Genomic DNA, 113,630 nt, shown 5'->3' with positions numbered 1-113,630 from the left:
CACATGCTGGCTTTGCCAAGACAGTTACCCTATTCAGGGAAGGACCCAATGTATATCTTTCTCCGTCTCACAAACACACGATCCTCTTCCCTACCCTAAACACCTCCAGCTGCCCCTAGAGAACTCGGGGATGGAGACAGTCAGGGGAGACCTCCCAAGCCTCACTCTAGATCATTTCAGCCCACTCCTGCCAGCAGATCTTTCCTTTTTCCATTATTTGTCAAGCAAACATAATGCCACCACTAATAAAAATCTTAAAAATGGAAAGACCTAACAAACATCTGACTACTAGAATTTTTTCCTGTTCTATTTTAGGCTCTGCCAGTATGCATATATATATATATATCGAATTTGTGGTCATACTCTACATATTTTTAATCCTGCTTTTTAAACTTAAATCTTATCAGAAACATTTTCCTGTCCTTCTGCAAAATTATCTTCATAATTTTCATTTTAAATGTTTTCATAGTATTCCAACAAGTGAATGTACTGCAAAATTACTTAATTATACTCTATTCTTAGACACTTAATTTGCACCCTGTTTTCCATTATTGCAGATCACACAATGAACTTCTTCATGCCTATGGCTTGTTGCTTTTGTTAAACTATAAGCTTAGAATAAACTTGTAAGATTGGCATTCGTAAATTGACAAGTCTGGAAAACTTTATTGCTCTTGGCACATATTGCTCTACAAAAAGACTAAACTCATCAATGCTATCGGCAATATGTAGTGTGCTGATTCCTTTGTAGCTTTGCTAGCTTTGGGTGAATGTTGGTTTTTTTTGTTGTTGTTGTTTTTTGCTGGTTTTTTGTTTGTTTATTTGTTTGTTTCTTACTTAAAGAGCAGTTCACAAAGGCTCATGACTACTCAATCTGACCTCAACTGCAGAGGTCAGATTGACCTCTGTGCTTAGGGTAAACATTTTGGAATTAGATTGCCTGGCTTTATATTCTGATTCTGCCACCAACTAGCTTGGACAAGTTATTTAACTTCTCTAGGTCTTGGTTTCAATATCTGTAAGATGATTATAGCAACCTTGCTCATAGGATTAATGTGAGGACCAAGTAAGTTGATACTTGTAGAGCACATAGAATAATGCCTGGCTGTTCGGCTCTTAGTTCTTTCCCCTTTAGCTGTCCTTCCCTCCCTTTCTACTTCCTCATGCCTTCTTGTTACTACTTGTGATTGTCTAGGTATGGCGTTTAGTGTAAATTATACCATAACATGTAATATCCACAGACAAAAGCAATCATCAAGGAATAGACCACTGTAAACCTAGGGAAATCCACCTGCTAAGCCTACCCTTCATAGTCACACATCAAAGGAACACAACAGACAGATGCCCACATTCACCAGTATACCAATACTGACACACAGGTATGCACCTCCTGCTAAGAAGGAATTAATGTGGATTAGGAAGAAGAGTTTTATTTTTAATGAAAATTTGGGCCAGCGCCTACTGTACCTCAGCCTCAATGCGCCAATCTGGCTAATGGGGATAATACTAACCCCATGTCAGACCTTCCTTAAAGGTTTACTATGAGGATCAAAAGAGAAAATAGCTATGAAGTCTGTAAATAATACAGAGAATTCTAGAAGCATAAATATAGTGGTGTCTACAAGCATGAAATGTGATTATTGTCTTGCCCATCACCTTATTTTACAGATGAGGAAACCGAGGCTCAGAAATGGAGTTATAAACAAAGTCACAACCATTCCTGGCTGACTTAGAACAAGAATTAGTATTTCCTAACATACAGCCCGGTATTGCTCCCACGTCCTATTTTCTTCCATCATGCTGGGATGACTGTTTTCCACTCCCCCTCTATTAGTTAAAGTCCATAGCAGTACATTAAAGCAGATTCTTGTGAAAAGAAAGATTTGTAGAAATATTCCATTTGTTGAGCTTTTTAAAATATGTTTTTCCTACCCCCTGTCAAAACCAATACTTAGAACATATTTGCAGGCTTAGCATGTAAGACTCAGGAAGAAATATAAAAAATGAAAAGTAAAGATCAGTCTGTAATTTCTGACCCAAAATGGAGAAACATGACCCTTTAAAGCAGAAACAGCACTGTCACCTTGAATCATGAACCCCACTTTGATTCCTCACTCTCTTTTGTCTCCTTTCTGATCACTTCCAAGAAGGGGTCTGTTTATAGAGCACCATGTTTCTGAAGCTCAGAAGCATCTATTTTGAAAACTCCTTTGGAACTCAACATCGGATCTGGGGTATGACTATCATTGCCCTTTAACCAACAAGTGGAAACAAATCTATCATATCAGTCATGTTGACATCAAAAGTTTTCCAAGACTGATGACAGAATTTCTGCTCTTCTCCAGATCATGTTGGCATCAGCTAGACATTGCTTTTGAAATCAGTGCAAAACAGTTGTACTTTAATTGGTGTACTCCCATGAATGGTGTCACAACAGCGCTGTGCAGAACATGGTAGGGGGTCTAGAAGCAGCCTGCTGCAGAACAGCACAGCCCCAGGCACTGACAGTCAGGGCATAAACAGGAGGAAATAGAGAAGAATTCAAGGGGGTCTGCACATAACCAAAGTACGATGAGGTGTCACACAGAATTCAAAGTGGCATGGTAGGAGAGGATGCTAAAGGATGGGGCCATTTCCAACAGTCTGAGAAAATGGGAAAGCACTGAATTAAGAACGAAAAACAGGAGCAAAGGCCCAGAAGGACATGTAAAAGGAGGAGAAAAAGAAGGAGCTGGAAAACGGAGTAAGGGGAGGGAAAGAGAAGTGGAAAAGGAGGGAGGAAGGAAGGGCGAGAGGAGGCTGAGAAGAGGGGAAGAAGGGAAGGAGAGGGAGCAGGAAGGAAAGGGGAGAGGCAGCAGCAGCAGCTTGGGTTGAGTAAGGCTGTTAGAGGGAGTTCAGTGTCCTGTGCTGAATTGGAAATTTGGGACGTAGAATGGACAGGAGCAGCGAGGCCTGGACTTGTGTGTTTATGTGTGTGTTCCATGCACAATGCACATGCCCTTAGCAGAGCCCCGTGTGCCAGGAACTGTTTCAGCCCTCCAACAGGTATAATCCAATAGGAAATAAAGAGGATTCAGGGTCCATGATCCTCTTCTCCACTGTAATAGAAAAAGTATCTGAGCTCCTGGCTCCCCAGGTTAAATGCCTAAGATCCCAGAGCCCCTGGCAGTGAGGTGGGGTTCTGTAACTGCATCCTGGGAAAGGGATGGAAAGAGGAATGGTGTGGGATGGCTTTCTTAGACAACAGAGCTGGTTTGGAGGATGCTGGGAAATCATTTACAAACAAATAACTGGTAAATTAAAAGTATCAAGCAAGCATTTATCCTGCCTTTCCTTCTATAAACTCCATTTCAGAATAATAAAATATTTGGTGAGGGTAAGTTTCTCTTTATAGAAGTATGGACTGATACATGAAAAAGAAATGATATAATGAGAATATCATCTTAATGAAATAGAAGTTGTAGGCAAGGACTATCAACTGCGAATATCACCAAAAGAGAGACAATGAAACATGACTTGCCTCCTCATAGAGGAGCAGACCAGCCCTTATGAAGTTGTCTTTCTGAAAAATGGAACATGAGCCTAATCAAACCTCTAGATCTAATTTCCAGCTGAGAGGAAGTACACAAAACAGAACTATGTTAAAAGATGCTGTTGGAGTACAATTAGCAAAATCCAGATCATGGAAAACTCAACGGGACAAACATTTTCTTCCAAAAATAAATTATAAGGGAAAAAAGAAGATGGTAGGGTAACTTATCAAGGAACTGCAACATTCAGACTTTTGTGAAACATGATTGGAACAAATAAGGTATAAAAATAATTGAGGAAATATGAACACTGACTAGATATTAATAGTATTAAGGAACTGTTGGTTTTTTCAGATGGAATAATAATATCGTAGTTATGCTTACACAAAGAATTCTCATATTTGCAGATGCTTTACAGATTATATTAAGTAATGTCTAGAAGGTTCATATCTCTCCCAGGGGGAGAAGTATAGATGAAACTAGATTGGCAATGAGTTGGTAATTGTCGAAATTAAATGAAGGCCACATAAGGGTTCGTTATTTTATTCACTCTACTGTAGTTTATGTGATGGTTAATTTTATGTGTTAACTTGAGTGGGCTAAGGGATGACCAGAGGGCGGGTAAAACATTGTTTCTGGATATAATGTGAAGGTGTTTCTGCAAAAGATAAGCAAATGAATTGGTAGACTGAATAAACGAGATCACCTCCCCAGTATGTATGGGTCCCATATAATCCCTTGAGAGCCTGAATAGAATGAAAAGCCAAAGGAAGGGCAAATTCACTCTCTCTGCTCGAGCTGAGACTTCCATCTTCTCCTCCGCTTGAACATCATGTTCCCGGTTCTCCAACCTTCACACTGAGACTAGTACTTAGACCATTGGCTCTCCGGGTTCTCAGACCTTCAGGTTTGGACTAGAATTCCACCTTCAGCTTCAGCTTGCAGATGGCAGACCATGGGACTTCTGAGTTTCCATAATTGTGTGAGCCAATCCCTTATAATAAATCTCCTTCTATATAGCTAGATACATATTCATTGGTTCTGTTCCTCTGGAGAACCCTGACTAGTAGAGTTTATATCTGAAATTTTTCAAAAATAAAATACAACAGGACAATTGGCACACATTCTTGCCTCCTGCAGGCACACGGGAAGATATTCCTTCTGGTTGGGCAAGTGAGGAAATGATGCTGCTTCTGCATATTCTTCAGAGCACTAGGCCAGGAGCTCGGGCTGAATTTCAGTGCCCACTCGCCCCCTCCGATTGTCCGCTCTGCTGCATGAAGTGCTCAGGACCACAGACTGTTCCAGCTCGCCACCACCAGTGGCTGCTACGGACAGCTACCTGCTTCGCCACCCTCCTATGAGAGAGATGCGCTCCCATCTTGTTTAAATCACTGTGTGAACAGTGTGTCTAGTCAGGTGGATGGTTTAGCTGCTGCTACAAAAATATTACATAGTAAATAGTTACAAAATAGAAGTGGCACACAACAATACATATCTATTCTCACAGACGTGAGTGGGCCAGCTCCGCCCCTACACAGAGGCAGCTGCGGTAGTTGAGTTTCCCACGCTGACCTACAGGTTGCTGGGTGGCTCCACTCGGCATGTCTCTCATCCTCCTTCGACTAGCCAGGACATGCTCTTCTCCCGCAGGGGCGAGTGGGAACTTGCTAAGGTATGCCAGTGGTGACAGCAGCTTACGCAGAAGCCCACAGAGGCCAAGGCACGGGGTGAGTTAAGGAAACAGTGAGTGATATTATTTGATGGTGTGTGTGTGTGTGTGTGTGTGTGTGTGTGTGTGTGTATGTGTGTGTGTGTATACATACATGTGTGCAGGCCTGGTGAAGAAATGAGGAGGGTTTTGGTAAACAGAGGAGAGCACTGGATGTTTCTGAGCAGACAAGTGAACTGACCAGAAAGAGTAATCCAGGCACAAAATGATGAGGGGTGGGGGTAGTTTGTAGGGGCTGGGAAACCAGGGGTATACATCATGGCGTGGTGTTGCAAGTCAAACTGGGAATGGCACATTGATTCTGAGTGCAGGGGTATGAACGAGGAACAGAGGACACACCTGACATTTTTAACCAGGAAAAGAATGTTCCATGGGCACCCCTCCCCTTAGGAGGGTATAAGTTTCCAAACACGGTTCCCAGACCCAATTTCCCCAAATCCAAAGTGATTATATATACTCGTCTCAGAAAAGTTATGCTTTACTCTCATTCCCTTTGTGATTCTGATTTTCTTACTAACTTTCCCACATTTTCTCTGATTTTGTTCTTCTTAGGCATGAGGAAGTCATATATATTCATAAATCAACTCAGATGTAAGCATCGCCATGGAACACATGCCTCAGATTGAGGAAGACTACAAAGATGCTGCAGAGTGCCAGCAGCCCCCACCTTCTTTTCTCCCTCTCTTCCTTGATTACATACAACCTCTGGCTTTTAATTATACGTACAGCCCTCTGGAATAAAGACTACACTTCCCAGATCCCTTTGCAGCCAGATATGGCTGTATGACAGAACTCTAACCAGTGGAATGTTAGTAAAAGTTCATGTGTGTGACTCCCCAAAAGTGTTCTTTAAGTGAGGAGGTATTCCTTTCTTTTCCTTTTTATCATTTGTACTGACTGAAAGATAGACGGAAGGGCTGGAGCTGGAGCAGCTCCATTGGACCGTAAAGTGGAAAATACATAGCAAACCTCACGCAGATGGTAAAGAAGCCAGTTTCAAAAAACTGGTCATTTGATGTTTTCCTGAAGTCATACCGTCAGCCCCAGGTGGCCTCTTCATGACTTCCTTAAAATAGGAAAGAATTCAATGCCTTTCTCACTGAAATCATTGTTGTTTTGCAACTTTCCCCCACTTTCTCCTACATGTAGCCAGGTATAAAATCACCACACGACCACAGATCCCTGCCTGTGTGGGTACTAGACAGAGATGACGTGTTTTGACTCTAATGTGAGGCTTTGTTCAGGTTTATGGAAAGGTGTCAGTTGGAAGTTCATGCATATCAAGAGGCAACGAGGAAGGGAAAAACAGGGGGAAAGTGGTCCAAACGAATGTCAAGGGCAGATGGAGCAAATTGGGCGTGACAGATGATTGACTGCTTGCTCTTGCAGGCAAGGGGGCACCATGACTTTATCTTCTCACCCTAGAGCCCTCATTCTCCCTCCTTGGTTGGCAGGAGTGGGTGAGGTGTGGAAATCCACGTGGGGGTGGAGAGGAATCCCTAGGTTTATCACCCTTAGGGGCCCGTTCTCATACTTGATGAATCATACAAGAATCATACAAAGAACTTGCTTACTATGGCCATGCCATCCTGAATAAGCCCAATCCCATCTGATCTCGGAAGCTAAGCAGGGTTGGGCGTGGTTAGTACTTGGATGGGAGACCACCTAGGAAGACCAGTGCTGTAAGCGTAAAAAATAAAAAATGAGAGATTGTAAGCTGACAAGGTCCTTGCAATCTATGAGGTCAACCAAGGGTTGTCTTACCTAAAAAAAAAAAAAAAAAGAACTTATTTAAAAGGTAGAGTCCCAGGAGCCAGCCCCCAACATTCTGACTCAAGGGGTTCCCAGGACAAGGCCCAGGAACCTGCATTTTAGCAAGCCCCAGCTCCTCCCAGGTGAATCTCGTGCAGATGATGAGGAGCCATCTGGGAAAATCCAGCTGAGATCTAGACTGTCAGCCGTGCGGCCAGCCCACATGGAGTACTCTTTGCTCCTCACCAGACGCCTGGCACCCAGCACACTGCCGGGCTGGTGGCTGCTCAGTGCCTGTCTGTCTGTCGGCAATGGGGAGCCATGTGCACTCTTGAGCAAGAGAGTGACTTTGAAAAACTCCCACTTCTGTTGGCTCTGCGTTCTGAGCCTGCTGAGGGAGAACAAAAGAAATGTCTAATCTAACAGGAACTGAAGAGTTTCTTTTTTAAAAAAAAAAAAAATCAGATTCTCGGGCCAGCATTTTTATCCTCAGCCGACTTTCTGACTTTACAGCCAGGGTCTAATTAGCCTGCAATGAACTCTGTGTTAGTATTAAGTGATTCATCCTTTTGGAGACGGGCCTGAGAAGACCTTGAGGAAAGAGATGGGGTGTGGCGGTGAGGCCAACTCTGGGGCCTGAGGCCTCACATTCGCGGAGCCTCTGGCTGGCGTCCTCCCAACTCCTCGCATGGTGCTCCTCGTCCCTCGCTGCGATGTGCATGGGGACTGTGCTTGTCCTCATTTCACGGGTCAGGAAACTGAGGCTCTGAGAGGTTAGGTCACTTCATGCAAGTCAAGGGCAAAGATTCACAGCCAGGTGAGCCCCCCAGCCCTGGTCACCCCACCACAGGACACCCTGTGACTCTCTGTCCCAGCTCCTGGAAGCCAGGCTGGCCCCGTACCTTGTTGGTGGCATTGGCCTCACTTTACAGTGAGGGGCTCAGGATTCCCATCCCATCCCTTCAACATTTCTCCCCAAATCAGGCACAATGCCTTAAAATGCCACCATGTCTCGCTCTTCTGAGTTCAATGGTTCAGCCAGTAAAGGATTTCATTCAATGGTTTAACCAGTGAAGGATTTCGTTCACTGGTTTAGAATGCAGCCTTGGGACAAAGCAGTAAATGTTCAAGTAAATTTATGTGAGAGCCTCCCTCCAACCTGTCAACCCTCTAGAAGCTGAGTCCTCCCAGAACCCAGGAAGCTCCTGCTCAGCCATCCCTGGCATATTCACCGTGTCAGCCGAACTGACCTCTTGTACCCCTTTCCCCTCCCCTGGGTCTCCTGTCCCTGTTTCTCTGGGTAGTCTCTATGCCTTGAGTCAGACTCCAAGACAGAGTTTCAGGTTTGGGCCAGGCAGAGGGACAGATTTCAGAGGACTTCAGAGGCCTGTCCTGGAGATAGGGAAGGGGAAGGAAAAGGCTTAGGGCCGAGGCCCAGCTCCTACCTGCTAATGGGTTTGGAGAGTGGTGGGAAGAGTCAGGGCCAGCCAGACCTCCTGGGGATGTCCCCCTGCAAGGCAGATGTGGTCTAGGCTTCACTGAAAAATGTGTTCAGGTTGCATCATTAGGGCTAGATTGATGGTTGATTACCAATAATAACTGCTCCAAAGCAAAGCCAGATGGGGAGTGTTCAAACTGAATGAAGAAGGAAATGAGCTGCCATCCACAGGGAGAATGGCTTCATGGGGGTCCTTGCATCATGGACTCTCAGATCCAGAAGGGACTGTTCACAAAATTCAGTCCATCCGTGACTCAGGAAGGGAATCTTCATTATAGCATCACCCACAAGTAGTCATTCAGCCTTTGCAAAGACACTTAAAGTGACAAAGGGCTCCTGCCTCATGTGTCTGTCTTTCTGGGTCTCATTTACTCATCTGCACATTGAGGGGATCATCCAGATGCTCTACAGAGTCCCTGCCTGCTCCAACATCCTTGAATCCCTAAATCCTGTTGGGCATCTGACCCAGAAGACTTTTGTAAATGAGGTTACAGCCCTTTGAAGTTCCTAGCCCGAGGTCTGCGGCATAGTCACCCTAGGTGTTTCCAAACGAGGCTGTGAGAGTGAGTCTAGGAACTTGCTTGCACAGCCCAGGGGTCCAAGGGAACACGAGACACCTTGAAACTACCAGAGGTGAGAGCACAGGGGGCCCGCAGCCATTTCCTGGTGGGCCACAATCTGGCAGCCCCGCCCCCACCGTCCAGGGCAGCAGAGGTGGGGGCTTTGTGTGTGTGATTGTTCAGTCAGCAGAGACCTGGTGGTGTTTGATTTTTACATCAAAGCTCCTCACTCCACCACATATCCCCACTTCTTACGGTCTTACTTCCTACCCAGGCTCCCATATGTCATATCATTACCTGCCTGCCCCTGAAGGGGCTTGAATTTGCCATTCCTGGATCATCCCTCTGCCAGTAAGTGGCCCCAGACTGACACCTGCACGGCGAGCCCTCTCCCCATTCCCTAGCATGGGGCTAAACCAGCCCTGGATTATTATCTTGCATGTGTTCTTAAATTCCTTCATTGGCCTTACTTCCTCCAGGCCCAGGCCTGTCTATATCATTTTTATTTCTCTACATCACCTAATGGAACATGTAAATATTCTTCACCTAGGCAAAATCTGAGCCTCACTTTTTTGCTTTGTTGCATTGTAGTTAAATATACATAACATCAGATGTGCCGTTTTGACCATTCGTAGCATATATTCACAGTAAGAACTTTCACATTAAGTACATTCACAACATCGTGCAAATATCAACCACTGCTTCCTAAACTTTTTCATCGCCTCATACAGAAACTCGGTACCCATTAAGCACCCCATCTCTCCCTTCCCCAGCCTCTGGGCACCTCTAATCTACTTTCCATCTCTACGCATTTGTTTATTCTAGATACTGCGTAAAGTGGAATCATATAATACTTGACTTTTTGTGACTGGCCTATTTCTCTTAGCACAATATCTTCATCATCTACATTATAGCATATGTGAGTATATCGCTTCTTTGTAGGGTTGAATATTATTCCATTAGGTGGAGAGACAACATTTTGTTTATCCAGTCATCTGTGGATGGATATTTGCGTTGTTTCTATCTTTTGGCTATTGTGAATGATACTACAATGAACGTTGTTGTAGAAGTAGCTGTTTGACTCCCCGTTTTCAATTATTTGGGGTATGCATCCAGGAGAAGAATTGCTGGGTCATATGGCAATTCTATGTTTAACTTTTTGAGGAACCACCAAATTGTTTTCCTGAGCTTTGCTTTTAAATCCACAAAATATCCCCTCCACTGTAAAGCTTCAGTCTCCAGCCCTCTCCCCTTCTCCTAAATCAAAATAACCAGGCCCTTCTCTGTGCTCTGAGGCTCCTGTGCATATGACAATGCAATACTTGTCACATTGGGCTCCAGTCATCTGTCTAGACTGAGTGCCCTGAGAGCAGGGACAGGGTCTTCTCCAGTCTTGTGACACCAGAGCCTACTGTGTTCTTTGCTCAGGTTGTGCCAATGATGAAATGAATCCACGTTCGTTTGACTGACAGGTGATCAGCTGCTCATTCACTCACTGACTGACTGTCTGAACAAACACAGCGCTCTCCCTATTATCTCTGCCAAATCATATTCTTTTATTCTTGGCTGGAAAAGGAATACTCATTACCTGTATACCCGCGAAGTGATTAAGTGTGGGCTCAAGATCCAATACTTAATAGCTGTGCTACCATAAAAAGTTTTGAAAGCTCTCTGAGCCTCATTTTCTTCACTTGTATAATGAGGATAATCCTGCTGCCTACCACAAGTGGCTGGTGTACAGACTGAATGTAAAATGCTTAGCACAGTGCCATGCCCTGTACATGTCCTGATGTACACAGTGGGAGCATCAGGAGTAATCTTGCTTAGTCTCTTTCAACTTTATGCCTCTTACGTTTTTCTGGTTTGGTTTTGACACAGGAAAATGGGATTGCTATTACTGGCTTTGATTGCTCATGACCCACCCTGGGGTTGGCCCAACACCAGCTGTACCAACCAATATTGTTAAGCAGGAAGTGGGCACCAACCATGTCCCATGAATTACAGTATCCATCAGGGAGAGACACAGCTGAAGACTCTAGAGCAAGAGCTGCTAACATAGGGGAGGACATTGTCATCAGAAAGGAGTTAACCTGACAAACAAGCGTCAACCTCAGGTCTGAAAAGAAGGACCAGGCTTCAGAAGGCACTCATTTGAATAACTAGCAGACAGAACACAGTCAGTGTCTTCGCAGTGTGTGGTCCATCCTCCCTGCCATCCACAGCACTGGGCCCCGTGGACACAAAGGCAACTGTACTGTCCACCCAGGCTGCTGGGTCGGGCTACCCTTGGCCATGCTTGGCTGCACTCCAGTAGTACCCGCTGGGCCATGCCTTCTGCCCTCCTAGTTCCCCGTGAAGGAGCTGCAGGTCTTTGAGGCTCTGAGAGGTTGGTGGGGGGTGCAACTCTATCCCTAGGGATCCTGTCCCTGCCTCCCAGCTGCGGCAATTTGAGAAGCAGCCCAATGGGGGCCTGGCCTAACTGCCAGGTGACAGAAAGATGAAATCAGCAGGACCGAGGCTTCTAAAAGGACTTGATCACTTGGTAGAATAATCAGAGCATAGCGGGAGGGCAGACAAAAATGGCAGATTGAACACACATATACTTGAATTTACTCCCTTCCACAATTCGCTAAAGCTAATTTAAAAAAAAATGTAAAGATGTAAACCTACAAGGACAGGGAAGACAGGAGAAGATATTGTAGCAACACATAGGGAAGGGGAGAGCTGGGACGCAAGTGGACAAGCTGTACCTGGAAACGGGCAGTCCCATGGGAGCTGAGTCCTAAGCCAATGGGGCAAAAACTGAGAAAAAACCCAATTCCACTAAAAAGGCTCAAGGGTTGCCTGAGATGGGACCCTTGGAATTCGGAGTCAGGGGCTTGCTGAAAAGTAGGCGCTTTGAGAAGCACCCCACAGTGCTGGGCATCTGCCCCCTTCTGGAGGCTCTTCTCTGAGGAGGGTAAAGCAGAGAGCCTGTGGGCAGGGAACCAGTTTGTGCCCTCCCTCGCCAAGTTTCCTCCCCGACTCAGCCTCCACAACACTTGCACCAGACCTTTGCCTTCCAGACAGGAGATTGGAAAAGAACTCCTTGGGCATTTGACCACCCAAAAGGAAAGAGCTAAATAAAGACATGGACCCAGAGGTTCCCCACCAAAGCGTCCATCAAGATGACCCTACAGTAAAGCTCAAGGTCAAAGTGCCCCACTAACCATTCAGTTTCTAATCAGCATTTTGGTTCCTCCCCAACCACCCCTGCACTTAATTAGAAGCAGACAGCCAAAGGTTACCAGACTTCATAGAAAAGATTTTCTAATACAGAGACCTATGACCTAGAGGCAGCAGACACTATGTGGGAAGAAAAAAAATTTTTTTAAAGATCATTAATATCCCCAGAGAAATAAGAGATGTTGCATATCAAGAATGGAATGTTATTTTAAAAAGGAACATTTAGAGAACAACAGAAAAGAAAAAAAAAAAAAGAGTTCTTGGAATCGAAAACATGAGCGCAGACACGCGGGACTCAGTGGAAGGGTGGAAGATCAACTGGAGGAAATCTTCCCGAAAGAACAAAGAGACAGATGCCAGGAAAACCCAGGAGCTCCAGTGTCAGACTAGCAGAGGGAGAAAGAGAGAGGGCGAGAGACGGAGAAACAGAGAAAATGGAGATGATTGCATCTTTCTCAACATAGTTTAAGAATACTTCCTCGCCTGGAAGGACATGAGGTATAGAGCTGTAGAGAGCTGCTGTAAACATGGATTCTTCTAGGTGTTCATCTCTGACCTGTCCCAGGTTTCGAGGAGAATTTCACTTCTCCCGGTAAATAGTAAAATATAGTCTTTATTGGAAAAATAAGAAACGCCACAAGGCCAGGGTCTATCAGAAGAGACATGAAGACAAGCAGTGGGAACCCCTGACTCTCCCACAGTGGGAACCCCTGACTCTCCCACAGTGGGAACCCCTGACTCTCCCATCATCTCACAGAGAGCTGTGCTGGGGCAATGCGCTGCTGTGAAAGGGTGCGGGGTCGGGTTCCACAGAGGGAACCCACCCTCACTGTGGGTCTTCCTTCTACATGCAGCTGTAGAAAAGCAGCCTTGTCAAGGGGGTAATTATAGGCTGCTGAGCACCAGGCAGACTGCATTCAGGGTACCTGACATTTGCAGTTGCTGGGTAAGGCCAGCTGCCCAGCATCTGGTGACCTTGGAGTCTGTGGGAATTTGCAGGTATACCCCCCAGACCCCCACTGTGAAAAGGTAGGAGAGAGGAAGTTGTTAGTCCTGTAAGAAGCTAAGCTTAGGTATTGTTCCTTCTATCAGGAGATGGGGGCCATGAGGCCCAGCTGGCTTATGGCTAGGCAACTCAGAGTAGGCTCCCAGGGTCTTTTTCATAATTCTGCACCATGAAGACTTAACAGCCCACTGAGCTTCTAGCAGAGTAGCTGCAAACAGTCCAGTTTCAATGCACATGACTGGGAATTTTCAGTAAACTGAGGACAAGAGGAACACCCTGCAGACTTCCAAGGAGAAAAGCAACAGGTCACATAAGGGGTAAGTGATCCCAATAGATCTGAACCTCTCGGCATCCATGATGGTAAAGAAGATGAAGCAAGGCCTTCATCATTCTAAGGGAACGTGATTTCCACCCTAGAATTCTCTATCCAGACAAATTATCAATAAAGTGGGAGGATGTTTTGTTTTCCCTCCAGCATGCAAGGTCTCCAAAAATTACCACTCCAAACCCTTTCTCAGGAAGCTACTGGAAATAAAAGAAGAGGAATGCAGGAAACAGGAGAGCTAACCAAGCGAAGAGCCAAACGAATTTGATGGAGGATGGTGGAGGGAGGACACAGAGAGCCGTCAGTCGAGACTGGACTGGTTATTATCATGCCCTCTGCTGCTAGGTCACATTGTTCACCTGACAATAGGCTTCACCAAAGCAAGGGGCTAAACCAAGGAGAGAAAGCCATAAGATTCAGGACACATAGACCCCCCTTGCCTCAAAAGAAAGGCACAGGGAATTTTAAGGATGGCAGCAAAAGGGAGTCCCAGGATGACAATCGAATGGCAAACTTAGAGAGAAGATCAAGTCCAGGTTGGAGAAAAATTAAGGTCTCCAGGAGGGACAACTCCAGGAAAAAAAAAAAATTGAAAATGATGGATTACCTCCTATGGGTGACTTTACGGAAGGCCTACCATGGGTGTAAAAGAAAGTTAAGCAAATGAAAACAACAAAGCAATTATTAACTTTGGGGAAAAACAGAAGTGAAAAATAGAGAATACAATAGCATGTATTACAATGTTCAGCTGTGAATAATCTTTAAGCATAATAGGCATAATAACATAGACTCTGAATGTCGATTTAAGCATAAATTGTAAAATATTGGAAGGATGGTGGAGGGGAAGGAGAGAGAATATTGGCGTAAAAGCACTAAGCCTCATCTATCATAATAAGAAATCAATCAATAATCCTATAATTAAGTAATCAAGTAATCAAAAAGCAATCAAACAATGACAAGAAACATAAGTATATTTTTCAGACATATAGAAATGGGCAAATTCCCATTTCTATATGTAACAGAGTCCAGTGGTTGCCTCGAAGGAGGAGAACTAGGCTGGTGAGGCTGGGTGGAGCAGGAAACTACCACATTATGCCAGAAGACTTTAGTACTATCCAGCTTTTTAAAAATGTGTTCATGGATCATCTTGACTTTTAAAATTAATCAAACGAATAAAAGCATTGCACTATTGGAAGGCTTTGATTCGGAAATTGTTCCCATGTCTGATCTGACTGACCTGTAAACATTATATAGAGTCACAAATTTGCTCTTACTTAGTAGCTTTGCGCCTGTGATTTTCCCCAAGAGGGTAAATGTTTCCAACGTATGCGATAAGAATTTGTGGAGTGAACGAATGAAACAACAAATAAACCAGCAAGCCAGGTGGCCGCCAGAAGCGAAACATAACACACTCGTGAGAACCCCGTGGACGCCGGGCTGTGTCAGGACCAAGGCAAAGACAAGGTCGTATAAGCGAGAGACGGTTGGGACCCAGGAACCTCCCCTTCTCTATAGACAGGAGGTGTCGTGGCACCAGCTCCAGACCCACAGAGGATAGCGAACCCCACAGCATGGGTGCCGATGTGCGCAGGGGCTCGGGCTTTGTTATTTGGTCTCTTTTGGCAGAAGTAAACCAAGACTCACCCAAACCACCCCAAGAAAGACAGATATGAGGACGGTCAGGAAGTGTGAGGACTGAAACTAAAACAGGACAAGACAGACTGGGTAGCCACCAGAGGAAGCTTCCTTTTGAAGAAGCTGGTCTGATTCACTGGAGGATGAGAGGTCACATGGAGAGGAACAGAGCCTCCCAGCCAACTGCCAGACATGCGAGCAAGGCTGCCGTGGACCATCTGAGCTGGCCGACCTCCGGTCGAATGCAGCTGCCTGCGGGAGCACAGGTGAGGCAGCAGAAGAGCCACCAGCCCACCCACAGAGTCATAAGAAATAATCAATCGTTATCATTTTATACCATATAATTTTTGGAATTTTTTGTCCACAGCAATAGATAACTATTATATCAAGCTAGCTACCAGTCAGGGCAACGGGAGCTCGCCCCCCTCTGGGGAACTCTGGGAGACATTGCAGAACACACCTCAGAGAACTGGGGTGTTTATTCTCCATCCATCATAGCTGCTTCCCGGACATGAACTCTCCAGCACTTCTGATTCGCCCTACACACAGGCCAAGCATGCTCCCTGTGGCGAGGGCGCTATACATTGCCCCATTAAATAGACTGTGGTGGTAAAGGCAAGAGGGTCTTGGCAGGGCACTGACAGCCTGCTACAGCGTGTAAGCCTCTGTGCTTTTCAGAAACATCTTTCCTGTTTAACCAGCCAAAGTCAGCGTCTGCTGCTTGCATCCTGGAACCCTGATTGATGAATGAGCATCTCCATTCCAGTCCTTCCTGGCTACCAGCTGACCTGGCTCCTCTCTAGTCCACAGTTCTAATTCTGGAGGCAGCCAAGTGGATTGGCTCTACACACCCATCACCCCTGATGGGCTGAGCTCTTCCAGGCAGATGGTCACCAAGTGACCTGCACATAGACTGCCTGCCATCAGGGACCTGCTTGGACCAGTCAGAGTTCAGTTACCTCCCTGAGCAGGGCCATTGAGTGTGTGCATTCACCATGACTAATCTGCTCCAAAAGGTGGGGAGAGGTATTTGTGTCTGAATTCTTACCCCTGCCCTATCTCACCATGGGGACTTGGCCCATCGTTCCCCAATTCTGAACCCCTAGGGCATGGAGCCCTCTGTCCACAGTAGTGAAGAAGAAGGAGTTCCTGGTATCCAAAATATTTTCCCATCCCCAGTGTCCCCAAGGAACCCCCAGCCCCTGACACCACTTGGAAGTGAGATGCATACCTGAACTCAAAATTGGAACCTGAAATGCATTTTCCCACATAAAACATACTTTAAATGTTGACCAAGTGCAGTTAACATTGCACTGTTAAAGATAAACTTCAGGAACGTCATGAGTTAAATAGAAATTTATGGACTGGCCTGAAAAACCAACCACCATTTATAACTTGGTTTCTATGGGAAAATGCATTTGGAGTTCCAAACAATTGGCTCACATAGAGATTTCTGGAACATAGCCTGGTCATAACGTTGGGAACTGTAGGTGGCTTCTCAGTATACCCAATTAACATGGTCGATGTGGGTAGTTAATAGTGGGCTCTCGCTCCGGGCATGGAGAGCCCCGAAGAAAGGTGTAGGGTACCCTGGGCAAATTGAGGAGCACCCCACCCCTTCCTTCTGGAATCTGGAAGGGACCTTGGAGCTGATGGCCACTCAGGTTAACGTTCCTGACAGTCTCTGCTGATATGCTCCCAAGACCACTCACCGCTTCACAGAGATTTTCTAGGGCCAACTGTCACTGTTCAGCAATCCTTTCCTATATTGAGCTGACATCTGCTCTCCTCTTTCTCTCACCCTGATTCCGCCTCTGCGATTTCTACTCATCCTTCAAAACTTGCTCAGGTTTTAACTTTTCTGTGAAGCCTTCCCCAACCCCCATCTTCCTTCATACTACTTAGAGTAATGCTAGCTGCTATAACAAATAATCCTCAAACATTTCAGAATATATTCCTTCTTATTATAGTGGGGTTCTTAGTCAGCTCAGGCTGCTATAACCAAATGCCACAGACTGGGCAGCTTAAACAACAAACATTTATTTCTGGAAGCTAGGAAGCCCTGTGATCTGGTGCTGGCAGATTCTGTGTTGGTTGAGATTTAGTTCCCAGTTCATGGACTGCCATCTTCTCACTGTGCTCACACAGCAGAGAGATCATCTCCCTTATGTCTTTTCTTATAAGGGCACTAATTCAATTCACAAGGGCTCATCCTTATGAACTATTCACATGGCTCCACCCAAATGAAAACAGAGGAGAGGCCTGGAAATGTCATCCATAGCTAGACAGGTATTTCTAGTGACAATTGCAGACCAAGGAAACACAAAGTTTTGATGGACATCAAGTTTCTCTCTCTCTCTCTCTCTCTCTCTCTCTCTCTCTCTCTCTCTCTCTCTCTCTCTCACACACACACACACAAACACACACACACACACACACACACACACACACACACACACACACACACAAACACACCCCAAGCCTGCTGTCAGCAGATACACAATTTCCAGGTGGTCTGCATGTGTTAAGCAGTACACTGAGCTCAGTCTTATTGAGGCAAAAGACCAGGCCAATCTTCCTACTCTAAAATGATCCATGTGCCCCAGGGTCACAGGACATGACGGGGAAGAGAAGATTAATGCTCCCAGAAATCCTTTCTCCAGCCAGAGACACAATGGGAACAGAGAACTTTCTAACTAAGGCTGGAACTACCTGCAAATGTACAAGCTTGAGAGAGGCCCTGGCAATTCACTACCCCTGAAATGTTTCTTATTGGAAGATGAGAGCAATTGCACCATTAGAGCAGTAAGGCTGAGGCCTAAGGCACTATCAGTGAATAATGGACAAACAGTAACAATCACTCATATTTACTGGGACTTAGTACATGCCAGCATTGTTCTGAGAACTAGACACTGTTAACTCAGCTAACCTTCCACCTCACAATTAAACTCTGTTACTATGTTGTTTATTACAGATAGGAGCCTTGAGGCACTGAGCTTAAGTCACTTGCACAATGTCACAGAATCAGGACATGGAGATGTTGGGCTAAAATTCCAAATTCTGGCTGCAGAGCCAGGTTCAAAGGACCCCTCAGTCCTTTGCACTTCGTTGTAAAGCCATCCCAGCTCCCTCCCATTCCGGGGAAGGTGGAGAGGGGTGGGAGCCTGAAGACTTGGGTTCCTCAATTGGCCTGGGCAATGCCTGTAGAGAGCAGTATTCATGCACCCTGATGTCCAGGGCTCCGGACTCACCCCACCCCCCCCGCTAAGCACTTCCCAGTTGGCCACCTGTCACTAGAGCACACAGAGCAGCTGCACGCCTGGAGGCTCCCACAAGGAGACAGAAACTTCTAGCAGCTTTTTTACTGGGGCTTGCAGTAAATCCCTCAACCCAAGTGCATCAAGAGGGAGAGGTTCTCCTCCCCAGCGCCCCTAAATGATATGGCCTACTGCACACCTAGGCTATATGGTGTAGCCTATTGCTCCTAAGCTCCAAGCCTGTACAGCACATTACTGTACTGATTACTGTAGGAAACTGTAACACAATGCTAAGTCCAGTAATTTTATACAACTAGCAGCACAGTAAGTTTGTTTACCAGCATCACCAGAAACACGTGAGTAATGCATTGAGCTATGGCTACTTAAGACAGCTGCAAAGTTACTAGGTGACAAGAAATTTTCAACTCCGTTATAATCTGATAAAACCATCGTCCTATAAATTTTCAACTCCATTATAATCTGATGGGACCATCGTTGTATATAAGGTCTGTTGTTGACTGCAACATTATGGGGCGCATGATTATGTGTGTGTGTGTGTGTGTGTATACATATGTATGCATGTCTAAAAATAAAAAGCTACCATAATGAAAATAGGATGGAATAATTATGGGAAGGTTTAAATTTTATCTTTTGTGCTTTTCAGATTTTTAAACCATATCTTCTACAGGTATTTGTTACCAGATTGAATTTTTTTTCAGGTTCCAAAAATCTTAATTTTACTGTGTTCACTCCCCTGTCCCCCAAAACACCAAAGACTCTTTTCAGCCCACATAATAAAGTCAATAAGAAACCTTTCAGGCTGAAAGCATCTGGGGCAGTGATTTCTAACTCTTTGGGAGCCACAGACCTCTTAGAGAGTCTGAAGGAAATTGTGGGGCTCTCTCCAGAAAAATACACATAGATGCAAATCTTATGTGATTTGTCAGGAGGTTCTTGGACCCCATGAAGTCTATCTATGAACCTCAGGTTAAAAGCTTCTGATCTAACTAAATCCAAGGCCGGGAGAAAACAAAACAATTTACCAAAGGTTGCAAGAAGGCTAGTGGCATTCATGTTCCTTTAAGGCCGGCTGCAGTCTGGCTCCCAACAACCTTCCCAGCTTTACCTCTCACTACTTCCCTACACAGACAAATTGGCTTTTACTCAACACCTCAGCCTTCTCCAGGCTTTCCTCCAGCCATTGCTCTCTGCCCCTCTGCCAAATGCCCTTTCTCCTCTATACCTTCCAAATCCTCTTTATCAGTAGTATCAAGATTGGCTTCAGCTGCATATGAGTGACTCCCTTCTCCCCAAGTAAGAGTGTCTCAAACACCCAAGGGTATGGTCTGTCTGGGTACCGTAAGTATTTCCTAATGATAGAAAATATCACTCTGGCTTGATATGTGGAGGAGTATAGGAAGTCTGTGGAGATTTTATTAATCTAAGTGGCATGCTAGTATTAGTGAGGAAAAAAATTTAATTTATTAAGTATTTTTTTAAATAATTTGTTAGTGTTAAAAATGTTTTGTTATTGGGGAAAAAAAGAGACTTCTGAGATAATAAACAGGATTATCCCATATCAGAGACACTTAGGGACAATTGGTGTGTGGTTTCTAGAGGTGAGTGATCCAGAGAAAGTGTGATAACTCCATAAAGTCATCAGGGACCCAGGCTCCTTCTGTCTTTTTTGCTCTGCCATCCTCAGAAAGCACGGTCTATACCCAAGGTTGCCGAACCAAGCTGTCTACCAAGAAGAAACCTTGTCTCCCCCATAAGTCACTTCTTTTTAAGGAATATTTTCAGAAGTCCCATATACCACCTCTGTTGCATCCGACTAATAGAAGCTAGGCTCCTGGCCACATCTCACTACAAGGGAGGCTGGGAAATGTAGTCTTTTCAACGGGGCACACTACTCAGGTTTCCGCAACTGGGGCAGAGGGGCGGGATGGCATTCTTCAGCCTCTGCCATGCCATCTCTAAAGCCCACTTCATTCAGCAAAGACTTGCCCGCCCCTCACTCAACTGCCAATAGTCTCAGCTTCCTACGCAACCTTGTCTAAGCCTTTTATTTTCCCATCTCCAGGTATTTTTAAAGTATCTTATTGTTATCTAAATGACTTTTTACTACAAGATATCAAAGTTTGAGGAAGGCAGCTAAAGTAGCACTTTGAAAGAAATTTATAACACTAAATGCTTTTGTTAGGAAAGAAGATCTAAGGTCAGTAGCCTAAGCTTTCACCACAATAAACTAGAAAAGGAAGAGCAAACTAACCCAAAGTAAGCGGAAGAGGTAATAAAGAGCAGACATCAATAAAACCTAAAACAGGAAAACAATAGATAAAAATCAATGGAATGGAGAGCCTGTTTTTTGAAAAGATCAATAAAATTGACAAACTTGTAATCAGCCTGACTAAGAAAAAAAGTGAGAAGTTTCAAATTACCAAGATCAGGAATTAAAGAGGGGGTGACACTTCAGACTTCAGACATGAAAGGATAATGAGGGCATTTGGGTGAAATGGACCAATTTCTTACACAAACTATCAAATTTACTCAAAAAGAAACAGCCACCCTGAATAGTCCTGTATCTATTAAAGAAATTAAACTCATAATTTAACACCTTCCAACAAACATAACTTCAGGGTTTCCCATTCTACCAAACATTTAAATAGAAATAATACCAATTCTACATTTTTTCCAAAAATAGGAGGAGAAACGCTCTCCAACTCATTTTATAAGTCCAGCATTACCCTAACGACAAATGCCAGACAAAAAACGTTACAAGAAAAAGAAATTTCAAACCAATATCCGTCATTAATATAGATGCAAAATTTTTTGGAATTAAGAAATATTTTTATTGTGAATATAACCTTACTAAAGTCTACCAAGTGAATACAAAAATCCTTAACAAAATATTATCAAATTGAATTTAGCAATATATAAAATCTCTCCTCCCTCCTTCCCTCCCTCCTTCCTTCCTTCCTTCCTTCCTTCCTTCCTTCCTTCCTTCCTTCCTTCCTTCCTTCCTTTTTTCCTCCTTCCTTCCAGGGGTCTGCTTCCCCACCATCAAGCAATCCAGACAGGGGCTCTCAGTGGCTGCAATCACAGAAAGTCGCAGTATAAACTCTACTGCAGGATATTAGCAGATCCTATTGTGTTTAACATGATGAGCATACTAGAGCAGGACCACTACTCCTGGTAGTGGGAAGGGGTGGGAGGGCACCACCCCAAGATGAGTCCCCAGGGATGGGGTGTAATACCTGAAATTCCACCGAAACGTGAAGCATCCTCCCACACCCCTAGTTAAAACTGCAAGTGCCCTGGGAAAGGAAGCTCTGTAATTAAGCAGAGCTGGGGGAAAGCTTATTAGATCCTCTTAAAAGTGATAAAAGGGGACAGGCCAAGTCGGGGCAGGGCAGGGCTGGGAGTCTCTGGGGAAGCAGATGCCTGTGGTGGGGAGGAGAGGCAAAGCCTCAGATGAGTAGGTTGGAGGTGGTCTGACTTTACCCTCCCTTGTCACCTCCACTGGGCTCCAGGCCAGTCCTGCTGACTGGCCGGGGCCTGGCCAGATGCCCCAAAAGACAGAGCAGATTAGGCCTCTCTCTCTCTCCACTACACCAGGGGGCCTGGCCATCCTCAGCTCCTCAGCTGCTGGCACAGCTGCTCCTCCTCACAGCTGGGTCCGGGGCAGCGGCCTAGGGGCCCCAGTGGCTCAGGTCTCCCAGAGAGACCCTTTCAGGCCTGGAGCCCTACCTTCTCCTTGCACAGGGCTGACATCCACAGGAGGATCCAGGAGGTGGGAGGTGGCCAGTGACCTCTGTGGCATGCATGCAAACAATGCAGTGCGGAAGGGACTGTCAGTGGGAGGGACAGAGGTTCTGGGAAGAGGTGTCCTGAAAACCCCCCTGGCCACTGTAAGGTTCCTAGAGCCGCCCTAACAAATGACCTAACCTTGGTGGCTTAAACAAGCGAAGTTTAGTTCCCTTTCAGTTCTGAAGGCTAGATTAAGATCAAGGCATCAACAGGGCCGCCCTCCCTCCAGGGCCCCGGGAGGGAGCCCTTCCTTGTCCCTCCCACCTGCCAGTGGCTCCAGGTGTTCCTTGGCTTGTGGCCACATCACTCCAACCCCTGTGTGTGTCTTCACCTGGCCCTACCCTCTGGGTCCCTATGTCTTCCATCTCCTTCTGTCTCTCTAAGGGCCCTTGTCATTAAATGTAGGGCCCCTCTGGGTAATCCAGGACGATCTCATCTCAAGATCCTTAATTATATCTGCAAAGACCCTTTTTCCAAATGAGGTCACATTCACAAGTTCCAAGGTTAGTACGTGCACTTAACTTTTGGGGGAGCCCTATTCAACCCACTACACCCACCGACTCCCACGGGTACCTCAAAGCCTCCCACATTCGTTTCCAATGGATCCTCTAAAGGCGGGTGACCTTTCCTCCCACTTCACTGGGAAAGGTACCCAGTGTAGTTAGACTTCTCCTAAGACTCATAGACACACGGTGCCTCACTCCATCCCTCTGTGCCGGTGTGGTAGCAAGGTGAGTCCTGCAGCTGCCTCCCCGAGTCCCCTCCTGGCACCTGCGGGTCAGGCTGCAGTCTCTGAGTTGGGGCCAGTGCTGAGGTGAATGTCCAAATGCTGCACTCTCACACTTAAGGAACACTAAGCTAATTGAATGTCCAGGACGGCCTCATGACGGAAAGGGAACCTGGGAGCGGGGACAGGGGAGATGGAGGAGGCCGTGTTGGTGACCAGCGCAGTGGCTTTCATGCAGTGCTCTGAGACTGAGCGGAGATGCCCGGGCGGCAGGGCTGGGAGAAGGGGTCCAACCGCCCTGCTTCAATCGGTGTACCTCTTCAGCGTTCTGCCTGCAGGGGTTCTGACAGCAACAACATAACGTGAACATCCCTGAGCTGGATACCGGGTGCCTCCCTGCTCTCTTCTGCCCCCCGGGGTACCCGAGCACAGTACCTGAGCATGTAGGCCCAGCCCACCCATCTCTTTCACTCTGGTGAAGAATGAAATGAAATATCCCCTCCCTCTTCTAACTACAGAAAGAAAGAAAATGATCACGATGCATGGGAACAATCTCTTCCTGAGCAGGGCTGACTCCCTCTTGAAGAGGTGAGAGGAGGCTGAGAGTTATAGTAAGTGGCCCCATCCCACTCAAAAGCAAATCCACTTGCTTCTCCAGCGTGAACCAGAAACACCCACTGGCAAGGGGGAGCCCCACTCACCGTCCTCATGAAAGGCCTCGCTCTGTCCACAGCGTCCCTTGTGCCCTCCCCCTGGCTAAGTCACAACCCCTGGAACATGCTGAGAACATTTCTACTGTTTGTCACAGTGCACGTGCAGCTGTCACCTCGTTAGCCTATCACACGCACCAGCCAGGCAAGGATTTATTTTAAAGATGTGGAAACCGAGGCACTGAGAGGAGATCATCGCATGGCGTGGCTAAGGAGAAATGACAAGGTATTATCCGGAATCCTTAGCGCTTCATTCACCCAACATTTGGGAGAGGTGGGGGGTAAGGACAAAAGGTTTCAGAGTCAGGCAGACTCTTATCCGCAAAGTAATCGGCAGCATGACCTTGCGTGACGTGACCTCGCTGAGTGGGAGCAGGAAAGTTCCTGTTTCAGTGTCGTCAGGATTAAAGGAGAGGATGGAAGAAAAGTCTTGGCACAGCATCCGTTGTATGGTAAGTGCACAAAACGTGAGGGCTTGTGTTTTCCTTTTTCTTCCATTTTTATTTTGAAATAATGTCAAACTTACTTAGGAAAAGTTGCAAGAATACTTTGGCATGTAATTCCTAAGAACAAGAATATTCTTTTATGTAATCGCAATATAGTTATCAAATTTGGGGGATTCGATGCATTGTAAACATTATTTATATTTATAATATTGATACAATTTTTTAAAATCTAAAATCCATATTCTAATTTGTCAATTGCCCCAATATTGTTCTTTGCACTACAAAAAGTGAGCTTTCTCAGAGATCAAGACTGAAGTACTACGTTCAAAAAATTATATGGATTATTTTTTTTTTCTTTCAGTGTGGTTATTTTATTCATTTAAATTTGGTTGGATTCACTTATTTCCATTTGAACTCAATTTTAGGGTACCTTCATCCTTGTTGATTTAATAATAGTTTTTTGATACATAGAACAGTGACATAATTCAAAAGTCAAAACTAAATAAAAAGGCACACTCAGAGAAGTGCTGCGCTCATAAATCTTTCCAGCTTCCCTCTCACACCTACCAATTTGTAGATAAACAATTGTAGATATAACCATTTTCAGTAGTTTCTAATTCATCTTTCCTATGTTCCTTTTGGGGAAAAAAATAGGTAGATACATGCATATTTCCTTATTTTTTCCTTCTTTCTTACATAAAAGAGAATAGTATATGTTCTTTTGTGCAACTTGCTTTTTTCACTTAATGGTGAATCCTGAAAATCACTTTGTATCAGTTCAAAGGGCTCTTCCTCATTCACTTCACAGCCGCCTCGCATTCCAGGGTGTTCCCTGGTTTATTCAACCAATCTCTTGTGCTTTGACATTTACATAATTTCCTGTATTTTGAGATCACAAATCACACTGCTATGAACCCTGCATACTCATGCCGCTCCGTCTCCTTGAGGTGTATCTTCAGGGTAAGTTTGTGCGGTGGGGTTCCTGGGTGGGAGGTGTTTCTTGGGTGTGGACGGTGTGCCTTGTGGGGCTGTGCTTCGTGCATTCGCACCGGTGATGTCTAAAATGGCCTATCTCCCTACAGCTTCGCCAACAAAGTGCTTCTCGAGCTTTCGACTTTTGGCCAATCTGATGAGTGAGAAATGGTATCTCAGTGCAGTTATAATTAGGATTTCTCTACATATTTTTATATGTTTAAGGGCTATTTTTGTATCTTTTTGTGTTTGTCAATTGACTATTCATATTATTGCCCATTTTTCAATGGAGTTTAGAATTTTTTTCCTTCAGTTTTTAAATATTCTTTATACATTAGAGATATCTCATTTTATTATGACTGTGTAGCATCTTCTTCTTCTGTGCCAGCCACCATACTGGAGACTAAGAATCCTATGCCTGGGGTGGTCTATTAGGGAGAGAGAAGAATTTGACACAACATCCTAAGAGTTGTAATGAAGACATGGAAAAGGTAAGAGAGATTTCTCTGCATGATGAAATCTAGGAAGGCTTCACAAAGGAGGTGACCTTTAAAAAACTGACTGTCCAAATTGCAAAACATAGAAAGGCGAACAGGAACAGGTGGGAAATGGCTGGGGGAAAGAAGCGGGTAGCCTGGGCTCTAAGGCCCTCTCTAGCACCTTTTGACCTCTCAGCTTAGAGGCCAAGTTTAGACTCTTCCCATCCAGCTCTCTTTCTGGGCCATCCCAGCATCCTTCCATGGAATCATACTTCAGCCTGGCCTGTGGTCAGCCAAGGACTGCCAGCTGCCACAGCTACTCTCACTTACCCAAGTTGGTTAGACTAGTGAAGCAGTGGATATGGCACTTTCCTGCTTTAGACCCAACTGCTCAGCTGTTTCAGGCGCAACTGGCTTTGCTGTCTTGTTCGTGGGACTGAAAATATCTGTGTGTGTGTGTGTGTGTGTGTGTGTGAGAGAGAGAGAGAGAGAGAGAGAGAGAGAGAGAGAGGGCGCACATGGGGCACATGCCCAGGAACACCCAAGAGAAATGTAATCCATTACCAAGAGGTCATGTTTCCTCCATATGCCTGCAACCTGTGGGCTTGTAGTTAAAATTAGCTCTCACCTTCCCTCTGCCAGCTGAGACTCCCTCCATGCCAGGCTGGAGGATTCACATTCCTGTCACCCTTGCCTCTCTACCAGGAAAGGGAGGGGACTCATGAACTGGCTGAGCAGAGAGGGACAGAACTATCAGAGACCTGGCCTGAGGTGATCAGGGAGGGCTTCTAGGCAGACGTGGGGTCTGAACTAGACTGTGAGCGTTGAGTGGGATTTAGGGAAACTGGAGAGGCCATGGGGAGTGTGAGCACCATGAGGGAAAGACAGGGGTCCAGCACCCAGCACAGCGTGCACATTGAGAAAGATCCGCAGCAGCTCTGGAGACAGACCTAGCAGGGGGCAGGATGCGTGCGGCTGCAAGCCTGGGAATGCTTGGAGTATTGGTGAAGGCAGGTAAAGTGCTGCGATAAACAGAGCCCAGATAAAGAAAGGCTTGGGCACAGTAGGAATCCATTTCTCATGTCCCAGTGCAACGCACCATCCAAGCCTGATTGGGGGACAGCTCTCTTCCATGGGGTGATGCAGGCACCCAGGCTTATTCCCTGTCGTGTTTCTGCCATCCCTGACTGATGCTCTCATTGTGTGCAACTGCCTGGTGGAAAGAGAACTTGGCGGAGGCTTGCTTGCCGCTTAAAATGCCCAGCTCAGAACACCTGCTCACACTCTAGGTATTGGCCACCCCTCCAGGGACTTGGGACCCTGAACACTTTCTCTTTAATAAGCCCTGCTGGAGTCATGAAACCCTGGCCCTTCCCCCTGCTGACCATGGCCTCTGCAAATCTGAGCCTGCTCTCCCGTGTCCTCTTCTGGGGTTTGCTGGCCTGGCTCACATGTTTCCTGGTCACCAAAACTGCAACCTGGTAAGTGTGGACCCCAACACCCCCGACATGCACGTATTTGCGCATGCACACATGAAGACTGGCCAGCGCAACTGGAGGAGCCTCCAGCAGGACTCCAACACCGACAGAGCATGGACCACATTCGGCTCCAGGTTCAGTCTCGGCCATTGGGTTCCCGCCCTTTCGCGGGTGCTGAAAAATGCTAATTAAGGGATTGTGCCCAGGAGGATGGTCTCATTTGTCTCCTGTAGATCAAGGGGCACAAATCAGCTACACACACACAATCCCCACACGTCCCTGCTTTCAGAGACAGTATCTCCTGCCCATCCTGGTTAGCCTCTGACTTCGTGCCTCTGGCATCGAACACTCACTTTCTCCAGGGAGCCTCTTGGATGAACACCCCTGACCACGACCTACCACAAAGCCTCAGTCATTTAGGCTCCAGAAATCCCCTCCCTCGTTATAGTACAACTTTCTGGAGCAGAGAGCACACAACTCTCCACTTTGGTTTCTTATTTTTTCCACGTGGTTCAGGTCCCACCATGGAACTGTTCTGTACCTTCACCTCTTCAAAGTCTGAATCTCCCAATAACACCGCAAACGGCGCTGACGGGGGTAGTGCGGCCAGCGGTCGCTCACCCGTGATGGGCCCGCCACGCTCCTTTCCCTTCCTGCGTGCAGAGATACTTCTCTGTTTCCAATTATGTTTTAAAGAGAACATTGTATCTGTCCTTTGTCCTTTGTTCTGCAGGTCTTGAAATGGCTCTTGGACAAAAAATAATGTATGCCCTCAAGAAATTCTGAACATATTTCTCCTTTTTGAAAACTATATGGGCTTTATGTTTTTATGTGGAAAAAAAAAACATGTTAAATAAATCCAAACTTTATTTCCAAAACAAATATTCAGAGGTGGTTTGTAAAAACTTAAAAACTTTCCTTCCTTCCTTTCCTTCCTTCCTTCCTTCCTTCCTTCCTTCCTTCCTTCCTTCCTTCCTTCCTTCCTTCCTTCCTTCCATCTTCTCTCGTCTCCTCGAGATCCCACTCACTACTCCTTCCCTCTCCTCTCTATAGGCATCTTCTTAACAGGGTTCATATTTTTACACATGTACGTGCTTGTTTGGGCTACATATCCCTTTACTCAACGTGAATGGATTGTGTTATAGATCTCACTCTCTGACGTTTTCCTCTCAGCTCTGTTTGAAGCTCCTCCATTCGGCTCTCTGTACATCAAATATGTTCCTTCTGACTGCTGCGTGTGGGGAGGCATCCAACAGACACTAGAACAGGGAGGCAGGTGTCAGCACACAAGACTTACGAGGGTCCGGGTCCGAAAAGGCACAACCCCAAGGCCCTAAAACATTAGATTTGTCTAATCTAATCTCCAGCAGGGCCTAGCTTCCTAGCCACACTCACCAGGGCTGTGGCTGCTGCACGTCCATGTCCATCCAATTAAGCTTGGATTAATTTCAGAGATGTTGGCCTTTGTTAGGGGTGGGGACAGGGGAGATTGGGGGATGTCTTGCAGCACTGCAGAGGAAAGAAGGGAGTGAAGGCAGATACACTATGGCTGGGGATGGGTGAGGCGGGAGGAAGCTCATGTCACCAACTCAGCTGAGTTCTGGGGAACTGCTTCTAAAGCACTTCCTGTCTATCCCTGATCCCTGGGCAGGGGAGGTAGGAGTGTTGAAGTTAGATTTTCATTTTTGTCCCTTTCCCCTTAGCTCCCAGGAGCAGGGAACAGAAACTTCCAGAAAAGGGCTATGGACCTTAGGGTTTGGGGCATAGAGGGCCTGGGCCTGGGTTGGTACCCAGGCATCCAGGAGGGGCCTGCAGGCCAGGAGCCAGCTTGTCCCAACGGACAGCGAAGAAGGCCCTTCCTCAGTCCCCACTGCTCACCTGCCAAGGACCTAGCAGGAGTTGGGGAACAGAGTTCTGAGTACAAGTGCTGACCCTGCCTAACTGGCTTCAGGAGGGGAAGGGTGGAGAGAGGGCCTCCTTGTGGCTGAGGAGACCCTCCATTGTAGAACAGCCATGCTTCTCAAAACACACCTGCCCAGCCCTAGGGGCTCACAGAGGCATCTCAGGGAGGGTGCCAAGCCTCCAGTTTGTCCTGCATCTGAGCACTTGAATAAGAGCATTTGAAGAAAGGGCTCTGCTGCCAGGTATTGCCCTGCCTTATATGAAGTACACCTGGTCTTCCACACCTTCATGAAAGTGAGTTCCTTAAACCCCTTTTCTCTTGAATGGGCACTCGGGTAGTGCGAGGGCCTGAGTGCCCTGGGGATCGGCGCTGCCAGAGAGGAAGGAAAAGGGGAGGCTAGGAGCCCCTGGAAAACTGCCTCCTTCACAGGCTGCCAAGGACGCCTGCCAGGAGCCGTGCCCCACCCCTCCCCCAGCTTCCTTCTCTAGTTCCAGGCTTCCCACCTGTTCATGCTGAAAAGGAAAGACTGTCTGCAGGGCAGCCCCCAGCTCCCTGAGGAAAGGGATGGGGATGGGTAACACCAGAGAATAGTTCCCCAAACCAGTCTCTCCGACCCCAGACAAAAGGGGGTGGTCCCAGCTGCGCTGAAAGGAGATACGGGCTGGGCTGGATCTCGAGACAAGACTCTGGCCTTTGGTATGGCCTTTGGTATCATGCAATCCGCCTCCTCGTTGGGCAGGAAGGAAGGAGCCTGCCACTTGCTTGGGCCCAGAAAAGAGAATATATCTTTCCCTTCACCTTTGGCTGATGTCAGTGTAGGAAATAACAGCAGGGGCTAAAATTTGGGGGTGGTATGTGTCAAATTCTGTGCTAAGTGCTTCTATGCGCATTACCCCTTTTGAGGTGAGGTGCTTCATTGTTTCCGTTTCATAGATAAGCAGGCAGATTCCAGGGGCCGGTGACTTACCAGGGTCAAATGGCTAGTGAGGGGGGATTCACGCAGGCAGTCTAGCCCTGAGTCTGGCTGTTAAACAGCCCCTGCTCCACCAAGAGCAGATGGCTCCATTCAGCGGTGAGACAATCTGGCCCTCATGGGCACACCGTTACTCCCATGAGTCCTTCAGGTGGTGGTTCTCATCCCAAAGGAAGTGGTATCAGATTTGCCAGGAAAATTTTCCAAAAAGCGCCTGTCCTCTCCCCACTACAGCTTGTGTCAGAACAGGCTGGGGTGAGGTGCACAGCACATAACTGTTAAAAACTCCCCCAATGATCCCGCGGCTGCCCTCGCCTGCTCCCGGGCCTGGACGTCTGGAGACCTGTGCCCATCAGGCCCTTGGGAGAAACAGCTTCAGTCCCATTTCATGTTCCAAAGGAGTCTCAAGGCTGCTGCTGGCTGCCTACCCCTGCCCCATGGGTTAGAGGTTCTGCCCATTTCCAAGCTGAGTGGAAGGTTCAGGCGTGACAACGTAATCATATATCCCAAGCGCCGTGACTTGAAATGTGGGGGCGGCATGGAGAAAGGATTCCCTGAGATTTAACTTCTGGCTCTTCTACTGCCTAGCCCAGTGCCACAGGACCTCACCAAGCCCATCCCACAGCATGGGCTGTGGCTACTGCGCCCACTTTGCATACATTTATTCTGTTATTTTCTATAACAGAAAAAGTGGGGCTTTTTTCCTAGTGGTTTGTTGTATGGATCAAAAGAAAAAACAAATGCCATGTGCTATTGCCTCTGCAGGCAGGGATGAGGGGCGATGACAGGATTAACCGGCTCATCTCTTTAATTCTCCCTGGAAGAAGGTCTAGTGGGAAGTTAGGGCACCAACTTGAGCAGAGGAAATACACGGAGGCCCAAAGAGAGTGACCAAGTCACAGATCTGTAGGGCAGGGATAGAAGAGGCCTGAAGCTTATATAGAGTTTGTTGCTGCTGCTGCTGCTGCTGCTGCTACTGTTGTTGTTGTTGTTGTTGTTGTTGTTGTTTTGGGGGGCTCTATAACAAAAAGAATGCAAAATGACAAATACAAAGTAAGTGCAAACATTTACCTAGAATGAGAAAAGTTTAGCAAATTACGAATGTCAAAAAGCTGAGAAATATCACAAATATTATAAAAGCCAGAAAAATAAGATTTTCATTAATTTATAGCCCAATCCTACTTTTCTTATACACACACACACACACACACACATATATTTTTTGGCGGCATACTCTTCACTCACCTCTTCTTGGGACAACTTTGTAATTTTTTTCCATAGAGAAAACAGAAAGATACTCTAGTCTTTCTTCAAACATGGTAGATCCAAATTCATTTTTTATGATGGATAGTTTAGAAAATGGTCATGTTCACAAATTAGTATTCGTAGTATCCTGTAAATATTTAGGCTTGTTGCTAAACTAGGAAAAATCTCTACCCCTTTCTTTTGTATGTGGGCTATAGAACTCAGGGCATTTTACATTTTCTTATTCAAATCAGTCAGAATTTTTTTTAAAATCTGATAAGTTCTATTTTATGTGACTCCCACTTTAAAAAAAGTATTGTGCGTATTATGTTAAAAAAATTTTTTTTATTGATGCCTCTTGTTAAAGGTGGTAAGGAAGACTTTATTTAAGGAGAAACTACTACAATGGGGATTTTGGTCGGGGAGAGAGATTGGACTTCATACAAGGAAAAGTGTGAATTTACAGCTAAGGAATGGGGTTGGGGATCGGTGGGTAAAAAACATCAGGAGTAAGGGGGGATTCTGGCTAAACTGACCCACAGGCTTCTTACCGAATGCAGGCCAAGGGGATCAGACACCATCTAGGGGGCATGAGCAGGTCGAGGATGAGGATGATCAGATATGGAGGGCGGGAGACTCTGGCTAAACTGACTTGGCAGGATTCTTGCTAAAACTGGACAATGAAGAGAGGAACGTGGAAGCTCAAAAGTCAGAGCCCAGTTGAGAAGAGTGTTCAGAGGAGTCTGATGAGAGTTTGGTCAAGGAGAGAATCTTTGTCATTCCCACTTTGAATAGGGATGGATAGAACCAAAATTTGGATTTTATGCATTTGATAGTCAGAAGAATATTCCCCAGACTAGCTTCTGGCTCCATCATTGTAAACCTTATTTCTCCTACACTATTTACATGTCCCATAGTCCTACCTCAGAGGACACACTCATGTTGTGACATAAGCTCTAGCCTGCACCTTCATGTCATGCTGCTCGCAACGAGCCATAGGAATATTCCAGAAGCCATTCCTTGAGATGACTAGCAATAAGCTAACTATACATGGAAGTGACTGCAAAGCACATAAATAAATCCCACTTAACCCTATCTGTCCTGCGTTTGGTTCAGCAAATAAGGTCATTATCATCACTACTAGAGTGACCATCAAACCTAAACAGTTCCGCCTGATTTTCAAAGCCCCCTACAATCAACCCCACCTTGTGTATCTATCTAGAATATGCTCCCTCTTCCCTCTTCCCTAGCCTATTTATTTCAGTAAGAAAGTATCCTCACACATGCAGAAGACACATTTACTTTACTGTAATATGATATTTATTGGATCTTAAAAGAAGTCATTTGTGGAAAACTTGGAAAAATTAAAACAGCCCAGAAGGTTAAAAGCATCTCCCACAGCCCAAGCATTACTATTCATTTTCTTGTGACCTTTTCTCAGTGACTATGTACTTAACTGCATCCTTCTGACAAAACTGAGTGCACACGGATTTGTACCATGTTCCTTTCTCTCAGCAATAACGGAACATACTTCTTTCTGCCTCCATGTCTTCACCTCTAGATAAACAAAACGTAGAGTCAGAAGGAACCAGAGCGGGGGGTGGGGGGAACTCCTTGGTACCATTCAGAAAAGAACATGTCTAAGAACCAGCTTGTGCTTGAATACTCCGGATGAATGGGAACCTGCCTCCCTAGGCAGCCCGTCCGGTGGGTGGGCGGAACTACTTCCTGGATAGCGCTTTCATCCGCAGGGAGCTGTCACTGGCCTGTCGGAGCCTCTGTGTTCCAGCTCCGCGCCCTCAAGCAGTACAGAGTAGCCTACATTTTCTTCCTGACAGCCTGTCAGGTCTTCAAACACTGAAACAGCGTGAATTCTTTCCCAGGTTCAACAATCCTGAACTCCTTACCATCTTAAATATCACCTGAATTCCCATCTCACCATCATTTTTCTTGGCCATGCTATTAAATCGTGCCTTTCAGGGAATGTCACAGGTGTCTTTCAGTCACTTCTTTAAAAAATACTTATTTGTTTGTTTGTTTATTTTAACATTTCACTTATTTTTTCTCCTCCTCTCTGGTAACCACTAGCCCATTGTCCATGTCCATGAGTTTCTGTTTGTCTTGTTCATTTCTTGCTTTTAAGTTTACATCCTACATATAAGTGATATCATGTGATTTTCAACCTTTCCTGTCTGGTTTATTTCGCTTTGTATGATTGTTTCAAGGTCCATCCATACTGTTGCAAATGGCAGTATTTCATCTCTTCTTATGGCTGAGTAATATTCCATCATATATATGTACCTCGGCTTCTTTAGCCAATCATCAGTCACTTCTTTATGATCCCCCATATTTTCCAAATTTTCTACCATGAGCTTATATTATTCCTGTTATTAGAAAAAAATAATGTTACTTCCCTGCTGTTCTGCTATTAATTATTTTTTGCTCCTAATTAGCTGTGTTCTTAAATGCCAACACTGTACCCTGGTCATGCCATCCCTTGCCACCGTGTGCTCCCTCTGACTCTTCAGTGACTGGACTAGGGCCCCGCGGCCCGCCCCAGGGACAGCTCTCCCAGCTGATATCAGTCCACTGACCCAGCTCTTGGGGAGAAACTGTTCATATTGTTCCAGACCTCAGACCTCACCCAGCTGTGCATCACCCGGCTCACGTTTCTCTTCCTGTCCACACGGAAAGCACGGGAAACTTCGTTTGGCGCCTTGCCGAAATAGCCTTTGCTCTTCCTGACATGCTGACAATAAATATGTTGAGTGAATGAAGAAAAATCCTTCGGTAATGAAAATTGCTGGGAGTTTGGTTTGACATGATTTAATGAATTAATTCTGGAACAAGCATGGTTCTCTGTAAAGTGCTCCCAGACCATCTGTTTAATCATTCTAGAATGCTGTTGAGTGACATTAAGCTTACATCCCAGGAACGATATTCTCTTTTTAAAAATCAGGACATTTTGCTCCCTCTGGCTGATTAGTCCTTCCTCTCTAACTCATCCTACGGGTCCTGTCTCCTCAGGCCATTCAGGACCATTTGGCGGCTTCGCCCTTTTCTGAGCTCCTGTAATCATATATAAGCAGAATGAAACAGCAGCAGTGGTAATAGCTACCACTTATTGGAGCTTGCTCTGTGCCAGAAACTTTGCTACATGACTTTATATACTTTATCATATGTATCACTCAATCACTGTATCATACTTTCATATATATATATATATAAAATTTAAGTTCTAATCAGTTGAATAACAGATGCTATTATCATCCCCATTTAGCGGATGACGAAACAGATTCACAGGGGTTCCGGTTCCTGCATTGCTCACTGTCCCTCAGCTGGTGAACAAACCCATGTCTATCTGGGTCCCAAGTCCAAGCTCTCACTACCTTACTCCCCAGGCACTAGCATGTTACACAATTCAGCCCTTCGTTTTTGTGCCATTCTCCTATTATTTCTGGGGCTTTCATCTTAACATCTGGCACCTTCTGGGTAGCACTCAACATGGCACAGTCAATGAGTCCTTAGCAGCTACGTGGCTTTTTTGATCACTGTCTGTTGTCTCCCGCCCCTTCCTGGGTGCCAGCGGCATCCATCATCTCCATGCCAGACCCCAGGAGAAGCTGCACAGAGAAGCCAGCCCAGCTGTCTCCACCCCTCACTGCAGGACGAAGGACAGACCACATCACAGAAACCAGAGGGATGTGCCCCACCCGCTGCGACTCAGAGAGGACGACACTGTAAGAATTTTCCACAGTCTGTTCTCGCCCACTGATCCCCCAGGAGCTAAGGCTGATAATTTTGATAATCTAATTCTGAACAAGGCCTTCTTGATTGGTTATTAAATTCTGTGTTTTCCTCCGAAACCAGTCAGGGGGCTTACCTCCACATCTACTTGGCAAAATGCTGTGGAGGGGCAGAGGCGTGGAGACCCTCCTAAGTCTCTAGGCACCTTTATTTCTGTCGCCACAGATGCAAGGCTGATGATAGCACTGGATGGCACATCCAAACTTGCATCCTTTCCAGGACAATCTCTGTGGTTAGTAGGGCTTCAAGGAGATGCACCTTGGAATGTGTTTATGGAGGTGGGGAATGGATTGAAAGCAGGATTCTGATAAATGAGAAGGAAAGGCAGAAGCATGGCTGGGCAAAGGCCCGAAGACAGGAAGATACATGAGACAGTCAAGTGACAAGAAGTGAACCTGCCTGAATGGGCCTTCACTGCCTTACCGTGGAATGAGTCCAAAATACTCCAACGATTTCTGGGAAGTATGTGTGTGTGTGGGGGGCGGGGGGGTGAGGTCTGTTCTCACCACGCCTATCACTAGGCCTCAGTCTACAGACAAAAAGAAAACTGGTGGCTGGGGCTGGGTGTAGAGGGGGTGTGCCCCCCACTCAGTACACAGACCACCCCGTGCGTGTGCCCCTGTAGTTCTCTAGTACATTCTCCACACGTATCCACATGGCTCCCCCGACACCTGAGACTCTCCAGTGGCTTCCTGGAGACTTTGGGTCCAGAGCATGGTGATAGGCTTTCTGTGACTCTGTCGCCTGTCTCTCCAGTATCATCTCTTGTCACACTAACCTCCTGGGATTTCCTAGCTCGTCTCTGGGTTTTTAGTTCAATTTATAATTACGACCCCATCCCCGTAGTAATAAGTAACATTTCTTACATGTGCTTAATTCTCATGGGAACCCCCTGTGGGTGAGGAACAGAGAGGTTAGATGACTGGCCCGTGGTCACACTAGCTATCAAGGGTGCGGCAGGATTCGCAGCAGATGCCTCGTCTCCGGAGGCCAGCTTCTTCCACAACAGATCGTAGTCCCTTTGACCCTTCTATGGGCACCAGCAGCCCCTTTACCCTTGCATATTCCCCTCCACCCCACGTTCACTCACAAGCCCCCACTGCATTTAAGGTTTCTGTCCCCATGACACCCCCTTCAGGAAGCTAAGTGCCCACACCCCGGGTTTGGTTTGGGGTAAGGCTTCTCTACTTTGCTGCACGTTGAAATCACCTGGGAATCTCCTGCTCCCAGATATTGTGATTAAATTAGTGCCCCCCCCCACCCAGATGACTCTAACATGCGGCAAAGTCTGGTAGCCACTGGCAACCATTCTCATAATAGAGTGGGTGTCAGCGTCCTGGGGAGGGCTTATTAAAACAAAGAGCCAGACCCACTCCCAGGTTTCGGATCCTGTGCATTGGGGGTTAAAGCCGCCGAGCTAAGGAGTCTTCCAGGTGCCTCTGTGTTCCCAGAGCGGCCGGTGCTCACCGCCTTCACCCTTATCACATCTGTAGTAACGGTCTGTGTGCTTCTCCACCACTCTGGCAGCCCAGGCCAGGCCTGCAGCTTTCTGCTCAGTTATCTGTGGTAACAGGTGTCAACGCAGTGTTGGATCAATGAATCCATGAGATACCAGGCAGGCTTCCATGGTGACGGGCACTCTGCAGCAACCCTTGCTTCCGAGTGGCAAATGGAAGAGGAACTGTTATCATAACCAGTGCCGCTTTTGAGCACAGAGCGGTGAAGTCGCCCAGGCCACATATGGAGAAAAAAGCAGAGCTGGGATTCCACGTGGCAGCCTGGCTCCCAAGCCCACACTTTTAACCCCTGTACTGAGAGGCCCTTTCTTAGGTGACTTCAAATCTCTGCCCCCGTACCCCGTTCTCACTCCCCCAGCTTAGACTTCCAATGGGTTTCAGAGGACAAGTCTCCATCTATTGGTGGGTGTGAGCAGCAGTTTTTAAATGATCAAATCTAGGACAGAATTGAACAAACTAGAAATAGACCAGAGTGCCCCCACGTAATAAGGATTCAGTATTGCTTAGCAAAACATACATGTGTGTAAACCGACACTGAGTAAAATGCATGTCCAACTGTGGGTCGTGGTCAGAAAAATCTGCCAAACCTTGGCTTAGAGAAAGAGCTCCACCAAATCTCCACCGGGAGGGCTATTCGGCAGCCGAGAGGCAGACAGAGAAGGGCGAGGCCGCCCCCTGCTGGGCGTCACCAGCACTGCACCACGAGCCCTTAGCTGCCCTGGGTCGGGGAGGGGATACCAATTTCCTTGTGAGACAAGCTCAAAAATTAATTAATTAATTAATTAAACGGAATGCTATTTTAATTTTCATAATAAATACTGACCTAGTCATCAGTGCCACGCCCAGTCTTCACTGTGATCATCTCATCTCCCCAAGGACAGCTGAGGCTTTTGAGGGCACCTTGGGTTTGAGACCCTGGTGGTGAGGCGCGGCGTCAGTGTTCCGCCCTCACGTGCTCACTGATTGGCCAGTACTGAAGAAGAAAGTTGCCCAAAGTCACCAAATGTTCAGCTAAGGATTCTTGAGCACCAGGCACGAAATGTTTAGGCTCGGGTCTTTTTCTCGTTGCAAAAGCAGAGGGGACTGTGTTGTCTGGAACATATTAAGTAGCTACTGTGAGGCAGGTATTATTGAGCCTGTCTCATTAAATCTTTGTTCCTCCCTTGTCACCCTCACTTTGCAGATGAGAACACTGGAGCCTAAGATCACAAGGCTGACAAGGAGAGGAACACGTTCCAGAAGCCAGGCCTTCTGACTTCTAGACCGGACCTCCAAGCGGAGGGGGAGGGTCGGTTGAGACCCTTCCTCAGCTGGGCCTCTTGCTCACCTCCAGCTTCCCTCTGCCCTCTAACCTCTCCCACTGCTATCTCTGGAAGAGCAAACACCTTACAAAAAGATGGTTTTGAAGGGTGGGGCCTTTCTGCTCTATAGTGAATAGGTGCAGTGGGTTTGGGCATAAATTTTAGAGGTCCCCAAACCCCAACTGCTGAATTTGTCATCTGATTTTTCAAGTACATTTTCATGATTTTTAACCATAACCACTTTCTATTGGACGACGAATAGGAAGCTTTCTTGTCCCTTGTGCACCTTGATGGTTCAGGTAAGCCAGTTTGGGGGTGAGGAGCTCAGGAGGGCTGAGTAAATAGAAGAATTTGTACATGAGGGAAATAGATGAGCAGGGAAAGGAAGAGGAAGAACGAGGTGCTCATAAAATGGCATGAGGGTGGGCATTGCAAGACCCCAGACTCAGCCACACACCCAAATGCTTGGTCAGGTCATTTTGTAGAATGAGAAGGGTTTCATGTCCAAGTTTAAATCCATGCCAGAACAGAGAGCATGTACAGATACAGGAACCAGGAGGCAGAAGTGACCCAGAAACCTAAACCCCAAGTCCACACAAACATCTTGGAGAGAACTTTGGTTCCACAGGCATTCCGCAGAGAAGGGGAATTTTAGCTGACATCTCAGGGAAAACCTGAGTTTCCTCCATAGTCTTGTGCTCATTTCTGAACACAACAGGCAAGAAAAAGGACAAGCTGTCCAAGGAGACTTTTGGGAGAACAGAGCATACAAATCACAAATAATTAACAACCACATATAATTAATCCACAAGCAGTTATTAATCATAAGTCTCCTACCCCATTACTCTCCCCTTACACTCTGCAGATGGCCATCCCTTACACACATAAAGAACAAAATGGCCCCAGGCAAAGCCCTCGACAGTCTACACTCCCTCCCCAACTATATGAATAATTATGCCTACCTTTGCCTCCTTCCAGCTTCAGAAAGACGTTTTCCTTATCTAACCAAGTGTACCCGTGCTCTGGTTTTTGGTACCATAGATGTCCCTGAGCTCTCTCTTCCATTAATCATTCCATTTTCTGGATTCCTACTGGTTCATTATCACCAACATATACAGGGTGGTGGTCTTTCCAGTACCTTTTAAAACTCTTCCTCCAGTCTATAGCTCCTTCTAGCTAATCCCAACTAGCTAATCTCAACTATCCTTCCTTTTGTTCACTTCAAAGCTCCTGGAAAGAGTCTATACTTGTCTTCATGAACTGCCCTCCAGTTATGTCTTCCCCCACTCCAAACTGACTGCTGCCCTGACGTTGCTGATCAAACTGCTTAAGCAAAGGTCCTTGTTGCTGAACTAAGGGACAGTTACTGGTTCCTATGTCCCCTGAACCCTTCGCAGCAGTGAACTGCTGGCCTTCTGGCTCTTGTATCTGGCTTTCACAGCACCACCCTCTCCTGGTTTTCTTCCTGCCACTCTTCACGGCTCCTTTGCAAACTTCTTGGAACAGAGTTCTTCAGCCTCAGCACTATTGGCATTTTGGGTTGATAATTCTGTTATGGGGATCCAGCCTCTGCATTATAGGATGTTTAGTGGCATCCCTGGTCTCTACCCACTAGATGTCAGTAACAGCATCCAGCTCCCTTCTCCACTCATCTCCATCCACATTGTGACAATTAAAAATGTCCTCAGGCCTTGTCAAGCGGCCCCTGATTGAGAACCACTGCTTTAGAAAGGTGATCCTCTTCTACTGACCTCTTAAATATAAGTTTTCCCTGGGCCTATGGTTTTATCTGCTACCTTATGCTACTATGTCTACATATCCAAAAGTCACATGGCCACTGCCTACCACCCATTTCCACTGGGTATCTCTCCAGCATGTTAAGCTCAGAGTGAACTCAGCCTCTTCCTCCCCATCTTAGTTTGGATTCTCCCAGAAGCAGAGCCTGAGACAAGGACTCAGATGCAGGTGGTTTAATTGCAAGGTAGTCTCAAGAAAGAAGAGTAGGAAATAGAGGAGAGTGAGAGAGCAAAGGAGGAAAAGCCAATGCTGTGAGCAGTGGGGGCTCAATTCCACTAGGATCTCCTGAGAAGCATCAGAATGCCTCCACGAATTGTCCAACCAAAGATGTAAATTTATCCCCTAGCTAGGACATGTGGGGGTGAGGCATCTATCTACTGGCTTCCAACCTCTGTTGTCGAGGGCTATCCCAGGGCCATGAACACCCCTAACTTTTGGGCTGTGTTTGAGCCATGAAAGCCACACAGACTCCTACGGCTTCGATGAAGGTCTTAGAATAGACATCGGAATGATGTACTCCATGTGCTCGAATTGGTGATGCTGTCAGCATGAGTCCAAGCTCAGAAAGAAATGTCTACCATGGCCACAGCTGATATCAGAGGCTGACAGAGGGGAAGTGATGCAGGGCATCCAAAATGGTCTATCCAGTCTGCCCCTTACACCACTCTGGTCCCCTTATGCCGTGCATTAAATCCATTCAGCCACTGAGTCTTTAAGGTAGTGGTAGCCACAATCCAGGGAAAATGTACAGGAATAGTTGGAGAAGCTGCAACCCCACTCGCCGCTGCAGCAGGCCTGCAGGCTAAACTTGCAATCATTATCTTTCTTATCCACCACCTATTCTAGATTTTCTTCATTGTCACCTGGTCTAGGTTGCTTGCCTGATGGAGTGACCCAGGCACCTTCACCTTGTCAGGTCATGGCTGTTGCAAGAACCCATTCTCTGATATTACCAGGCATGGGAAACCTTGCATTCCAGACACATTCCTGAGTGAATCTCCTGAGTTCCAAATATCTTCTCAACTAGTGCAAGTGGACCTTTGAGACTGATGGTGAGAGGTACCAATTTATAACCACCCCTGATTCCTGGAACTGTATATTCTAGCAATAGGGGATACAGTACCACAGATCAGCTATATTTTGGATAAGAGCACCCAACTGGAGTGCCATCTTTGAGCTGGGATCTTAGCTGACTTTTTTATAAACCAGTCATCCTTCTGTTTGGTTCACTGCTTCTAGCAATTTGGTATACACTGGATTAGTGGGTCCCCTGGTCATGCACCCATTGTCACACCTCCTTTGCCACAAAACGGATGCCTTTGCCAGAGGATTAACGCTACAGTAGGTATCAATCCCAGGAAGAGGATTTGCTGCTCTTTCCAAGGTGGAAGAAGCCCAATGTGATCAACTTCTAAGCAGCTGGCTGGTCAAGGGCTCGGGCCTGTCTCTGTACTGACAGATCAGTCAGCACTGGCAGTGGCCCAATCTGCTTAACAGGGAACCCATGCTGTCAGGCCCAGGCCTAGCCTCCATCCCTCACCATGGTACCCTGTTCCTGGGCTCATCATGCAAACCCTGGGATGGCTGAGGTCAAGGCTGACCTCCACAGGGCGTCATTTTGTCCTCCTGGTTGTTCGGAGCCTCCTGTGGTGGGTCCTGACAAGCATTAGCATAAATACCCACACACTCGTGCCCTCTCCCACAGAATCACCCACATGCCCCTTCCCCAAACCTTCTTGTCTCCCTTCTCATCTTTTTCCTTTCAGGCAAACCGACCAAGCCCTTTGCCACTGTTCAAGTTACGTATCCTTATGGAATACATAGGACTTCTTCCTCTAGACCATGTAGATGAACAGATGTTACCTGAAGTTCTGCACAAAAGCAGAGGTTCCCCTTGCCACTGTCTTTCAAAACTACCCTGATGGGGGCTTTTGAGAAACCAGCAGTCTGTTCTGGGCTAACACCAACACATTGAACCAGACCTAGAATCCTTCTTCTTCCATCAGCTGGTCACAAAATGCTCGGCGCCCCGGAGGTCCGGAGAAGAGGCATGTGCAGCTAGTCTGTTTGTACAGCTTACTTGTGCCCTGTGGCCCTCCTCACCCAATCCTAGATGTACCACTTCCATCATTGAATGGACTGATGTTGGGCCTACCTGGATTTATATGGTGAATGGTACAAAATCATGATGCAGTTCTGATGCCTTAGTTTATTGAAGTCTCATGATCAGGGCCCAAGAGCATGCTGGGAGCTGTTCTTCAAATGATGACTAGTTCTCTGCTGCAGAAGACATGGCCTTGCTCCAAAACCAGTAGGGTCCATGATACAGCTCTTCTATTGGTGCTTGCCAGAGACGCCACACTGCATCTTATCCACCATATTCATCTGGCGTCACTGGACTTGCTGGGTCATATGGTCCAAGCAGCAGGGCAGCTGGCATTGTAGCCTGGGCTTGCTACAAAGCTCTTCCTTGCTCCAATACACTCAATAAATAGGCTGGAGCAGTATTTCCAAACATGGCATGTATCGTGTCCCAAAGCCAAAGACATGCACCAAGCACTGCATCTCCTTAATGGCAGAGGGTACAAAGGGCAATAACTTTTCCTCATCTTGAAGGAGCGTGACATGGAACGCCAAAAAGCCTCTGCTACATTCTGCAAACCTGATCCCTTTTCTGCAGTTCCTACTCAGTGGATGCAATGCCCGGAGCCTCTCTTCCTAATGCATTCTTCGTCACGTGCTTTGCATCCCTCAGCTCCCCAACACTCTGCCACCACATCCTGAAGATTCAACCTTTTCAGTGTTTCTTCAGTCTGACCTCCCTATTCTCCTTCCCATCACCTTGATTCGGCCTTCTTCATTTATCTGTTCAATTCCTGCAGAAGCTTCCTAATCAAGTCCCCCACTTCCAATCCCAACTCTCCTTTAATTCACCCCTCCCCCCTCCATTTTATTGCCAGGAAGACATTCCTCCCCTCCATACAATGTCTTAATGCTTCCATCATTTCAGAGGGACACCTTTACTGCATTTATGTATTTAGGTGCTCATTTTCTGCCTCTAAATAGTGGGTTTTTTTTTTCTTTTTTTAGGCAAGGCAACCCTTGGTTGACCTCACAGATGCAAGGACCTTGTCAGCTTACAATCCCTTATTTTTTACACCTACAGCACCTGGTCTTCCTAAGTGGTCTCCCATCCAAGTACTAACCAGAGCCAGCCCTGCTTAGCTTCCAAGATCAGACGGGATCAGGCTTAATACAGGCTTTTTGAGGGTAACATACATGTTCTGTTGCTGGAGATCCAGAGAGTGTCTGTGGGAGGTCAAAGACCTTCACCGCATGGCTCTCAACTGCATCTTCAACTTATTGCCACCACTCACCTCCTTTCCCCAACTAGAGGTTCCTCCATCGAACCATGCTCTTTCTCGCCTCCATGCTTTGCCTGAGCTTTGCGCCTGGAAGGACACCCACTACTCTCTTCGCTCTCTCCTTACCTTGTCCCCGTAGTTCCTCCCCACGCTGTATACTTAGCTCAACCACCACTTCCTGCAGGAGTTCTCCCATTTGCTCATTCCACCATAGGTCTGGCTTACGGAACCTTTTTGTTCCCACTGCACTGCACTCTAAGTGCTTGTCAGGCTTTGTGACAAGGGTTTGTTACACCAAATTTACTTGAGGGTGAGGACTGGCTTCCAGTCACATTTGTGTTCCTGGGGTCTGGACCAGTGCCTAGCACACAGTAGGTGCTTACTAAGTGTTTGCTGAATCAGTGAAATTTGCACAGTATAGAGGCAACAAACTGGCAGCCTGCAGGCTAAATCGGGACTACAGACAAGTTTTGTTTGGCCCACACACTTCCTGGCTGAGCTAGGCCAGATAGGATTGATTAGGTTACAGGACTGGTGAGACCGATGACAGAGAACTGGCTTCCATTCCCTTTGGTTGACTGCCTAGCCAACTGGAGATGCACTCAGGCAATACACCAGACTATGGAGACAAGTGACCATAGCTTCCTGGGGCAGAATCTGTACCCTACGGCAGATTCACCTGCAGCGTGAAAGTCTCAGCAGCCTATAGAGAATGACAGTAGAGCCCCAAACCGCCCCAGGCTCACTGCTTTTTATCTCATGCCAGAAAGACTAGGGGTTGAGAGCGGGGAAGATGGAGGGTGGCACATAAGTCTAGCCTATTTTTATTTCTTCCTACCAACAGGTCTATTCAAGCCGTATATTTGGTAGGTCTGACCATGGCCACATAAGAAGGTCTACAAATCAGAAATTTCACATTTACACTTTAAAAATCCAGATTTCCATTTCCTCTTGAAAAATCCATAAACCTGGCAACATCAAGCCTGTGCTCTCATGAAAAGAGATGCAGCTTTGCCCTGCGGACAAAGCATAAGCTCTCTCCAGTCTGCCATACTCCCCGCTTGTCTAGCCTAATGCGTTACTTCCACTGCCAGCCTTCCTTCTGTAGTCACTTGAGTCCCTAACTTCTAAAGGTCTTTGTCTCCTCCTACGCTATTCTAGTACCTTCTGTGATCCCCATTCCCCACGCCGGTGGCAGGCCTGACAGTATTCTTCCTTCACAGATGAACAAGTTGAGATCCGGAGAGGCGACTGACCTCGGTAGTTCACACAGCTTGTTAGCAATGAAGGCAGGACCCAAATCCAGATCTTGGGATGTTTTTTCTACCACCCCATGCCAGTTTTCACATACCCAAACTGTTGCTTGCTTGAAGTACTTCACTTGTTTCCAAAATGTTGTAAGGATTTAATGTTGCTGCTGAGACACTGTCAGCAGCCTACAGACAAATTTTATTTGGTCTACACATTTCCCAACTGAGCTAGCCAAACAAGGACTGGTGCAGGGCTAGCAAGACCAATGGCATGGACTTGGCCTCCATTCATTTACTCCTTATGACAATCCTTTTAAGGTAAGTACTACTTCTCCCCATATTATGGGTGAGGAAGCTGAGGCAAGAGGCTGGGTGAATGCAAGACGGATAGTCTGACAGTATACACTAGCTCGGTTCTATCAGCTGTTAAAATAAAGACACATTTCAATTGCAGTTGGCAAACAGCCTCCGCCCAGAGCCACTAAAGTGCCTTCCCCACGACCCTGGTTGCGCCCCCAGGATCCACAGTCCAGCAGTGACTGTGTTAATCCCATACCTGCCATAGGAGCCTGTACCAGCACACTTCTAGTGCCTGTGCTGAAGGACTCTGATATTTCATTGCTGAGTGATACGTTTGGATTTTTAATGGTCAACATTTTTAATGTCACAACAAACTAATGTACTCTACCAAAAGCGCAAAGAGCTTATCAGTAGAATTTCGTCATCTCCTTTGGGATGTGACAAATTACGAAGTGAATGAAATAGCAGCAGCACTACCCAGTACTGCCTAAAGCCAAAGTCTCAACACACTTTCTGCCTCAGCACCTCTGAGGGACACCACACACTCTCAGCAGAAACAGTGACAGGACTTTTGGCAGCTCACAGCGCAATCGCACAGGGACAGGAGGATGTACAGTAAGAAATTGACTCTTCCCCTCACCCCGGCATGACTCACGGTTCAAAGGAGCAGTTAGGATCACTGGTACCATGTCAATTGTCAGAAATGGTCCCTCAGGGTGGCTGCAAATCCTCTGAGCAAAAGCCAGGGGCAGGTCCCAGGAGCTCCCAGGCTACGGTCCTGATCCTGCCCCAAGGGCAAACACTCACATTTCAGCGGGCAATGATGCTTCGTTTCTTTCTGAATAATCTTCATCCTCAGTGGTAGGTTTGAAAAGCAGGGAAACCTCAGCAAGTTGCATCTCTCTTTACAGAGGGTAAGTCCCCTCCTGAAGTTGCACCTCAGGGCAGGGCAGACCCCACCCACTTTGGTTACTGTCATCTTGGTCTCCTGAGTCCCTTTACAAAGCTGGCTTGCAGCTTCCTACTCTTTATGGTCCCCATTATTTAAACCTGTTTTCTGCAGATTAACAGTTTAAAGCATGGCAGCCTCAATTCCAACAGTAAACAGGCATTTCATTCAAGAGCTTTATTGATATATAATTCACATACCATAAAATTCACCCTTTTAAAGTGTATCATTTTAGTATGTATATTCAGAGTGATGTACCATCACCCTATGGAATTTTAGAATATTTTCTTCACCCCCAAAAGACATCTCTTACCCATTAACCAACACCCTCTATTTCCACCTCCCCCTGGCCTCTGGCATCCACTGATCTAATTTGTTTCTATTGATTTGTCTATTCTGGCTATTTCCTATAAATGAAAGAACATGTGGTTGTTCGTGATTGCCTTTTTTAACATGTTTTCAAGGTTCATCCATGCTGTAGTATATATCAAGTACTTCATTCCTATTTATGGATGAATAATAGTCAATTGTATGGTTATACCACATTTTGCTTAACCATTTATCAGTTGATAGACATTTAGGTTGTTACTATCATCTTTTGACTGTTATAATGGTAGGATAAGAATTGTGTACAAATTTTGAAGAACTGTGGACATTTTCATTTCTTCTGGGTGTTTACCTAGGACTGGAATGGCTGGGTCATGTGATAACTCTGTTTGTGGCATTTGAGGAGCAGTCAAACCGTTTTCCAAAGTGGCTGCACCATTTTACATTCTCACCAGCAGTGCATGAGGTTCTGATTTCTCCTCTTCATCACCAACACGTTATTTGACTTTTTCATTCTAATCATCCTCACAGGTGTGATGTATCCCACTGTGATTTTGATTTGCCTTTCCCTTCTGACTAATGATTCTGAGCATCTTTTCATGTGTTATTAACCAAATGTATATCTTCATTGGAGACATGTATATTCAGATCTTTTGTGCAATTTTAAATTTTTTTGTCTTTTTATTACTGAGTTGTAAGAATTCTTTATATATTCTAGATGCAAGTCCCTTATCAGATATAAGATTTCCAAATATTTTCTCCCATCTGTGGGTTATCTTTTCACTTTCTTGATGGTGACCTTTGAAGTACAAAATTAATTTTTGTAAGTCCAACTTATCACATTTATTTTTTGTTATTGCTTGTGCTTTTGGTGATATATCCAATAAGTGTTGAGGGCACCTAAAAGGAATCAGCTTCAGATCTTACTCATTCCCACTAACATCATCTGGAAAGTCATAAAGAGCTTTTATTCTTTTTATTTGAGAGAAAAAAATTTTAATTTTATTATAAACTATTTTAGCTATAAAGGTACAAAGAATAAAATACATCTGTGCCTCCACCAAATTTAACCCTGAATTTGGTGTTTATTATTCTCATGTATTTCTTTATACCCTTACTACATGTGCATGTACCCTTTATCAATTCACAGTACTGATTTGTCTTTTTAAACTTCATATAAATAAACATCATGTAGTACATATTCTACGACTTGCTTTTCTCCACTGCACATTATTGAGATTTATCCATGCTGATATAACTGGTATTAAGTGTATAATATAGATCTAGTTCATTAATTTCCACAGTGGCTAAATACTGTATAAATATATTATTTATCCATCCTATAGATGGATATCCATATTAGAATAGACAAAAACTGGGGAAAATGACACTCAACATTTTTGAGCACTAGTTTCCCTAGAACCACAGCTTTCCATATCCTTTTGACTGCAACCCAGAGTAAAAAAAAAAAAAAAAAAAAAAAAAAAAATGCATTTTATATCTCGACCCTATACATATATACATATATTTGTGTATGGATGTATACTGGTATATAACAAAAATGTTTCATGTAGCATTACTGTCTATGTTCTTTTATGTTGTTATATTTCCTTAAATAAACAAAATATGGTTTACAGATTTTGAGTTGATTTCCTCATTTCCCTATATAGGCTACCATCACAGTTTAAAAAGCATTCAATGGTATTATCTCAAGGCGTGCAACTGCTGGGTCATGGGGTGTCAGCTCAGGTTGACAGAACAGAACAGTATACAGTGGCTCGCATAAACAAGACATTTTTTCTCACAGTTCCAGAGGCTGGAAGCCTGAATCGGGGTGCCAGCATGGTTGCATCCAGGTGAGAGCCCTCTTCCTGTCTTACCTGCAGCTGCCTTCTTACTGTGTCCTCATGTGTAAGGCTCATATCTCCTTCTCTTCTTGGAAGAGTACTAATCCCATTATGAGGGCTCCCTTATCATCTCATCTAAGCTAAATTACTTCCCACAGGCCCCACCTCCGAATAACATTACATTAGGGAGTAGGACTTCAACATAGGAATTCGGGAGAAACAAAAACATTCAGTCCATAGCTTGAGGTATATACGTATTCAGCTTTACTAGGCTATTCTACTCTTTTCCAAAATAGTTGTAGCAAATTATGTTCACATAAGAAGGCAAGCAATTGTCACTGTTCTGCCTTCTTATTGGATCTAAATGTACTCCTATCTGATTCTGTCTATATGAAATGGCATCCTGTGATGTAAGTATGCATTTCCATAACTGGAAGTAAGCTGGAGCATCTTTCCTATGTTTATTGGTCATCTGTATTTCCCTGTTCCACAAACCAAGACACAGGGAATCTATCTATCTACAGAAAAAGTTTCCATGGCTACTCCGGAGCCTGAGTTAGGACACATACTCAGGTATGACCACTTGCTAAAGAGAAAAGGGAACCAATAAAACAGTACCTTCTCCAGAAGACTTTCTATTCTTCTCAAGCCTGCACGAAGTAGAATCAGCAGCAGAAAGATGAAAGAAAAAACAAGTGGAGAAAAGAGGTTTCATTTTGCTTAAAGCTAAAAAGCCTTAATTTGAACCAGAGAAAAGAATCTTCTCTTGCAAAGTCTAGCTATGTAAATCTGGATAAGCTGTTATTCTTCTGTTCTGTCTTCCCATCTGCAAAATTAGGATACCAATCTGTACCACTTCTTACCCCCGTGTGGAAATTCTGAAATAAACATTCTTTTAAAACTTTGAAAATAAAGTTTGTAGAAATTCAAAGTTCTGTGGGCGTTATTATCCAATGCCTTCCAAAAGTTTACGTGAGATGACAGAACTGTAGTCCTTTGAACAGAGCTTTTTGGAGTAAGCAGCTCTCCTGAATTCCTGCCTGAAAAGCCCGACTGCTCTGCAGAATAACGAATTATCCCCCAAAGTAACACAGCCCTACCATTCAGTCTCAGAAAAGAAATCTAAGAAATTGTTCATTTTACAGGCATAGAAATCAAATCCTTCAATGGTCAGATAGCCTTTCTGGGGTCTCCTGTTCTCTGGTTCAGGCTTTTTTAACATTAGTCACCTCACACTCTGGTCTGATCCCCCTCATGCTGCAGGTGCCACGATCCATCCTAAAGCCAGACTTGTTCACTTTAGATTCAACCACAAGGGTGAGGGTTCAACAGTCCACAAGGCTTCGCTTACTTACTCTTAGGATGAAGCAATCATGGCAAGGAAAAAAAGAAATGACTCCTCTGAAGTGTCAATCATCAAAGTACAAAGGAAAAAGATGGTACCAAATAGCTTCCTTTACCAAAGAATAAGAAGTTAGTCAATACAATTTGCTACCAAGGGGTGATCTCGACCAGCGAGCCAGGATCTGAGATTGTATCAGCTGCTGCCACCACACCTTTCTGAGGTTTGACTTCACTGCCAGCAGGCACTTTCATCCTTCACTCACATCCACCTCCGCCGAATGAGATCTCAAGGCTTAGCAGAAACAGGGACTTCTCATTACACACAGGGATCCTTGCTGCCTAAGGTCATCTCCAACTAGAAGGCCTGCGACCTGAAGAGTAGTACAATGGCAGCTGAACTGAGCCCACAGTGTCACAACCTCTGTTGGGCCAATAGGTGATCTCTCTGCATCTCTATGAGGTTAGTTAGTGATCATCACTTGCAACTTTTTCTGAGCTCACTGCTCCTTCCGGTATTTATAAATGCCTTTTTTTTGCTCCAGGAAGATTCTCCCAGCCAAAGCTCCACTGTAACTCAGTACCTTCTCTAATTCTCTGAATCAGTGTTCTCAAACATGGAGTCAAGCAAGTAAATAAAATCATACCTACAAATGACCTAAGAGGACCATTCCTTCCTAGATCAGAAACATGGTTAAAACAAAACCCAGAAGCAATTCACTTTGGTTGCAAAATTGGAGCTGAAAAGATATTTATATATTCGGTAAAGCTTTATCTATAATTTTTCTGTTTGGACTAAAGTTATAAATAGCTGTCATATACTGTGAAAAACATAAAAATAAGGGAAGGCAAAGCCAAAAGCCAGCAAAGACTAGAAGGAAGAAGCCAAAATGAGATTAAATACTACCCAGATATCACTTTACTTGCCTTGTCTATTCTTCAAAAGCAGCATCCAAGGGCAAAAGGGTTCAAAAACAAGATTTTAGGTAAACAATTTTCTTCTCAAGCCCAAGAAAAGAAGTATTGCATATGGTTAATACATCTAGGTCTCAGATACAAGACAGTATAGAAGAAGCATTTCAAAAAACTGAACTTAATTGTTAATAGAACTCTTTCCTGTGCAAATAGAACCGAAAATTCTTGAGAAACATTAAGAGATCCAGGAGTGGATGTTTTAATAAATATGGGCCTCACTCTCCCAGGTTCCTCATTCTCCTTTACCCAAAAATAAGTTACAAAACTCACGAGATATTAATATGGTAGTTCCTATAATTTTAATAACCAAATAAAAAAATGTGAAACTAGAACCAAATTAGAGGAAAAGTTAGACTATTTTTGAAGCACCCTATATTTGCTCCAATGTTCAACCATGTGCAAAGTGCATACAGCCACTGCGTCTTACCCTGGTGCACTGGCCTCTGCAAAGTTAACTGTCTGCTGAATTTTGTTCTCAGCAACAAAGGTGCCTAGCCCTAGGGAGCCTTCAGCCCTCTTTGAAATCTCACTGGTCCTAGCAGGAAAGGCAGGTGGGGGTTACAGGAAAGCCAATGTGAAGCTATTTTTACTAGCTCTAACACACCAAAGGCAACTTGCAAAATATTTTGGGAGCAGGATACAGCTTACCGCTTGGAAAAATCTGGAATCTTATAACAATAAGATGCATTAACAAATATAATCCATTTTCACATCCAAAAGCTAACTTGGGAGCTGCTCCAGGCACCATCTAATTAACTGAAGCAGACAGAAAAAAATCCTCAGAAATTATCATTGTTTAAATACACTCTATTTTATTTTTGTCTTAAAATAGTTTAACCTTTATGCTACAGACTTATTTCAAAAAACAGAAAATCTTATCTTGCACCAAAAAATATATATATAACACTCTGTTTTATTATTTTTTTCTCCAAAGACCATTAAATACTAAATGGAAACAAAAACCAAATAATGAATGTAAAGAACCAAATTTTGTTTTAAAAACTAGAGTTGCACATTTTAAAACATTAATTCTAAGCAATGATTTGTCATCACTGCATCAAGTCCACACTCACACTCCAGCAACAGCAGATCTGTTAACCACCAAGTGCATTGGTTCCTAGCCATACAATGGCTAACATTTCATTTTCACGGTAAGTGGAGCAAAAGGCTCAATGACCTTTGTACCCTTTTAAAAAAACAAAACAAAAATATTTCCTAGTTATCCAGTGATTTTTTTTTAAAGATCACTACCCTTTAAAACTTGTTAAAAGAATAAGTACGTAGTGTTTTAAATAAAATGAAAAAAATACAACAGCATTGGACTAAAATACGTGATTATTTAAACAAACAGTGCACAATCTGAGGAAGTTTGGTTAGGGCGCAATCATTTTTATATATACATGGAAGTCACATCATACACATACTGGAAAACAGGGATTAGGGGCTCTTTGCCTTAATGCAAAAAAAAAAAAAAAAAAAAAAAAAAAAAAAAAAACCCTTTTAAACTAGAAGATAAAATGGTGTCCCCAGCTTTTTCAATAACTTTGTGACACAGTACAAAAAAAGCAGGCGACGTTCATTTTTAAGTTACCTATTGGTGCTAATCTGCTAAAAGTAACAATGAACAATTGACTAAAATTAGAAAATCAGATGGTTCATATACATTATTGATAATAATAAAAACAGAGTTTATGGGATGCTCAATTGTAAAGAATAATAGAGTCCATTCAGTCTGGCCCCTTCCATCAAAACAAAAAGACGACTACTGGCGAGCAGCAATTACATGTTGTAGAGCAGCAGGGACGATGCAATAGCTAGGTTCCTGCGCTGTGGTTTCAAATTGCGGGGGAGGGGAGACTTAACCAAATTAGTGCCATGAACCAATCTGTGACCCAAGTACATCATTTAGTAGAGATATTACTCTGAGCAATGTCCTGTGAAGCATAAAGAAGTATTTATGCTACCAAATGCAAAACTTTGGTTTAAAAAGATCCCCTTAAAAGAAATTTCAAATGTCACAGGAGTTGTTTATCACAGAATTTTATGATTTATACCTTGCCAGAAATCGCATCGCCACTCTTCCAGATCTGGCAATGAAAGAAGAGCTGGAACATGCTTTCTCTATAGCTAGTGGGTGGGAAAATTCCAACCTCGTAGGGGAAAAAGCCGACTGTCTCTACCGTCCCTTCCCCTTCCCTCTTTGCAGATTAATTTCTAAATCCCTGTTCTGGCGCATTAAGTCAGTTAGTCATGGTGCTGGAACAGGGATAGGTGAGGACAAAGTACAACCTGATATAAAAGCAAAAGGCCAGAAAAGAGCATAGTTACAGCTTCACTCTGCTCCCAATCCACAGTGCACACAGCACATCAAAAAGAATTCTCTTTACAGGATGACTATTAGGGGCTAAAGAATGTATGTTATGAGAAATCACCTGCTGTATCAAACTGGACAAACATGCTGTTAACAAAAGAGTAGGTAATGCAAAAACGTTCTTTAAAACGGGGCTCTGCTCTGATGCTGGGGACAAAATAAGCTGTAAAAACTTCAAGTCATATAATCCATTCTATTCTTTTCCCAATGATTTTCCTGGAAAACACAGACCAGAAATTGTACATTTCTGCTTTGTCTAGCATTTTAATTCAAGTCAAAAACAATGTGTAACAGTAAAATTCAATAAATTAATCCTAAGGTAAAATGTAAAGGTCCAAGGATACACCAGTAGTGAATCTGCAGACGGTCCTATTTTGCTCTGGCCTCTGGGTCTTTGGTTTTTGTTTAGACTATGCCATGTGAGAGATTTGAGATATGAGGTGCTAAAACTGGACGTTCATGATCTTTTAAAAGCCTGATCTATCAAAAGCAGATTGATAGAAAAATTAAAAGTTGATGAAGAACAGACGCCAGATCAAATGAGATACTATCAGAGATCAAAGAATACATGCTTGAATACACTCCCATGGAAGAGATGTATGAAGAACTATAGCAGCAGGAAGATGGGTAAAGGAATAAATGAGTCTTTTTAAAACACAGAAGAAAAGGCCAAGCAGGTGGAGCCAGGCAGACTCTAATGCATGCGCACGCAGTGGGTGTCATTCATCTCAGCGGCCCTACAGCACCCAGCCTGCACAGTGCCTTATGCAGGATAGGCACTTGGTAAATATGTGTCCGCTGGATGAAAACTAAAAATGGTAGTTCTCATGCTCTTATAAGAAGGAAGAGCCACCAAGGCATTTGGGGAGGGAGACAAAGGGCTTTAACAATATTAAATGGTAAAAACAGAAACAAAAAGACCCAAAAAGCAAACAAAAACTGTGGAAAAACAAAAGGTGAGGTCTTCTAAGCCAATATTACTTCACTCCTCCTTGTGCACAGTACAGTGTTCTAACTCTAGGTATTGCTTGTAAAATAATTCACTAGTAACTATATGTCATAGGAAAAAAGGTAGTAACTAATGCCACAAACTCCAACACTGGAATTTCCTGAATTCCCTGAAGCTCCTACCACCCTTTGCTATTCCTTTTAGATACTGTGCCATTAATGTGCTTTGCATCTGGTTTCTTATGGTTTATTTTGGTTTTTCCACTTTTAGAAGTAGGGGAGAAAAATACCCAAATATAGCATCTGGTCAACTTCAGCTCAAGTGTTGAACAGCTGTTGTACATACATCCATCATGGAGAGACCAGTTCTGATAAAAGGCACTTTCCTCTCAGATATGCAAGTGCCCATTGCCTTGGAAGCCACACAACTCTTTATATTTTACCTAAGTAACATGTTTTTATTTTCTCCTGCTATGTGCATAAACCAGGAAAAAAGGCTGAGGGAGATTTTTCTATAGATCTCTCAATATTCTCTTCACGTGCCTAGAAAAACCTCAGGTTGGGTATGTATCGAAATGCCTCAGCCCCAAAAGGAGGCATTTTCCAAAGAGTTATGAATTATTGCAACAAGGAGATCAAGGAAGTCACCTCGGCAATATTTATAAACACAAAAGGGCATGTCAATTATCTGTATTGTAGGAAGTCAGCCAGGAGCAAAGTCAGGAAAGAAGGCAGAAGACTAAAGCTAAAAGGATAGTAATACTTCTGTCCTCTGTTTTTAAGGACAGGTTTCCAAATGCACATGCCTTACTAGGTGTCAATAAGGACCTGACTAATATGTGTGCAAATGCTCTAAGGTGGGAGTGCCAATGGGTGGGTTGACAGTGGTCAAGTCTAGATATTAATTTTATTACACAGAAAAATAAATAAAAGATGCAAAAACTGAAATCCATTTCACCTGGTAATTAAAATATTACTCTAAAGGGAAGGCAGAGCTTCCTAAGATTAAAGGTCACCAAGTAAAATGAAATTGTCTAATTAAATTTTTCATTCTCACATTCCTACTGAGGGAAAGAAGAAATTCTTTTCTCTGTGATAAGTTATTTTCCTAAGTGACTTCTTTTAATTAAAAAAAAGGGGAGGGGCAATTTCCCATGAGTTTTGATTATACAAATGCCACAAACAGCTTCTGAGGCTGAAGCTATGACAATGAACTTCCATGTCACAAAGAGGAGGAAGAGGAAGTGGAAGGGAACAGTGCAGAGGAAACACAGTGACATTGTATTACAGTAGGTATTTACGTCTGCTATCCTCATCCAAGGTAAGGTCAACAACTTCTGCGGGTGAAGCCCAAGTCTGCTGGGGAGTCACAGCAGTCCATGACTGTGCTTGCCGGCTGCTAACATACGGCGTGCCTGAGCCATGCTTCCATGAAGAAACACTCTGAATCACACCTCCTCGAGGATGGACACACCTGGAATTGAAAAGAGCAAAAGCATTGCTAACCATACCATAGGAAAGAGAGAAGGCAACATAGCTTCATAAGTACTGATCAATACTTTTATTAAGATCAATCTATTATGCAAGTTCATAAAACCAACAACCAATATTGTTCCCTTTTTCCTCCTTCCATGTCTGTCTGTCTCCCTCCCTCTCCTCTCAATTTAGCTTAAAAAAGTCAAGAGTCTTGTCTCAGTCAGAAACTCCTGAGTTATGTCTAGGTCTGCTACCAACAAATAGATAAGATAATGTTTCTCTGAACTCATTTAAACCTCTGAATCTTCAGGACAAGGCACCATATAAATCCAGAGCAAAATTAAGATGCCCAAACAATCTTGGTCTGAACAAATGCAACAGTAAGAAATACGTGAAACTTGTTCTTAAAATAAGTTCAGTGCCATATTTGGTAATAATACCTTCAAAGGCAGTAACAGTAATACCCCTTTACAGATTAGGTTTCTAAAGGTCTGTTAAGTACTAGGTCATGCATAAGGATCAATTTTCCTCATCCTGAGGGTCACAACAGAACTAGTTCATCAGAACCAGTCATGTTTTAGTTCAAAGTAACAAGGCTCAGGTGAGATTCTCTAAAAGTAACACTCAGTTTAGATTTCCTAAAAGTATTCTTATCAGAGGCACAGAACTGCCTTGCTAACAAATCTCACCAAGAGTTCACTGGAAGAAAATTGTTTCAGAAACACTGACATATTGAATTTCACATTCCGGTCAACTGATAAGACTGTGAGCATCCAGCATGAACTAAGTAAGTTTTGACTCAAATAAGAGGAAGGCAGGCAGCTCAAGCTATCAATGCTACTTATGTCCTCACACCTAAATTACTGGCAAGTCCTTATGTAGCCTATGTGAGAAGTGACAAGCAGCAGAATTCTAGTCACATAAACTAGTACAGTGAATCCTGAGCAGCTGTTCTGACAACCTGTGTAGAACTAATGATGCTGGATCACTTGAGAATTTCAGCTTTAATTCAATGCTACCTGCATCACCAAGTTCAAACGATAATTAGGGTAACAATGGAAATAGTTCAGTTGCAGAACTGCCTCCCCAAAACCTAAAGCTCCTGCAAAGAGAGGCCCTGCTCTTACAAAGGCTAGCCTGTAAACAGCTGCCTTACCAAGAGAGGTGAGGCGTTGAAAAACCGATCCCATGGGGCCAGAGCAAGGGGCAAAATGTAGATTTGTTACAGTATCGGAGGCCTGTCATCTGTTCAGAAATAAGTTTAGTAGCTACTAACCCAGGGATTACTACATTTTCAAATGTAGTAAAAAGATTAAATTAAGGGACATAAAATCCAAAATCTAATCCAATTCTGTCCAACCCATTAAGTATACTTAGATTAAGTGATCCCATAGTCTTGGAAGAATGTCAGCCAAAGGAGTCCATTCAACATTTATAGAAATGGTTTTGATGACTGATGGCAACAGAATACTAAGTTCATAAAGCAGTTTCACTGCAACACTCCCAGCAAACCTATAAGGTAAACGTGGGAGTTATTACCTACTCTACAGATATGGAAAGGGGTTACATAACTTGCCCAGACTCACATGGGCAAAGAAAGTGGTAAGGCCAAGGAACCCCAAGCCAGATGTGATTTCAGGTCCAATGCTATCCACAACATTATGTTGTCACTTTACAAGTGCATATTAAATTAGGTAAGGCAAGCACAGAGTCAGCAGAGTGCAAAGACAGGCCCAGGCTAACAACTTAAAAATACAAAGTTCTTCAACAGTTCAAAAGCTCATCTGTATAAGTACTAATTGAAGTAAAGCTGGTTACAAAATTTAGGAGGGATTCAGGGAATGAATGGCTACAAAGCGTCACTGCAATCTTTGAGAGAATTCCTAGAACATCTCAAAGGAAAAGAGGCATTTAGTTCCAATTGTTACTCTGCACTGCTCCCTAAGTAATCATACAATGTAATTTCAGGTAGTTACTTTAAAAATATCTGATCCGATCTGTTCATTTTATAGAAGGAAAAAAAAACCAAGGCCAAAAGAGGAGTGCCTAGGGTCTTAAGTAAGTTAAACATAGAACTGGAACAAAATTCAGTCTCCACTGGGGAGTTTATTTTCCACTAAATAATTATGACTTCTTTAGACTACACCTAAAGTACTATACTATATTTGACTTTAAGGAGCACTGCCTCTTCCTCAGGGGTCATTCAATAAACAGCAAAGCAGATTCTAGAGAATGTCCAGATAGGAGAGCGAGAGGTTTAGAGACCATATTTCTTACTAAGGAATGGCTGAAGGAGAGAAAATAAGGAAATGAGGCACTTCTTCAACTATCTAAATTAGATTACTTCCGTAGTTATGTTACAAATGGTTCCAGTTACCAGACACCAACTTGGGTTACTTTCAGCAAAAAAGATTTATTGGAAAGACACAGAGGCACTTCCAAGAACATGAGGATGATAGAACAAGTAGGCCTGACTCAAGCCTCAACCCTCTCAGTCTCTCCTAGTTCAAATTTTTAGATTCTCTGGAGAATGTGCTGATTCCACCTTTGGTCAAAAGCTTTCTAGGCCCTTATTAACTGCAAGCGGAAAGGGCATTTCCCAAAGAAGAGAAAATCACCACAGAAGGTGGCTACTCCGCCTTGTACAGAGATCTAGAAAGCAGAATAAGAACCACTTATCAGTTCCTGGAAGGTGAGCTTTGGATCATCTTTACTATACAATTATGGCCACTACAAAATGGAGTGAACTACCTTTTAAAGGTTCAAGCAACTGCTGGGCCGTATGTCAGGATTGTCAAAGGGAATTCTAAGATGACTTCTAAGGTCATAAGTGACTTTTTAAGATTTTAAACAACACAGGCAAAACTAGATTAGAAGTCAGAATAGTAGTTACAAGGGACGAAGTGGGGAAAGGCTGTGACTGAAAGGTGGTATAAAGGGGACTTCTGTTCTATTTCTTGATCTGAGGACTGGTTACTTTGGTATGAACAGTTTGCAAAAATTAAAGTGTACATTTATGACCTTTCTGTGCATAAGCCAATAAAACATTCAAAAATTTTTTATGATTTAATGACCTGAACCATTTTGTATATACGATAGCTAGAAGATAGATGAGGATAGAAAGAGGCTTTCAACACATTTCTTTAAGTACAGGGGAAAAAGTTCAAGCTAGTATAACAAAAGGGTGGTGGAAAGACATTTCGATTATTTTATAAGATGGTGTACGTTGCAGAATAACTTACACCAGATAGATAAAAAAATGTTCTGGAGGAAATGGAACCACAATTGTTATAAGCCCTACAGGGATGCCCTATAAGAAAAAATGTGAAAGGCTCAAAATTTTGTAAGGCAAATAACATAAAGCACATACTTTGACATATTACCACATATCCTTTTTCTGCATTATGAAAGATACAGGGTAGGAACGTACTCAGCTATTTTTTAATTGGTCCAATCCAATTCTAGAAGATATAGGCTTTGCTCTCACCTTTGCATATGATTGCCTATAAGTATAAAACACAACCCAGAATATTTTGAGTCTTATAACCAAGAATATGCTAAGGCCTCATTTTTCAAAAAACCACTTTATAAACAATTAACTTTTGATAGGATGATCTCTGCTCTTCATACATTGAAATCAATAAAGAAGAGACTTCACGATGGAAAAAGAAAAAAAAAAAGAGGGCAGGCTCTGATGGTCAGCTTTTGATACAGTTAACTTACTATTCTAAGAAAACGGCATTAAAAATTAATCATTTTTGCTCTCATTTACAGAGCCTGAAGGTGACCTCTTAGATAACACTCCTACTTATTTTTCCTAACTAAGAATGAAATGAATACTTGTGGCTTTAGGAAAATACTGGTCTGCCTCCCTTGCTTTTTTAAGGATTAACATTAGCAATTGATTCTAGGAAGTAACACGTCTTAAATGCAAAAGCATCAATTCTTTTACTGAGGGATAAGCCGACATTAACACCAATGATCACAGTACCAAAAACTACAGTGAAATGAAGTAAGGGTTTGATTATCGCAAAAGCTTCAGAGAATTGGTACCAAAAAAAATTGTTCTGACACAGTTCCATGACAGAAAGATCTGTACTATATGGATTCATCCAATGAGGCTGGTAGAAGAAGAGAAGGAAAAAGGTCATAGGACAAAGAAAAATATTGGCGTGGAGGTTATAAATTAAAATTTCTAGCAAAATTAAGTGGTACAGAAGAACTGGAAATGCTGGCAAAGTCTCCAATCACTGGCAAAGAACATTCTGTGAAACTGGACTGTCCAACAATTAACATCTGGAAATGACAACATTTAGGTCAAGAGTTCATCACAGCAATACAAGCAGTCATAAAAGATGCATTCAATCATTAGTTCAGAAAGCATGCTTTCTAGTCTGTGACTATAAGAAACACAGAAGCTAAGTGAACACATCAAAATCGAAAGTAAAAGAGGAGAGAAAGATAATAACATGCAAGAAAAGAACAACTGTTATCAAAAGAAAAGCACATCGCAACTAGAATTAGTGAGTGCAAAGGTCAACCAAAATGATTCTAAATATAGTAAATGGCACCCAACACAAGTCAAAGCAACCACAATCCCAGAAAATTCAAAAACTACGTCTGAATTTGTAAAACCTCCCGGAAAGCCCATAAAAGGTAGATTATCAAAAGAAAAAAAAAAAAGGATAAAGAAATCCAAACAAAACATCTATGCATGCAAATCAAATTAGAACAAAAAGACGTGGATCAAAACCTAAAACCTTTTTCCAAGCGATAACCCTGCCAGAAGCCCATCAATACTTCATAACTGCAACCCTAGACCTGTAAAAGAAATAAATTCCAGATGAGATACAGGCAGCCAAATGGGGCAATTCTGAAGTAACCAACAAGAAAGCCTCTCCCCATCTGCTTCTCCGTTTTTTATCTCAATCTTTGAAAGATTCTCAGGCTTCTTCTAAAGAAACTGCTGAAAAATCTTTAAGAAAGGCAGAGAAGAGTGAGACTCTCTACTCAGTCCTAGACCCAAAGACTAAAATAAGAGATCCCCTCAAAATGCTACAAGACTCAATTCAAAGTATTCCAAGAGGATCTGTTAATTCTACATTCCATTGTATGGACATGTTAACCGCCAGTGAGATTTCAGAATGGATTTGTTGCCTCCAAGCCAGGATTTCCCCAGGATTCAAACCAAAGGATCAGAATAAAACTAATCTTTATGCTTCAGAGCCTGTAAGAAGAAGTCCTTGAAAGTAATGTTACAACAAGTCATTTAAAATATAGCCAACTCAGTACAAGAGTGGAACAAATACATCTAGAGAGCAAAATGACAATCTGGATAAAAGACTTAACAAATTGAAAAAAGCGTGTATTGGGGATAATTTGTGTGTTGGAGGCGAGGAGGGGCTCAGATTTTAATTTCCAAGTTTTAGTGGAACTATGATGATAAATTTAAACCCCAATACCAAAATACTGGTTGAAAATGAAGCAAGATTTAATGATGGAAGAAAAGCTGAACAAAGAAGCTGAAAAGAAGGGTAGCTAATCCTATAATATTTCTAGGCAAAAACAAACAAACAAACAAAAAACAATAAAGAGGGGAGATCTGGTAGGAGTTAATAGAGAACTGGACCAAGTGATACGTCTCAGCAGAATAAGAGATTAGGTAAACAACACAGGTTATTACCTATTCTTTCCTACTTAAGTAGGAACACATGAGTAATAGTGAATTAAAATTTGAAATATAACAAGAGGAAGTTGGTGAATGGATAATGTGCTCCTGACACAATTGAAGATAATTTACCTACATCAATCTGTCAATAGGCAAGATAAGTTTTATAGTAGGGAGTCTGTATAGTATAAAAAATACTATAATATCCTAACATGGGTGTAAAAGGATAATGTCTTCTATATTATAAGGAACAATGGTGAAATAGACTAAGGGCAGACATATGCTGAGGTAAAGGAAGAAATCGGGAGTTCTGTGTTCATCTAATAGATAAGTCAGCTTGAAGGGAACAGATAGACAAATGGAAGAGAACTTAATTGAAAAAGTTTTTGATTAAAACAGAAAAAAAGAATGAGATTTAAAAAAAAGATGAAAGAATGAAAATTCCTTCCCACAAGAATAGGGGAAATAACTGTTACAAACAGAGAAGAAAAAAAAGGAAGTAGTTATACAGGCATATTTATGACATAAATATAGGACAGAGAATGAAGTGCTAGGAAATACTAATTCCGATAAAGAGAATTGGCTCCTCTGGGGGTGATGACACCTCAGACTATGACTTAACTTTATATCCTTAAAGTCCCAAGTATTCAATTGAAAAATTCTCTCATAGTATAGTCAGTTTTCATTAGAAAAAAGTACCCTTGATTTATGTTCATGTGTATTTTGCCCCCAACTCTCCACTCCCAAACTACCAGAAGAAATGCTGGTAAATGTTTTATTACCTTGCTAACCAAAGAGTAAAAGCATATCTAAGAGCAAGGTAATGAAGATATTGAGGAAATTAGAAAACCACAACTTAACTCTTGTGACATGGGAGAAAAGTTGTTTGCTATATAGAGTATGGATTTTCCAAAGTCTAAATTTTTGTTTTTTATCAACATGTGTGTGTTAAAGGTTCCTCAGGAATATCTCTGAGAGGGCTGCAACCAATTCTTAGAAACATATCTTAAAGCAAGAGCCAGTAAATTTTTTTCTGCAAAGGGCTAGACAGTAAATATCTCAGGCTTTTGAGGGCCTTAAAGTGTCTGTTTAAACTTCTCAACTATGCCACTGGAGTGCAAAAACAGCCACAGACAATAATGTATAAATCAACAAGCATGGCTCAGTTCCAGTAAGACTTAATTTGTGGATAAATTTTATTTGAGTTTCAGATAATTTTCATGTCACAAAACATTATTCTTTTTTTGGCTCCTCCCCTGCCCCCCAGCCCCATAATCATTTAAAAATGTAAAAATCATTGTTAGCTCAAGGTCCATAAAACACACAGCAGGCCAGATTTGGCCAGTGAGCTATAGTTTGCTGACTTCTACCTTAAAAATGCCAAACTTCATTAATTATTTTCACAATACTACAACCTAATTGGATGCCTTATAGCTTTCTTTTTATCCTAAGAAACAGGAATCCCAAGTCACATGAATATCACTAGAAATACACTGTGCTAGAAGCAGACCAAAGTAACTTATAAGTTTTCATGAAAGACAAGGAGAGGTGCTCTAGGAAACAAACCAAAGACATATGATATCGGATGCATATTTCCCCACTATTTGCTGCCAGTGTACTTCAAGATAAAGCGAAAGGCAAGAAAATAAGAACAAGAGTGAAAAAATACAGTGATACCTATGCCCTAAAAAAAAAAATCTGTCAAGCAATCTAGACAAGAAAAGTATAAGTTCTAGTTCACATACACATAGTTGAGATGTTCTTGATATAAGACAATATGCAACATATTTTGAAACTCATATCATGTCTAATCAAAAAAGTGTTTCTTAAGGCGAAGGATGCTAAGAGATAGCTCCCACCATTCATGCCAGCCATACTGTGAGGCCTACCATTTTTTTTATTTGTCTTCTGGTTAAAATAATATCTACAATTTAAAATATCAGAATATGCCAATTAATATCCTACCTTGCATGTTCCTGAACTCCCACAATCTCCACTTCACTATCTGAAGAGGCAATATTAATTTCTTCATTGAGTGGTACATTGCCAGCAGATGTCTTATCACTTGCTAGGAATCCTGGATCCAAATGACCTAAGAGAAAAGGGGGTAAAAATGAGCACAACATTTTGTCTCACAAGCAGCAGAAACAATTCATTCACAGATTTTTCATCCAGGTTTATCACAGAAATAGAATGGTCTTGTGAGAGCCTGCCACAGTGAAACTGTTACCCATTTCAAACGAGCCGAGGCAGTGTTCTACTAAAAAAAAAAAGTTTCAAAAAAATTAAACAGAATACATGTTCGTAGCTAAAAAAAAATGTTCAAATAACATGAAAGTACATAAAAGTAAGAACTCCAAGTCTTACTCTCTACTATTACTTAGGAGAAAAAAACGTGAAGTACTTTGGTTAAGTATGTGTATCTAAATATAGATATATATAAACTGTGATAACACTCTATATTTTATTCCATAATGCTTTTTGCATTCAACTGCAGTCTTTAAATGTCACCATTTTGAGGGCAATGGAGTTCTCTGCTTATCATGTTAACGGAACAAAATTCTACCAGAAAACCATAAAGGCATAAATGGAGTAAACAGAAGTAATCACTAATCATATTTATACTGGGATGCTTTGTGAAAAGATTGAATAATTTTCTCTAAATTTTAAACAAATTTAACAATTTTCTCTAAAGGAATGCAGAGTTGACAAAATCTGACCCCAAACAACATGAAAAAGGGAAGATCACAATTTTTGCTCTGAGCAACTAAAACATCACCTGTATGTTGCTGACGGTTCTCATTAGACAGACACGAACCACATAATTCTGGAAAAGCAAAACAGTCTGTGGCACAGGGGCTTTGGCAGAGTTGCAACCAGTAAAAATTTTCATTTACTCCTTAAAGGGTATTTTTATTTAAATATATTGTCATCCGATACAAAATTCTTTCTCCATTATTTAAAAATCCTTTGTGACACCTCATATGAACTAAACCAATGCCAGTAAGATTTTATGCACATACAACTCTCCCTTCCCCCTCAATTCATTCATTCCAATGTTTCAAGGTTATTGAGAAACCTTGTACTTTCACACTCATATCAATTTTTAGGGTAACTCTTTTGAAAGTTATAGGCATTCCCAAAGCAAAAGCCTTACAAGCCTTTTTACATCCTCTAACCCCATAATCTCACCCCTGACAATTCAGCCTAAAGGAAAAACTTAAAGCATCATGTTATGATGCTCAAAGATGGTCACTACAGTGCTATGCAGAAACTCAGGGAAGAGTATAAATATGTAAGTATCACACAGTAACACAAAAAATACGTACCTGCGAGGTAAAAGCTGTGAAAAGTAATCAAGTTTGAATATGATTGTAGGTCTTTTTTACAATTCTTTAATATTATTTTTACTTTTTTCTATTGAAAATAATGCACATATGAGAAAATAGAAGATTAAAAAAGCTTGAAATGGATTCCAGATACAACTGGTGCTTGAGATTATATTAGTCTGCATGAGCTTATAAATCTTCTGTATTAAAGAATAATCTATATAGGATTCTACATGGCACTGGCAATGGGCATACATCTTTGAACCCTACAAGCATACAAGGTAACACACTAGATAATACTCAGTTTTGTTAAAAGTCTACGGTGGGTACTTAAATGGAGTTTGGTTAAGTCTACATTTTGTAAATCTAGATTCTTGCTCTGATTTCAATACCTTGCTTGTGGCCAAGTCTTTTATCCAATTTCTATTTCAATGCTGTAGTTATCACTATTGTCATGTATACTACTGTACCTCTAGGAAGGAACACAAATTGACAATCTTTTTCAGTCTTCACTTTGTTCATATTAAGTATTTCCAGCAGCCTTGCTTTGTGCAGCTATAACCGTCTGCTTTCTGTATTTGTTCCTACAATAAATACTTGTTTATGACATGCTGTGTACTGTGCTAAGTGCTAGGAAAACTACGGGGAACGAGCCAGGCATAGTCTCTACCCTCAACATGCTTGTAATATATTCAGGGATAATAAAAAGCAGTTCATTGCACTATGGCTTGAAAACTGCTCTGACAGGGAGGTAGAGTGTCCTGGAAAAGCACATTAGAAGAGGGTATTTCCCAGGCTTAAGGATAACCAAAGAAGCTGAGCTCTCAGAGAAGAGTAGGCACAGGTGGGGGAAAGCAGCATAAGGAACATTGTGCTACCCTTTAGGGCAGGGGTTCCCAACCCCCAGGCCTGTTAGGAATCAGTCCGCATAGCAAGATTTGAGCAGAGGAGGGGTGGGCAGGTGAGCGAGCATAGCTTCATCTGTATTTGCAGCCACTCCTAAGCACTAGCATCACTGCCTCAGCTCCACCTCAGCTCATCAGGCATTAGATTCTCATAGGACCTCTGGTCCCTGGTGTCAAAAAGGGTGGGGACCACTGCTTTAAGGTACAAAAGTTTGGTGAGATCTTGAGTAATGGTAGTAAAAAGAGAAATGAGGGTGGCAAACTCGGTAGAGGTCAGATCATTGTGAGTCTGAACCTGACCTTGAGAAGCAGAAAGTCACTACAGGATTAGGCAAAAAAGTGACATTATCAGGTTTTCTATTTTTAAAAATTTCCTTTTGGAGTGCAGAAATGGAACTAACAGCAGAGCAAGCAATCCTACAGGCAAAGAAAATAACTTGACTGCTATAGTTTCCTGGGTGAGAAATGATTATGGCTGAACTAGAGAAGAAACAAAATGGGGAATATTCTGTGTGCTGGAAATCAAAGAAAAGAACACAAAGTAGTAAAAATGATGTCTAGGTTTCTAATTTAGGTAACTGGATAGAGTTATAATGCCATTGAGTGTACCAATAACTAGCTGAGGGTGGTTGTTTAGGACAGGATGATGACCTGCTTCTGAGATGTCCAACAGGCAATTGGACGTACTGTTCTAAATCTCAGGTCAGAGAGGAAATACAGATTTCATAAGTCCTCAGCAATAGGTGGGAAGGTAAAGGTCACCCCATGGAGTGAAGGGGGCCTAGAACAGGACCGAGATAAATGCCAGTAATTAAGGGATGCACATAGGAAGGGGGTGCTCACCAAATGAAGCCAGGACACCAGGGAAAGAGCATTTCTAGGAAGAAGTGCTTACCAATACCCGAGAGAGCAAGCTGATCAGAAAAGGGACTAGGTAAAGCCCACTAGAATTAGCGATAAGATATATGGCCTTGGCAAGAGGAGCCTCAGAGGAGTAATGGAGTGGAAGCCAATGCAGCAAAGCAAGCTTCAGAATGAAAGGGAAGGAAGGGCTGACAGAGGTACTGAGAGAGGAAGATGGGTCTGAGTGAGGGGGATGTGTATGTACGAAGTTTTTAAAGGTGGACGAGACCAAGCCATAGCTAGAAAAAAGCGAACAAAGAGGTTTGATGACAGAAAGTTGAAGTGCTCTTGACTTATGAAGAATGTGGCAAGGGGAGCTACAAAGCACAGGTGTGCAGAGGATAAGCAAGGTAGGGGTTTAGAAAGGTCAAGTGCCACTATGAAGAATACTGCCTAAAGAAAAGCGAGAACTGTTGGGCAGCACTGAGAGTCAGAATGAGGGTGTAGATAAGAAATTAACTTGACTCTTAACTGTAACCATGTAATTTTTTTCTCCAAATGTGGTTAGCAGTGTGACTGTAGGCCCCAAGTGCACCACCAGGGATCAGACTTCGCCAGCTAGGTACAAGAGGAAAGCCAATTATACAAGAAGCTAAGGATACTGGCAAAGGAGAGCTGGCCTTATACATATGCCAGACAGGGAAAAAAGTGAAGCTAGGAGGGGGCTGATAAAGGACTGGCTGATGAATTCAATGAGGCAGAACAGCGTAGAGGCCGTAACAACATAAGAATACAGAAAAAATCCCAGTGGAAAAGAAGAAAGCATTTGAAAGAGGCAGAAGAAAAACCAATGGCTATGGGAAGTAAAACACTGTATTTCCACCCTCACGGCCAGTCATTAAATACAAGCCTCTGGAACCATCTGTTTGCCTCCCATCTTATCCTCTACTCTGGTGTTATTCCCCTTTGCCCCTGCCACCCATTCCTCGCCTTCCTACAACTTTTCCACTATCCTCTGAAATGCCAGCTCCATGGTAAACTGCACTGAACTTTTCTTCACCTCCTGTGCAAACCTGACTTTCCTGAAAATGCCACCTCCCCTACGGTCCTGTGAAGCTGCTTCTACAGCTCAGTAAATGATTGTCTTCCATCTTCACATACCGATACCAGCAGCCCACATCTTCCAGGATGTTTCCCTTTCACTGTACTGCACTGACTCCAGGGCAGTTTCACTCATTCATGAAATGTTACTGGCACCTGGCTCACTCGCATGCTCTCTCTTGCTCTCTCTCCCCCCAACTTTAAGTCCTGCTATCATTATTATTCATTATTACATGAATATTTGTTTATATGTAAAACCACCCCAAAATTCTCCATGCCTACTCACTAAGAAGCAAGGAGCTGAGCCCCAAGAGACACTTAAAGCCTCTTGTAGTAAGACTCACAGCAAAGGCTCAGCCCCTATCATCCTAAAAATAAACAAGCTAATTGAATTAAACTAAACTTAAAGGGCAGATTGTAGGAGTCATGGTTGCTATAATCCAACTCTTCCTCCTTGATTACTCAATGTTCTTAAACAGTAATTAAGAAAACACAAGAATATGACAGAATAAGTTAATTCTTAGTATCTCTGTGCCCAGTTCTACCTCCATAGTTCTAATTTATAATCCCAACTTCTGAAATGCTCTGTGAAATGTTTCATCATTGATATTTCTGAATAACCAGTCTTCATTGATTAAGCCCTTCCTCCTCACCCTTCCATCTACATGGCCTCATTTCAGATCTGAAAACATCACTCTGCCATTTTTAAAAGGGAAGAAATGAAAAATGACTATGCTGATTTGCTCATGATTCTGTAATATCTTAAGAGTAAGGTAAGCATCGCCAATATTTAAGGTTCTTCTAACTTTATTCATCCATTAGGGTCTAAAACTAATAATTTATATATTGCTTTCACATTATTAGAGCAATCCAAACCATTTTGACAGCGTCATTTTGGCCATAAAAATGTAATCCAGTCCTGCTGGCACTTAGTATTGTTATAGAACTTGTGCAATACTCTAAAATTGATCACTTAAAATCAGGGTCTGCTCTTACAGCCAATATTCTTTAATACTTAGTCTTAAAATCAGTATACTATAAAATAAGGGACGTGAGGTTAATGATAAGGGGCTAACACAAATTTCCCAGTGAATGTTTTGAGGGTTTTGTCACATTTCCTGTTAGAGCCATTAGATAAAATGTGCCACTCAGATAACAAGTCAGCTGGGACCCATACAGAGTCTGTGGGATGCCATGCTCTTTGAGACACCAAGGCATTCTCCAATAGCCAGGAATGCATTTCCACTTCTGTCTATTTCAGACTCAGGACGATTTAGTTATTTTCTTTCAATGTATCCCTCTTTAGCATTTCACACATTCCTTTGGAAGCTCCTGTGTAGAGCCTGACATTCTCTGGCCTTTGGGTCATTTTCCACTGCCTCCCTGCCCCATGACCTCGCAATAATTGAATGGCAAAGCACTGCCTTAAGCAGGGGGCCCCAACGCCCAGCCCATGGACCGGTACCAGTCCAAGGACTGTTAGGAATCGGGCAGCACAACAGGAGGTGAGCAGCAGGTGAGCAAGCAAAGCTTTGTCTGTATTTGCAGCTGCTCCCCAGCGCTAGCACCACCATCTCAGCTCCATCAGACCATCAGACATTAGTAGCACCAGTCCCTGGTGCCAAAAAGGTAGGGGACCACTGGCCTAAAGAATACACAAAAATGAGCCAAAGATGCTAAGAGGTTCTTCAAATACTACCAGTGGTTGTAATCGACTCCCATTCTATGACAAGAATAAGCACGTAGAAAAAATGTGAATACCAAAACTACCATATATTAAACTGAAAATAAATCAGCGGGCCTGACTTTGGTTATATGGTAGCTGGCTATCTCTGTGTAGGTCTTTGCCTGTGTAGTTCACTGGAAAGGTAACTTCCCTCTATCAGAAAATTCTAAATTTTTGTCCCCCTACTACAGACCTTTTCAATATGTAAGTCAGAAAGCAGCACAGAAAAAAACAATAACCAAATTATCATGGCAAACATTTTCTTTTGCCTTCAAGAGAAATAATGTAGCTACTCTTTAAATCACAATCTACTGGGAAAGAGCTAGTCCTGGGCTTTTTTGCAACACATTAAATAAAATTATTACATGGTGGTTGACAACGGTATGTTGGCTATAAACAGGTTTAATATTTTAAATCACTACTCATTTAGCTTTAAAACAAGCAAATTATTATCTTGTGTTTAGTTTTACGAGAATGTTAAAAAAAAAAAAAACTTTAAAAAGTGGAAGGAAAAAAGTAGAAGAAAAGGTCAGAAATAAAAAATCTTATAGTCCATATGAAGCCATTAAACAACAGGAACCTGACCAAACTTCATCTCCTTCACAGGACTGATATATTGACTTTAAAGTGCTAATAATAGAAACATGGCCATTCTGGCCCGATTATAAAAAGCCCTACACTTAGAACAGGAAACCCAAGATTTGTTTCTCTGCACTACAGCTAAGCTTGTGTAACAGACAAATCAAGATTACCATCCCTATTTTAAGAATGGGAAAATGTTCATAGCCTATCTTTCTTGATGAGAAGGCTGATGGAAAAAATGAGATCATTTGTTTAGAATTTTAATTTCCTGGGAGCAAGGGTAGTGGGGGGACACACTGAATAAATTTAGTTTACCACAATTATAAGCCTTCTACACCAACACTTCAGATTTCTGCTTCTTTTAGTCTCATCTATATTTATGTTTACAGTGAGTTATTACTTGCAATAAACAAAAATTAAGCCATTTTCAGATACGATGGTACAGCTTCCTAAACATGTCCAATGCAAGAGTTACCTGAGGGTGATTATTAAAAAGAGATTCTCAGACCCCATTTCAGATCTACTTACAGAACCTTCGGGGAGAAGCCTCAGAGTCTGAACTTTTATGAGCACCCCAGGTAATCTCTATGCTCAGACAAAGTTTAGGAAACACTGTATCAAGAACAACTCATTCCAGGGCAGGATAGTAAATTAGAATTCTACTCACTGGGTCTATTAATCACTTCCTTATTCAGTCTATTTCAGCATAAATATGTTAACATAATGCTGGTTAGCATTCCTACGGGTCTATGTGCTGTATGCTATACTAAGCACATTATATATGTTATTTCACTTAGTAGTAGCAATAATCTTTTGGGGTGGATGCTAGTTTTATCTGCTTTACAATTAAGGAAAACTGAGGCTTTACATAGTTTACCTGAGATCACATAATTTTAAGTGGCTGCTGGTTCAAAATGAGGCTGTTACCTCAGACTATACTGCTCAATTCTAGCATCAAGTAAGAAAAAGTAAACACATAGCATGAGTTGAAATGGAAAGTCTAGGTCTTTTGTTGGCCAAGGGCTTTCCTAATTTCAATTCTTTGCCTTGGTTAAAACTTAACGGTAAAAACTATTTTGCCTACAAGAATGTGATCTAACTGCTTGGTGAAAAAGACAAGCTACTGTATGTACAATGGTTACTTATGTGATCCTAAATGGAGTAGGGCTGCAGACCTGGTCTGAGATGCTACTATTGATTAAACCCTGAATACTCTGTTCAGTGACTGGGTTTTTATTTTGTTGAAAGGGAGAGAAGATGGACTCATACTAACCATTAAAACATTTATCTTAAACTACAAAAATGACCATTCAATTGATACTAATAGTTCAAGTCTCAAAACACCACCACCCATTGAGGATAAATTCTTTAAACATTCTGTTGCAACACTGTCTAAGTATATTCTAATTTGCAATTACCACCATAACAATTACATCAAGACTGGAGTGTATTAAGTTTTATTTGTTACTCACATATTTGCATTGCCAGATTTGGGAGTGGGGAAGCCTTTGAATGAGCCAATAAATGGCTTCGTAAGAAAATGTCATGGGGATATGTTGGAACGGTGATGACCACATCCTATGATATATAAAAACTTACACATAATTTATGGCCCAACACACATGTACGTTTTCTCTATATTGTATTCTAGAGAAATCATCTTGGCACATACATGTACCAAGAGACGTTTACAAGGTCTGTTAATGGCAGCACCATTTGGAATAGCACCTTAAACTCCCGTAAGAGAACAGGTTTTAAGTCAATTGTAATATATTCATACAAGTGGAATATTACTACAAATACAGTATTGGAATACCAAGTAGCAGTGAAAATGAATGAACTAGAGCCACAATTAAACAAGAACAAAGCTCACGAAACGTTGCACTAAAAAAAGTTGCAATGATCATTTTCAGTATAATACCAATTAGTATTAAAACATGCTTGTTGACAAATACATAACAAATGCAGTAAAAATATAAAGAAATATATAGTAACACGAAACATCAGATACCAAATTCAGGACACCTTTGGCATGGAAAGGGGAAAAGATAAAAGAACAAAGTTGAAGTCATGGGTGTTTCCCTCCTCACACATTTTTGCCATGCCTTATTTCTTAAGAATGATGGTAGAAGCACTTGAGTGATACATCGTTTAGAACTTTGTGTGACTGAAATCCCAAAAGACAATCAAATATAGAATTAAGCACACAAAAGCTAGTGATGTTTTAAATAATCGAGCTACCAATTACTTGAATCTGATTCCAAATCCTGTACTCTTAGGTTGAATCACATAAAATTGATGGATTTGTTGTAGGTCAAAAAGTCAAATGTTAACATTTCCATTTAGCTCAAATTAATATTAAAATTCTCTAAACGAAAAGCAAAAAAAGGTAATTTATGTTTTTCTCAAGAATTTACTATAAAGTGGTCTACCTTTAATGGCAAGACTAAGGAAATAAAATTAAAGCAGAATGGACCACTTGTCAATGGATGAAACATGAAGATAAACTACAAGTATATAGAACAAATTATAAAACTTTGGAACACATATTGCACAGAATGTAATCAAACTACTCTCCTTTGATATGAAGTATTATTACTTAGTTCTTTTAAAAGTACTTACATGTATGAACAAATTCTTAAAAGACCCTTGTTGGGCAAAGCAAGTATTTATACATATAAAAACTGAAGTAAAAACAAACAAACGAACTAAAGTCCAGAGAAGAAACAGCTTGTCCAAAGTCAAATAGGCAGTTAACAGTCAAAATAAAGTTAAAACTAAATCCATTTCCTGCTCCAAAATTAGCCACAACAGATTAATCAGGAGGTCACCAAGTAAGAGATTTCTATTTACTTCCATCAAAAATTATCAGAGAAAGAATAAAGACAATCATATGTGAAGTTGTCTTATTTTCTAACAGTTTCAATACGAATGGTTCTAAACTCTAACCTACTGTTATTTTTGTAATACGAAACTCATTTCCCATAAACATTTTAAGTAGTGATTAACATACTAGATTCACTTATAAAAAAAGCCAATGCAATTTGCAATTTAACTAGAAAATTATAATCTTTCCTTAACAGGAAAGAAAATACACACTACATAAGAGGTCTCTCAATCCTCTCCCCTTCTTTTCTTAAATTTAAGGACTAGCTCTTTTAGAAAAATGTTTAAATTCAAAGGAATGTTGAGTTTTGAGAAACGTACTAAAGGAAACTTGGATGCACTATGCGAGGCTTTCCAAGGTAATAGCAATGGGTTTTTTAGTGAATCAATGTCACTCTTAAGAATCACCACAGAACTAAGATAAGTAATGTAAGACGGAGTGAAATTTTCCTTAGATAACAGAGGCAGAAGCTGAAAGAAAAGTGTTAGAAAAGACAAATATGAGAACTACAGTAGAGGAAGTAACAGGGACACACTGCACACTGAGGGGTGTAAGAAACAGTGCACTACTGCATAGGAACAGCCCCGTAGGGCAAGTTTAAACGCCCCCTCCCCAAAGTTGCAAGGCTGCTGCAGCAGTTAAGGAAGGAAACTGCGGAAAGGGGGAGGTGGGGAGTGTTAGGCTTCTGAGTGGTTTTCACGTTAGGCATTTTTAACCCAAGAAATATGCCTACTGAAATCTACCTATGCCTACAATTAATTTCTTATGTATTGTCACTTTTGCTTCCTCCAGATTAGGAAAGATGAATGACATGTTACCCAAATCTCTTTTTCAGTAAGTTATAAATGGCGCCCTGGATAGTCACGATCACCTAATGCCAAATGTCTCTGGTTAGCCTGCTCTCCTCAGCAGGGCCTGCTAAAAGGAACACAGCTGCCAGGACACATGCACATTACACCATTAGAGAAGGGGAAGGGGAGGGAGACCAACCTGCCTCCGCATTCAGCTCCTCTAGAAGCCCGCTGGTCCTCCAGGTAGCTCCTGTGTCCTGGCCTCCTATAGAATTACTGTGCTCTTGAACTACTGCAGCCGCCAATAAAGTGTCCACATTTACCACTTCTGGGTCAGAGCTGGTGTCAGACATATCATAATGAGCTACAACTGGAGGTCCATCTAGGGAGGAAAGAAAATGTATACTTGTATCTAACTTGTGGGGTGAAAAATACTTCTGAAACTAAGAGCCCTCTAAATGCCAGCTGCCTTTAGCTTATTTTTCTAGCTGATCTGAAAAGCTGCATTTTATACATCCAATATTTTGTACATGACGTGAAAGTGGAAAAGATAACCCAAGTTTACAAAGATGAGGGACACAACTGGGAAGGAGGAAAAGGAGTGTCATTATGAAGAACAGAAGACAAGACTATACTGAACAATGGTACACCAAATTGACATCATACTCTTAAGGAGCAAAAGATTAAGAAAAAGGGAAAGACTCCACAGAGAAAGTGAAACTGACTTTTAAAGGAAAAAACAGATGCAAACTACTAAAATTCAGTTTATATTTTTCAAGAGAATGAATCTAATTCTTTCTCTTAGTAGCTAATATAAAACCTCCCTACTAGATTCAGAAGAAAATCAAGAAAATTAAGTATCTTCCTACTTTCTAAAAAAATAAGGTTAAGGGTAAGAGCCCTATTTGACTGACTTATCCATTTCCAGTAAAACCTTTTTATAATATCAGGGATGTTATGCATTTAACTACAAAAAGACAATACTCACAAAATCCATCTTCAAGATTTTGCTTTGGATGTCTTATGAGGAATATTTATATTTTCTCCGAGAAAGACAACCAGTTCACATTCCAAGGAAATGATATGCAATCTTATGCATTATTTTAGAGAAAGGTATTAAAGTTCTTAATGGAAAAATAAGAGATCCTTTCTACCTCCAAATCACCGTAACTAGCTGAAAAAGGCAGCTGAGTTCCATAGTAATTACACTGCAGCAATTCATGCTAAAATAACTCAATAGTCATGCTTGTAGAATAGATACATGCTTTAAAATGCTAGTGCTACCCTTTTTTTAATATAATAGCAAAAAGCAAAAATAAAGTTTTCAATCAAGTATAAAACACCTCCCTTACTCCCTTCAATTTAGAAGAAAGCAGAAATAAAAGAATGCTGTTTCTCCCCCAACAACTATTTATGAAGAGCAAGCAAATCATTCATTTCCACAAAGATTTTTTAATATCATCGAATTAACATGAAACACACCCATTTTATGAAACTCTTGACTATGAAAGCATACATATGCCAATGAATCATTAAAATAGAACACAATGAAAGATTATTTTTTTAATACTACATCCATTGTGTAAATTGTCACTGAACAACAACATGAACACATTTGGGGTATTTAGCCCTTAAAACTAAGTTCCCAAATCATAGATTTACATAGCAACATTTTTAAAACAAACAAAAAAAATGACCAAACAAAGGCAAATGAGTTAAGTGCCACTGTATAAAGAACAGACATATCATAATATGAATTTCTGACGATCATGACAATTTCAGTTGACTACTTAAAAATAATTTCTAATTCCCCAAAAAGGGTAAATCAAGTTCATAAAATTCAACAGTGTAGCCCTGGTATCAGTTGGTAATGGATTAATTCAAATAGCAAAAAAAATGATTCATGTTTGAGGTTTTTCTTTTCTAAAAAAGAAAAGAAAGCTGTATCATTTATGGAGTTCTCGTCAGAGTTCAAAATGATTATTATGGAATAAAGGAACTATGTGACGTCCAAATATTTGGGTGCAGAGATATGAAGGTCAAGTACAATATTGACTATTTGACCAAATGTTCTATTTTTAAAAGGGCTTTATTTTTTAAGTGTTTTGTGTTTACAAAAAATTAGTGATTTAGTTTAAAATTTATATCACTAATACCACTCACAGCCACTTGCCCCACATCCCCTACCACCGCAACCACCAAATTGAGGCAACAGGTCAACAGTCAAGTCAAAATTGTACCACTCTTACATGTATAATCATGCAAAAGAAGTATTAAGTGTATATGTACATGCAGAGTGATATCACCTACCCATGGAAATAACTTGTCTGAAAGTCTTCATCAGTAGGAAATACAAGTATAAACTTGTTATCTGGCTTCATTCTTGCATCTTCCATATTTCCAAACAGCACACCTTATAGCTTAGCTTAAATTTTGTATTCATCATAAACAAAGACAGTAATATTTTCATATTTTAATTATACTTAACAGTTAAAACAAATGATTATCACTGTCATTTTTCATTTCCAGTATATTCAAGTGATGACAAGTCAATACTATATAAACTTTATTCAAGTAGTTGCCTTTCCAACTTTGTCTTCCAAGAAACCACAATTAAGAATCTTATGTTCCAAGGTCACCTTACACTTTTCATTAGCAAACCAAGATTACTTAATGCACTTAGCAGCAGGGTGTGGATTTTGAACTACTAAGCGAATATTAACCAACTGATGGTGATAATTTGTAATATTCTTTTAAAATGTGGCTCTTGCTCCATAGCAGAATTAAAAGACAGGTCAGATCCTGTAGTGACATTATCTGCCTTGTAAAAGGAGTACCTCTTGAAAAAAAAGTCCAACTACTGAAGAGGAGCTAGAAAAATTCAGCACATTGATAACAGAAGCAGCTACCTATGCTTCTGACATGACTCTGTCAATTTATTACAGGATGGAATATATTCCTCTATGCTGTTAAATAATTGCACTGCTACTAAGATTATTTTGACTTTATAAAACATCTAGTCACTTCAAGTAATGCTACATATGAAAACATTTCCAATTTACAATTTATTCATCAATGCAAGAACATTCCACATTTACAACATTTAAGATTATCCAAACTCCACATTCTCCTGCTACCTCTTACCACTGTTACAATCTTAAAACAAAAATTCATAATAATGAACTCACTAGTTTTTGTATAATCATTAGAAGCATCTTCCTATAAAGGTAAATTTAACACGATTAGTTAGTAACTATTTGGTCTGTGGTTAAAGGGCTATTTCTCCTGCTGGAATATTTTGAAATTTTACTGCTCCTTACAAGGCAAGAAAATTAAAGGTCGAAAAATTCACCGACTATTTTTTTTATGTGAGAACATCATCCACTTTATGCTAGGAATAGGTTTGTATCCTCTCACTGATCTCCTAGCCCATAAATAGGTTCTAACTTTTCAAGTACCAAAATGGAGACACATCTGTGTCATCACATATTCCTGATAATGAGGTTTACCCTTTTACAGCCTTAAAACTTTTGTATTGCCATCAAATGTTTATGAATGTTTTCTTTCGAATAGGTTCTCTTCTAAATTTCATGGCAACACTATGAATCACAAAAACAAAAATAAAGAAAAACAAAACCTAACATCCTACACTACTTTTATCCCAGACAAATCTCTCCTTACAGATGACAATCAAAAGCATAGAGTTTTAAAACTTTATAAGGTAATTACATAATTTACCACTCTCATTTTACGGATGAGAAATTTGAGTCCTGGGTTAGGTGGAATCAAAATAGATTACAGTTGTTTTCCGTGCTGAAGGAATGAGGAATATACAGGATGAGACTGGGAGCAGCACAGGAAGTACACAAAGATTTCTGTCAGCAAACACATAGGTTAAAGTCCTGCCTACTCCTTAGCTATATGACTCGGTTTCTTCACTGGGTTATGGTTGGGGTTAAAGAAGACAAAACACAATAGGAGTTCAAATATTGGTTCACTGCCCCACCTTTCCATTATAATAAGTGCCTGCCCTATTTCACTGTTTTGCTTGCTTACTTTGCATGTAAACTCTACTGTACATGCCAAAAAAGCTTTGCGAAAACATCACTGCCTGGGCTCGTGCCTTATATGGGTCATAGATTCACCCAACTTGTTAAGTAAATGCTTTGCTGGAATTAATGAGATCATCACGATTGTGGCTTTTAGATTTTTATTTTTGTCTGAAATGAAATGTCAGCTTACATGTATTCACATACAAGTGTTTCAAAGACAAATAGAGATCATTTTGGATTATTTCATATTTCATATTTAGCATCCTATAGGGGCCTTCCACTAACACAAATATTGTCAGCCTCCCAGTATGAAGTCTAATTAGATCTAGGAACAGGAATTTCCCTATATCCCCAAGATACCTGGAAACATCACTCCTCCTCTCTCTATTGCTAAAGTCTTAGGCCGAAGGAAAGGTGGGACAACGAACCAACCAATACATGGTTTGCCCCTTTGACTTCCATTTCTATGGCTATAGTAATATATAATAAAGCTCAGAGGAAATTTCTTCTCTCCGTACTACTACAGCCAACCTCAAATCCCACACTAGGAGAGGAAAAATCTGTCCTGTTATTATTGCCAAATGATCCCATACAGGCTCTGTCGCTATAGTAATTTTAAAAAGGCCTAGGTCCAGTGCCATTATCTCCATCATCGAGAGAAAGGGGGAGGGGGTGAAAATCACACTAGGCCTCAATCCAAACAATGAGAGTCAAAAAAAGTTCCACTTTAAAGAATGGGCCAAAGTGTCTAAGAAGGCAGACTGTGTGTGCGGCGACCAGGTGGGGGGAATAGGTGTGCACTGAGAGAAAAGGCCAATCTCAAGACTTGCAGAAGGGAATTTGCATTTTAGAACTTATCCAAGAAAAAACACCTTTTTCATTACACATCAAAATATTTACCAAGACAAAAATTTATATCTGCAGTAAGTACAAAACTATTTATACTGTATTTTTATTGCTATCAATCAAAATATAAAAATATACATAGAACAATTTGCAAAAATAGAAAGCAGTATTTCCAAAGTATCTTAGAAAAGAGGATTACATCAACTAGAAAAGACAAAAATCTGTATAGAAAAGTGTCATACCTAGAAAAAAAATCTTTAAATACCGGAAACTGCATTGTGTATATTTTCTTCAGAATAACATCATAAAGCTATTGTAGTTAAAAAAATTTTTTTTGAGAAATAGGGCTAAGTGGAAATGAAATGCAGCAATATGCGCTGAAATTGTTTGGGAGCTGTCATTTTTAAAATAAAACAATATTTATTTTGTACTTTTTCCATCATACACATCTCAATTACTAAAAATTCAGACATTATGAAGATTCCAAGTTGGGAATAAAGTTTTAAGGACTGGATATGTCCTTACATCATACTAGTCAATGACAGGTCATTTTGTCCACCCAAAATGTTACCTATGACACTGATGAAAAATTAATTTTGAAAGGATCATAGAGATAAAAGCAAATATTGAAAATTATCAGAGTAGTTTAAAAGTTGATCACAAGAAAGAAAACCAATTTAACTTTAATCCTTCACCACTAACTACATAGTTGGTAAAAAGGAATCAAATGGTTACTCAAAAAAGATAGCTCAGGTAATTTATCTAGATATTCAAGAAAACTTATAAATACAGAAAGGGCACTAGAAGAGGGCACAATCTTTCAATTTATCTATTTCAGGAACAGATCCATGACATACTGCTTTGGGGATCCAGATCTACAGAGAACAAAGCAAATATCTGCACTACATTCACGAAGAAAAAACACAGAAAGATGACATTTTAGCTACATCCCTATGTCCATGTACTCTGCTAAGGATTCATCCATTCTAGCTTTTTAATTACTCCTCAAAGCAGTCTAAATTTTGTTATTTTCCAAATTTTCTTCAATTGTTAATAAGATCACTTAGTAGGATATATAAAAGAATCTTGACCTTTTGTTAGCATTGGTATTGTGTTATTTCCTTATTCAATATACCAGTTACATAAAACCTTGAAAAGTATACCAAAATCATGTAAAATCTATTATTAGTTATACTGACTACAAACTCATTATGGAAAAGCAGGTTTCCTGACCCACGTTAATGTGAATTAACTGGTAAACACTAATATAACACCACCGTCCTCAACAGAGTTAACGAGAAACACTTCCTTTTAAAATTTTTTATTTATTTAGGTTATTTTATTACACTTCAAATGTAGTTAGATAAAAAGTATAAAGAAAATGCAATAAAATAAAAATCACAGTAATTTGATAACATTCTTCCCAAATCTTAAAGTTATAATATGAATAAGACTTTGTTACCAAAAAATACATTTCCTCATGGATTATTATTCCTTCATTGTTTAGAATGTCTTCTATTTATGTTGTGGTAACTTAATATAAAAAGTTCAACTCAATACTAGTAAACTAAATTTGGTGTAAATCCCCATTAACTTTCCTAAACTTCAGAGGAATTAAAAACAAAAATCAAGAAAAAAGTTAAAAGTACATATAGAAACTCAAGCTATTTAGCTCATTTACAACTCATATACAACTGCTCTGGACAAATTTAAAACACAAATTTCTTATCTATACAATGACTGCAGGCATATATGCCAGTTCTGGAGGGGATTTTGAAAAGAATTTCTTTCTGAGAACAATTTTTATATAACTAATTTAATAATAAATTTAATAAATTTTAATAAATTTGCTGATATCATTCTGATACAGTGTTTTCTGCCATGTGGCATTCCATAAAATCTTTTTCACTGTGCCCTTACTGTACCATTTAAATAACACAATCGGGAGATAGGAAAATCAACATAAGCCAAACAAAACATAACAGACACAATTACTTAAATGGTCACCTTCTTTAAGATAACTTGACTATAATTTGTTAGTCTAAAAAATGATGATAGCATAAAGCCTGTATACCACCTTTCCTATAACTTTCATGTACCTGTACCATTAAGGAAATTCAGTTGATATTAAAAATAAAAATTATCAGGAATATCAATCTGGGGTGCTGTTTGGTCAACAAAAGGATTCACTATAGTATTTCTTTAATTAACAAGCAAATTTAAACGAATTCACTTCTAATATTCTGGCTTGCATACAAATTTTAAGTAATAAATCTCATGTAAATTGAGATATATCTATTTTCAGAGACCATTGCTGTCAAATCTACATACCAATTAGGAATGACAAAAGCAATGAAGCAAGAAAGGTTTTTGTATATTCTTTTTTACTCAGTCTGCTAGTAAAACAAACAAGAGGTCCAAAACCTTGCATTAACAAACAAACAAACAAACAAACAAACAAAAAGGCTCTTCTTCCTCCAATTTATTCACTCTAATTAGGTTTATTTGTTGGCAACATTTTTTTATTGCACTTAGGAAACAATGAATGGGTATTATATTAATGATCTGAATCTATTAAAATCCCTGTACATTACTGCACAGTTATGTCTCCAGCAACTTGTCAACTCTAATAATACAAATACAGAATTATTACACACACACACACACACACACACACACACACACACACCCCCTTGAGACGAGGCTCATTCCTCTGGATTGGTTACCAAAAAACAGGCTTTTCTCTTGGAGACCCAAAATGACAGAATCCTTTATTCTACTTCTAAGGAGGGGCCCCACTTCAAGCAAAATATTAAATCTCAAGATTTCAATTTCACTGCATTATGTTCGAAATTAAATTTTTATTTGAGCTTTCATTATACTTAATTTTAATAATGTACACAAATGTGCATCAATAAAATTAAGAGAGTTATTATCTAAAGTAGTTCAAATAACCAGATCGTTTTAATCTGCCGGTTAAATTCTCTTAAAATGATTAGGTATTTAACATCCTAGAACACTGAATTAGTAGAAACTAGGCAGAAAGCAGTCTAAAGACAGGTGATCAGAAAACATATTTACCTTTAGTGAAGGAGTAATGAATGCCTTCTTTTAAATACCAGCAACTAAACTCAATATGCACATACCAGAGGAATGAAATAATCCAGATATCAAATTTATTCTTAAACAGCATTTAAACTGTGTCTAGATTAATGTTATAGGTTGAAAGAAGTTTCTTTCCAGTATTAACCCTTACTAGACAACAAAGGAGTCCAAATAGGACATACTCCTTATCCTTAAAATTCAAAGAAAATTAAAGGAATTCAAAGTAAATTAAGGGAAGACAACAAGGCACATCTAAAACAATACCTACATAAAAATGTCACCATACAATACAAAAGTAATTCCTACTTCTAAGTATTAAGTACTTATAAGTACTTATTTTAGGAATACAAACTTTGCCTCAGTGAAAGAATTCAATAATCCACAACACAACAGTTTTTTAAAAAAAAGTATTAAAACTACTTCAAATACTTGATGCTGCTTTTCATGTCCATAAAACAAAAACGATTCTTTTGAAAGAATTTTTAAATTATGTAATCTGGAAAATGTGTAATCTTTTTAAAGCACAACTCGTAAAAACATTGTTTTTCAAAACAATACTCCTAAGACAGCAACACATTTTCAAGGCCCTGTGAGAAACTGAAAACCATGATAAACCAGTATATATGTTTCTGCTACGAAATTAAGAGTAAACTTCCATACCACAAATTATCAAATTTTATTTTTAAACAGATTTTACTATTTTGGCATACGACCTATGAATTAAATCAATGTATTCTGGTGTTCCTTTTCTTTTTACCAAAACCTCTCTTTTCAGAAAATCTTCATGCAAAATTTTGTAGAAAGGTTTCCCAAAATTATTAGTATTTAACACCTTCTAAATGTTCAAAATGTTAATTCTTAGCTTGAATAACAAATATTAAAACCTACATTTGAACTCTTGTGTACTGTTGGTGGGAATGTAAACTGGTGCAGCCAGTATGGAAAACCATATAGAAGGTCTTCAAAAAATTAAAAATAGAACTACCATATGATCTAGTGATTCCACTTCTGGGTACTTATCCAAAGAAAACAAAAACATTACCTTGCAAAGATATATGCATCATCATGTTCATTACGGCATCATTTACAATAGCCAAGACATAGAAATAAGTGTCCATCAATGGATAAAGAAAATGCGATGTTCATACACAAACATATACACATATATATGATAGGAAAATTATTCAGCCACAAAAAAGAATGAATCCTTGCCATTTGCAACAACATGGATGAACCTTGAGGGTACTATCCTAAGACAAAGACAAGTGCCACATGTTCTCACTTACAGCCAGAATGTAAAAAGAAAAAGATAGAGGGGGAGGGAGGAGGGGGGATAAAGAAAACCAAGCTCAGAGATTGGGGTTGCCAGAGGTGGTGGGTGGAGGGTGGGGGTGTATGGGTAAAGGAAGTCAAAAGATGCAAACTTCTATACTTAGCAACACTGTATTGTATACTTGAACATTGCTAAAAATCTTAAAAGTTCTTGACACACAAAAATAATCTCTATGTATTGTGACAGATTTACCTAGACTTACTGTGATCAATTCTCAATACATAAAAATATTGAGTCATTATGGTGTACACCTGAAAATAACAATGTTGTATGTCAATTATAGCTCAATAAAATAAAAATAAAACCTTCCATTCCATTGAAATTTTTCATTTTTCTTTTAAAGGCAACAAAACTATAACTTAATTATCTGATAACAAAAATTAGAATATATCTAGTCAATACTAGGAATAATGTGTCTATATATTAATTCTTAAAAGATGAATTCATATTTTCTATTTTAAAAATAAAAAGCATTTCAAGACATCCTTAATATATCAATTATTAAATCATGAAACAAAAAAGAAACTTGTTACGTGTTTGACGCAGTTTACACATGCATAAATAAGTAGTCATGTTAACATGCTGAAATTAACATTTTGTCTAAAATACCATGTCTAGTAAAATCTGAGACCCCAGTAAAAAGTTGAAGACAGAACAAGCTTCCCTGAAAACATCTCAACTTTAAGATTATAGAATTAGTTAAAAACTGGTCATCCAAAAGCAATATGTTCTGCCTGCTGATATAAAATTTGATTAAAAAAAAAAATATTAGCTGAAATAGTTTACAAGTGTTGCACTATTATTTCAGAGAAAAACCCATTGGTTATAATAAACCCCTATATATTTTCTGGTGAAAAGTCATATTAACATTATGCAAGAGCTTAGCATGTTAAGAAATTTATTTTAAGTTGCATTAGTATTTAAACCTTACCCCTATTTGTCAAATATTACATTCAGGAAATATGACAGTCATTACACAATAAAAAAGAAACTTCTAGTCTTTTTCATCAATTCATACATATATTCTTAAAAAAGAACTAAGCACATTAACAAGCCTTCCCCAAAGATAACTCTCAATTCTCATATATCAAGTTCTAAAAAGAAAATATTAAATTACATAGTTACCTTTCAGTTCAAAACTAGAAAAGAAAAATAAAATGAGCTCAGTCTATTACAGTTAATTTACAAGTTGCAAATATCTGCATGTAGGACTGAATTAAAAAGTGGTGACAGTTTTTCTGAATAAAGTTACTGATAAATTATTAAAATAAAGGTCTTGATTGTTTATATATGAAACTCCAAACATACCACCTATCTTTCCTCTTACAAAACAAATTAAATTTTTTCCAAAGCTGCAACTTTATTATATATTAAAATAACTAACTTTTTTTCATATTGAGAAATTATTGTTATAAATTTGAAAAGTAATATTTTTATTATAAGTAAATCCAGTAGAAAGCACAATATTTAAAAATCCAGTTAGTGTTAGCAAAGTTATATGTTCCTATTGAAATAGTTCATCCTAAATTAACTATTTTTCACAATATTCCCGCCAATGCAGAAAAGATAAAATACCAGTATTTCCCAATCCTAGGCTACACATACAAACAGATATGATGTTGCAAGACTTTCAATCCTGTGATATTTTTCTCCCTTTGACACACTCCACGGGCCCTTCAACATGCCAAAAAGTCGTTTATTTTCACTCCGGGGATTGAAAACAAAATCAAATTGGTAGCACATTAGCTAATACACTTAGTCACTAGTAACTTAAAACTCGTTCAGTACATACCCTTTAAAAGAGTGACTATTTCATCTGTTTCCTCTAGAGTTACCCTTTCTCATAGGGTACCAATTTCACTGGATGATGTCTGCCAGGCTATTGCCTCAGGCATTGAGCTTTAAGATAAGAGCTCAAGATAAAAATTCATCTGTGTAGCAATGAAAAAGATTGTTTTTCTCATGCATGATACCAAACTCCAATCTAATCTGCTTTCTCTACAGTGTCTTACATGGTAGGTATAAAGCATATATTTGCTCAAAAATTCATTCATTCTTCCTGCATATGAATGCTATCTAATATCATAATTCACTGAAGCAACATAGTTCATTAAATGACAAGTGGAAGAATGATATAAAAATGTTCATGCAGTACATTCATTCATGATCTCTGACAGAGTGGGATTATGTGACTCCTCCCACTGGAAGAAACAAGTCAAAAGTATTTATATTAAATAAATGCTAAAAGATTCTCAAGAAATTAACTACTTACTTATCTGGATTCACTAAGACTCCCTATATATATGTATATATTTTGGCATGAAAAAGTATAAAATAAGGTTCATTGCTATTATCATATAAATGTGGTTCTATGTTCCAACCTATATAACAAAACTCAAACTAAAATGTCAAATTCTGCTTTGTTCTGAAAATCTAATTTTTTAAAAAGAAACTATTTACTATTATAATTTTTAAAACATAATCAAAAGAAACTTACAATGAGCAAAAGCATATTCTTTCTTACACAATCCAAAAAGCAGTTAACACAATTTTGTGATAGATTCACAAGTTGTTCTGAAATATTTCCATTTTCAGCAAAGTTAGTTGAAAAACTGTTACAAGTGTTTGGGAATTCTAATGTACTGTCAACATTCCCACAAGTCACAAAAGAATCAAAGGCCTGCAGTAGCAGTTCTTGGAAATCAGGCATCTGCAATGTAAGCACCTGATGGAGTGATAGGGGAAATGCTTTGGCCAACTAGCTGCATTTTAAGTTCCCGGGGTTCCAGGAGCAGATTGTTCTCTTCCCCAATGTCAAGGTGAGTTAACTTTTCCATCCATACATGGAACTTCTCTGTCTGCCTCTGCATCTCGGAAAAACAGCTCATGGCCTCTTCTAGGACACTGCCTATGCAGTTCCTATCTCACACAGCACCCCAGTCAAGTAATCCTGGAATTTCCCTGGGTGCTCCTTCAGATCCCCCAGCATGAATGACGTTAGCTTTAAAGACATTGAGCCCATTTGATAAAACATCATTAATTCAGAAAATTATATTTTTATTAAGACATGCTTATTCAGGAAAATAGCATAAGCATTACTAAGAACAGCCATATGAATAGAGCATTAATTAGCAGCACTTAACTACACAAAAGCAAATAATTCCAAGAAAAAATAAAACAACTAACATAACACTACCATTTTTCATAGCTTCGCTCTATCTGGCCTGGGAATGAACACACACTCTGTTACTATACAAAAACTATTAACCTATAACAGTGGTTTTCAACCTTGTCTAAACACATAAAAACCAGGAGTGGTTTAACAAAACCAAAACCTAGGTGGGCTTCAAAGCATTGTAAGTTTGTTTTGTTTTAAGTGCCCCAGGTCATTTAAATGTACAGCCTTGGTTGAAAACTACTGTAACCTGGAATATTTTTATTTTTCTTACTTTAAAATGCTAAGTCGTTTTGGCAGCTGGCCCATTATAAATCACTACACAATAATTCTTAGCTGACTGAGTCTTATCAAACACTCTTGTTTTAAGGTTTAAAAAATTCCTTATAGAAAACCACATAAAGGATACACACAATTCATGTATATCTCTGGGTCAGCTTTTTACAAAAAATGGTCTAGTAGGCAAGGGTGTTAAAAGGTATATCTCAAAAATAAAAGTTTTGCAGTGAAATCTGGTATGATAAGCTATCCAGCCAGCCCCTCTGGAGAGCACATTAGTGGCTGAATTGTCCTACAGTAAAGAAACCTGTTTCCACATGAGCCAGCACTTTCCAAATCTGTGCACGGTGTACAGCTACTGACATCCAGTAAAAGTGTTTTTATAGGATTTCAGTTTAGGATACGCTCCTCTACAAATAGTTTTATCCTTGATCTAGGCCAGATCACCTTTGGTTTGAGTCACATATATTTTGGGTCTCTAAAAAATCAAATTATATTGAACTCTTCATTTCCTCAGGGAGCTATTAATAAGGTTACCTCCTCAGACAATTTGACTACGCTATCCAAAATGGCTTTTCTAGCCCATCCCAAGACAATCTTTATCTCTTATATCCTGCTTTATTATTATTCATAGTGTATATTCCTACCTGATAGCATATGATAAATTTGTTTATTGTCTGTCTCTTCAAAAGAGATTAGGATCAATGAGGGCAGGAATATTTTATTCACTGGTGCATTTCCAATGCTTCATAGTAAGTGCTCATATATTTGATGAATAAATGAATAACTGATAGAATCAATCAATCTTGGCCTTATGCCATCTATATCGAGAAGTCTTATAAAAAATAGATCTACGAAGTGCTCTATTACAATTAACTTCAGATGTTTCTGAAAATATGGTTCACTTTATCTTACAGTGGCTTTTTATGAAGATACAAAAGAAAAATTTACCAGGTCTCAGTATTGTTTCTCCTAGACAATAAGAACTGTTTAATCAGTCATGCCACCTCTTTTCAATGTCTAAAAGGATAGGACAAAACTTTTAGCACTATTCTAACTAGCAATTAAAAGCCTCACAAAGTTTATTATTACCAACCTTCCCTCTGACTTCATCTTATTCCTTTTCTCAATTACTCCATTCCTTTTCTTTGTGTTAAAAAAAAAAAAATCTTGTTTATAAGTAAACTTCTTCAAGAAGGGAGTACCTTTCCCCACAGTGTAGTATATTTGGCTTATTGAAATACTAAATGGAATTTAAATAATATGAAACTTTTCTTTAAGCAGTTTATCCTCAATTTAAGTGCTGGCTGAACTTAACAGGACAGGAAATCAGATGGCTACTTTGATCTGTTTCATATTCTAGCATTGCTTATTTTTCAACAAACAATGAAAAATGTATATTTAAAGGCTTGATTCAGAAAATGGTGTGGGAATACTTATGCTAGGGACAGTGAGATAAGTTTCAGCCTCAAAGATGACTACAAGCAACAAACATTGATAAGTAAGGTAATTCGAGATCTTAAAAACAGGGACCAATTACACATTTGTCAAAACCCACAGAATGTACAATAGCAAGAGTGAAACCTAATGTAACCTATGGACTCTGAGTGACAGTGATGTGTCAATGTAGGTGTGTCAATTTTAACAAATGTACCACTCTGGTGGGGGACACTGATAGTGGAGAAAGCTATGCATGTGTGAGGGCAGGAGATATTTGGGAAATCTTAACACTTTCTGCTCCATTTTGCTGTGAACCTAAAACTACCCTAAAAAATAAAGTCTATTAAAAAAAGAAAAAAAAAAAAACGGGGACCATATTTCACCTTAAACGCATATATGTTCTTTTATTAATACTAAGATATATCCCACTTTGAGAAAAAGAATCATATCGAAAGCAAAGCTTATGCTTCTGCATATATAGAGTTAATATCGGCACTAACTTTAGAAAATAATAGGAAAAGCAGGCAGAAAATAATACCTTGGTGCTTTAACATTAGAGGTTGTGAAAGGACAGCCACCAGTAAGAGATAGCAAAGCTTCTTAAAGTAATGTTACTTCAAGTAACATTACCTATCCAGACATTGTAGCATAGAGAAAATCACATTTAAACAACACATGCTTTTAAAATAATCCCTTAAATTAAAAAAGTGCTCATGCTTGTTAATTAATGTAGAACTGTGGTTTTTAGAATAATTTTTTAAAAACGAGACTCCATTGACCAGAACTTGATAACCAAGAGCAATAACAGAACTTAACTGAATCAGATTACTAGTTTCGTGATAAATTTTGGGCTATGGGTGACTTAAAATATCACTGCTCGACTGAGTTCTCAGCCCTGGATGCTCACTGTCATCAAAGGGGGAACTTTAAAAATGCTGATGCATTTATGCTAAGTGAAATAAGTCAGACAGAAAAAGACAAATACTGTATGATTTCATTTGTATGTGGCATCTCAAAAAAACGAACTCATAGAAACAGCAAACTGGTGGTTAGGGGGAGGGGAGGATGGGCAAAGGTGATCGAAGGGTACAAACTTCCAGCTATAAGATGCATAAGTTCTGAGGACATAATGTGCAACATGATGACTACAGTTAACAACTGTATATCTGAAAGTTGCTGAAAGCAGATCTTAAAAGTTCTCAATGCCCATAAATTCTAATATGTGAAGTGATGGGTGTGTGAACTAACCTTACTGTGGTAATCCTTCCACAATATAAACATATATCAATCACGCATACACCTTAAACTTACATAATATTATATGTCAATTATATCACCAAAAGCTGAGGAAAACATGCTGATGCCTGTGTCAGACCCAGAGATGCTGATTTAATTGGTCTAGAGTAGGGCCTGAGCATCTTAAGTTTTTAGTGTTCCCCAAGTGATCTTAATATACAACAAGATTGAAAAGTGCTTGGATTTAACCTGATTTGTTTGCATTTACTAAGCTGAAAATAAGCAGTTTTTATCTGATTAGTCTCAGTGTTTTGTTACGAATGTATTTAGTGAGTCTCCTAAATAGCTACTAAAATATGCCTAGATTATAAAAGGCTTAAAATGGGGAAGTGGAGCTTTTAGCTACTTCAGGAAAAAGGTCATGGTATTCCCAGTGTGGGTTTGGGGGGATCTTATCTTCCACCATAAGTTCCTATTGCTTAAATGATATTAAATTTTTTCCAAGTAATTCAATCCCTAACAGGTTAAGAAGCCTCATAAATCATAAGAAAAATAAATGTGGCAGAGGAAAACATGCAAAAAACATGAAGACTGCATACCAAAAGAATACAAATGCCCAAACATGATTTTTCAACTTCACTAGTGATCAAAGAAATGCAAATTAATGCTAAAATACAATTCTTCCATCAAATCAGCAAGAAACTCAATAGTAAGAATAAAAGGCAACAAATACTCAAGTTCCTAAATGGAACAGACTTAATATAGTCTTAAAAAGCAGTTTGGCAGTATGTGTCAAAAGGCTGAGTGTTCTTGCCCTTTCTCATAATAGCAAAAAACTGGAAACAGCCCCAAAGGATCAATGTTTGGGAAGTTATCTTACAGTTAGCTGAACTATTAAAAAAAAAAAAAAAGTTTTAGAGAGAATACTGTGCTTTGATTAAATGCTCAACATGCAATGTTAAGAGGAAAAGGAAAAAAGAAGTATGCATACACAGTTTGATAAATTTTGTTATATATCATGGAAGGTAACATACTCAAATGTTAACAAAAACAGGATTATGGGTGATTTTAATCTTCTATTTCACATTTTCAGAACTTTCTATAAAGGATTTACTACCTAAAATTTTTTATTTTTTAAATTTCTAAGCAAGAGTTAATTGATCAAGCATAAATATCTACCTGAGAAAGAATGTGAGATAAATATCACAATGCATTTTAGTGCATAAATGTGTATGGTGAATAATGAGTGGTGAGATTCTGGCTTAGGTGGGGCTAAAGCTGTTCTAGCCTGGCCACACGGTTTGGGAATTCAGGTGATCTCAGACAGTTGTCCTCAACAGCCTCCCCAGCATTCTCCAAAACAGACCAATTAGGTTTTCTAACTAGTGTCTGCCAGGACGACTGACCCTTACCTACCAAAGTGGATACTATTTTTGGGGCCTCACTGAGTAGGCATTTATATGGTAACTATTAAACCATACAAAAACGGGTCAAGATGAAGTTACCCTAACATTTACTCTAGGCTAAATATTTATGAAAAACAAGTTACTGAAAAAACCTTTCCCCACTGCCCATGTACACTGAGTGATGCATATAAGTTAGTCTGTTCAGAGAATCTGTTGAACTGAATGAAATCTGATGTCCATTATTCATATTCACTAAAATCAAAATTCTCTGCAAGAGCAGACTTTACAGATCTAGTTTCAAAGTGATTTTGCAGAGAACTCCTCAACCTGGAGAAATAATACTCTAATCAAAAATGGCAAAGAGATTAACAGTACAAAAAGATAATCTATAAAGATAAATGAGTTATCTGATAAAAGCCTTGAATACCCAAGACCACCTCATAGTATTTTTACATTAATATTCACTACATATTACTTTATTTTTGCTCATCTTCAAGTCCCTCAAATGAAAGAACTGCCAGAATTATCCTGGTATGATACCTCCAAACAGTAATATATTTTCAAAAATTTCAAGGAAAGAATGGTCTAGTGTACAAACTAAGTTGTTTGCCAGTTAACTGTTAAATAAAAAAAGTTTTCATAAACATCGGTTGCCCAGATAGCAAACACAATTATTAAGCATTATCATGCACTATATATAGGTCTTCATCATTATTTGTTTTCACTCCTAAAAGAAAATGCATTAATTGTTAAATTATTTGGCATAAGGGAACACTTAGCATAATGCCTTCAACATTTAAGTTGCTGCCAAACAAAAGTTTATAAATAAAGCATTTTCTGAATTATTAAAATTAGATTACCTTGACAAAAGAGTATAGCAAGAATCTGTTTTTACTTTTCCTCTTGGTTTCCATTCTGTGTAAATAGCTGGATTCAAATTTCAACATCCAAGAGATTCAGTTAGGCACATCCAGTTTAAGGTTCACCTGAATGTCCATGCTGTCGCACTCAAATCAGTTCATAATTTATCCTATCTTTACAATTTACAGAACTTTGCAACAACTGCCCTGGCTATAAGGTTGAGTGTATCTCCCTTCTCCACAGTTTTAGTGTGATTCAGGAAACTGAGGCACAAATAATCATTAAAAATGCACAATGTCACGATTTTTCTGGGGTAACAATATGGACAGTTGAAATAAACTTCCTAATATTTAAATTCGGGCTGCTCCACCTTTGCTGCTTTGCATCATTCCAGGAAAGCCCACTCATACCTGTCTTATGTGAATAGCACCTCCTGAAACTGTGCTGCACGCAGCCTAGGCAGTCATATACAGCAACCCTGCTTCCTACCCCACAATTTGATTCTCCATAATTACCTTAGAAAACTATGTATTTTCAAAAGCTACAAACTTACTAAATGGTGTGAACACCAGAAACTAAATTACAGATCTAAATAATTTACTTTGGTGTTTTGGTTAGTATATAATTCAGAACAGACTAAAAAAAGGCGACCACTAGTGTTTTAAAAGATTTACACACTGGTCAGGCAGTCAATTAACAAAAAGGTTTGGCAAATATGAACAAAGCATACTCAATCAACCAATGTAAGTCAAATAAGAAGACACTTCTCATGCCACCTCTACAATGGAGTCTATCTTCAAAGAGAATTTTGTTCATCTACCTTCTTCTCCCTTCCCACAAAAAGGTAAGGTACTGGGGTGGTTACATAAAAATCTGTTTAGTGAGTGGAATTAAGTACTGTATCAAGAGATCCATCGTGGTATTAACAGATTAGAACACAGGAATAAATGAATAAACAATTTTACAGGCATTAATAAAGTTTTCTTAAAAATAGTAAATGTAAAAAAATATACCTACAGCCTGCCATAGAACAACCCAAAGTCTGCTTCTCTCATGCATTCAACTGATGAGTTTCAATTAAATCCTATCCCCCTACACACTTATTTTAACACAAGGAACTATCATAGGAATTCAATATATTATTAAAACAGTAAGCATTTCTAATGACTTAAAAACTCATATTTAGTATACTATATGGATGAAACTTTTATTATTATAAGTTAAAAGACTTACAAAGTGCTTTAAAACAAATCATTCTTGTTACTGAGTTTATATAAGTTTTGGTTAGCTACAGGTTTAATAAACCAATATTCTTTTTCTTGAAATACTCTTTGTATATCAGCAATATGCTGTCTTTATGTGTCGAAACAAAAAACCTTTCAGAAAACTAAGAGGAAAAAACATAGTAACCCATAAAACTTTGAAAACCAAAACTTCCCCCTTGAATGTTACGATAAACAATTCTGTCATGATCTACTAAGTATAAGTTACGAAATGTTCCTAATCATAAGTCTCTTCCATAATGAGGATTCACCAATTAAGAACAGTTCAGACCTCATCTTTCTTTCACTATGAAATCTCAAGACTGCCTTTGTAGTGCACAGTACCAGATATGATAATATGGAGAAAGCAGATATGTCAAACATGTAGTAAATTAAATTCTTATACCAATGAGACCTGGAACAAGCAATTTCTATCAAACTTTTTAAAGCTTCAGAGAGTAAGGGAAAAGTTCTGCAAAAAACCATTTTCAGTGCGAGTGACAACTTAGAACTAAAAAAATGTGCAACAAGGAAAACTAGCTTATCATGCACTGAATAGAGGAAAAACATAAAACTACTGTTTTAGGAGGAATAGTTATTAGAAACTAACAGAAAAACATGTTATTTTAGACACCACAAGCTGGAGTGCAGTGGCTATATAATTAAGCAAGGTGCCTAATTCCTGAGGAAAATGTACTTAGTAATAATGCTGAACAATGAGTATTAAATCTAAGCAGTGCTAAAAAGGCAATGATGGGAGATCAGGTAATGTGTTACAGCAAAAGAGACTTATGGAAAATTCCATTACTTAAAAATAATCTTGTCTCTATCATTAACCATTTAATTTTTTTTTTTTGATGTGCTAAAGTGCACTGGAAACCTCAGAACAGGTTTTTTAATTGGCCATGTCTTGTTAGTACACTGCAGTCTTCAAATTTACAGAGCTGCAGGTTTCCTGGATTTTTTCAAGTGTCACTCATCTAACTGAGCACTGAGCCTGATAGCTGAGAAATGCTATCAAGTGCTCTACAGTCAGTTTAAAAAACATCCTCTACCTGGTATCTCTGCAGTGATTGTCTTGCTGCTCCCTGAAACCTCTTCATCATCATCTGATGAGCTCGTGCTTGAGTCACAAGTCAGGTCACTATCACTGGTACTACTGTCCTGCAACAGGTTATATTTCTTACGCGCAGCAGCCTCCCGTTTCTGCCTCAGTAGCCTGATTCTCTCCTTGTGCTTTTGGCTCCGGTGACCTTTAACCTTGGCAACTCGGCCATTCTGTTTATCACTGGATTGCCGGTTTTTCTTGGCAGCCATAGTGGATGTTTCACTTTCAGATCGGGACCTCCGAGACTTACGCCCAACTGTGGCACCAGACACTCCAGAAGGGTCTCCTTCTACCGTTGTTTCTGCCTGGGAGGGTTCATTCTCTTCTGCAGAAGACAACGTATCTGAATCAGCCAGGTGACCACTAGAGGAAGGGGAAAGCATGCAGTGATTAGAGGAGTCACTCTCATAAACTCGGCCAGCTGTCGGCTTGTCACTCTCTGTGGATGCTAACTGAGACTCAGAAGAGTCCCTTCTCAGTTCCATCAATAAGCAGGGCATTGAAGAAAGAACTGTAGAATCCACTACGCCATCTTTCTGAACTTGAGGTTCCAATTCTACAGATCCATCTTCCTCCTTAGCTGTCTCTTGTTCGGATGTTTTTGGTGGGACTTCAGACTCGATGAGTTCTTCAACTTTTCCCACTGCCTCCTCCATCTTCATTTCAGACGTTCGAGTTAAATCATGGAGCAGGGTCTAGGAAACTATGTCAAAGATGCAACAGGAAAACAACCTGTACAAAAACACACAAAATCAATAAGCAGAAATGGCAAATTATTTCATCAACACAACATATCTACCTTTCTGAGTGGGTGGCAAAAATTATCATCACACAGGGCTTTAAAATATGTGTATCTGTATCGTCTACAGCCATGCTACCCTGAACAAGACTGATCCTGTCTGATCTCAAAAGATAAGCGGGGTTGGGCCTGGTTAGTACTTGGATGGGAGACCACCTAGGAAGACCAGGTGCTGTAAGCATAAAAAAATAAAAAATAAAAAATAAAAAATAGAATTGTAAACTGACAAGGTCCTGGCAATCTGTGAGGTCAACCAAGGGTTGTCTCGCCTAAAAAATAAAAAATAATTAAATAAAAATAAAAGATGTATATCTTCACATATTCATCAACAGTCAAATTCAAGACTTAGTATTATTAAAATGCTAACCTACACAGCTACCAAAAATGGCATGTTAATCCTCCATTCCTAAAATTGCAAGGCCAGCAAGCAACCAAAGACTTTCAGCTTTAAAATTTAAAGTGTTTAAGAAAGGGATCCTCAAAATTCTAATAGAGTTAGTATGTATGTTTTGACTTTGATATAAATGACAAAGAATGCTTTAAAACTCTGGTCTAGAAAACAAGTTAACTGGAATGACCACTTTTATACTCAACTCATCAAAGAAAGGAAAGGGGGGAAGTTAAAGCGCAATAGCATCAAATGCAGATTTACATTTTTAAAAACTTCAACTAGGTGCATTTGACAAACGAGCGATCTGAGTAGTTAAATGCATCAAACCTGTCTGCCATTCCTCTTAATAGGGGTTGCTCTAGAGGGAACTGACATGAAAGGCCTGAATCTGTTGTTCCCTCAGTCCTTCCTAATTCCCACATACCTCTCTCATCATGCTGAATGCAAGTCCAGTGTTTATACATAAACAGCCACTAAACATAGACCAACTATTTTGTGAACTTAAAAACTTAGTACACTCTATTCCATGAATGACTTAAGAGGTTTGATAGATAACACCCTACACACATTTCTACTTTGTATGCTAACTTTAGAACTTAACACCCCTACCCTACAGTATTACAATTCCACTTAATCATGGAGAAAGAGGACATACTCTTTAAGAGTTGTGACCTGTACAGTGCAAACTTCATTAACTGGTAGGTTTTCAGAGAATGCTAAGAATGTAAAGGCAAGTAAATACATCGACCTGTACATATGATGTTAAAGGCAATTATCATGATGTTTCATAGGTCACAGACATACACATTAAGCTAAATGGTATGCTAGTCAGGTACACTAAGACATCATCACTTCAGAGTTACTTGATAGTTCAATAGATGGTAGGCAGCAACTAGAAAATATCTGAAAAATCCTTTTATTGATCTAACATGCCAAGCCTACCTTTTGCTTAGTATAAACACAAATTTTCTAAATACTTGTTTTTTGTTTTTCATGGCCCTGTTCTCGGCTACTGATAAAACAGGCATTTGGATGAAATTTACCTTAACACACTCATGAAAACCAGAACACTTACAGCCACTAGAAACATTTATTAATTTAAAACAATCCCATATATAGCCTATTTCACAAGCACATCTGCATCATTACTAATTTTTGAATTAAATAAAAATAAGCATAAATGTTATTCCTAATACCATTACAAAAGGAATGTAACATTTCTGAAAGCCAACAGAGGGAGTAATAGTTAAACCAACAAACTACCAGTGTCATAAATGAAGCATGCTGGCAATACAAACAGGAAATAAAATATTCAGAGGCATGAAATAGCCCCAGGTATGAGGAATAAACCAAGATTTTCTAACTGAATTAAAATGAGGATTGGTTTTTCTGTAGAGAACGAAGTTATATATTCTGGAATAAAGCTTTTTCTTAAAGTTGAAAAATCTGAGAAATATACTCAAAAACTGAAATTAAGATTAGCCACATACACGAGGGTCGAAAGTCTCTAATTTTTGAAAGCAGAAGCCACCGGACCTTTTCAAACTATGTAATATTATAATACGTTGAAAAGTAAATTTATTAAGATGACCATAAAAGTCTTGTTTCTTCTGTAAATAAATTATCATGATGTGTGGATAGCACAAATAAACCCAGGCTATTTTGCCTTTTAAGAAAACATGACAACATCTATGTCTTTCAATATGACACATTAATTAAATGATTACCTTTCATTTCAAATGCCTCGAATTTAAGTGTTTACTGAGATTTATAATGACCTCTGCTGCTTAAAAAACAACCACTTAAGTATGCCCAAATCAATCGAGAACACTGGCATTAAACATAAACTGTACACATAAATAATTAGCTTATTGTGTGTATGTCCACACAATGTGGCCATAAAGAATGAAAAGATTCTTTATATACTAATATGGAGGAATTTTCAATAGATAATGTTAAATGAACAAAAAGGTACATTATACCATTTGTGTAAATAAAGAACAAAATTATATTTATATATGAGTTTGTCTGTAGATGCACAGACACTGGGAGAATACTTAAGAAAATGGTATCACCAGCCACCCTAGCAATGAAAGAGAATAAATGAGGAACAGGAATCAAGGACTTTTTACTATATCTTGTATTTACCTTTTGAATTTTGAATCACATATAAGTATTAACTACTTAAAAATCCACTCAACGTAAAGGTCTACTGAAAAGTCTTATGTATAAAAAGAAGTTTTGCTTCTTCTGCTCATGACACTAACCACTATTCAGGTCAAAGTTAGTCAGTGAATTCTACTAGAATTTCCCCCTAGAGTGGAATTTTGTTATAATTCATAAAACACAGAAAAAACATCACAGGCAGTAGAAACAGCAGCTCTGACAAAACTCCCTGAAGAAGAAAATGATGTACCCTAAACCCAAGAGAAAAAGATGTCATATGTACAGATTAATCTTCCCCAAACAGTATTTACTGCCTATATTGTTCTTGGTCAGAAGTGAGGAAAAGTGGACATTTCTGGTAGAGGTAATCAAAAGCAGATGGCAGTAGAAAATGGTAAAATTATCAAATGGGAGTTGCATCTTATAAATGGGATGAAAGTCTCTCAACCCTCTAGTTTAACATTCACAGAGAATTTACAATGAAATATTTAATATACAAAATATAGCATTTATCCTATTAGGAGAGTATTTTCCCCAAGCTGTTTTCCCAATTTAAAGGTTATCCTCCTCTATATAGATATCACAGTTCATCCCTCTCTCATCTCCCTAGAACCTTACTTACATTATTGATTATTCCTTAGCATTCATCAACAATTCACACTCAACTGGACCATCCATTCATCCATTTATTTCTCCATTTATTTGTTGTTTTATTAAAATTCTCCTTCTACCTAACATCTCAATTTTCCATTTCCATTTCCCCAAAGCCAGCCTTACTAAGAGAGTTGTCTAAATACCCTGACTCTATTTCTTTACCTCTCACTCCTTCTCTAACCCAGTCCCATCTGATATCTGCTTCTATCAAATCAGTAGAAGAGTTCTTACCAGGGTCTTTAAAGAACCCCATACCTCTAAATCTTACTAGACACAGTTTGGCCCTCATCTTAATGTCTAAGCAGCACTGTATGCCAAACCACTCCCTCTCCTCCTTAAACTAATGTCTTTCCTTGGATCCCAGGTTTCCTATTCTTGCTGCTCCTTAGCCTACTTTGTAGGTTTAACTTCTTCTACCAAATTTCAGGAGTTGGTTCTAGGGCTAGCTAGATCCTTTACACACCCACCAAAGTGACTTCTTCTACACCCACGGTTTTCAATACTATACCTATATTAGTAATTTTGTTACTCCATCTCAGACCTTTTCTCTGAGCTCTACACCAATCCACCCCAATAGCCATGTGACATCTCTTTAGATTTCACAAGTACGTCAATCTCTTCATGTCCAAAACCAAATTAGTCATCTCTGAAATATCCCACTCTGCTCCCTCCCTAGCTTTCCCGAAGCTCAGTAAATAGCACTACTATTATCTCAGTTGCTCATGCTAAAAATCTGAGAGTTATCTTTAATAACACCTTCCCCTTTATTCATGGCATCCCATCAATCACTAATTCCTATCAATCCTACCTCCTTAGATTTCTAGCCTGTCCACTATTCCTCATCTCCATTGTCAACCACTCTAAACACAACCTCTGTCATTTTATTTTTCAATGGATTGACTGATAATCATCTGTCTCTCCATATTCAGTCTTGCTACCAAAATGTCCTCCATGCACTAAACTGACATACCTTAGAATCAAAGATATACTAAGCTGAAAGAAAGGAAAAGATATACTATGCAAAGAGCAACTAACTATAGAAGAATTGAAATGTCTTTATCAACATCAGACAATATCACTAGATACAAAGAGGGACACTTAATAATATAAAGGTTGATATATCAGGAAAATATAAAAATTATACATGTATATGCACACATAAAAATATATGCACTTAACAGGCTTAGAATACATAAAGCAAAAACAGAATGGAAAAAAAAAAAACCAGAGATAATCCAACACTAATAGATTTAAATCCCTCATTCTAAGTGGATTAAACAAGACTGAAAATCAGCAAGAATATAAAAGACCTGAACATTATTAACCAACTCAATCATATAAATTATATACAGAACACTCCACTCTTTGGGTGGTTGCTAGCATATGCAACCAGATACTGGTTACTCCAATCAAGATGTGGACTACAAGAGAATAAGAGAAATCATCAGAGAAATAATCAGCTTTAGTTTGAACTAGATAATGCTCACTGAAACACAAGTCTTAAAAGAAATATAGAAATACAGATTTGGACATTATTGGTATAAGTACAAGTGGTAGCTGAATATATCAGTTCATCCAGGGAGAAAGCACAGAGTGAACAGAGAATAGACTTTAGTAGACTTTAAAGTAAAAAAAACAAAAAAATGTGATCCAGCTGCTTTAGTGTATAAACTGGTAGGTAAGAAATTACCCTTGGAGGGAAAAAAAGATACAAAGATATCCATAAAACACACACAAAGAAGAAAGTCTTCCTTCTTGCAATATAGTCTTAGATGTTTAACAACTTCCTATAGACTTAGAATTGTGAGAAAGGACCATGATTAATAGGGTCTTATCTAAGACCAACCACATAGGAAACCCTCCTGAGGGTTTTGACATGGCATATATAAAATCATTAAGCATTGAATGTTAAGACCTTCTTCTACAACTTTCAATTTTACACCTTGTGAGCAACAACCATTATTAACCACCCTTTAATATCACTATACTGACACAAAAAGGAATGAATAAACTGAAACTGTATTGTCTCTCCCGATGTGACAAATGCAATGTGAAGTCATTTGCTGTTACAAGTTTACTGTTGCTACAGGCACTTTTCCGTTGAAACCACAAGCTGACACAAGCATAGCCCATTAAATGAAACTGCTTCTAGGCAAGATAATGCTCTATAGTCATGTAAAATGGGGCATTCTAATTGCTAGCACTCCTGCATCTGTTTATTTCATATCACCATTTTGGAACTGTAAGAAATACAAGTAGCTAATGCCTTAAATACAAGGTATATGAACCAGTTAACTTATACACACTGATTTTCCGCATGTTGAACTGAAGCCATAGTATTAAATAATTCATGAATCCCAACTTTGCTCTCTTTCACAAAATAATTATGAACTAATTATGGCTTTATAGGTAGACAAAAATGTAACTTTAAAGAGGGTCAATGTTTTACTGACAAAACTATAGTTTCCCATCTCAGAAATTTAAGTTTAAAAAAGAAGTCTTAACAAGTGATCCTGTCTATTCCCTTGCAATGCAAGATGGTCCAATAGGACACCTTCTGTTTTATCTAATCTAGTGTCAAATACCAAGTAATAAGGTTTATATCAACCTCTCTTGAGAGAACACTGTTTCAAATAGAATTTATGACATAGTTTTTCCAAGATTTAGTCTACTACAGTCCTTCATTTTATTTAAAATTGATACTAAAAATTGTTTTTATCTGTAACCAACATATGTATCCAATATATAAACAGTCCATAAGAAACACACTAAAGATCAACCTTTCACGTGAGTCTGCTCTTATTTTCAGTATTTAAATTCCTTACCCACCCCCCCCCTTCCCCCCAAAAATCTATACCTACAAATTTTCAAAAGGAATAATAAGTGGGTATCAGACCACTACAAAACAAACTTGGGTACTGAGCTCTCTGCTCTTCAAATCAAAATGGATTCTGTCCTCTAAGTTTTATTCTTTTTTAGGAAACACTTGACTGAAACACCACCACAGAGAACTGTACACATCATAACTGTGCAACTTCATGGATTTTTTTTAATGAACATATCCACATAATGAGCAAACTGATACAAAACATTCCCCTAATCACAAAGCCTTTGTGTGACCTATTCTTATAAATAAATGGATGGGAAGACTCATTATTGCTAATATGCCAATTCTTCCCAACTTGACCCATAGATTCAACATAGTCCCAAACAAAATCCCAGCAAGCTATTCTGTACATACTGACACACAGATCCTAAAGTTTATATGGAAAAGCAAAAGACCCGGAACAGTCAACACAATACTGAAGGCTGGAGGACTAACCCTACCCAACTTCAATATTTACTATAAAGCTACAGTAATCGAGACAGTATAATGAGGCAAAAAACAGATAGATACATAGATCAATCGAACTAAATATAGAGAGACCAGAAATAGACCCATACAGTCAATTGACCTCTGATAAAAAGTAAAAGCTATTCAATGGAGAAAAGGTCTCAACAATGATACTAAAACAACTGAACATCCATGAAAAAAAATTAATCTAGACACAGACCTTAACACCTTTTATAAAAAGTAACTCAAAGTGGATTATAGACATAAATGTAAAATAAAAACTATAAAACTTCTAGGTGAAAAAACAAGAAAATTTAGTTGAACTTAGGTTTGGCAATGAGTTTCATATACAACACTAAAAGCATGATCCACAATAGAAAAAAAATAAGTAAACTTTATTAAAATTAAAAACTTCTGTCAAGACACTGTCAAGAGATTGAAAAATCCAAAAAGTATGTCCAAGTCTCACCTCTAAAAAAAAAACAAAAACTACTTTTACTTCAACTGCCAAACTCAGAACTGTCAGCATTTCTAATTCCTTATCATCCACTGCTTAACCCAATGAAATCCAGTTTCTGTTCCCATTATTCCACCTAAAGTTTTGCTAAAACTACCATTACCTCATATCACCAAATGCAAGACTTTACACTCCTCACCTCTCGGCAGTATCAGATACCGTTAATCACCAACCCCCCAATTCTTGAAAAGACTCTTCCCTGGACTTCTATATCATTACACTCTCCTGGCTTTTGCCTCCTTCTTCTCCAATTCGACCTACTTATATCTTCTTTGTTGACTCATTTTTCTCATCTCTTTAAATTTAGTTCTTCATGGCCCAGTCCTAGACCCTCTTTTCTCTTATTTTACTTCTAAGTGATATCATCCACATCCCTGGTTCCCAAATTCATAACCTCTAGCCCAAAAGTCTCTTCCAAAGATCTCCAAACCCAGATGATAAACTGTCTACTCGACATTATATTTGGATTATCTCAAAGATACTGTAAATTTAAGATGCAAAAAAAAAAAAAAGAGCCAAATCTGTCCTTCCCCTGGCAAGCAATGTGCAATTAATTTGATATCATTACCAAACTCAAAAGCATACACCCAAATCCTATTCTATCACCAAGTCCTATCAATTTGGCCATGCAATTATCCTTCAGATCTTTTTGTTTCTCTACTGTCTAGTCCATGCTGCCATGACCAACTGCCTGGACCATATTAATAATATTAGTGATCTCCCCACATCAACTCCTAATCACTACAATTGCAACCAAAATTGTTTTTGTTTAAAAAATGAAAATCTGATCTTTTTGTACCTCTGGTTAACTCTTCGAAATACTAAAACTATTTGTAAAAGAAAGACTAAGACAGAAGATATTTTAATTCAGCTAATTACGTATCGAATACCTATCATATCAGACTACATGCTAGGTTTGGGATTACAAAAATGAATAAATCACGGTACTCGCACTTAAATACATTCAAAAACGAATATCTATTGGAAACCTACTATTTGTGTACCTCAAGGTAAAGACAGTAAGCAGCTCACACAAATGAAAAGTACTACTGGAGAGGTATAAAGAACTCTGGCATTCACAAGATCAGAACCAAAAAAAAAGGTGTCTATATGAAGAGGATAATAATTTAACTGGGCTTTTAGAGATAAGCGTAATTTCAATAAATAAAAACAAGAGTAAAAAGGGCTACTCTACAAAATCTCAAACCTGTACTCCACAGCAAGAGACATAACAGAAATAAAAATAAATAAGAAAGGTCAGAGGCACTGGACTCAAAACCCGAGAGATTTCCAAGTTTCACTTGAGATCACTTAAAGATGATTAGATTTTAGATGAGAGGTCTATTTTAACAGAGACAAAATCCTTCAGAAACAAAACTGCAGTCAGTCAGTTTTCATCAACGTCACCCTCAGCACTAATACACATGGTAGTAGCACTAATACAATACAGTGGTAGCCGTGAGATACGGTGACCCAACATCTTTCAAATACGAAAACAATTAAAAGTTCATAAATGAAAATACCAGTCCTAGGCTAGAAAAGAAAGAGAATTTGAAGTGTTACATATTCACAAATTATTGAAGTTCTCTAAGCCTGTTTCCTTAGTTGTAAAATTCCGGTCCTTGGTAAAATGAAGAGTTAACACATTTAAAGCATCTAGTACATAATGAGCATAGTCAGATATCAAGAAACAGTATTTTTTTTTTAATCTTTATATTCCTTCTTCCTCCTCTTCACTTCGAGTCCATTGCAGAATTAACAAGTCTCTTCTCTACAGTCAAAGTCATCTGGATTCATTCATGCATTCGACACACATTTACTGAGTACTTAGTGTCAGTTAACTATGCTAGGCACTGAAAAATATAATGTACCTTCCCCTAAGAGAACTTACAGTACAAAGAGGAAATTGAATAATCACTCAAATAAATATAAAATGTAATACTGTGATAAATCCAGTAGAGAGAAGGTATGCTGGCACCACAAAAGGAGAAAAAGAGAAATGTTAACGTAGCAGAGGAGATCTACGAAGGCGTCCCTTTAAATAGAGTAGGGAAACATAGATTCGAGCTGACCTGTACTTCAAAAAAGACCAGTCAGGATGCATAGTGGAGACTGGATGGAAAAGAAGACAATATTAAATGACAGTAAAATAATTAGAAGGTAAGGCAAAAATACTACAGGATCTCTGGACTGATGGTAGTGGCAACAAAGATATGGAAGAATCTGAGAGAACACAGTTATATGAGGGGTGAAAAAGGAAGGTATCAATTTGGTCAGAGAATTTATTGTTAGATACTATAATAATGGATAGGTACAAGGCATTTATCAAAACCCACAAAACTGTTATTCTGCATTATTCAACATAGTGTTTGTTTTTCAACACAAAATGTGAACTTGGACTTTAATAATGTAGCAGTATTAGCTCCTCAATTCTAACAAATATACCAACTAATTCAAGATATTAATAATGGGGGAAACTGATGGGGGGGCATACAGGAACTCTACTTTCTGCTCAATTTTTTTGCAAACCTGAAACTGCTCTAAAAATAGAATCTATCACTACTACTACTACTACTACTACTACTACTACTACTACTGCTACTACTACTACTAGTTAGCGTGGAGCCACTGGGGGGCCAACTTTGCCTTCTTGAGAGGAAAGCCTGGCTGGAAATAAAGCCTACAATGAAAAGCAGTACAGAGCCGGTACACAAAGAAAGGGAAAAAGTACCCAAACGGTAGGAAATGAGTTCCTACAACCAAATAGGCCAGAGGCTGGTTGCACATTGGACTTATCATAGTTAAATGAACCTATTAAATCTCGTTTTTGCTTTTTAAAAACTGCATGTGAAGGTACCACACACACACACACACACGCACGCGCGCGCGCGCACACACTCACATGTTACAGTCATCTTCTACATAAGCATTTTCACAGGAGCTAGGGTCACAGCATACAGAAAACCATTGCAGTTAATGGTTCTACTTGCAGATTTTATGGAAAAGGCAACATGAAAACAATCTGCATTACTTTGGTCTTTGCTTCTCAGCATTGGAAAACAAGGCCTTCAAGCTGCACTGCTGATGCCACTGGTCCATTTTAAATACAGCATAAACATTCAACCATGAATTATCCAAGACCTCAATGTTTTCAGAAAGTTTCAAGGGATATTTTAAAAAGCAAAAAGATACAGGCAATTTAATTTGAGAAAAAACCCACTAAAAGAATGCTTCAGTCACTAGTAATTTTTTCTTAATATTTTATTACATATTTGTAGGAGTTTTTAAAAGCTGTAATTTAAAAAGATACACAGAGTAAGTGGTCTAACCATACTGACAACTATCTAAACAATTCTATTTAGGTTTTCAGAGCATTTTACTTATTTTTATTAATTATTGCTCATAGTTAACCTGAAATGTATAACCCTCATTTCTAAGAAAAGAATATGTAGGTCAATGGCCAAGATATATTTAGATAAATTTAGGCAGATATATTTAGAACGGTTTCTGAATTTCCAACCTGCTTCTTAACCTAAGACTATATCATGCTACACAAGTAACCTCCTCTAACCAAAATAAAGTTCTGAACATCCAAATCTTTACAAAAGTTCATTTAGATTATACATTTAAAAATACAGTTTTAATACCGACTCCTTTAAAATAAGTTTTCCCAATGCATTTGAAGTTTTATATTTAAAATTTGGTTTTGCCCACAAATATGCAAGAATAAACCTTTTGTAAAAATCAAGGCATATTTACATTTTACAATTACATTTTACACTTAACGGAACTGCTCCTTCAATAATATTCCCTAAAAACAAAACATCCGTTGTTTTGATTCATTTTATAGAAACCACACAACTATTTATTTATCTTTATATTGGAATAAAATGGTACAGTTTTCCAGACTGTGCTTACTCTAAATTATGCCCAAGGCACACTAAATGGTTAATCAATAAAAGTAAAAACTATGCCAATAAAGAGAGAAAGATTATTAAGCAGGAGAGTTGCAGTTTAAATATCCTTGCAACGGTCTACTATAAACATATTTTTTCAAGTTATTTTTAAAATAGGTTTAGCTTCAAAATCCAAAAATTGTTATCTGGCTTACAGTTTAAATATTCAACCATACACGTTCACCACTGCATCTGTGCATCAAAAATGAGGCACTCTCCTAGCACTAAAAATCAAAGCAACTAGACTGTTTCTAAACTGTTGTAAAAACACTTGCATGAATGAGACTTTAAAAAACGAAAGAAAAGTTATGAAACTACCAACAGGGATGTAATTAACCTTAGAGGTTTCTGTACCCAAAACAGTTATGATATAAAACAGATTATAGCCTGCATCTACTGCTAACTCATTTTTTAAAAAACAATGGTAAGTAAAGTAGTAAGTAAACTTCTCTAATAATTGAGACCAAGGTTAAAAAAACAAAATCCATGACAATCACTTGTGGATCTTTAAAAACATTCTCTTTAGCTCTTTGTCAAACTTTGGCTACTCTATACTTAGAAACTAAAGAAAGTAAAGTTAAGGTATCTTAAAGTTTTACTTTGTTTTGTTTTTTAAATATAAAAAAAAGAACAAGAGACAAATTGCAACTCCTGAAGGTAAAACAAGAATGAAGCAGGGCTTTCAAATAATATCGTGTGCCTACTTCCTGCTGGTGTGGGCAACTGTCACAGTGACTCTACAAGTGTCAGACAAGCTGGATATGAGAACAGACATTGTGACAATCTACTGTTGAGGGAGTATCACAATACCAGTAATCTGCCAAAAAATTTGTGCCTAACAATATCTGATTTTTCTGACTGTGGCACACAAATACACTACTGTAAGAGGGTGATTTTTAAAGCAAACACACACACACACACACACACACACACACACACACCCCAACGACTGAGAAAATTTAAACCCAAGAAATTAAGAGTTAACCTTATACATGGGGGAGGAGGGAAATAGCACATTATGAGGAAAACAATTAAAAATAAACAAATTGTTTGTGTAATAAATGTTTTCACTCACCCCTTCCCAGCCCCATTATATTATAATCTCCTTTGAAAACAGGGATTATATTAATAATCTTCAGTTCACTCACAGTTTCCAATACATATTTAATATCTGTTGAATTGATGAACTGAATCATTTTAAAAAATAACCAAGACCACTAATGAAATAAATACCTTGTTTGCTTAAAAATTAGTATTACTGACTTGTATATAAAAAAAATATTCCACTACAAAAGCAATATGATTTCTGATAAACACTCCTTTTATCTTTTCATATAAAAACACAAGACAAAACTGACACAACTGCTAATAACCTAGTAAAGCTGTTCCCTTACATTTAGAATTCGGTATTATAAAATGACTGTGTATTTCTGAATAAAGATGCAAAAACCAAACTGAAGAGGTTGAGAGCAGTATATTACTGAAATACAAAATGAAGCCCCCTCGCTCCAGACTTAAGAGTCCAGGAAGAGATTTCATTAAATCTATAATAGTGATGTTCCAAAATCTTGTGAAATAGAAAAATTAACCTCTTTTCTCTAATTTTAACATATAAACACTAGCTTAATTTAATAATAGCAGCACTCTTAAATAAGCACCAATATCACAAAATAAATTTTGCTTTCGAAGGACATCTTTCCATTATGTGTCAGCTTTGGGGTTAGTTTTTCCAATCAATGAGAAGCTGCAGCACGGATAATACAGCAGTGCAGGAACCGATGATCAGGAATTGCGTAAAAACACCTACAGAATTACAATATAGTGGAAATGGCCCTCTTCTCCACAGCAACTCTTCCCTTCCCCTCGCTTAGCTCTCAGAAAGAAGAGGTTGAAGAAGCTATAAACAAGATACAGTATAAAAGACTAAGAACTGGGAATGATGAAAGGCACTCAGAGTGAGAAATTATCAGTAATAAATTAATGGAGCTAGGCAATAAGCATCAGCAGCTGCTAACATCACAGAGAAGCAAACATTGTGTGCCTCCTAATGCAAGTATTCAATATCATCTATAAAGCAGTTTTACCCCTCAAAGGGAAAAAAAGGGTGAGAGAGAGAGAGAGAACCTCATATAAACTGAATCTGATCAAGCCTCTAAACCTAATTCCAATTAACAAGAAACCCAGTGCACAGAGGAACATGTTTACTGCCACCACAGGAATGTAACTAGCAAATTCAAACTGTGGGAAAACTTCAACAAATAATTTGCCAGGAAAAAGAAATGGGGGGGGGGATACCCTATAAATTACAAAACAATGCACAGACCTTATTTGATCTGAATAACTGCAGAAATACATGTGTGAGATAATAGAGAAATCTGAACGCTGAATATCATAATATTAAGAAATTATTGCTAATTCTTTTTCAGTGTGATGATAGTTAACAGGGGTGAGGGGATCCTTCAAGTCTACTAAGAAACTGGAGCGCTAAAAGATTGAATACAAGAGGGGAACACTAAAAATTAATGTCGGCTGTAATGATTTGTCCTACCCAGAACTGAAATATAAATTGGGAGACTGCAACCACGGGAAGAGAGCAGCTTTACTTGCTTGTTAGCCAACCTTTTCTCCACTGATATAAGCTCTATATATAGGCCAAGAGTGATAATGGCTACTCAAATCACTTCACGTGGCAGATACTACCATTACAGACATGTATCTGGCCTAGTACCAGGACTCTGAATAAGCTAGCATCAAGTAACAAGCCAAGGAAGTGACCAAACGCAAAGAATGTACAGTGGCTAACGAGAGACCCTCTAAGTCAGGGGTCCCCAACCCCTGAGCTACAGACTGGTACCGGTCCGCAGCCTGTTAGGAACAAGGCTGGATAGCAGGAGGTGAGTGGCAGTTGAGCCAGCAAAGCTTCATCTGTATTTGCAGCTGCTCCCCAGTGCTACCATCACCACATCTGCTCCAACTCAGATCATCAGGCATTAGTCTCCTAGGAGCACTGGTCTCTGGTGCCAAAAAGGTGGGCACCATTGCTCTAAGTACTCAAAAGCATCATCAGTATAAATAAAAAATAATTTAAAACACAGGTTCTAGATTTCCAAGATTTCTGCTCTGGCCATTTTTTTATTTTCTATCTTCCTCAGAAGACAGTACACATAAAGATGGGTCACCACATGCTGGGACTTGAGGTCCACAAGATAACCTACTCACTATACATGCCCTCAGGCTCATAGCAAAGTGGATTGTAGAGGAGAAAAATAATGAGAAACCTTTGGCGACGAGTAAACTACGCTTCTATGCTAGGTTAAAACCAACGCAGACAGGATACTGCTTAAAATCTTAACCACATGAGGATTTTGTTCTTAATACAGAAAGGAAAACAGTCTGTTTTCCTAGAGTTTTAGTCCACACCAACGTTCCCTATCCCCAACAATACCTTTCTCTAATTATAAGGTACCTAACAAAATGCTGACTCTGGATATCATAAAGTTATTTTTTTAAAACCAGACAACTCAGTCAAAAATAACTCCGACAGATTCCTTTGGTAAGTATCTTGTTTCACTAATGTTAAGCATGCTAATGAAAACTTTAATTTCTAGATTACCTAAACACAATCCTAGTTTATCCACATTCATGGAAACGGCTGCATAAATTTAAGATTTAATTTTGTTCCTCTTTGTACAACAATCAGAACTAATTTACTAATACATGGTCTTGAATTCCAGGCAGAGTAAAAAGTATTTTGTAAATGAAATGGCAGTACAAAAAGAATATTGAAGACTCCAATTATTTTCTTTTAAGCTTAAAAGACCCATTTAAATGACTTTATAAAGGAAAATGACTAACTCCACACTACAGCATTTTTGTTACACAGTACTTTTTTCTCCTACAGCCTACTTCTCTACATTTTAGAGCAGGAAAGAAACTTAGAAATCAGCTGGTTCACACATTTGAGTTCCCTGGGCTGAAATGGTTTCTTTTATCTTTGTACCCACCTCCACCTAGCACCAAAATGCTCAGTAAATGGGGTTAGTATTTAACCAGGTATAAATACCCCCACATACAATTAAACATAAGTTATGCACATAGATTTCTACTTTTGATTAATCTTAACTACGAAATACTATCCCAGGTAGTTTAAAAATTCAATGAAGTCAAATTAATAACAAAATTTACACCATCTGTCTGTCCACTGGCAGTTAAGTGACAGAATTTGAGCAAAGAGGAATGAGGTTACTATTTTGAAAAAAAGATATAAAAGAGACTAGAAACAAAACTTAAAAGAAACACTAAATCAAAGACGAAATCCTAAATAAGACAACCATCAAATCTGAGTCACACTGGTTATTTTACAATATTTTTAAATCGCATTTACTATTATCGGCTGCTACTAATATGTAATGATAAATATGTATAATACATATAACACACATTTCCTCCCTCGCAGTCCAGGAACATAGAAGAGAAAAAAACGGGTGAAATGCTCCTTTCTTTTACGAGGACCTGAAGGCTGAGTGTGAAAACTGACTGAACATCAATCCCACTTCTGCAGAGAGAAGCTGCCTACACAGAAGCAGAAAACATTTCCCTTAAGTTTAATCACGAGTCCTGAAAGAGTAAGGAAAGTAGGTACAATTAAAGATAAAGGCTAAGGATTTAGAAGAGTTTCATGACAACAGTTAAATTTAAATTTAAGACTGGAATCTGACAACTAAACAAGAGTATTAAATTACTTTAGTCAAGAATCAACCCAAAATAAAGAAAACCAGTAAATTTTCTAATCGCTAAACTGAAGGCTAAAGAAAAATCTTTCAAAAGGAATGCCCATCTCATCTTTTATATTCCACCTGGGTTTTCTTCCCTCTAAAAGAAAAAAACAACTCATTAGCAGACTAGGGTACTACACCTTCACAACCTGGCCCTACCTGCATCTACCCTTCTTATCCCTCTGCAAACTCAAGGCACTGGCCACACTTACCCATTCGAGATCACTGATACTCATGACTTTACTTAGGCTGTTCCCTAGCCCGAATGCCCACATGGAAATCCACCCCAAACCTCAGGTTTAAATGTTTAAGTTCCTTTAGCATCAGGACCTTGTCAGCCTTATTCTCTACCATAGCTCCAGCAACTAGAGCAATACTGGCACACAGTAAGCAATCAACAAATTAGTGTCGTAAGAATAAAGAGGTTCCAACTGAATGTTTTGTCTGTTTGCTCTAAAGTTTTCTCAATAGCTCTTCTCCCTAAAAAGCAGTCTCACAGCTTTTTACTGTGTTATTAATATGTCTATTTCACCTTTTACTCTATAATTACAGCTAACTGAGAAACTTTATTTGGCCCCAAACTCTTTCCTTAAATAATAGAGAATACTGAAATCGTTATGGTTCAAATGAAAACAAATCATAGTACATTTTTCATCGTTTACAGGTTTTCTCAAGTACTGTTAATTCAGTAAACATGTCTCTAGCTATATACAGGAAAATTAGAAAGGTCTAAGATAACTTACCAAAGTTACAAATGTAGGCTTTGAGTCTCTAGCATATACCAGTTCCAAACTTAAAAAAAAAAAAAAACCTAATTATCCATATATCAAGTCTATTCAGGCACACGTCATAACCAACTCATAAGACTGAAGAGCCAACAAAACAATCCCTTGAATAATGACTACACAAGCTCCTAGAAGTTACTAGTAATATAAGGAAACTTTAGGTACCAATGTCACTTATGAAAATAGAAACCTTTGAAGGACATACACTGAACACTCAGCTCTAATAGAACTGCATTAAATTAGAATCTAAAACTAAATCTATAACATATGGGTCTTGGATAAATGATGAAGACTATAAAACAAAGTATTATGACATTTGCTCTTTCACGAATGCACTTGAGTAATAAAACCGGAATTAGTGAGTAATGTCTACACTGTGAACTTAATATGGATCTAGAAAGTTTCTAGCTCCAAAATCCAGTTTTTTCATTTTTCACACACACAAAAAAGATGTCAGAAAAATTGTTTTCCATTAAGAAATCATATTTAATTGATGCTTTAGATATAATTGCCTTAAAGATGTCCCTGCCTTTCATATTGTATACTCTTATTTTGATGCTTACGTCTCTAATACCTTCACGTTATGAAAAAGATATAAAGTTTTAAGATTAAAAATGGTACTGAAAAGTACTTGAAGGAACCTGACTTAGTAATGTCTAAAAATATTTTTATTTCTCATTTAAGGAAACAGCATGAAATTTCATTAAGACTTTTTAAATTAGCATGCAGATAATCACATTAAATTCCATCTTAGTTTGCTAAATTCTATCTTAATTCCTAATTTTATACTTACTGAGCATAAAACACTCAACTAGGCATTTATTTAGCCGGATTACTCGGGCCAAAATATTACTCCCTACTAAAAAATGGTTAGCTTTGTGACTCCTCAGGACATCAGGTAATGACTATTAATTGCAGGCCTCTAAAAACGCTTGTTAAACCAAAAGGCAATGCTCTTACTGGAGGAAGCCAGATTGCCAGGATCAGCAAAACTATATTAGAAAGTTAATAGCCTCCATCCTTAAACTATCCCAGGAGAAAAAAAAAAGTGATTCAAACTGTTAACATGTGCCCAACGACACCACACAATAGCCTAATAGCAAAGCTGCCAGATGTATTTGTAATTGAGAGGTCCAACCTTGAAAAAGCAACATCAGTGGGATTTTCATCCTACTGAAGGATTCGGAAAGCAAAAACTCAGGTAAGAAACGAAAAGCACATCCAACGATAAACTGTTCAAGCGGTTCATCTGAGAGAACAAGTACAGACATTCACTCCTTCAACCTGTGAGCATCTATGCTGTGCTACCGGAGAGGACAATTTAAAAGGCAGAATGAATGACATGCGGTTCCGTTAGGGGCAACTGGTCCACCACCACACTTAAGTCGGTGCCATAAGAAATAAACTACGAAGTGCTGCTAAGGGAAAGAGGGCTCTGGGAAGGCAGTGGAATTTACCTTGAGGCTCGTCAATTTATTTACTCTCCGGTTTCTAAATAAAGTTGACAAACTCGCCAGAAAAGGTCAATTTTGGAGACTGACGCATCGTTCCCATTGGCCAGAGGCGTATGCCGACTGCAAGTAGTGGAAGCGCTGAGAGGCAGGCGGCGCCAAGGCTGAGAAAGCCTTTTCTCAACCTCCTCCTAGGCCACCGCAGCCGCGGCGCTAGGGCGGCCGCTTTGCGCTCGCAGAAGTAGAGGCAGGTTTGGGCGCCAGACCCCGGCCCGCGGAGCTGCCAGACTGGGCAGAGCTGCCGCCGCCGCCGCCGCTTCCCCCGCGGGCTGGGGCGCTGGAAAGTTGCGTGAAGGCAACTCCAGGGCCGCAAAGCCGCTCCCCGGCGCGGCCCACGGGCTGCGGCACCTCCAGCCTCCTCTCAACCCTGGGGAAAGGGACCCGCCTCGCCCGGGCCCCAGCGATCCGGGGTAAAGGGGGGGGGGCCGCCCGCCGACTCCGCCGGGAGGACAAGAGGGTCATCAGCAGGCGGGCGAGCAATCCTTCTCGTTATCCCCTGATCCCGGTCGCGCCTCCCGCCAAGTCCGGGCGCGAACACCCGGCGCCTGCCAGCCGGGCCCGTCACGACCCCAGCGCCCGGACGCCGCAGAGTCCTCAACCGCGGCCCGCATCCCTCCGGCTCAACTCGACCCCTCCCTGAGCAGCAGCCGGGTCCCACAGCTCGACCCGTAGCCAAGCCGAGGCCCTGCGCCCCTTCCCGCCTCACCTGCGCTCCGCGGCGACTCTGCACCTCCTCGCCCGCTCCGCGCGCCCCGTCGGGGCACGGACCGAACCCCCGGCCGGGGCTCTCCCGGCTGCGGTGACTCGGGACGCGAAGGCCACCGCCGCCTTCTCCTGCTCAGCACAAGCCCCGGCGGCGAGGAGAGAATCGCGGCCAGAGCCCCGCCGCGACTAAAAGGAATCTCGCCGCCTCCGCAGCCTCCACCACCAAATCCCTTCACTCGTCCGCGCCGCCCGGAGAAAATGTCACCAGAGGCCGTTCCGCTCGGCGCCTCACTTCCGCCCGGAACCACAGAGCTCGCGCCTGTCAGCTAGAGCGGCCGCTGCGGCAGTAGCCCGTGCAGACTGGAGCGGGAGACCGACGGAAAGCCGCACAGCGCCGTCTGGCGGAGAGAACCCGCGCTCCTCCCGCTCCAGAGCGCCGGGCGCCCCGGCACCAACCGGCTTCCCGGCGCTCCCTCCATCTGATCAGGCAGCTGCGACCCAGAAATATCTTTTAAGGAGTATTGGAAAGCCAGTCGATGCAAGCCAAGGACAATGCCCTAAGAAAAGGACGGCGCTCCCTTTTCCGTGCGCTGCCCAGTACTTACCCCTCCTGAAGTCTTCCTGAATGAAGCTCGTGGTGTCTGAATGCTTGAGTCACTCCAGCAGGGAGTCCGCACCCTTCTCTCCCCACTTTTTCGCGGATGCCCACCGCTGGGCTTGGGGAGACTCGGCCGTTCTCTTCTCATGCAGTGGTATCAACATCCCGTTCAAGTTTCTGGGTGGGAACCTTGCAGGCCTCGCAAATAGACCGCCACCTGCCGGTGAGACAGGGTCCGCTCCGCCCCTACGCTCGTTGCAGACGCCCCAAATTCCACCTCTGCAGAGTCACTCTTCTGATTTGCGGTTCACCCTGGGAAGGGTGACGCACTGGCGCACTCTGTGAGTTTTCGAGGCTCTTCCTTGAGGTCTGGGATCGGAGGAAAAGTGCTGGACGCGGGACCCGGAGGGAAGGTGAGGTGGGCACAAGCCCCCTGGCGGATACAGGGCTTCCGAGGTGGAAGAAGAGGTGCTAAGAACAAATCCCACTACTCAAGATCTGCGCAAGAGGCGGCACTCCCTAAAAGCAGAGTTTTGAGACATGAAGAAATAAATAAAGACTTGAGAAGAAAAATGTAAACGGTCATTACCTTTTCAGGAGCCATGCTGGGACCTGGTGTGACACTCCCCGAGAGGAGATTCTGAAGATAACAGCGCTGGATCCACTCCTT

The 113,630-nt window shown here is 40.3% G+C and overlaps 1 protein-coding gene and 2 pseudogenes across 4 annotated transcripts; 2 read left to right on the top strand and 1 right to left on the bottom strand.

Annotated features, from left to right (window-relative positions):
- Positions 1-6,833: 6,833 nt before the first annotated feature.
- LOC118610402 lies at positions 6,834-6,951 on the top strand (annotated as a pseudogene).
- A 43,874-nt stretch (positions 6,952-50,825) lies between these two features.
- CUNH18orf25 (chromosome unknown C18orf25 homolog) lies at positions 50,826-113,157 on the bottom strand. Of its 4 annotated transcripts, XM_016147795.2 has the most exons (6): positions 112,364-112,746; positions 92,717-93,501; positions 72,866-73,048; positions 62,468-62,594; positions 59,595-59,655; positions 54,721-54,832 (listed from the first exon to the last, which is right to left on the bottom strand). In XM_016147795.2, exons 2-5 carry the CDS (start codon positions 93,429-93,431, stop codon positions 59,628-59,630), a joined length of 1,053 nt encoding a protein of 350 aa, XP_016003281.1. In that variant the 5' UTR covers positions 93,432-93,501; positions 112,364-112,746; the 3' UTR covers positions 54,721-54,832; positions 59,595-59,627. The 4 variants fall into 4 exon arrangements, with proteins under 4 accessions (XP_016003280.1, XP_016003282.1, XP_016003279.1 ...); XM_016147794.2 differs by lacking the exon at positions 59,595-59,655 and having other exon boundaries at positions 50,826-54,832; positions 112,364-112,731; XM_016147793.2 differs by lacking the exons at positions 59,595-59,655; positions 112,364-112,746 and adding an exon at positions 112,968-113,157 and having other exon boundaries at positions 50,829-54,832.
- LOC118610262 lies at positions 93,631-93,749 on the top strand (annotated as a pseudogene).
- Positions 113,158-113,630: the final 473 nt, after the last annotated feature.

The sequence above is a fragment of the Rousettus aegyptiacus genome, unplaced genomic scaffold (assembly GCF_014176215.1).
Source record: "Rousettus aegyptiacus isolate mRouAeg1 unplaced genomic scaffold, mRouAeg1.p scaffold_m13_p_12, whole genome shotgun sequence".
Lineage (NCBI taxonomy): Eukaryota > Metazoa > Chordata > Mammalia > Chiroptera > Pteropodidae > Rousettus > Rousettus aegyptiacus.
The sequence above is the reverse complement of the archived record's forward strand: the minus strand, read 5'-3'. Positions and strand labels throughout refer to the sequence as shown.

Coding starts and splice junctions, on each gene's coding strand:
- CUNH18orf25 (XM_016147793.2), bottom strand. CDS start 93,431: ATGAAGATGGAGGAGGCAGTGGGAAAAGTTGAAGAACTCATCGAGTCT. Junction 62,595..72,865: donor GGAGCTGAATGCGGAGGCAG/GTTGGTCTCCCT, acceptor CTTTTCTCTTAG/GTCATTTGGATCCAGGATTC. Junction 54,833..62,467: donor GGAGTTCAGGAACATGCAAG/GTAGGATATTAA, acceptor TTTCAATTCCAG/GTGTGTCCATCCTCGAGGAG.